The 121896-nt window shown below is 39.6% G+C and overlaps 1 protein-coding gene across 1 annotated transcript; it reads right to left on the bottom strand.

Annotated features, from left to right (window-relative positions):
• Positions 1 to 4530: 4530 nt before the first annotated feature.
• CERS3 (ceramide synthase 3) lies at positions 4531 to 111118 on the bottom strand. The gene is made up of 11 exons (XM_068537482.1): positions 111013 to 111118; positions 89795 to 89968; positions 79217 to 79334; positions 73215 to 73333; positions 65731 to 65788; positions 64720 to 64770; positions 60991 to 61083; positions 58118 to 58246; positions 54676 to 54782; positions 37142 to 37295; positions 4531 to 4698 (listed from the first exon to the last, which is right to left on the bottom strand). Exons 2-11 carry the CDS (start codon positions 89965 to 89967, stop codon positions 4531 to 4533), a joined length of 1170 nt encoding a protein of 389 aa, XP_068393583.1. The 5' UTR covers position 89968; positions 111013 to 111118.
• Positions 111119 to 121896: the final 10778 nt, after the last annotated feature.

Raw genomic sequence — 121896 nt, 5'->3', positions numbered from 1 at the left:
TCAGATTTTAGTATCAAGATTATGCTAGCCTTGTAAAACAAATGTGAGGTGTTCCTTCCTTTTTTCTCTGGAAAAGTTTGTGTAATACTTCTGTTAATTCTTCCTTAAATACTGGAAGAATTCACTGTATAAGCCATCTGGGCCTAAAGATTTTTTTAAGTGGGGGCATATTTTAAAATTTCAGATTTAATTGTTTTGTATAGAAGGCTATTTAGATATCTGTTTCTTCTTGTGCCCATTTTGACAAGCTGTATTTTTCTAGGAACTTGCACATTTTATTTACATCTTCAAATCTATTGACATAAAGTTGCTCGTGATATTCTCCTATTATTTGTTCTTTGTTTGATCTATAGTGACAGATCCTTTTCATTCCTAATATTGATTATTTGTGTCTTTCTTGATCAGTCTTGCTAGGATTTTATGAATTTTTTTTCTTTTAAAGAACCAACTTTTGGTTTTGTGATATTCTCTATTATATGTTTGTTTCCTATTTTATTAATTTCCCTTTTTACTTTTTTTGAGACATTTAGATCATTAATTTTCATCAGCCTTCTTATAAAAGCTTTTAATATTATAACATTTCCTCTAAATTTGTCACTAGTTGAATCCCACATACTTTTCATTATTTTTTATTATAATTCATTTTAAAATGTTTTATTTCCATTGTGATTGCTTCTTTGCTACATTTAGAAGTGCATTACTTAACTTAAAAATAGGTGATTTTTCTTGTCTAATTTCACTGTGATCAGTGATCATACTCTATATGATTTAAAACCTTTGAAATGTTTTGGGATTTGTTTTAAGGCCTGTCATGTGGTCAATTTGGGTAAATGTTCACATGCACCTGAAAAGAAAGTGTGCCTGCATTTGTTGGGTACAGTGCTCTCTCTACATATGTCATCTGGGCCAATTTTGTTCATTTCATTGTTCAGATCTTCTGTGTTCTTATTGCTTTTTGGTTGGCTGTTTCTATCAGATACTGAATGGTGTGTTAAAACCACCCAAACACAATTATGACTTTGTTAGTCCTTTTAATTATGTAAAATTTTTCTTTATATATTTTAAAGGTGTATTATTCAGTGTATACAGATTTAATTTTTAAATATTTTCCTGGTGGACTGATCCCTTTCACTGTTATGAAACGTTCTTCTTAATACCCACTAGCTCTTCTTGCCTTTGTCTGATATTAGAATAGCTATGTCAGCTTTTTGGGGATAGAGTTTGCATGGTATACCTTTATCCCTCCTTTTACTTTCAACATTTCTTTTTGCATATATTTATAGCATATCTCTTGTAAGTAGCCTATAGTTGGAGTTTTAAAAAATCTGATCTGGTACTCTGTTCTTACATTGGATGTAATTACCTATAAATTTGGATTTGGTAATTAGTACTGCCATTGTACTAACCAGTGTAAAACTCTTACAATGTTTTCTGTTTGTCTTGACTGCTCTCACGTTTTCTTTTCTCCTTTATTATTTTATTTGAATTTATTTTGGAGTAAATATTCTGTATCATTGTATATTCTCATTTATTAGCATATAAAACTGCTAGTAGGAATAAAACCAACTGGGGTCACACAGAGTCCTGACTGCTCTTCAGAAGCACCTGGACTTGGTTAAAATGCAAATTCCTTTTTCTTACCCCAGAAGTACTGAATCTAAATGTGGAGGAGGCAACAGGCAAGGTGTGTTTTTAAGCTCAATAGGTAATTCTGATGGACAGCCAGTTGAACCATCAATAGACCTATTTCCTCCTCCACCTTTGAAAGGTAGGTACAGAAAAGGGGGCTGAGAAAATATCTTTAGGACCATGCCCCTCACTTAGCACTTCTACAGGGCCTTGTGCTACAGGGCTCAGGTGCTGTGGCCCAGGTTAGTCTCCAGCCCACAAGCATCTGTCTGTCTACACTGTGCACGGACAAGAGACTCACCCCAGTCAGGCCCGACCCGTTACCTCTCCTGTCTGGTGTCTGGTACCCCAAGGCCAGCGGCCCTAATGTCCTAACTTGGCTCTGTTCTCACTGCTCACCCTGATTCCCTGCAGGGTGTTTCTAGAGGACTGGCAAATCTTTGTTCCCACCACTCAGTAGGACTAGTAATGATCTCTAAGAAGCCAAACAATGTGTGTGCTGAATCTACTCAATCACTACACATGCTGGGCTCTGTCTCTGTTTTATTGTAAGTCATTACCATTACAATAATACTGGTGGCATGGTGGACTACATTTTTATAAAGTCATCTGGTATATACTATGAGCTCTTGTTTCCTGTAGAAAGAGAGGTTACCCTTAAAATTAACCACAAAAGCCCTAAAAATGTTACAAAATATGCATCTCTAGCTCTTAAGAGATAGTTTAGTGTTTCCAGCTGTATCACAGATAGTTGAAATTGGCATATCAACTTTACCTTCGATGTTCAAATAAGAAAAAAAAAGAACTGGAGGATAGAGCAACAACTAAACACTTTTTTTACCTAAAGCAAGAAGTTATTTGGTACAGAGACAAGACCAAAATAAATCAAGGAAAAAACTGTCTGTTAACTGGAACATAAAAATAATATCTTAGTGTGATCTTTCACCAAAAATAAAAAATATATATAAATATTAATAATAATTCAACAGCTACGCCCTAAAGTGACTGGAGGCATTTGAGATTTATAATATACATTACACATATAATGTTATTGTACTCATAAATGCAAATATTATGCAGAGAAACCTGACACATGTTTTTCTGTTGTTCTAACAATTCCTCAAAAAGAGATTTTGTTGGAAAAGAATTTTGAAGGTTTTTGTTTTTGTTTGGCCTGAAGGTTTTAAAAACATCTTTTTACTGAAAAAAAAAAAAAAAAAAAGCAGACACCTTTACCGTATACAGTGTCCTTTGTGCTCCAGAGGCTGCAGCCCCCATTGGTGGAGTCTGTGTGGGCTTTACTAGTCCCCACAGTCTTAGCTTCCACTTACTTGGCTTTATAATACAGGCCCTGAGCAAAACAGGATGAAGATGCAAAATGTGACCCAAAAATATGAGATTGGGTGGGGAAAAGTTGCACATTTTGCTCAGGCTCTTCCTCTACAAGGCTCTGCCTCTCCTCAGTCAGTAACCTGAGAAAGTCTCTGAGGTCTGCCCTGCATGCTGGCCTCAGGAGATGTATCCCTGTGGGGGCTGAGAGGTGGCTACTGACCCTCCAGCCCCTACCTGTCCTCCCAGAGAGGTAGGCAGCCCCAGGAGCTGACATTGACTCAAGCACCTGTCCTTGGACATTCTCGGGGGTGTTTTCCAGCCCTTTGTTTTGTTCTGCTTTACTGTTATGCACTCTGACTGGGTTGGAGAGCAGGGGTTTAAAGTACAGAGTCTCTTTGTTTTTCCAAGACCTCCTTGGATCAGGAGCTCAAACGCATGCCCCAGAAACTGGGCTTCCTGGGTGATAGTGGCTAGGGGAACAACCTGACTTGGGTCCAGTGCCCCCAGAGAGGCCCCCAGGTGGACCCTATGGCCTGCTGGGTAGCTCTGCTGGCCTGAAGGAGGGGCTCAGGGCCACAGCAGGGAAGCGTCCCTTTCAGAAAGGAAATAAGTGAGAAATCAGCAAAGGACGAGATGGAATGGGGCCCAAACTCCCTCCCCTTGGCCATAGAGCCTGAGGGATGAGAACCTGGGGGATTTGAGAATTACCTTTGGGAAGCTAACAAATAAACAGTTACCAGATAAACTGGAAACAGCTTTCTGGGTACTTGCATTTTTAGGTATTTCCAGACACATTTAAAAGGAATTCTTCAAGACTGTGCCTTTTGTTCAGGCCTGTTCAGTGCCAAGTTTCACCAGGCTTCTCTCCCAAACGGGACTGTGATCACAGTGGAAAGAGGGTCAGGTAACAGCAACACCATAGCCTACAGTGTGCACTCTCATATCCATTATTATCTCATTTGATCCTTATTCCAACCCTGTGAGGGGGCAGGGCAGGTCTGGTTATTCCCATTGGAGAGATGAAGCACACGGCATGGAAGGTTTAAACACTGCCCATGGCAGAAAGGGGTCCGTGAGCCCTGGAAGCTTGGCCCCCTAGTTTGGTCCTGCCACCATCATTCCATTGCCACCTCTAGCTCATTTTGGGGAAATGAGCTGCTCTCTGTGGCCAAACGCACCTGGAAAAAGTGGGTTGACTTAGCACTTCCCAAAGTATCCTGAGCACAGGCAAGGTGGGAAGGGGAAGGCCTACAACAAAGTGGACTCCAAACGTCTAAATTCATGAATGGAACAATTAGAACTGGAAGGGTTCTCTGGAGAAATCTTTGAAATCTGAGTCCTAACTCCAGTTAAATCCATGGGGATGCTTATATTTAACATTTTAACACAAATTAACAACATTTTGTTAAATACATCTTAGGAGGGGGGGAAGGTGCTGGTTAGAAAGAGGGAAGGGCAAAATCTGTGGTCCCTGTGGGTCCTGAGGCCACAGCAAGGGAGGAGGGAGCACTTCCCGCTCCCAGCAGCCCTTGCAGTGCACTGTGCGCCAGGAGCTATGCGGGCTTCAAGCTAACAGCCATGCTGACCATTGGGAATGAGGTGCCTGTTGGCCCCAAGGCTGTTCTTCAAACCGTCTGTCTCTTTGCCTTTGGTGGCTTCTTCCTTCTCCTCCTCCTCTTCCTCAACCTCTTCTTCTTCATATTCATCCTCATCATCACTTCTCACATCCTGGATATTCTAGACAAAAGAAACAATGGGCTGTGAGTGACAACCTTCCAGAAAGACTCTTGAGTGAATAAGCAAACAAATGGGCCCAGTTTAGAGATATGGCTCCCTTCAGAGAAAACACAATATTCAAACAACCAAACATTCACCAACATAGAACATATCATGGATCAAAAAATAAACCTTAACAAACTTAAAGAATCAAAATTATGCAAAGTATGTTTCATGTCCTAATGGAATTAAGCTAGAAATTAATTTAAAAAATAATGGGAAAATTTCAGAACACTTGGAAATTAAACAACACCCTTATAAATAATCAGTGGATCAAAAGAGTAAGTCTCAAAGGATATTAGAAAACATTTTGAATTAAGATAAAAACACAACATATCAAATTTTCTTCAGTGTAGTTAAAACGGTGCTTAAAAGGAAATGTATACCATTAAATGTTTATATTAGAAAAGAAGAAAAGTCTGTAATAATATGAGCTTCCAACTTACGAAACTAGGAAAAAGAAAAAAAGAAAGAAAAGCAAAATAAGCCCAAAATGAGCAAAAGGAAGGAAATAACAGAAATGAGAAATTAATGAAATTGAAAACAGAGGTAACCTGAGTAGTCTTAAAACTATGAAAAAAATTAAATATGTAGTTTAAAATCTTCTGAAAAAGAATATCAGGCACAAATGGTTTCACTGGCAAATTCCATGAAATGTATAAAGAAGAAATAACACCAAATCTCCACAATCTCTTCCAGAAAAAAGAAGAGGGATCACATCCCAATTTATTTTATGAGGCCAGAATTACCCTGATACCAAAACCAGACAGACAGTATAAGAAAATACAGCTACAGACCAATATCTTTAATGAACATAGACATTAAAATCCTTAATAAAATATTCCAAATCAAAACCAGCAATGTATAAAAAAATATATACTATGATAAAGTGGGGTTTGTCCCAGTAGTGCAAAGCTGGTTCAATATTTGGAAATCAATGAATGTAATCCATCATATTAATAATCTAAAGAAGGGAAAAAATGATTATATCAATTGATGCAGAAAAATCATATGACAAAATTCAACATCCATTCATGATAAAATAAAATTTAAAAACTTCTCTGCAAAGAAGGAATAGAAGCTAACATCATACTTAATGGTGAATAACTGAATGCTTTCCCCCTAAGATTAGGAATAAGGCAAGGATGTCCACTTTCACCATTGCTATTCACATTGTATTGGAAATCCTAGTCAATGAAATAAGGCAAGAAAAAGAAATAAAAGTCATACAAATTGGGAAGAAAGAAATAAAAGTGTCTCTATTATTTATGTACAAAATCCCAAAGAATCAACCAAAAAACTCCTAGAATTAATATATGAGTTTAGCACTAAGGCTGCAGGATAAAAGGTCAACACATAAAATCTCTCTCTCTCTCTCTTTGTCTCTGTCTCTTTCTTTCTCTCTCTGTCTCTGTCTCTGTCTCTTTCTCTCTCTCTCTCTCTCTCACACACACACACACACACACACACACACGCACACACACACACACACAATCTTGATTTCTAGACACTAATGTAGTAGGCTAAAAAATGTCCTCAAAAATATTAGGTCCTAATCCTGGAATCTGTGAATGTTACCTTACATGGTAAAGTTTTTTGCAGATATGATTAAATTAAGGATTTTGAGATGAGAGATTATCACAGATTATCCAGGTGGACACTAAATGCCATCACACATGTCTTTATAAGAGAGGCAGAGGGGATTCGAAACAGAGGAAAGGCAATATGAAGACAGAGGTAGAGATTGAAGTGATGTAGCTACAAGCCAAGGAATGCTGGCAGCCACCAGAAGTTGGAAGAGGCAAAGAACAGATTCTCCGCTGTGTGTGAAGGGAACACAGATCTGCCACACTTTGATTTCTTCTCAAAACTGATTATAGACTTCTGACCTCCAGAACTGTAAGAGAGTAAATTTCTGTTTTTTTAAGCCACCAAGTTTGTAGTAATTTGTTATGGCAGCCATAGTAAACTAACATGACTAGCAATGTCCAACTAAAACAGAAATTTAAAAGTCAGTAACATTTACAATAGTTTCAAAAAATAAAACACTTAGGTACAAATGTAACAAAGCATGTATAGGATCTGCATGTAAAACCTACAAAACTCTGAAGAAAGAAATCAAAGATCTAAATAACTAAAGAGACATACTATGTTCATGGCTTGGAAGTTTCAATACAGTAAAAATGTTAATTATCCCCATATTGATCTACAGATTCCACCTAATACCAATTAAAATCTTAGCAAGATTTCTTATAGATATAGACAAGCTGATTCTAAAATTTATATGGAGAGGCAAAGGAACTAGAATAGCTAAAGCAATTATGAAAAAGAAGAATAAAATTGGAAAATTCGAACTACCCAATTTTAAGACTTTACTATAAAGTTATAGTAATCAAGAATGGATGGTATTAGCAAAGGGGTAAACAAATAGATCAATGGAACAGAATAGAGAATCTAGAAATACACCCACACAAATACTGCCAATTGAGTTTTGACAAAGGTGCAAAAGCAATTTAATGGAGAAAGGATAGTCTTTTCAACAAATGGTGCTGGAGCAAGGAGAAATCCATAGGCAAAAAAGTAAATTTTAACCTTACACATATGTTAACACAAAATGAATTGTAGATCTAAATGTAAAATATAAAACTATAAAACTTTTAGAAGAAAACCTACGACCTCGGGTTGAGTAACGAGTTCTTAGACATGACACAAAAAGCATACTCCATAAAAAAATGATAAACCGTACTGCATCAAAATTAAAAACTTTTGCTCTATGAAAGATACTATTTAGAGAATACAAAGACAGGTTGCAAACTGGGAGATAGTAATTACAAATCCCATATCTAACTTGTATGGATAATAAAGAATTCTCAAAACTCAACAATAAGAAAAAACATTTAAAAAAATGGGAAAATATATAAAAATACACACTTCTAGGAGGATATAGGATGTCAAATAAACATATGAAAAGATGTTCAACATCATTAGCCATTAGGAAAATGCAAATTAAAATCATGATTAGATAAAACTATCATAAGAATAGCTAAAATTAAAAATCCTGAGACTACCAAGGATGCAGAGTAACTGCAAGGAATTCTTATACATTGCTGATGGAAATGCAAAATGGTATAGACACCTTGGAAACAGTTTTTACTTATAAAGGCAAACATACATATACTGTATGTCTCAGCATTCCTACCCCTGAGTATCTACCCTAGAGAAATGAACATTTATATTCACAGAAAAACAAATGTTTATAAAAGCTCTATTCATAATTGCCCAAAATTGTAAGCAACCCAAATGTTCTTCAACAAGTAAATGAATGGTACGTCCATACAATGGAATACTACTTACCAATAAATAGGTACAAACTACTGACATTTATAAGAAGTTGGATGAATCTCAAAAGCATTATGTTAAGTGAAAAAAGTTTGTTTCAAAAGGTTACCTACCCTTCCAACAAACAAAAGTCCAAGACCAGACGGCTTCACAGGTGAATTCTATCAAACATTTAGAGAAGATCTAACACCCATCCCTCTCAAACTATTCCAAAAAATTGCAGAAGAAGGAACACTCCCAGACTCATACTATGAGGCCACCATCACCCGGATACGAAAACCAGACAAAGATATCACAAAAAAAGAAAATTACAGACCAATATCACTGATGAATATAGATGCAAAATTCCTCAACAAAATACTAGCAAACAGAATCCAACAACATATTAAAAGGATCATACACCATGATCAAGTGGGATTTATCCCAGGGATGCAAGGAATCTTCAATATATGCAGATCAATCAATGTGATGCACCATATTAACAAATTGAAGAATAAAAACCATATGATCATCTCAATAGATGCAGAAAAAGCTTTTGACAAAATCCAACACCCATTTATAATAAAAACTCTCCAGAAAGTGGGCATAGAGGGAACCTACCTCAACATAATAAAGGCCATATATGACAAACCCACAGCAAACATCATTCTCAATGGTGAAAAACTGAAAGCATTTCCTCTAAGATCAGGAACAAAACAAGGATGTCCGCTCTCACCGCTATTATTCAACATAGTATTGGAAGTCCTAGCCATGGCAATCAGAGAAGAAAAAGAAATAAAAGGAATACAAATTGGAAAAGAAGAAGTAAAACTGTCACGTTTACAGATGACATGATACTCTACATAGAAAATCCTAAAGATGCCACCAGAAAACTACTAGAGCTAATCAATGAATTTGGTAAAGTTGCAGGATACAAAATTAATGCACAGAAATCTCTTGCATTCCTATACACTAAGAACGAAAGGTAAGAAAGAGAAATTAAGGAAACAATCCCATTCACCATTGCAACAAAAAGAATAAAATACCTAGGAATAAACCTACTTAAGGAGGTAAAAGACCTGTACTCAGAAAACTATAAGACACTGATGAAATAAATCAAAGATGACACAAACTGATGGAGAGATATACCATGTTCTTGGATTGGAAGAATCAATATTGTGAAAATGACTATACTACCCAAAGCAATCTACAGATTCAGTGCAATCCCTATCAAATTACCAGTGACATTTTTCACAGAACTAGAACAAAAAAATCTTAAAAATCTGTATGGAGACACAAAAGACCCTGAATAGACAAAGCAATCTTGAGGAAAAAAAAAAAAATGGGGCTGGAGGAATCAGGCTCCCTGACTTCAGACTGTACTACAGGGCTACAGTAATCAAGACAGTATGATACTGGCACAAAAACAGAAATATAGATCAATGGAACAGGATAGATAGCCCAGAGATAAACCCATGCACCTATGATCAACTAATCTATGACAAAGGAGGCAAGGATATACAATGGAGAAAAGACAGTCTCTTCAATAAGTGGTGCTGGGCAAACTGGACAGCTACACGTAAAAGACTGAAATTAGAATACTCCCTAACACCATACACAAAAATAAACTCCAAATGGATTAAAGACCTAAATGTAAGACCAGACACTATAAAACTCTTAGAGGAAAACATAGGAAGAACACTCTATGACATAAATCACAGCAAGATCTTTTTTGACCCATCTTGTAGAGTAATAGAAATAAAAACAAAAATAAACAAATGGGACCCAAGGAAACTTAAAAGCTTTTGCACAGCAAAGGAAACCATAAACAAGATGAAGACAACCCTCAGAATGGGAGAAAACATTTGCAAATGAATCAATGGACAAAGAATTAATCTCCAAAATATACAAACAGCTCATGCAGCTCAATATCAAAAAAAAAAAAACAAAAAAAACCCCAAAAACCAACCCAATCAAAGAATGGGTGGAAGACCTAAATAGACATTTCTCCAGAGAAGACATACAGATGGCCAAGAGGCACATGAAAAGATTCTCAACATCACTAATTATTAGAGAAATGCAAATCAAAACTACAAGGAGGTTCACCTCACACCGGTCAGAAAGGGGGGTGGGATGAATTGGGAGATTGGGATTGACATATATACACTAATATGCATAAAATAGATAACTAAAGAGAACCTGTTGTATAACATGGGGAACTCTGCATCACTTCCACTGTACAGTAGAAACTAACACAACACTGTAAAACAACTATTACCCCCCCCCAAAAAAACTAACACAACATTGTAAAACAATTATACCTACCAAAAGACCTACTGATGTAGTTTTCATGACATTCTTAAAAAGACTGAACTGTAGGGATGGTGAACAGATAAGTGGCTGCCAAGAGCTGGGGTGGAGGAAGGAGTTATTGGGGTGACAGAATTATTCTGTATCCAGATTATAGTGATGGCTACACAAATCTACACTTGTGTTAAAATTCACAGAACTGTACACCAACAGGAAGAAATAAATTTCACTGATGATAAGTTTAAAAATAAAACTTAAATGTATTTCTTTTTAGAACGCAAACACTACAGTTTTCCCAACAAACATCTGCTAAGTAAAGTATTGCTCATGTGGGCATTTTGGTTGTCAGGATATTTTTATTGTTGGGAATAGGATGTTTCCTATTTTCTTTATGCAGGAATTCCTTCAAGGACAGTTCTTAATTAAGAGTAATATGTTTCTCCTCTTCTTTACAGTGTTCTGAAAGGAATTTTGTGAGGAAAACTCCTAGAAGAATAACACTGTCCCAAAGAACGCAGATGGAATTGCTACAGATCAGACTTCATTGCAAAAGATAATGATGGTGTGAACTATTAAAACAATACCAAGAACTCAAGCTCTCTGCAAGGCCAGTGTTGGACCTGACCCCTGACCCTCTAAGCCAATTCAGAAACATCTCTATTAAACCCAGCCTAGAAAAGAAAAAAAAATATGGACGGTGGAGGCTGTTTCCTCACACATCATTTTTCAAGATGACATCCATAACCATAAGAGTTTTCCCTTTTGTGACCTGAAGACTAAAACTGACCACCTCCAGAGATTCTTGGGGTATATGTAACCAAATACTTCCTTGCGTACAAGCTTCATGCAAACACGGCTTAAACAACAACAACATCAACAACAACGTACACACATTCTGCTGTCTTAATCACACAAATATAACTTCATAGGCTCTTTTCTGTACATTCCGCTCTTTTCACAACAACACAGAAAGGGTCCCAAAATAAACAAGGCTCACTGTAAACACTGAGGAATAAACTTGGCATCTCATCAGTTAAGATGCAACAGAGAAACGCAGCCTCTCCATGATTTGCTGGGAGCCAGGATCAGAGTGCTCCCCCTGTAGACGGAGTCTTTCAGGGAAGGGCCATGCTTGGCTGATGTTTGCTTTCATGGATCGTGCCTCTTGGCTCTCCTTTTCTTTCCTCAAAAGATTTTTGTAGGGAACAAGGGGAAATCTGAATCAGAACAAAGAAACTAATTTCTCCCCAGAAAGGCATACTAGCGTCTTCCCACCCCTTTCTCCAGGACTTGAATAGCTGCTTTAGCTGAGAAATAAATTCATCCTGGAGGATGCTCCCCATAGCTTGAAGCCACATCCTCCAGCACCCTCACCTCTGAGAAGAGGGCCTGGACCATATTCAGGCTTTTAGAAATGTATGACATCCTCACAGTCACAAAGGTTGGGGAGCACTGCTGACATTTAATGAGCATTGGCTAGGGATGCCACACACCTTACAATGTGCATGACACCCAAATGTCCTGCCAGACCTGCATTTGTAATTATCCAAGCCTAGAATCTAATTCCATTGTACATTCAAGCACAGGAATTCTTGCATGGTTTTAATATATTCTCAATTTTTCAGGACTGCAACTATGTACATAAATCCAAGGAAGACTATACTTCATTTTGTTCAGAACTGCACAATTTCAGAAAGCCATGTCACTGATGGCAACCCTACCAGTGGCATTTGAGGCTGTGTCAGTCTGCATTTGCAGCTGCCCCACTCATGCTGAGTCTCCATATAAGCAAGCACAGCATCTGCCAACTTCATTACATTCTCTAGGGCAGTCATGTACACGTTACACACGAAATGCATATTTTATCAGAAATGTCCTTCATCTTATTTCTTTTTTATTACGTTGTGGCATTATATTGCTTTTTGAAATTATGCTTTTAGGTGAGTGATATTACCTAGGAATTTAATTTCAGGCTAGTGAAGAGGGTGTGGGTCCAACAGGATGGAGAACCACTGCCCTTGATGATGAATCAAGCTCAGAAAGGATTTCCTGGTAGTTAAGAGTTTGTTCGATAGATGTATAGGTGGTTGCACATTATAAAAACTTGAATAATGTAAATTGGAAATTGAATGGTATTCAAAAATATTAATAAAACCTCACATTATATTCAATTTCATCTTGTATATGCTATCTGTAATATAACAATAACAGCAATGACACCCTTAAAGGGCTTTTTTTCCACTGTCCTGAAAATCCTCTGTGCTCTTCCTGTTCATCCCTCCCTCCCTCCCAAGCCCTGGCATTCACTGACCTTTTTATTGTCATCATAGTTTTGTCTTTTCCAGAATGTCTTGTAGTTGGAATCATAGAGTATTTAGCTTTTAAGATTAGCTTCTTTCACTTAGTAATAAGCATGTAGGGTTCCTCCATGGTTTTTTGTGGTTTAATAGCTCATTTTTTTTTTATTGCTGAAGAATATTCCATTGTTTGGATGTGTGTACCACAGGTATGCATCTACTGACCTATTGGAGGACACCTTGGTTGCTTCCAAGACTTGGCAATTATAAATGAAGGCACTATCCACGTTATAAAAGTCCATGTGCCAGGCACTGAACTAAGCAGTTAGTATGAACAGTACCATTTCCTCCTCACAGCAACCCTAGGACATAGGACCTATTCTATTTACTTTAAAGGAGAGGAAAATGAGGCTTAGAGGAGTTAAGTAACTTTTTCAAGGCCACACAGCTACGAGAGGCAGACAGGGTGAAAACCCTGATCAAAACTTAGACACCTTGAAACACAGTGCTCTACAAACCCCTGCTGGAATACTTGGAGAGACAGGGCACCCAGGGGGTGAGACAAACACTGGCATGCTTTATGCTATTCTATTTCATTTTTAAAATGAGGTACAAAACTGATTTGGCAACCTATAAATGATCTGCAACCTACAGTTTGAAAAACACTGGCTAAGGTGTGCTAGAAAAAATGAGGCTTTGCTAATCAGCTGAAATCAGAAAAGTTTAAGATATAAACCACAATCCGTATTCTGCAAAGTACATGTTCACAATGGTAAATCTTTTCCAGTAATTACAATACTTAATAGAAATCAAAAACAAGTCAACCTTGCTCTAGGGGGACAAAATCTAAATACCTGCTAAAGGTCAAGCCACAGTGTTTTCTAGAACTCTACCTGTCTGCTTTGATGGGATGTCAAGACTCTGCTTGCACCAGTAGAAGTGAGTCTCTCTCTTGGAATCAGCCAGCTTCTTTTCTTGTATTGCCCTTCCCTTTGCTTTTTCTCTGCACACCAGCACCCCTTACTTTCCTACTTCTTAGTTGTCCCTGGGCTTGTAGAACTGGTCTCATGCAACTTGTTGGCCCTGAACCGTCCCACAAATCATTAAGGGCCCAAGAAAATCCATGCAAAAAAGAAGGATCTAAACCCTTCTTTGAAGAGTGAAGGGTGGGTCTGGGCTTCAGCAGCCAAGGGCTGCAGCCACCAGGTGCACAGTTCTCACACGTGCCAAGCATATCGCAGCACACATGCTTCCTGTTACCTGCCCACCGGCTGCCCTTGGGTTAGCAGTGCCATTACAGACAGCATATTACTATTCTGATAACTTTAGATAACTTTCTTTATGGACTTAGCAAAGATATCTAATATTCAACTGGACATTTTCCAGAAATGACCTGGGTCCTCTAGAATACATTACTGGCAATATTATTCATTCCACAAATGGAAATGCATGAATATAATTTCTGCAGTGTCTTTTAAAAGTACCTCCTTCCTCTCCCCAGCAACTCCCTTCAGTTACACAAAATGATGGTGATGGGAATGAAGAACAAGTTACTTACGGAAGAGAGACCTTGTTACTGGTCTTAACAAGGGCTTTGGAACCCCCACATCACTAATGGTACCAGTACTGGCAAATGTCATCAGCCTGGCACTCCAGGAGGGCAGGGAAGACACACATTCAGAGGATGGGGTTGAAGTCACAGTCACTATGAAGGAAGGCGAGCAATCAGTCTGAAAGCACCCCATACGCTAGGAGAAACAGAAACCCTGAAACTGGGACCAAAATGATCTTCCCCAGATTAAAGTCGGTTGAAGCCAACATTCTTCTTTGAAGGGCATGTTCCAGGAGCAGGGGCACAGAGCTTAACTGAACCACATTCAAAGACTCATTCACCCAAGCACGGGAGTATCTTAAAGCAATGGACACACTTCCAACTTCTCCTATTGACCCTTTTCTTTTTGGTGGGGGGCTTGTGAAAAAATGCTTGAACCTGTAATATCACACAGTAATTCGCTTTGGCTGGTGTCAAATCTCTCAGACACAGAATACAGGACGAAGGCCACTGTCCCGGCTCCCTGCAGTCATGAGTGCAAGTCAAAGCAGTACCGAAAACATGCCCTAAAACCGCTTACGCATGGTTCCAAAATTTTGTGACTGGTCTGTATGCATAGAATGCCTCCTCTTGAATTTCAGAACCGGACTCAAAGGTTGCTTTTTAAACTGTCCCAACTCACTGGTGTAAAATATATTCTACTTTCCACTGATGGTTTTTATTTTCATTACACATGCTGCTATCAATGTACCTAATTTCCTTAAGAAATTATTTCACTTTGCTAAGGCTTACAGGCTTTAAAAAATGAGCTTCTAAGAGAAAAAGTAAGTTTTAGGGATAGATGGACTCTAGAGAGTATCTGGTCGGGCAGATTCATTTTCCAGAAGAGATAAAAACTACAGGACTTGAACCCACTCAGCTCAGTGACTCAGCTTGGTGGAGAAGAGCTCAGATTACACTATGTGGCTCTTGATAAAAATGCATGGATTTCTTTCATATTCTCTATATTACCTAAAAGTAAATTTAAAATAAACTTAAAAGGCTCTGTGGTAATCACCAACTTGTGATGTAGAAAATGATTTGATTTCATGAATGTACTTTGCTTTGGGAATTAAAACCATTAAAATTAGTGTATTTTCTACACTTTTTGCATCCTTTAGACGCAGCTTTAGATTCAACAGCCGGCAAATTCCACAACTTTAACTGGGCAAAGATATACAAAACCATTTTGAAAAAAAATCATTAGGATTTAGGTAAGCAACACTTAGGAAATAACCATGGAAAGACAGAAGATTAAGTATTGAATATATAGCCCAGAAAAATGTGTATTAACAACAAAATGTTAAAGTTTGTTTCAAATATTAGCATCCAACAAAGAATTCATATGCACCATTAAGAAGGAAAAAAATCCAATGTGACAGAAAAGCAGACAAAGGATATAAACAGATGATTCACAGAAGAGACAACTATTGACTAATAAACTATACAAAATGCTCAAGCTTAGTAATGCAAATTAAAATGAGATAAAATCTCTTATTCATCAAACTGGTAAATATTAAAATGTCTGATGGTGCCGAAAGTTGGTGAGGATGTGGGACAAGAGAGACTCTCATATACTTTGACAAATTGTTTGGCAGCATCTGGTAAACTTGACTGAGGAATTCTACTTACAGAGAAACTCCCATATGTGCCACCAGGAGACATATATAAAGATGTAAACAGGAGGATACATAGACTGTGGACTATTCTGTGATGGATACTATACAGGAGGTAAGTGCACTGGTCCACAGTAATATTTGTCAATGTGAATAACGTCATAATGAGTGAAGAGAACAAGTTGTACAATTATATAAACTAAATCATACCATTTATGTAAAGTTTAAAAACAAAAAAGCAATGCTTTAATTGTGGCTATATCCAAACATAATAAGCATATAAAAGCATGGGTGGAAGGACATCAGCTTCCCCTCTGCAGAGGGAGGGAGAGAGGATGGGGTGGAATATACCGGAATGTGCCATCTTCCTCCTCTAGTTTCTCTTAGGTGATGTCATCCAGCACTCAGCAAGCACTCAGTGCATATTTGATGAGCAAGTGAATGAATGAATCTAATACCACAAGATGGGACTCTTAAATCCCATCTGAATGCAGGTGATCCCAAATTTGTATCCCAGCGTGGACCTTTCTTCCAGGCTTCAGACCATCTCCTCTCAGCTGCCTAAGGCCTTGTCAGACTCGAAGCTCCGTTTACACCACCTTCTCTGGCCTTCGTATTTCAGCACTTGGCACTACCATCCACACAGCTGCTCCAGGCGAAACTGCCAGGTAATCTTCAGTCCTGACCTTTATGGGAGACCTTGTTTCCCAGTTTATCGCATTCAGAGGGACTCTTTGACACAGATCCCTGAGCTCTTGTCTTAGTGGTTTCCAAGTTACATCTAATATCTGTGGTCACATCCAGACTCTGAGCTGAACTGTTCTGTTGGCGAGTCCCTGCCTAGGACCTCAGAGTCTGAGGGCACGGCAGTCAGCTGAGCTGGGCAGCACAGCTGGCCCTCTGAGATGCAGCCACACAGGTTTGGGTCCTGAAAGACCCCTGCTGACCTACAGTGCCCTGCAGTACTGCCTTGCAAGACTTGTGATGGCCACTGCAGACAGCTCCTGCCGGACAGTGCTGCTTCCACAGCTCAGAGGAGCCAGACTACTGTTGTTGGCAAGATTTCTGAATAAGGAAAATTAAAAAATATCTTGCCTGCCTCTCTCTAGGGATAGAGAAATATGATTTGCTTTTAGACAACTCCAATCCACCAGCCAGCTTTCAAAAGGAAATACATAACTGGCTCATAGCTGAGCAGTCGTAGTATAGTGGGGCTTTTCTACACCAGTGTTTCCCAACTGATGTGCCAGGAAAGGGTTAAAAGATATGCTGAGATACTGATTCTCTCAGGCCTTGGGACAACTAGCAGAGCCCCAGTCTCCTCCTGCTTTGGGTAGTCCTGTCAGTTTCCCACAGTGTGCTGTACAAATATCAACTTCTTCGGTGCCTGAGGTGAGGAAGCTGGGAAGCAGTGTCCTAGACTGACTACAGAGCTGAATGCAATGTTTCCTTAAGCAGCAACCTTAGAAGACTTCCTCATAAATGCAGAGGCTTGAACTAAAGATGAGAAGCCTTGCAGCCCCTGGGAGAGAAAGGTGTGCATGCAGGGCAGGAGGTGAGAACTGGCTGCCTCCAAGACATGAACGGTTCTGCTGGCTTAGACCCAACATTCAGCGAGGTTAAAGAGGTAAAAAGTAAGGAGACAGAACTGGTCACTAAGTGAATTAGAATGAATGAGGAACGAGTGTTCGGCACAGTCCACACTGCCTCACCCGCAATGCCCTTTCCAACCCACACTGTACAAAGCCATGCAGGAACAGAAAGGTGTAGTGCCATCAAAGTCATAATTTTCTCTCAGTTACACCTGAACAATTAGCTACAGTCTCATTCTCTCAATCCATCAGAACTTTCCAAATGCAGGTGTCTTATTTCTAAAGGAAATGGCTGGCAACCATTTGTGATTATCACTTGAATAATTTTAAATTGCCAACACCTGAAGAAATGCTAAACAGATAATTATGGAGAGCTTGGCTCCTCAAGAAATAGTGTGTTTGGCTGTTCTTGCATAAACCTAACTTCTCTCTGTATAGGATGACACTGTCAGGTGGGAAAACAAGGAATAATTTGGGATCAACACCAACCACAAAGTGAAATCAACCAAAAGAGAGAGGAGTTTACTCATTTATTCCAGGGATCTCAGCCAGTTTATTCTGTGGGGACTGTTCTGCCCTTTGCAGAAGGGTTAGTAGTAAGTATTCCTGGTCTCTGTGCACTAGATGCCAGTTGTGACCACCAAAACTGTCTCCAGAGATTACCAAATTTCCCAGGGGGCAAAGTGGGGAGCAAAACCACCCCAGGTGAGAACCACTGATTCAAAAAATATTTCTTGAGCCCCTGTGCATTGTGTAAGACTTTGGGGATATAATGGTTTCTGTCTTCAAATAACTTACACTCTATTGAAAGAGCCAAACCCCAAGGTATCAAACACATAACAATATGCAACCACACATTTGTAAGTGTTAGGAAGCAGAGAATACCACGATATGTAAATTGGGGATCTCACTTAGATGGGAAGGAAGGAAGGCCTTGCTAAGGAAATGGAACCCAAAGGTTGTAATCTGAAGGTTAAGGAGGAGTGGTCAGGGAAGATGGGGTAGGCATTTCAAGAAGAAGACACAGGATGTACAAAGGCCCTGAGATGAATGGCATGCTCAGGGATCAGAAAGGCCAGTGCAGCTAAAACATGGTAAGAAAGATGGAGCATGACCTAAGATGAGGTCGGGGAGTAAGCATGGACCAGATTACAGATTTAATAGATCATGGTAAAAAGTTCCAAGTTACTTCTAAGTCCAAATGGAAGCCACTGTGTAGCACTGTTTGAAGTATTGGGAATATATGTGACCAAAAAAAGACAAGGTGCCTATCCTCAGAAATCTTCTGCTTTCTGTGGACACTGGTTTATATATAACAGTGTTCTCTGTTGCTGTATGGAAACAGTTGGAAAGAATCCAGGGTGGTCAAAGGTGGAGCACTTAGGAGGTTGTGGTCATAGACCAGGAGAGAAATGCCAGTGGCTTGGATTGGAGTGGTAGCATTTGAGATGTAGAGGGGCAATTACATAAGAAAGAATGGTGCCCAAAGGCCTCCAGGTTTGGAGGGACTTTTAAGCTCATCTAATCTAATTTCTACTTGATGCTGATATGCCTTTCTTAACAACCAGAGCAAAAGATGTACATTCTCCTGCTTGTACATTTCCAGTAATTCATTACCTGCTTCTTTTTTCATATGGTGCTAAAATCTGCCTCCTTATCCAAAAGGGGTCTGTGTACTTCCTTCAAATGCTGAAGTTAACCTCTCTTCAAGCTAAATATTCTTATTTTCTTCAGTTTATACTCATATAACATGGCACCAAAACCCTTCACTATCCTGCGTATCTTATGAGAACATATTCCCATCCACAGCCACTGCCCTACACTGGATTATGTGTGTAACACAACCAGCATCACTCAATTAATACACAACTTACCACTTTCATATCCACCAAAAAAAAAAGTGAGTACAATAAATTTAAAGTCAAGCCCTGATGATGTCTATGCTTTTAGTTTTATTTTTTGTGCAATTTTTCTTATATTTTTAGATTCCAGAATATATATACTTTTATGAATTAATCATGATTTGCCTATTAGTGCAAGTAAGTAGCTGGCCCTGGTCTGCAGTCCTCAAAAATTATTGCAAGGATTACCAAACAAAATAAACTTTGACAATGAGAAAAAATATGCTAATAGGATAAAATTACGAATAATCTCTGCCACAGCACTTCCATACACTCTGGGAATGACATCTGCAACCATGGCTTCAATAAAATTGCAGAGCTGTGCTTTTGAAATGCCTTAACTAAACTCTGTGCTCGGGAATCTGTGGCTTTACAGTAATGTCAAAAGCCCAGGAGGTCGTGAATGACTCATAATGTCCCACTGCTTTTTGAATGGCTCCACATCTAAATCCATAGTTGGCAATGAAACAAAGCACAATATAATAAGCACTTTATGCTGTTTTGAAAGAAAATTTTAGCTTTAACTGTATGAAAAAGAAAGTGCATTCAGTCAGAGTTTAATTTTCTGAACTACTGTCAAAATACATTCCTTTTTGTTATATTAGTTCTTATTATCCAAGTTGACAAGGTCACAGAAAAAACCAGTTTTCCCCTTTTTTTCTCCTCAAAGGAGCTGCATTAAATTTAAATTGGATTCTTTGAAACTTGGCTACACATGGACATTTCCTATCAGTTATCTGTAATATGAAATTTCTAGACCAGTGCTTCTCAAACTTTAATGTGCATATGAATCACCTAAGTTTCTTGACAAAATACAGATTCTCATTCAGAAAGTATCTAGTGGGGCCTGAAAGGCTGCATGTCACACCAGCTCTGGTGATGCCTCAGCTGACAGTCAGGTACCACACTGCAGTTAGCAGGTGGGTGCTTAGGCCACAGACCGTCTCTAGATTGCTGTTCTCTGTAGAAAGAAGCTGAAGCAGAGGGTTGCCTAAGGTTCTTTCACATTTTAAAATCCCATGATTGCAAACAATTTTGACTTCCTTGACTCTGTATGTGATGAGTCTTTTTAGTCCAGAAAGGCAATATAAAATTACCAGTATGTCTCACTTTATGTAATGACTCATGTCTTTAATTCTCCAGTGAAACGTACTATTTAGAGAATTCTGGTTTTCTACAAAGTAAAGAATCTCAAAGTGCTTGGTGCCTGTTTCAACAGTCTGACTTTTTATTTATAAGGATTTTTCAGCATAGAACCCCTATGTAACATGAAGTCTACTGCTCTTGTTAAAATTTGCAAGATGGGAGTATTTGCTGAGGTCGTGTCAGCAAACTCTACAGATGTGGGGAAGAGTGCAGCCATCTCTGCTTTTTAGAAAGCAGACCCAGCAATCGGAGGGATGTCCATGGACACTTGTGCAGAGTGGAGAGGACATATACACACACGCACACACACAGCTGGGTTTCTCCACTTGATCTAGTGGCTCTCAAACTGAGAGCCAGAGTAGAATCACTTATGTTGGGGGAAGAAGAGGACTGTCAAAAACCCCAGTGTCTGGGTCTAGTCCCCGTAGATTCTGATTTAATTGGTCTGAATTAGAACCTGGCTGTGAGTATTTTTTTTAAGGCTCTACAGGTCATTCTAGTGAAGCTATAGTTAACATAGCCAGTATGTAATGAGCTGAACTGAAACGAAAGTGGAAATCCTGGGGGATCTTCTTTTGGGTGTGAGATCCAGAATAATACCTTATTCTTCATTAGTCTTAAATATGATTACAATCCTCTCCTGATTAAAATATATATCAAGCCAAAAAATGACTCTTTTTCATGAACTAGATTATATGGAATAATCCTGAATTCCTTTAGTAGGCCTTTTAGACAAAAGGTCTTCTGAAACGTTTAAGCACCCATCACCAAATGTCATGCTTTCCGATTCTTAAACAAAAGGCTCAAATGATAAGCTGGTCAAGCGAAATGAAGTTTAACAAGAAGGAATATAACTTCCACAAAAGTCACAATCATCAACATACAATCCTGAGCAGAAATGTGGCTTGGCTGATGTGAAAAAACTTAGAGGTTTTAATCAATTTCAAGCTCATTATGAATTAACAACCTAATGTGAACTACCAGCAACTCAAAGCAAAACTAGGATGCATTGATGGCAGCATAGTTTTCACAGAAATAGACATCAGAACTGCTTGACTTTGTATTAGTCAGACCATATCTAGGAATTGGTGCTGATTTAAAGGAGAATCTGGATAAAAAAGAAAAAATTTACAAATTCCAGTTAGCTCCCACAGCCCTCTAGTTTGTGGCTGGGAAAGGGCGGGGAAGAGGAGGTTAGAAAAACAAGCAGCCTGGGAGTACAGGACTTAGAAGAAGCACAGACAAAATCACCCCCAGAAACAGAAAGTAAAGCCATAAATGACCTGGAAGTTCACAGCCCTTGCTAAAGAGAAGGGGCCCCAAGGTGTACAAGATACAAGTGTCAGCCTCGGAGAAGCAGAGCTTGTGGGGGAGAACCAGGTATACAGAGAAGAGTGGTACCTGGAGATGAGCAGTGAAGGGAAAGAAGGAAATAGGATTAGAAAAGTAAGGCACCTGCAGAAAAGAAAGGAAAACAAGACAAAGAATTGGCTTAAAAAAAAAAAAAATCCCGAGAATAGTATCTTCCTCCCTTGCTCACAAACTGGAAAGTTTTCTTGAGTGGAAAGAAAGGGTAGTAGGTACAGCCAGCATGTTACAATTGAATACACCACCAGGGACCCCGTGAGAACAAATCACACATGAGAACATATCCTGCCACCTGTCCCATATGCAGTGGTTGAGAAGCAGAATTGCTAGTCTAGAGCTAGGAGCTGTAACACCCAATGTAGTAGCCACCCATTCACCACGTGTGCCTTCTGAAATGTGGTCGGTCCAAATTGAGAGATGCTGTAAGTGTAAAATATATACTGAATTTCAAGGACTTAGTATGGAAAAAAAGGATGAAAAATATCTCATTAATGATTTGTTTGTACTGATTGCTGAATCACTATATTAGCTTTAAATAATGATTATAATCCTTCCCTGATTAAAACACATTCCAGACAAAATATACATCAGGCAAAATTGAAATGATAATATTTTGTTTGTATTGTGTTAAATAGAATATATTATTAAATTACTTTCACTTGTTTCTTATTATTTTTAAAATAACACTACTAGATAACCTAACATTATGTATGTGTGTGGCTCACATTATATTTTAATTGGACAGCATTGACCTAGAGAGAAAAATCAGGAAGAAAGAAGGAATCACCAAACAGTTGTACTTGTTTGAAAAATAAAACAGGACATCTCAGGAAGCATATTAAGTATTGTTATTTAGAAAATAAAATACTGTGACTTCTGCTTTTGGCTATTATGGAAAAATAGGGAATACATTATTCTATCATGTTAAACAAACAGAAAACTGGATAAAATATATGAAACAATAATTTTTAGACACTGTTGAATAAGCTGCTTGGGACTGTGATTCCTAAGAAAAGGAAAATGAAGAAGGGAAGCCCTTCAACTGCCCCAGTTACTGCCTGGAGGAAGCTTCTAAGCTGAAGCACAGCAAAGACCCCAAACAGAGCCCAGTGGTGCCAGTGAGTTGAGGAAATAGAGAGTTACCCAAAGCCAAGGAAGCTAGAATTTATGGGGCAGAATGCTGGTAAAAAAGGAGTTACACAGAGAGTGAGCTCCAGAGATCTGCAGTGGGGTCCCCTTCAATCTTTGGCTGAGTACTGATCTGTGCATGTATATGAGGAAACTACTGGAGGCCAGGCCAAGAACTACCAGAAAGGAGTTGGCAAAACAACCCCTGGAACCCACATTGGCTTGGCCATTTGTTGTCTTCTCACCAGCCAGAGTGGAAAGAACTCTTAGTACATGGGCAGCAAAGAGAATACTATGAAGAACTCCACTTAATAGCCATAGACTAAAGGCTATTCTACTCTCATTTTCAGAAAGCTTAAAAGCAGGCTTTGAAAGGATCAAACTTATTACAAGTAACTTAACTTCATACAAAACCAAAATACACTAGTTCTACTACATAACAAAAAAGCACTATTTGAAAGAATACAACAATATCCAGCATCTAACATAGTAAATTCAAAATGTCTGGCATCCAATCAAAAATTACCAGGTTTCGGGCTTCCCTTGTGGCGCAGTGGTTGAGAATCTGCCTGCCAATGCAGGGGACACAGGTTCGAGCCCTGGTCTGGGAAGATCCCACATGCCACGGAGCAACTGGGCCCGTGAGCCACAATTACTGAGCCTGCGCGTCTGGAGCCTGTGTTCTGCAACAAGAGAGGCTGCGATAGTGAGAGGCCCGCGCACCGCGATGAAGAGTGGTCCCCACTTGCCACAACTAGAGAAAGCCCTCGCACAGAAACGAAGACCCAACACAGCCATAAATAAAAAAAAAAAAAAAAAAAAAAAATTACCAGGTTTGCAAAGTAGCTGGAAAATGTCACATAACTCAGAGAAAACTCAATTAATAGAAACAGACCCAGAACTGTCAGAGATGACAGAATTAGCAAACAAAGATGCTAACATAATTATTATAAGTATGCTCCAGGGACTTCCCTGGTGGTGCAGTGGTTAAGAATCCACCTTCCAATGCAGGCGACACAGGTTCGATCTCTGGTCCAGGAAGATCCCACATGCTGCAGAGCAACTAAGCCTGTGAGCCACAACTACTGAGCCTGCACTCTAGAGCCTGCGAGCCACAACTACTGAAGCCCACACACCTAGAGTCCGTGCTCCACAACAGGAGGGGTCACTGCAATGAAAACTCATGCACCAAAACGAAGAGTAGCCCCCACTCACCACAGCTGGAGAAGGCCGGCGCACAGTGGCAAAGATCCAGCACAGCCATAAATAAATAAATAAATAAGCCCCATATATTCAAGGAGGTAGAGAAAAACATGAATATAATGAAAGAAATGGAAGATATAAAAAAGACCAAATGTAATTTATAGAGATGAAAAATACAATATCTGAAATATTAAAACACACTAGATAGGCTTAACTGTGGATTAGACACAGTAAAAGAAAAGATAAAAAAATTGAAGATGTACCAACAGAAAATATTCAAAATGAAACTGATCAGAAATAAAAAGACTGAAAATGAATAGAACATCAATGATTTGTGGGCCAGTAAAGTGGTAATTGAAGTCCTAGAAGAAGACAGAGAAGAAAAGACAGAAGAAATTTTGAAAATTTTGTTGAAATCTGAATTTGATGAAAATTATAAACCCCACAGATTCAAGAAGCTCAACAAACCCCAAGTATAAAAGCACACCAAGACATGTCATAATCACTGAAAATTAGTATTAAAGAGAAAATCAAAAGCAGCCAGAAGAAGACACATTATTTAGAGTAACAAAAATAATAAGACAGCAACTTCTCACCAGAAAGACAAGGCAGCAGCATCTCCAAAGTAGTGAAAGAAAAGGGAAAAAAGAAAAAGAAAAGGAAAAATTAAACACTTTTTCAGACAAACAAAAGCTGAGATAATTAATCACAAGCAAACCTGCACTACAAGAAATGAGTGTCTTCGTGGGGAAAAAAGAACAGAAACAGGATGATACCAGATGGATACTTACATTTACACAAAGGAATGAAGAGAGCCAGAAATGATATACATGTAGGGAAATATAAAAGACATTAAAAAATTTTTAATTTTTAAAATAATTAATTGTTTAAAGCAAAAAAGCAATATAATATGGAATTTATAATATATAATTAATATTTATGTATACTTATATAAACATTACATATTATATATAATTAAATGCGTGACAACAATAGCACAAAGGACAGGAGTGAGTAAGTAAATAAGTAGGGCAATGAAAGCCTTTGAAACTTCTATAAACAATACTGTTTCTGTGCTTGAGGAAGAAAACATGATTTACTTTACAGAAAGGGGAAAAGGATATATGTGCAGATAGGTGGTGATTCCCAATCATGGAGATTTTTACCTGGGAACATCTGGCAACATCTGGAGACATTTTTGGTTGTCATAACTGTAGGTGTGAGCGCTACTAGCATCTGCTGAGTAGAGGCCAGGGATGCTGCTAAACATCCTACAGTGCACAGGACGCCCCCTACAACAAATAATTATCTGGCCCAGGATGTCTCTAGTGCCACTCACTGCTGAGAAGCCCTGAGCCAGAGACAGACCTGCTGATTTCAAGGATGCCTCTGGAACACATATTCCTCATAGGGAAGAGAGGCAGTCAGCACTGCCGGGGCCTGTGTGAAGACTGGGAGCCAGGAGGGCCGCCTTCTCCACTGGTGATGAGAGCAAGCAGATGAGGCACCAAATCTGCCACCTCCAGCACCTGCTTCCCCACAGCTTTCTGAAACCTCTTGGAAAGGCCTGGCCTGACCCCAAACCCCTTCACAGGGCAGTGACCACCTACTCACCTTTTCCCACTCCAGAAACCTGCAAGTGGCAGGTCTTCTCACCAAGCACCTCAGCAAAGTGTTTCAATGCCTCAGTGGGTGGGCTAGTGTTCAGTAACCTATTCTCCGCAGCTCAAAAAGGATATAGAGCATGAGAGAGATGAGTGTCTTGGGAGTGAGGGGGGAACAGGAAAATACAACTGGGATTGAGACTGACTCGGAAACCATTGAATGTTTAGTTCCATGATTATGACACTACCACATACTTCTCCACACCTCACAGTTTAGAGAGTAATTTCATTTACATCATAGCATTTTATCCTTGTCACAACCCTGTAAGGAAGGTAAGGCAGTTATCAACTCGAATTACAGAACAGAGGGTGGAGACTCAAATCAAGATGGCAGAGTGGGAGGATGCAAAACTTGCCTCCCCCCATGAACACATTGAAAATATACCTACATGTGGAAAAATTCTCACTGAAAACTAACTGAAAACTGGCAGAAAGACTCCTGTACAACCAAGGCTGTAAGAAAGATACATGCGAAATCCGGCAGGACGGAAAAAGAAGCAATTGGGTCGGTACCTGTGCCCCTGGGAAGGGACTCAGAGAAAAGGGAGATGACATGGGTGGAGATCCTCCCTTGGGAGTGAGCAGTTTGAGCCACATATTGGCCACCTCAGCTCTGGGGTCCGACAAAGGGAAGATGAGACCCCTTGGCTAGTTGGAGGGCTGGTGGTACTAACAGAAGGGCTGAGGGAAGCCTGGACTCCGCTCATGAGGAGTGTGGGAATGCTTGCTTGCTCCCAAAGCAGGGCAGAAAGGGCGGATTGAGACCACACGGCTGGCTGACTGGTTTTCCGTGACCACCTCAGGGCGCACCCCAGCCTGAGCTGACCCAACACCCCAGCACTGTTTGCCCTGCATTGTAACTCCACATGGGAACATAGGCAGCCACAACCAAGGAAAAAGCTCAGCTGTGAGATGCTGTGGCAGCTCAAACCCTAAGCAGCATCTGAGCAGGGAGCAGGCAGCAGGCAGCCATTCCTGGCGATTGCAGAGACAGTGCATCAGAGGCAGATTACATCTCTGATGGCAGCCAGACTGCCACAGCCCCTGCCCTGCCCCTCGGTGAATACCCACACCAGCCCCTCTTGCTCCAGCACTGCTCCCCACTGGGGCTGAGTATGCCATTGCTGGGAGGGGTGTAGAGCACACACTTAAAAAGAGCTGTACCAGCTCCACCTGACCCTCTGGGTTTCTGCTCCAGCAACTTGGGACATGACCCCACCCCCAGTAGGGGGGTGACATCCACTGAGCAGAGGGGAAGCCCTACCTCACACCTGGCTTTGGTCCTAGCCCTTCCTTCTCCAGGCCCACCTCCTACCAAGGTGATAGCTGCCAGTACACCCTGAGGAAAGAAATGAATTGTGTTCATGCCAGATCCAACTCTCCCACCAAAGCCACTGGGCACATGCAGACTATATAGGGATGCTCCCACATAAGGACAGCCCTTCAAGACTGCAGTAGGTAACTATTTCACCTAATTTTATAGAGAGAGGAAGATAAGCAAAATAAGACAGAGGAATTTGTCTCAATTGAAAGAGCAAGAGAAAACCCCTGAAAAAAACAACACTAATGAAACAGAAATAAACAATTTACTAGATAAAGAATTCAAAGCATTAGTAATAAGAATGCTAACTGAATCAGGGAAAAGAACAGATGAACACAGTGAAAATTTTAACAAGGAACTAGAAAGTATAAAAAATAACCAGTCAGGGCTTGCCTGGTCGTGCAGTGGTTAAGAATCCGCCTGTCAATGCAGGGGACACGGGTTCGAGCCCTGGTCCAGGAAGATCCCACATGTTGCAGAGCAACTAAGCCTGGGCACCACAACTACTGAGCCTGCGCTCTAGAGCCCATGAGCCACAACTACTGAGCCTGCATGCTGCAACTATTGAAGCTCGCATGCCTAGAGCCTGTGCTCCGCAACAAGAGAAGCCACCGCAATGAGAAGCCCACACACCACAACAAAGAGTAGCCCCTGCTTACCGCAACTAGAGAAAGCCCGCACACAGCAATGAAGACCCAGTGCAGCCAAAAATAAATAAATAAAAATAAATGAATAAATTTATAAAAATAAATAAATAAATAACCAGTCAGAACTGAAGAATACAATAACTGAAGTAAAAAACACACTAAAAGGAATGAACAGCAGACTAGATACAGAAGAACACATAAGTTATCTAGAAGATAGAAAAATGGAAATCACACAATCTGAACAGCAAAAAGAAAAAAATTCTTTTTCTTAGTGGAAATAGTTTAAGGGATCTCTGGGATATCATCAAGTATCTCAGAAGGAGAGGAGAGAGAAAAGGGGGTTGAAAATGTATTTAATGAAATTATGGCTGAAAACTTCCCAAACCTGAAGAAGGAAACAGATATCCAGGTACAAGAGGCACAGAAGATGAACCAAATAAGATGAACCCAAACAGACCCACACCAAGACATATCACAATTACAATGGCAAAAGTTAGAGATAAAGCGAGAATTCTAAAGGCAACAAGAAAAAAACAAAGAGTCATATACAAGGGAACCCCCATAAGGCTATCAGCTGATTTTTCTGCAGTGACTTAGCAGGCCAGAAGGGAGTGGCATGATATATTTAAAGTGCTGAAAGGGAAACCTTGCAAACTAGTGTACTCTACCCAGCAAGATTATCATTTAGAATCCTAGTACAATGTTTGTGGGATTGTAAATTGGTGCAGCCACTATGGAAAACAGTATGGAGGTTCCTCAAAAACACTGAAAATACAACTACCATATGACCCAGCAATCCCACAGCAATTCCCATCATATATCAGAAGAAAACGAACACACTAATTTGAAAAGATACATATATCCTAATGTTCATAGCAGCATTATTTACAACAGCCAAGACATGGAAGCAACCTAAGTTAAGTGCTCATCAACAGAAGAATGGATAAAGAAGATGTAGTATATATATACAATGGAATATTACCCAGCCATTAAAAAAGAATGAAATTCTGCCATTTGCAACAACATGAATGGACCTAAAGAGTATTATGCTTAGTGAAATAAGTCAGACAAAGACAAACACTCTGTGTTATTTACATGTGGAATCTAAAAGATAAAACAAACGAATGTATATAACAAAACAGAAATGGACTCACAGATACAGAGATCAAACTAGTGGTTACCAGTGGGGAGAAGGGAGGGGAGAGGGGCAGATAGGGGTATGGGATCAAGAGACACAAACTACTATGTAGAAAATAAATAAGCAACGAGGATATATTGTACAGCATGGGGAAATATAGCCATAAATGGAATATAATCTATAAACATATTGAATCATTATGTTGTACACTTGAAACTAATATAATATTGTAAATCAACTATACTTCAATTAAAAAACAAAGAAAGAAAGAAAACAGAGGGTGAAAAAATAAATAACTCCTCCAAGGCCTCACATCTCAGTGTTTGGGAATCCATACCCTTTGATCCTTAGTCTGCCTCCCTACAGAGGGTAAATGCAATCCTCTTTGTGGGGGCTGGCGTTAGGTCCAGGGTAGGGCAGGCAGAGATCGGAGGCCATGTGGACACCATGATGCACAGCCCAGAAACCCCTTCAGGACCACAGCTCTAATTTCCCAGCTATGGGAGCTCCCAGCTGTGACCTTCTCTGGTCTTATCCTTGGCTGAAGGGAGCTCCCTTGACCAGAGTTATGCCCCTTTCCACAGGGCAGCCCACGTCCAGTAACAGGCTAATGCTGGGGTACAGAGGTCTGGCCCCTTTGCTTCAACTGGGATATCTCCGAAGGGCCACTCAGTTCTAGAGTGCTCTATAGGGTTGGCTGAGGCCTTTGTAGCAATTGCATCACAGTTTAATTTCTCCCTCTGCCCAGTCCAGCTCCTTTCCCTCCCTCACAGGTGTGGAATCCCAGAGTACCCCTAAAAGCCTTCTGTGTATACACATGCGCACACACACACAAATACTCACAACTGATATGGGGAAGAAACAATGGCTACAGAAAGTAGACAAAGTTTGATTAGGTCTCTTCTACGCATTCACTGAGTTTTACCCTCCCCTCATTATTCATTTTCTGGACAGCCAAGATCTTGGGGCCTCAAGGAGGCTGGACTTTCTCTACACTCTTCACACCATCTCACACCCAGAGAAGTGGGTAAATTGATTGTTAGGGGTGCAGGGAGGTTGACTGGCTTCTATCAAATCATGATGTAAGTAGCCACCCGGTGTAGCTACTGGGTGGGACCAGTACTGACTTTAGACTGTGTCCCCATTGTGGCCAGGCCTCAGCGCAGTGCTCCAGAGACTGGGTCAGAGGTTCCAACCCAGCCAACGAGTAAGAACTGCCAATCCCATTCCCTTAGAAGATCTGACCACAGTCTCCAGGTTCACACCGAAAACATTACAGAAGTATACCTACAGGCCCGAGCTGCTTCGAGCAACATTGAGGAAATGACAGGTCTCAGGGCAGGCCTGCAGAACGTGCTTCAGAGCCACAGGAAGAGGGCACGTGCCCAGTGCTGCTCGCTTTAAGATTTCCTGAGTATGCCGCGTGTGGCAAAGAGACACCATTTGCAGAAAACAGCCCCACTGAGAGTCAGAGTTCCACAGATGGCATGCTTGTTATTCCCCAAAACAGAACTCAGATAAAGCCATCTGCATCATAAATCATTCAAGCGCTAAAGCCCACATGATAAATCAAAATGAAAACGTTTTAAAAAGGAACTAATTTTATCCATATCTACAAACAGAATGAGTTTTCAGGAATAGGGTTCCTTTTGTGTTACATAAAGCTCCCTTCTGAGACTTATGTAGTGGGGATTGGGACCTCGCCCCACACAGGGAGGGGTACAGCCACAGAAAACTGGGAGGTAAACAGGGACAGTGTTGGCCAGGGCACACTCTCCCCCAACACCTGCTCTTACCAATCTCTCTGCCCCAAGAGGCCATTAATAAAACTTTCACATACTGGTGTGAATGCATAGATTTATTAACAAGCCATGAATTGTGCTTGTCCCCTTGTCTAGGCTGGTACAGAAACAGAAACTCAAGTTCCATATACAACATCTGTGTGTGTGTGTTTACATGCATGTGTTTGTGTGTCTGTTTTTCTACTAATAAAATGAAGAATATCCATTCCTTTCAGGAATATATAAAAACCCATTGCATTTTGTGAAATTATTTTTTAAACCGTGGGTACAAGAGATGTCAGAGCTTCTTTTATCTCTTCACTTTTCACCCATAGCTCACCCTCCTTTTCAGCTTCAGCAAAATACCATCAGGGGAGCATCAGGTCAACATTTGGGACAGAGGAAAGAAAGGCAGGATTTAAGTACCCATTGCTATCTTCAAAAATGCTTCATGGGACAGCTCTCACCTGAACAAGTCCCTTCCTTTTATAACAGCTTCAGTTAACCTCTTGTCCATCAGACGACCTGTGTAGTCCAGTACCTCCAAGAACAGTATCTTGAAAACCATTGTTAGAAAACACATAAGACAAAAAAGTTAAGAGCACACACAAAGGGAGCCAATATGTGATAAAGTATGGAAAATCACTGTATAATTACATAATTCATGGGCAATTGCAGGGAAGGGAGGTACGCCATTTTTTTTTAACTTATTTATTTGTTTATTTTTGGCTGTGTGGGGTCTTCGTTGTTGCGCGTGGGCTTTCTCTAGTTGTGGCAAGCTGGAGCTACTCTTCATTGTGGTGCGTGGGCTTCTCATCGCGGTGGCTTCTCTTGTTGCGGAGCACGGGCTCTAGAGTGCAGGCTCAGTAGTTGTGGCGCATGGGCTTAGTTGCTCCGCGGTATGTGGGATCTTCCCGGACCAGGACTCGAACCCGTATTCCCTGCATTGGCAGGCAGATTCTTAACCACTGTGCCACCAGGGAAGCCCCAGGTCCGCCATTTTTAAACAGACACCCAGCATCTGAAATCTCCTAGAGGGACGAGGCCCCACTCAGCTGCCGGCACCCAGCTGCTTTCCATGCCTCCAAAGGAAGAGAGGGTGGATTGAAGAAAACTGAAATAAAATCTTGTTTTATGACCATGCCAGTGTAAGAAAATGCCTGCATAATGTTATCCTGGTGTGGAAAAGAGGTATTCACTGAGAAGGTTGCTGGGGGTTCCAGTCCTGATTTGCACGGCCTCTGAGCCTCCATTTTTCCCTTTTAGCAGGTGACCCCCTCCTTCCAGTTCTGGGCCGCTTCTATCTCCATTGTGAGTGTGAGGTTGGGTCTTCTCCCAAGCAACCACCTTGGTGCCCTGGCTGTACCTGTGGGTCTATTTCGGAGGCCTCCCAGTCAAAGGCAAAGCAACAGGAATTCCGTTGGGGGCATGGAGCTGGGAAGAGGCCGGTTTACTTGTAGGGCTTGGCTCTTACTCATGATACATTTTTTTCCCCTTTCTTTATTATCTTAGAACCATTCAGATGGTTGCCTAGTCTACTTTGACTTCTTTAAACAACTTTACACTTCAGGTTTATTTATTTATTTATTTATTTTTTAACCTCTTTATTGGAGTATAATTGCTTTACAATGGTGTGTTAGTTTCTGCTTTATAACAAAGTGAATCAGTTATACATATACATATGTTCCCATATCTCTTCCCTCTTGCATCTCCCTCCCTCCCACCCTCCCTATCCCACCCCTCTAGGTGGTCACAAAGCACCGAGCTGATCTCCCTGTGCTATGCGGCTGCTTCCCACTAGCTATCTATTTTACGTTTGGTAGTGTATATATGTCCATGCCACTCTCTCACTTTGTCACAGCTTACTCTTCCCCCTCCCCATATCCTCAAAAAAAAAAAAAAAAATAGGTTTATGACTGATTTAAGCCAGAAAATCCCCTAATGGGAATAACCTTAATGAGATTTTCTAAAGAGAACCCTCTATGAAGAGCTGGAATTAATTGATTATTTGTAAGGTAACCAAGCGAAGTTTATGATAAGATCATGAAGTTTGTGGGAACGGAGCGTAAGCCACACTAAACACACACACACACAGATGCACACTATTCCTGGGGAGGCAGAGAGCACAGAATTAGCCTCAGGAATCCCCACTCCTGTGTGACCTCGGGTAAGGCACGTCCCTTCCTCACTCAGCTCTCTCTTCCTCCAGACAAGAGAGACTACCATCTACATGAACATGAGTGGTAAGCTGCAGTAGCAAGGCCGTGAGGAGGGTCCTGGTGTCCTGGTAGACATTTAGTGGTCTCTTCTAGCTCTAAAATCCTATGGGATTCTCTATTTTGTGGCTGGGCTGAACATGTAGTATAGAATATTCAAATTTGAAATTCTTTGAGCCCAGCAACTTTGCAAAGTTATTTTTGTTATCAAATTTTACAAATTCCACTGTTGTTTCTTGAATACGTTGTTAATCTAATTAATCTATATAAATATCCAGAAATATGGAAATATAAACCAATAGCATTTTTCTAACACTCAGTAGTCAGCCTTTGTGGTATTTTTATAATGTCTTGTTCAGCAAATGGCAGTTTTTACATCCACTACTGCCTACTAACAAAAGAGACTTGAAGTCTTCTTGGAAGTTACAGATTTTGTATGTCTTCCCTAATACGCTGGTATCTGAGAGAATGTGTCAAAAAGTACCATCTAGAATGTGAGTCATGAAAGTCAACTGGCAGAAGACAGCTTAGGAAACTGTCATTAGAGCCACTGGTAGAAAGTCTAGGACTCTGACCCCTGACATCAGCTGCAGCCTTATTTAAGCAAATGGAAGAGAGAGCTTGAGTGAGAGCAAACTGTCAGGCCACTTGGAATTCACAAGGTCTCTGCCCAAGGAACCCGTGTATATTGTAACAGTGACAGTGATGATGGCAGCTAATGTTTATCATGTGCGCACTGGATGCCAGATGCTGTTCTATGGGCTTTCTCCTGTAAGGGAGGCACTAATATCATCAGCCCCATGTTACAGGTGAGGAAACTGAGGCAATAAATAGAAATAATATGCCCAAGATCACACAGCCATAAATGGGAGAAGCTAAGATTTGAATCTACACAGAGCCTGTAGTCTTAGCTATTACCCTAAATGTTTCACTAGGAAGTAAAAATTATTAAAAATAAAAAAATTACTTAAAAAATAATTACAAAACTGTTTTTATGCTTTTAAAAAGTTCAAAAATAACTTGAAGGATCTGTCTGTGTTTTAATCTACTATCTTGATTACTCAATTTGTTTCTGTACTCACTATTTTTTACTCCATACAAGTATTTTAAATTAATTTTCTGGTTATTAATTTTCTTCCCTGAATAATTAGAAAAGGTGAAGTATTACAAGTTAAGAGACTCAGGCTTTGCCATGCAATTACTGTGTGAATTTGGTTGAGGCCTCAGTTTCCTCATGTGTATTAGAGGGTTCCTTTCTTTAACTGAAACAGTTCAGCATGTGTAAATGTCATTCTGTGAACTTAAGGGACACTGCCTGTCGAGAGCAGATCGCTGGGGCCAGTGGCCAAGGGGCTGGCTTCTCCAGCCTGGCTGTAAGGGCTGCAGGCTACAGCTCCACCTCCACATCTTTGCAATGAACCAGTCTAAGATGTCACAGAAACATGCTCGAGCTGGCCAGCACTCAGTATGATATTTAGAAAGAAGAAAATAAAAGCTTAAGGATGATCAAGTTCTCTTAAGTAATATTAAACAAAAGCATGCTATGCTTCTTCTAAGTTCCTCTGAAAGCACTTCTCATGTTTGCGAAGAGAATGACAAGTTGAATATATCAGCCCGTCATACTTCCGGATGTGATGTGTGGGCTGGTAGTTCATCACAAAATCATCCACTTTATAGGAACCAGTTAAGTTTCAGTGCCAACTCTTGTTCTCAAACAGCAAGATGACTGCTAACTATGGTGTGTATATGTTAGTGGCCTGAAATTACAGTGATATTGTTATTTTAAGGTAGCAAATGGTAGAAGGTCCTCACTCATCATATGCATGCAACAATATTATTGTTTAGGGAAAATAAGATGTGAATACTTCAAAAAATCGCTGTTTTTAAGAATAATCACTTTTGTCTTTTCAGTCTACCATGCAAATTCACAGAGACCATAAACAGATTAATAAATTATTTTGTAACTTGCCATCCAAATTATTTATTCATTTACATATTCAAAATTACTTATTAGGGCCCTGCCAGACATAAAGAACTTGAAAAGACAAATTCTCAATCGCTGTTATAGGATTAAAAAAAAAATTTTTTTTGGAGGCCTACAAACCTCTGCAATTCCATTTTTTAAATATCAAGAATTAGTCACCTTGGTAACAATTGTGGTGTGTATGAAATGCTAAATATTTATTAAATAGAATTGAAAACTGACTCGTTAGTTGTTCCTCTAAAAATTTCAACTCCTGCCTCTGTCCCTCTCCTCCCCTTTGCAATGCAACTATGCCTTCAAACAGCATTCTTTAAAAGTCGGCTTTATGGCTTTGGAGGAAGAAGCTGATTTCACAGCCAGATTTGCCACTGCTGTGGAAAACAGAGTGCATATGCAAGCCAGCTGAAGTCATGTGGACTGCAAGGATTAGGGCCGCGGGGGCCTCCACTGCTGCTGTCAAATTGCAATTGGAAACAGCTTTTCCAAAGTACAGCATGAGAAATCAGGAATTCCTGTCCACAGCTCCCCAACCCACTGGGTTTTTATCAGGCTTGGTACAACCCATTAGAGATCAGAAATATGAAAATCATGATGAAACCAAACGAGTATTTTCTGGTTTCCAAGTTTTGTTCTGCCTGGATCCCTTCCAAGCCTGTAATTACTGTCACTCACCAGTTAATAAGGGAACAATTTCTGCCTAGGGACAGGAGCTCCAGGAAGGCTGGACCCAAAGGTCGGGCAGGCTCAGTTCAGTGACCTGCCTTCTGTCCAACCCCTGGATGTGCAAATTGTCTAACTGCTCAAATTCTTAAGTTTATCTCAGTTACTTCAACTGTATCTGTCACTTAGGGATAAAATAACTTTTGCAGAGATCATAGAAAAACTATTTAGAACATTAATAAACTAGAACCATTCAATGAAATTGTTTTGTTTTTTTTTTGGCACTCCAGCTTTAAAGGAAAGAATCTACTCTCAGGAAAACAAGCTCAAGTCAGTAATTTAGTTTAAAAAAGTAAGAAAACTTTCAGGATTTGGCTTGAGATTAATGCAGATGTAGCCCAATTTCCTATACCTCTCTCTAGATTTAGAAGATCTAGAGGTCAATTATGGCCACATCCACTTCATTTGTCAGCTCTTCAATGATCTTTGAGACACAATTGCAAAGGAGGAAAATGAATTAATCAGAGAGTTGATCAAAAAATGAGCTTATCTGATAAATTACCAGCATACCTGTTACATATGAGTCACTCATTCTGGTCACGATACAATGCTGTGTTATACATGGATTAGGTAACACCCAAAAGTGGGCCAGCTGTAACTTTTTACCTTGAAAGATTCTTAATTAAAATTCCCTTGGATGTATGATTTCCAGGCAAGGAAGGAGCTGTGATTTGATTTTTTTTTTTAACGTGCCTTAAAGACTCCAGTCAAATTCCATCTATTCAATAAAACTTTCCCTGGTCCCCTAATTTCTCTTTTGTCTTTCTCAGCACGTTTCTGGGACCTCTCTTCAGCACAGGACATTCTGTACAATATATGTAGTTGCTAGTAGGTGAATATTCCCCGACTATATGCTGGGCTGTTTCCCCAAGGCAGTGATTATGTCTTATTCATTTCTGAAGCCCTCTCCTCCCCTGTTCTGAAATTAAAAACTAGAATTCAAAACAAAACAAACAAAAAAACCCCCCTTCTATTGTCTAAAATGTATTATTAATTTCTTAGGGAAGATGTTTTCAGAAAAAAGTATAGGCAAATGATGGACAAAGTTTCAGAGAGGAAGAGAAAGCTCAGGTGGAGAGCATTATGTGCAAATTTGATGTTCAGCAAAGGTAAACAAACCAAGGATCTGAAACAGTACCCAACTATCACCATAAAGCTTGCCCCAAACTGGAGCAAATTTAGACTTATTAGGACATTCTTTAAGAAGCAGCATTCAATTTTTGGAGAAAAATTTTTTTAAAAAACCCTTGTCCTTTAATAAAAGCAATTTCTTAAGAACACCTTAGAAATCTACTTAATGAAAAATCTATAGTTTGGAGAAACTTGTATCAAGAACGATCAAATCAAGAAAAAAAATTCTGGTTAACTATAAATTAAGTAGAATGTTCCACCAGCTGGGCCTCACCTTCAATCTGGCAATGAAATCTATTTGTTAAGAGCAATAAGACTTGAACAGCCCTTACCTTTGTGAATATACATCTTTTGAGCATCTTCAGGATGAAGTAACCCCAGTAAAGATTAAGAACTTGCAGGACCATGAGCTGTAGGTTGAGGAAGATGCATGAAAAGAAAGGCTCAAGGTACTGCAGAGGCAGAATCAGCGTGCAATACAAAATCCTGAAAAACCAAACAGATGAGAGTATTTCATTACAGTCAAAGTACTTGTGAATTTTCAGTGAGAAAACAAATACTTTATCTCCCAAGGTATACAACACATATTTCATTCCTAATGATGTCCAGGAAAGTCTCAAGAGAAAACAATATGATAATATTACCTTATATATCATTATTGGCAAGCCACAAAAAAATACAGTCTGCCTCCTGGGAGAAAAGTTAAAGCAAATGGAATTTTTATTGTCACGCTGCCTACACTCCAATGTTTCTCTACCTCGGTTTCCTCTCTGCAAAGAGATGAGCGTACACTAACCCCACTCACCTTCTCAGGATTGGATAACACGAGATAATGCATGTGTATATGGGGTTATTACTGCCTTTTGACACAATCTCATTTATTTGGCATCAAAAGTGAATGAGGGGAAAAAAAAGTGAATGAGGAATTCTACAAGAGTAAATTTTGTGGATAAAAGAGACTTTTTAAGGAAGCAAAAATTCTGTTATTACTTCTACTTCCACTTTCTAAAGTGAATTGCATACTTTATTAATTTCATAAACAGACTCCTGGACACAATTTGAACTGCCCTCAATGACCAGGATGCACAGTGCCTTCAGATACAATTGCAGTATGAAGGCTATCTGTTGTCTTCCCAAACTGCATACACTGCTAGGATTTTAGAGTTCCTGGATAGGTTTGTTTGTAAGTATATTATTCGAATTATAAAAATAATTAATTCATATAAAATTGGAAAAATAAGAAAGTTGCCCATAAAATCATGATTTTAAACAAATAATACTGTAATTTTTATGTGTTATCTTCTATTTTTTCCTAAATATATTTATTTTAATTTTATTTTTAAATTAACATATAGTAAAATTGACTATTTTGGGATGTGCAGTTCTATGAATTATAATATGTGCATAGATTTGTGTAACTACCACCACAATATGGAGACAGAGCAGTTCCATTATCCCCCAAACACCAGTGCTGTCCCTTTATAGTCACATCCCCAGGCCTAACACTCGGCAACCCCTTATCTATTCTCCATCCCTTTAATTTTGTCTTGTCAAGAAGGCCATACAAATGGAATCATACAGTGTGTCAGCTTTTGAGACTGCCTTCTTTCACTCACCATAGAGCCTTTGAGATTCATGCAAGTTGTGGGTATCAACAGCATGCTCCTTTTTTTTTTTATTACTGAGTTGCATTCCATTGTGTGGATGTACCCATTACAGAACATTTGTATTATTTCCAGTTTTTGACAATTATGGACAGAACTGCTATAAATGTTTATGTACAGGTTTTTGTGTGCACATAAGTTTTCATTTCTCAAGGGTAAATACATAGGGTTGGGATTGTTGGGTATCACACTGCAAGTATATGTTTAACTTTATAAGAAACTGAAAAGCTGTTTCCCAGAGTGGCTGTTTTGCATCTCCACCAGCAACGCACGAGAGCTCCAGTTGTTGCTCATCCTCAGCAGCACTTGCTATTGTCCTGTAGAGACTTTGCCACTGTAGTAAAAGTAGCACGCGTGGGATTTATGTTCAATTCCATTTAACTTTAAATCAAAAACATTTTACACTGAAAAACTTCGTGTATATTGTCTTTCCCAAATCAAAGTTTCTTTTTTTTTAAATTAAATTAAATTAAATTTATTTATTTATGGTTGAGTTGGGTCTTTGTTGCTAGGTGTGGGCTTTCTCTAGTTGCGGCGAGCGGGGGCTACTCTTCGTTGTGGTGCGCGGGCTTCTCGTTGCAGTGGCTTCTCTTGTTGCAGAGCACGGGCTCTAGGCATGCGGGCTTCAGTAGTTGTGGCACGTGGGCTCAGTAGTTGTGGCTCGCAGGCTCTAGAGTGCAGGCTCAGTAGTTGCGGCACACAGGCTTAGCTGCTCCACAGCATGTGGGATCTTCCCAGACCAGGGATCAAACCTGTTGCCCCTGCAGTGGCAGGCACTCTTAACCACTGCACCACCAGGGAAGCCCAAAGTTTCTTTCTTTAGATGTGTATGTTCCTAAAGGTGAGAATACTATTCCAAGGCATACATTAAAAGTACAGAAGTTCAAGGTTATATTAAAAGCTATTAAGACTTTGCTAGATTATTTTCCAAAATTGTAACAATTTAGAAGGTGACCAGCAATTTATGAAAGAAGAGTTTTATTGAACCCCCCTAACCAGTATTAAGTGGGTTTAAAATTTGCTAACTTAAAAAATAAAACAATTCTTTTAACATCTTTATTGGAGTATAATTGCTTTACAATAGTGTGTTAGTTTCTGATGTATAACAAAGTGAATCAGCTATATGCATACATATATCCCCATATCCCCTCCCCCTTGAGCCTCCCTCCCACCCTCCCTATCCCACCCCTCTAGGTGGTCACAAAGCACCGAGCTGACCTCCCTGTGCTATGCAGCTGCTTCTCACTAGCTATCTGTTTTACATTTGGTACTATATATATGTCAGTGCTACTCTCGCACTTCATCCCAGCTTACCCTTCCCCTTCCCTGTGTCCTCAAGTCTATTCTCTACATTTGCATCTTTATTCCTATCCTGCCCCTAGGCTCATCAGAACCATTTTTTTTTTAGATTCCATATATATGTGTTAGCATACTGTATTTGTTTTTCTCTTTCTGACTTACTTCATTCTGAATGACAGATTCAAAGTCCATCCACCTCCTTACAAATAACTCATTTTCATTTCTTGTACATATGTGCCACATCTTCTTTATCCATTCATCTGTCGATGGACACTTAGGTTGCTTCCATGTCCTGTTTATTGTAAACAGTGTTGCAATGAACATTGTGTTACAGGTCTCTTTTTGAATTATGGTTTTCTCAGGGTATGTGCCCAGTAGTGGGATTGCTGGGTCATACGGTAGTTCTATTTTTAGTTTTTTAAGGAACCTCCATACTGTTCTCCATAGTGGCTGTATCAATTTACATTCCTACCAACAGTGCAAGAGGGTTCCCTTTTCTCCACATCTTCTCCAGCATTTATTGTTTGTAGATTTTTTGATGATGGCCATTCTGACTGGTGTGAGGTGATATCTCATTGTAGGTTTGATTTGCATTTCTCTACTAATTAGTGAGGTTGGGCATCCTTTCATGTGTTTTTTGGCCATCTGTATATCTTCTTTGGAGAAATGTCTATTTAGGTCTTCTGTCTCTTTTTGGATTGGGTTGTTTGTTTTTTAATATTGAGCTGCATGAGCTGCTTGTAAATTTTGGAGATTAACCTTTTGTCAGTTGCTTCATTTGCAAATATTTTCTCCTATTCTGAGGGTTGCCTTTTGTCTTATTTATGGTTTCCTTTGCTGTGCAAAAGCTTTTAAGTTTCATTAGGTCCCATTTGTTTACTTTTGTTTTTATTTCCATTTCTCTAGGAGGTGGGTCAAAAAGGATCTTCCTGTGATTTATGTCATAGAGTGTTCTGCCTATGTTTTCCTCTAAGAGTTTTATAGTGTCTGGTCTTACATTTAGGTCCTTGCTGAGTAATCTTGGTTGTAAGTTTTTCCCTTTCATCACTTTAAACATGTCCTGCCACTCCCTTCTGGCTTGCAGAGTTTCTGCTGAAAGATCAGCTGTTAACCTTATGGGGATTCCCTTATATGTTATTTGTTGTTTTTCCCTTGCTGCTTTTTTTTTTTTTAAATGGGACACTTTCTAGAAGTGTCCTTTTTTTAAAAAATTAATTAATTAATTAATTTTTGGCTGTGTTGGGTCTTCGTTTCTGTGCGAAGGCTTTTCTCTAGTTGCGGCGAGCGGGGGCCACTCTTCACCGTGGTGCGCGGGCCTCTCACTGTCGCGGCCTCTCTTGTTGTGGAGCACAGGCTCCAGACGCACAGGCTCAGTAGTTGTGGCTCATGGGCCCAGTTGGTCCACGGCATGTGGGATCTTCCCAGACCACAGCTCAAACCCATGTCCCCTGCATTGGCAGGCAGATTCTCAACCACTGCGCCACCAGGGAAGCCCCCCCTTGCTGCTTTTAATATTTTTTCTTTGTATTTAATTTTTGATAGTTTGATTAATATGTGTCTTGGTGTGTTTCTCCTTGCATTCATCCTGTATGGGACTCTCTATGCTTCCTGGACTTGACTGACTATTTCCTTTCCCATGTTAGGGAAGTTTTCAACTGTTATCTCTTCAAATATTTTCTCAGACCCTTTCTTTTTCTCTTCTTCTTCTGGGACCCCTATAATTCAAATGTTGGTGCGTTTAATGTTGTCCCAGAGGTATCTGAGACTGTCCTTAATTCTTTTCATTCTTTTATCTTTACTCTGCTCTGCAGCAGTTATTTCCACTATTTTATCTTCCAGGTCACTTATCCATTCTTCTGCTTCAGTTATTCTGCTATTGATTCCTTCTAGAGAACTTTTAATTTCATTTATTGTGTTGTTCATCATTGTTTGTTTGCTCTTTAGCTCTTCTAGGTCTTTTTTAAACATTTCTTGTATTTTCTCCATTCTATTTCCAAGATTTTGGATCATGTTTACTATCATTATTCTGAATTCTTTTCCAGGTAGAATGTCTATTTCCTCCTCATTTGTTTGGTCTGGTGGGTTTTTACCTTGCTCCTTAAGCTGCTGCATATTTCTCTGTCTTCTCATTTTGTTTAACTTACTGTGTTTGGGGTCTCCTTTTCACAGGTTGCAGGTTCATAGTTCCTGTTGTTTTTGGTGTCTTCCCCCAGTGGGTGAGGTTGGTTCAGTGGCTTGTGTAGGCTTCCTAGTGGAGGGGACTGGTGCCTGTGTTCTTGTGGGTGGGGCTGGATCTTGTTCTTCTGGTGGGCAGGGCCACGTCCGGCAGTGTGTTTTGGGGTGTCTGTGAACTTAGTATGACTTTAGGCAACCTCTCTGCTATTGGGTGGGGTTGTGTTCCTGTCTTGCTAGTTGTTTGGCATGGGGCATCCAGCCCTGGAGCTTGCTGGCCATTGGGTGGAGCTGGGTCTTAGTGTTGAGATGGAGATCTCTCGGGGAGCTCTCGCTGATTGATATTACATGGGGCCAGGAGGTCTCTGGTGGTCCAATGTCCTGGACTAGGCTCTCCCACCTTGGAGGCTCAGGCCTGACACCTGGCTGCAGCACCAAGACCCTGCCAGCCACACGGCTCAGAAGGAAAGAAGGAAAAAAAAAAAAACCACGAACAGATAGATCCCCAAACCAAATGGTAAAAGCAAAACGAGGGGGGAGAGATGAGACAGTGGGATGCAGTGTGGGGGCTGACTTGGGGTTTCACCTGAGGCTTCCTTCCACCCCTGGCTACTGAGCTGCAGAGAAGGCAGGAGCTGCTACCCCTGCAGGCTGCCCCATCCTCCCTCCAAAACAATTTCAACTTGCATTTTTTGCAACCTTTGACAGTTCCCTTTGACAGTCTGCTTAGTAGCTCAATTTCCTTTCTTTGTGAGTTATTAGTTTAAGACCTTTATTCAAAAAGCAATAATATGGGACTTCCCTGGTGCCAGAGTGGTTAAGAATCCGCCTGCCAATGCAGGGGACACGGGTTCGAGCCCTGGTCCAGGAAGATCCCACATGCCACGGAGCAGCTAAGCCTGTGTGCCACAACTGCTGGGCCTGGGCTCTAGAGCCTACAAGCCACAACTACTGAGCCTGTGTGCCACAACTACTGAAGCCCGCGTGCCTAGAGCCCGTGCTCCACAAGAGAAGCCACCGCAATGAGAAGCCCGTGCACTGCAATGAAGAGTTGCCCCCACTCGCCGCAACTAGAGAAAGCCCGCACGCAGCAACGAAGACCCAATGCAGCCAAAAATAAATAAATAAATTAATTTTTTAAAAAAAAGCAATAATATGAACTCTGAACTCAATATAACAAAGATAATAGCCATTTATCCATTTTACTTATGTAAATTTTTTTAGAAACTTAGGAATTACAGAAAAATATAAAGAGGTTAAGTAAAAATTAAACTAAAATCTCACAACTCACAGGTAACCCAGTACATATTATGTCTGGTGAACATAACTTAAGACATCTTTCCTAAAAATACATTATTTAAGGTGTTTTTCCCCCTTCCCCATTACCACATGATTTCATATAACAGGGATCACACTACGGTTGTGATTTTGTACCCTGCTTTTATCACTCAATAATACGTTACAGAGAGCTTTCCATGACAATGAACATATTTATAAATCAGGGGTCAGCAAACATTTTTGTATAGGGACAGACAGTAAATATTTCAGGCCTCTGGGGCATTTGGTTTCCGTTGCAAAGGTTCAAGTGACCATTGTAGTGCGAAACTAGCTATAGACAATGTATCAGTAAATGAGTGTGGCTGTGTGCCAGTAAAACTTTATTAACAAAAACAGTCAGTGAACTGGATTTGGCCTGTGAGCCAGTTTGCCAACCCATACTATATACCATCCTATGTAATAGCTGCATAGAAATCCATTTATAGATCTTATAACTTATTTAGCTAATCCCTTATTGATAGACATTTAAGTTGTTTCCAAATTTTCACTGTATTATAAAGAACACTGAATCGCTTGTCTGCTGATGGGTGGGGCTGGGTTCCCTCCCTGTTGGTTGTTTGGCCTGAGGCAACCCAGCACTGGAGCCTGCCCGGCTCTTTGGTAGGGCTGATGGTGGACTCTGGGAGAGCTCACACCAGGGAATGCTTCCCAGAGCTTCTGCTGCCAGTGTCCTTGACCCCACAGTGAGTCACAGCCACCCCCCACCTCTGCGGGAAACCGTCTAACACTAGCAGAACTTTGAAAGGACCTAATGGATTGAAGGACTTTGGGAGGTGGTAGTGTTAACCTAGTAGATTGACACAGAGTAGGGATTGACACTACTTAAAATAATATAGGTGACTTCTCTGGTGGCACAGTGATTAAGAATCTGCCTGCCAGTGCAGGGGACACGGGTTCAAGCACTGGTCCAGGAAGATCCCACATGCCTTGGAGCAACTAAGCCCGTGCACCACAACTACTGAGCCTGTGCTCTAGAGCCCGTGAGCCACAACTATGAGCCTGTGTGCCACAACTACTGAAGCCGCGTGCCTAGAGCCAGTGCTCCGCAACAAGAGAAGCCACCGCAATGAGAAGTCCACGCACCACAATGAAGAGTAGCCCCTGCTCGCCACAACTAGAGGAAGCCCGTGCACAGCAATGAAGACCCAACGCAGCCAAAAATAAATTTTAAAAAAAAAAGGGAGTCAAGATGGTGCTGAAAGCATTGGGTTAGAATTCCACTCCAGCCAGTTGCTTGACATGTGATTAAAGGCAACCCTTGCTGAGGGTGAGGAGTTGAATAGTAGATTTACACAGACTACTGGTGGTTCTGGATATTTGCTGAAGAAAATAAGAGGGGAGAAGTTGCTGAGGAAAATCAAAGAATTAACAAGTTGTCCTGAAGGTTTCTTTGAGCTCTTGCCTGCATCTGTGTAATCCTGAGGTACCCACCCGAGCGCTCTGCATTTGGCAGTTGTCCAAGTACTTTTGTTGCAAGAGTGATGGCAACCAAACATTAATTTTTGGCATCATGGAAAGTGCTTTGGTTAAATTGAGAACTACTCTTTTGGAGATTGTGTAGTCAAAAGTATTAATTAAATTGACAACAGTGAAAAAAAAATAAAGAACACTGTCAGAATATTACTTGTAAAGACAGTTTGATAAAATTGTTTGATATTTCCTTAGAATTGCTAAAATCCTGAATCAAAGAGTATACTCAATTTACATTTTGGAGTGTATTGCTAGATGCTTTCCAGCAAGACTGTACCAATTCATAGTCTTGCACCCAGTGTATGAGAGTATCTGCTTCCTTGGATCTTGAGCAACATTGTACTTTGTCAGCTGCTACCTAAAACAATATCACACTATTTATATATTTACATTTTTATTTCTTGTGAAGATATATATATGAGTTTTTAAAATTATTGTGATCTGTACTTTTGTTAACTGCTTCTTCATGGTATCTGTCCATTTGTCCATTTTTCTTTTGGGGTGTTTACTTTTTCTGTTGACTCCTAAGTGCTCTTTATATGTTAAGGATAATAACATTACTTTTTAATCATGTTAAATAACATCACATGGTTTTGATTCTTACAACTTTGTTTATAATTTTTCTTGACAAATCAATTTTTAAAACATTTTTGTAATAAAAGTTATCAATTGTTTCCTTTATATGAAACAACTGTTTCCTCCATATTATGCGTTAAAAGGTTTTTCTCACCCCCAACATTTTAAAATATATTTTTCCATATTTTCTTAAAATCCTGGCTCTATGTAATCTTGAGTCACTTATTTGTGCATATATTCTCAATTGTAAAATGGAAGCAATGAGTACCTACCTTATGCATTCAATAAATATTTATTAAGCACCAAAGTGCTACCAGGTACTTTGTGGGAGCCAGAAATACAGCAATGAATAAAACAGACTGAAACTCCTGAACTAGTAGGGCTTACATTTTGGTGCCTGCATCCACAGGGATTAAAGGAAATAATATATATAAAGCCAATTTGCTATTCTGATTTGCTGGGTCCTTAAGCAATTGTGTGCCTTATTCTGTACTCACTTAGCCTATAATGCCCTTCCCCTTTTCAATTGAAATTCTTTTCACCTATCAAAGCATGGACCTCTCCATACCAAAATCTCTGTGCTATTCTGATCACCTCTGAATTTGTAACTTTTCTCTGGGCTCCCCTGCTACCAGCTTCTTTGGAGCATTTGGCTGATTCACCCTGCCTTGCAGTAAAAGCTCTTATATTAGTTGACTCCTCATTAGCTAGCAAGCTTTCCAAAGGCAGCAGCCATGACGCCTTCATCTCTGTATTCTCCCATCACCTGTTCCAGGGCCTGGTCCCATACAAGGTCTCCTACTGGGAATTTGTCAGTGTCAAAACTAACAAAGGAATCTACTAAAAAATATCTCCTTCATGCATTCTATCAGAGGATGTGAATAATTCCCTAAACATATAATTAAACTCACTGTGGTCCATGCAAAGAAAGAAAGAAAAGGACAGGGAGCATATTGCAGGGTTCTGACTGAATGGAGATTTCCCTCTTCCCTCTAGTTGAAGGGAAGACACAGAAAAGAGGATTCCAGTCGGAGGAAATGACATATACAAAACTCTCAGGTGGAGGCATCATGGAAAATTCAAGGGCTAAAAGAAGACCAGTGTGGCTTCAGGGAGAGTAGTGGCAGGGGGTGGGGGTGGGGTGAAGATAAAGCTGGATTGGTGAATGCAGCCATCTCCTGCTGGCCTTGAAAGTCAAGGTCAAGGGTGTGGCCTTCCTTGTAAGAGCTTTGGGAAGCTTTGCCAGTTTTAGAAAGAAGAGTGATACACCTGGCCTAGAATCATCAGAGCTGGGCTCCAGGACTAAGGCCGCTATTTTCTTGCCTGGTAACCTGCACAACCTCCCATTCCTTGGGTAGAACTAACCCCACATCTCGGAATGAGCGGTTCCAGAGAAACACACAGCCAGCTTTGCAAACTGCAGAGTCCTAGAAACAGAAGAGACTGCCATTAAACACAAATGCCTTCAGAGACAGCCAAGCCACTGCAGAGAGGAGAGGTCAATGGCATGGGCGCTGGAGCCCGCTAGATTTGGATCAAGGCTTCCCTGGGGTCTGCAGCAAGTTACGTAGCTTCTCTGGGCTTCAGTTTCTTCTGTAATAAAACAGGTCTCACCTGGTCAGGTTGTTGTGAGAATTAAATGAGTTGACAAATGCGAAGAGCTTAGCATATAGTAAGCACTCAAAAATGGTAGTTATAACATTACTATTACCATCACTATGACGAGATGGCTTTCCACCACCACCCCCATTCCTACTGCAGAGGGCTTAGTTAATAACACAGGGAGGGCAACACCCAGGGAGGGTGCTGCTGAAATAGCTGGATTTTCTGCATATCAGGGAGAAGGAGGAGGCCGCTTTGGAGGGGAGGAGCAGGCTAAGGAGGAGTGGGGACCCTGTGCTGTGGGAGGACAGAGGGGATAGGAGGTCCAAGAAGTGAAGAGGAGTTCAGAAGGGAGGACAGCAGTTATGGGGCTTCAGTTGCATTTTCAGGGCCTCTTCCTATGGGTCTCACTGCCCTCACTAAAAGATGGTCCAATCTCTCAGCCTCGATTTCTTCTGGTCTTTTGCTGAAAGGAGAATGGGAAGGAAAAAAAACAAATCTGCCTTTCTCAATTTTGTGTATCAAGTGTGCAGACACACGAGTGAACCCACAAACACTTGCACATTTACCTTGTGGGCCCTGTGGAATCTCCCTTTTCACAGAGAATACTCCTCAATTTTGCTCGGTACGCTGGCCTTTAATCTGTACAAACGGATGCACTACCATGGTGCCCGTGGATTGCAAAGCTCGGCCTTTTTCCTGTTTTGGGTTTTTTCCCCCATTTTTACTCTTTACTCAATCACTAAAGTTTACATGGTTTGCAAAAAATCACATTGTTGGTATAAATAGTAGTTGGTTTTGCTGGGCTGGATAAGGCAGCCACCAAAAGTTGTATTTTTCTAATGAAAGTTAAAGGTCTTTTTTTTCTTGCTAATTGTAGGTGTGAGCATTAAGCCTTTTCAGGATAACAAATACTGGTTCTACAGGTGCGTAATTGCTCACCTAACATTCTAGAGATGGCTTATATTTCGAAGTGACCAAGTAGTTGAAGAAAACTTAATAATACTTAGGTAAGGCAATGATGCCTGCTCTTAATTATCAAATTTAGTAACTTAACTGGAAACATATCTGTTTTGTGTTTCAAATGTCCTGTTTCTAATCTTGATTCTTTCATAACTAGCTGTGCGATCCTGGAACTATCTTAACTTCTCACGTGAAAAACAAACAGGGTTGCAACGCTTCAACAATATCTATGACACGAAAGGCAAGAAGGGGTGAGGACTATTCCAGGCGGATGACAACATCCTGAATGCAGAATGTGATCCTGGGCCAAATCCAATAGTGAGGGAAAAAAAGCAATGAAAGGCACTATCGGATCAATTGACAAAACTGAAACATGGATGGTAGATTGCTACCTTTCCTGAAATTGATAACTATACTGTGATTCTGTAGAAAAATGTCCTTGTCCTTAGGAAATACACACTGAACTATTTAGGATTAAAAGGATGTGATGGTTTCAACTTTCAACTGGTTCAGAAAAAATATGTATACATATATATATGTATATATATACACACACACACCCACATGTGTGAGCACATGTGGGTGTGTGTGTTGAGAGAGAAAGAGAAAGAGAAACAGAGAGAGAGGAAAAAGTGACAAAGCAAATGGGGGACACGTTAACTGGTAAATTTGGGTAAAGGCAATGTGTAAGAGTTCTCTGTGATACACTTGAAATTATCCTGTAAGCTTAAAATTATTTCCAAACACATAAATGAATAAAGGGGTTGGACTAAATTATGAATTTAAAATTCTAAAATTCTATGGACTGTTGTAGCTGTCCTTCATAAGTTTACAAGCAGCAACAGAAGTGCCAAGCCTGTGGGGTGTGGGAAGGAGCTCCCCTGAGGGCTCCTCATTGAATGAGACGCAGAGCAAACACCTGCAGTGTCATTTGCCGTCTCCTCTATAAGCTGTGTGACTGGAAAGTCCAGTTCCGAGATGCTTCAACAGAGCCTCTCTGGCACGGTGCAGCCCCTCCTCTCCTCTGATGACTGTGGGAAGGGCACTGTGCCATCCCAGGAGGGCGAGGAAGCTGACCCTGGCACCATCAGACCCCTGCTCTGCCCCTGACACACCATTCAGAACGGAGGCACCAGGCCTTAGGAGGAAAGAAAGGACCATCGTGTCCTCACTCTTGTCTCTCTCTGATGGACATCAGCTAAGAGCACTGCTGTATGCTTTCAGCTTTGTTGTGTCTCGTCTTTTCTTAAAATTGTCCTCTCTCTGATAGCCATTTCAAGGGTTTATATGGCCTCATTGCCCACAAAATTCTCTTTCATATGAGGCTTCTCAGGGTACCATTTTTCTATACCAGTGAGACCTGAATCATCAAAAGATGAAGTCCAAAGTTCTGTGAACCACTGGTGGGGAAAATAAAGTTACCACTAGCATATGTACCCTTGGAGGTAAGGAAGCTATTTATTTGAGTATTATTCACTGTTGGAAATGTTTTATTTTTTATATTCTTAACCATTTTTAAAATTGAAGTCTATTTAATTTACAATGTTGTGTTAGTTCCAAGTGTACAGCAAAGTGATTCAGTTATACATATATGTATCTATTCTTTTTCAGATTCTTTTCCATTATAGGTTATTATAAGATATTGAATACAATTCCTTTGCAGGTCCTTGTTGTTTATCTATTTTATATATAGTAGTGTGTACCTATTAATCCCAAAGCCCTAATTTATCCCTCCCCCCATTTCCCCTTTGGTAACCATACATTGTTTTCTATGTCTGTGAGTCTATTTCTGTTTTGTGAATAAATTCCTTTGCATCATTTTGTTAGATTCCACATATAAGTGATATCATATGATTATTTGTCTTTCTCTGTCTGACTTATTGTACTTCACTTAGTATGATAATCTCTAGGTCCATACATATTGCTGCAAATGGCATTATTTCATTCTTTTTCACAGCTGAGTAATATTCCATTGTATATATGTACCATATCTTCTTTATCCATTAATTTGTCAATGGACAATTAGGTTGCTTCCATGTCATAGCTATTGTAAATAGTGCTGCAATAAACATTGGGGTGCATGTATCTTTTTGAATTAGAGTTTTCATCTTTCCCAAGACATATGCCCAAGAGTGGGATTGTAGGATCACATGGTAACTCTATTTTTTAGGTTTTTAAGGAGCCTCCATATTGTTCTCCTCAGTGACTTCACCGATTTACATTCCCACCAAGAGTGTAGGAGGGTTCCTTTTTCTCCACACCCTCTCTTAGCAATTATTATTTGTAGACTTTTTAATGATGGCCATTCTGACTAGTGTGAGGTGATACCTCATTGTAGTTTTGGTTTACAGGAAATGTTTTATTTTTTTCTTTTTGGAATATCAAAAAAATATGGGTCAGTATTAATAGCCTTCAAATACATGAAAAAGGTGGTGGATACAAAGATTTCTTCTACTGCCATCATGAACTGCTGCAGGCTAGGAGCTGCGTCTCACTCTTCCGTGAGCTCCTCACAACATCTAGCAGTGGTGAGTTCAAGAAACAAAGCAATGAGCCAGCACTGCCACTCCGAAACTTCAGTTGAAACAGTGCTCCTTCCCTTCAGATCAATCAGCCTGGACTAAATCATTATCTGCTCTTTTTATTTATGGAGGAAAACTGTCAGGAGTTAGGGGAACCATTTATCTGACCTTCGGAGGCTCTTTCTAACCGAATGATCTCGGGTGGTATTTGTATAATATTCAAGTAGATAGATACATCCAATAATTCACAAATATACAAGTCATTATTTTAATACAATAGTTGGGAATACAATGTGAATAACATAAGCCTGAGATTTAAATGTTTTTGAAGAAAAATGCAAATAAATGGGGGTAACCAGGCAATTAGATTAAAGCAGTTTGGCCAGTGCCAACTGGAACGTCTACCTAATGTTGACAGTAACACTGTTTAGAAAATCAAGGTAATTAACTCTTGCTGACACTGACTGAAAACTGGCTAAATTAGATCCCTAAAAAGAGCAGGGGGAAAGGAGAATTGGGGACACAGTTGTACGAACACAAAAGGAAACTCATGAGGGGAAAGCAAATCTGCTTGAGGCTGGGGGAATAAAAGGAAAGGAGAAGAAAGGGAAGGACACGTGTGATGTAAAACTCCTGTTCTTTTTCTCAAGGTTTCAGATGACTTTCAGATGGCACCACCTCAGTCAGCTTTCTCCCCACTCAACCCTTCACCTCACCACAAAATGTACAACAAAAACAGTTGAGAAGAACAGAGCAACTAGATGGTGAACCACCTCCCACAGAACCTCTAAAATGTCTGAATCTTGAAATGGGCCTGTCTGCACTTTGTTTGGTCCATGGTAAATTCCCAACAAATCTGGACTAATAAAATATCCTTGAAAAGCGAGTGTGCAGAGTTACAAGTTTTAGACAGATGGTGGGAGCCAGACTAACAACAAGGAACTGACTTTTCCTCTTTGGTACCACCACTTGGTTGTGTAACATGTTCAAGCTGATGGGATGGCTATTCAAGTCAGAGTAGTACACTGCAACTAATGTTTTCAAAAACCATGAAAAACCCATCTCCCAAACTTCCAATAGCTTGGTGAGGTTCTCCTTAAGCTTCCAAGCAATGAAGATCAGTCAATGTCAGTACAGAAGAATTTTTACCCACAAAAAATTTTTACAGTCAAGTCTGTTAATACTGGTTTATTTGCAGCCCAACCTCCTCAAGACAGCAAACAGTGGTATTGGTTGCCCTCTGCAGTAGGCTGGTGAATTCAGCGAACTATCAAGATCAAGAAAATGCCAAATGCATGTAACTAATTCTCCTTGAATTCCAGAAATGCTGGCAAGAGAATGAGTTCTTAAATCTAGGATTTTTTTTTAAATAATGTCTTTATTTCTTCTGGTTTGATCATTCTCCTTTCTTTTTTTTTTTTAATTTTTATTCATTTATTTGTTTTTGGCTGCATTGGGTCTTCATTGCTGTGCATGGGCTATCTAGTTGTGGTGAGTGGGGGTTACTCTTCGTTGTGGTGCGCGGGCTTCTCATTGTGGTGGCTTATCTTGTTGCGGAGCACGGGCTCTAGCTACGTGGGCTTCAGTTGTCATGGCACGCGGGCTCAGTAGTTGTGGCTCGTGGGCTCTAGAGTGCAGGCTCAGTAGTTGGGGCACACGGGCTTAGTTGCTCCATGGCATGTGGGATCTTCCCGAACCAGGGATCGACCCTGTGTCCCTTGCACTGGCAGGTGGATCCTTAACCACTGCGCCACCAGGGAAGTCACTTAAATCTAGGATTTTAAAGTTGAGGGTATGTGGGAAAGTAACACACCACTCAACCCCAGCCCGATGTTGGACTGTCTGTGAGGCAGAGTAAGCTGGCCTGTTGATTTTGAGACATCATGGGAAGGTCCGAGGCGAAGATCCTTCGATGCTGAATCAGTAGTCAACCACAGCAGCTATACTTAGAAGCTTCTCAGAGAGTTCTCCAGACTGAGAACTTCCATGGTGTGTGCTTTTAAAATATCTCTACAAATTATTTGAAACTATTCCCATCAAGAAATGGAGTCTAAATTTCCTTCCCTTAAATATGAGCTGGCTTTAGTGACTTGGATTCAATGAAGAAAATGAGGCTGGAAGTGACATGCTGTGACTTCTGAAGCTGGGTTATAAAAGGAGACACAGCATCTGCCAAGCTCTCTCTTGAACTGCTCACCCTTGAAATCCATCTGCTGTGCTAAGAGAAGGTCAGGCCAGTGGAGGGGCATGGGCATGTGTTCCAGCTGACAGGCCCAGCAGTGGTCCCAACCAGCAATCAGCATCAACCAGCTGATGTCACGGGTGTCACCTGAACCTTGTGAGTGAGGAAGCCTTCAAGAAAACTCCAACCCTGACTGCCCAGCGACCATCTGACTGTAACCACATGAGTGAAAACCATGTAGATGAGGCCTGTCAACTCCCAGATCCATAAGAAATAGTAATAATAATGTGTTGTTGTTTTAAGAGAGAGCTCTGCAAAACATGGCGTGTTGGTAAAGTCTGGCCTGCAGCCCATTTTTCTACAGCCAGTGATCTAAGCTAGGTTTGGTACATTTTTAAAGGGTTGTAAAAGAATCAGAACCAAACAAAGAAAAACATGCAACAGAGACCATATATGGCCCTCAAAGCCTAAAACAGTTATTCTATGGCCCTTTATAAAAAAAGTTTGCTCACTACTGTGTCAAGCCACTAAATTTTTCAAAGGTTTGTTATACAGCTATAGATAACTGGAACACATGGTACTTTTTGAACAAAATAAGTGTCACCAATGGGCAAATGCTGGATTTAGAGCACCATGAAAGTCACACTGAAAAGCCACAACTCAACTGCTATCTGCAAGTTAATACTTACCCTATCAATAATTGCTATCGTACAATATTCTAATTTCATAAACACACTTGATCAGCCAAAGCAAAAGTGATGGTAATATGATTCATCAACCAAGAAGAGTATCTTAAACATGTATCTCAGATTTGATTCTAGATTAAACTTCAAATTCTCAGAGACTCATTAATAATTTTAGTAATAACAGCTGGTATTTACTGAATCCTTATTATGTTCCAGACACTGTTCTAAGCTATTTCATATGTATTACTTCAATTAAGCCTCATGACAACCCTTATTTACATTTTACAGATGAGAAACTGAGGCACAGAAAAATGTTCTAACCTGTACAAGATCACACAGGTAGTAAGTCTGGAGCCAGGACTGACTTGCACCTGTGAAATTCATCACTGCATGATGCTGCTCCTCTCCAGAAAAAAATGTCTAATCAAGACACCCAATCCTGGGTTAAAGAACGCAGCTGGCTTCCACAGGGCAGGCAGCACCCACACTCTCTTACCAGTCTTCCCTGCATGCTGCTAGTCAAGGGTGCTCTCCACCCACAAGGGATCAGGCCTGAAACCCGGGTCCCCATTTCATTCCGCTGGAACCTAGTACCTCCAATAGCACTAGTTTTTCTGTTGAGAATATCTGAAACTCCTAGACTATCCCCAAACTACAGTTAGTTTTAAGCTGTTCTTTCCAAACCATCAATGTCTTCCTCACATTTTTCCTCTGGTTTCTGTCAATCAACACATGGAAAATTACGCTTGCCAAAGGAATGATTGTCAGGAGAGACACAACATAGGTTCTACGTTGCCAGCTCTTGGCTAAACAAAATCAACAGACTGACCAAGAGCCAGTGGTCCAAATCACTGTTAGGACCAGTGATCATGGAAAATGAAATCAGCATCAGTTTCCTCATCTGCAAACTGGAAGTGATGATACCTATCTTTATGATTTGTTGTGTAGCTAGTGCCAAGATGTATAAAGGGCCTAGTCCAGTGTCTGGCATTCAATTAATGGTGGTTATAACTATTGTAAGTTTAACACAGAACTTGCCTCTCTTTTAAAGAGCTGATAATTGGCCAATGACATTTCACTGAATAACTGGAAAAGCTGTTAATCACAAAGAAAGATCCATATTCATGAAACCAGACACAGAATAAGAGTTGCTGCTTCCCATTGGTTACACATCTTTAATCTCCCTTTGTAACAAGCCTTTTCACATTGGAAGGTGTGGTTTTAATTATCTATAAAAATGGCCCCTTCACATTCTTCTTTCCAGCTGAACTTGGCACAAATAGCTGGAGATCAGTGTAAGAAAGAAAGAAAAGGCAATGCTCCAACCTGAACAACATGCAAGGCCACCTCAGCACAGTGACCAAAGGCACACACAGCACCTTGTCTACTCACCAGAAGGGAAAAATAATGAGGCGGCTGATGAAAAATATGATGGAGAAGATGAAAAACAGGGCGTTACAGGTTTGCTTCCATCCGGCATAAGAAAACATCTTAGCAGACTGAGAAAATAGAAAGAAATTGCATTCAGATAGGGTGATATTCATGTAAAATTTTTAAATTAAATATTTATAGATTAAATTATACCTGGGATTTGCTTCAAAATCTTGGTGGGGGTTGGGTTATGGATGAGAAATAGCCGAAACAAGATTGGCCATATTGATAACTGTTAAAGCTGGATGATGGGTCCACTGGGCCCATTATACTCTTTACCTTGTCATATGTTTGAAACTTTGCATAATATAATGTTTAAAAAATTAGTTAGAATGACTGTAATATTACTCCTGTATTTCACAAGCACTACAAATTAGCATAATTAATTTTAGCATGTATTTTATCTGGGCATTTATTGAATTCCTCCATTTAACTGGGAGGAGAGCGGGATTGAAGAAAGGCTGGGATATGAGTGAAGTCCTGGGCTGGGATGGGCATGTTGCAATCAAGGCGGCTACTCTAAGGCAGATGACAGAAGAAGTGGGGTTAGGAGGCAGCCCTTGGGGCCATGTCCTGGTTGAAGTAAAGTTTCAAGCACTTGATTTTCCCTACTTACTTTATGCTAGCCTGTAGTGCTCATATTATCTGTGTTGAGTGAAAAGAATTACAGAAAATGTTGTTTATTGTGGTACTAATGTAACGAGGATGTTCTCTTGCATTATCCAGCGGAGCCCAAGGCTGAATGGGAAAGAGTCTGAAGTTGGGGGTGGGAGGTCGGCAAGTGGGTGGTGTGGTTCAGCCCTGCCAGTTTCAGAACTGAAATCACCCAGGAACCTCAAGGCCCATCTAGAACAAGAGAAGCAGCTTATTACATTTCAGGAATGGTTTACATTGCATTTTCCATACTTACCATGGGGTAAGAATGTGATCAGACTATGGGATTGGCAGGGTCCCAAAAGGGAACAGCCTCCATTGCTGAGATAGAAGGCTGGCACGCCAGCTGGGCAGGACTTGGGTATGGGGAGAAAGGCCAGAAGTTTAGAGGGCTTGGAATGGAGTGGGGAGCTGTTTGAAGGGTCAGAAGGTAGGCCAGGGCAGGAAGCTAGAGATGTGCATAGGCATGAAGAGTGCTACTTTGCCCCCACTTGTGATGGCAAAGTAGCACTCCTTTGGGCAAATGCACACGTGGCCTATTCTGGGCTGTGCAAAGATGGATATCAGAGAGAAACCCCTCTCCTTTGCTAAGTATCAGTCAAGATACTGTTAAAGTGTTGGGTCCTGGATCCAAACTTAACATGCAGAAAACTAGAGAAGATCATGAAGATGCATGAAGAAGGCACAAGGTTGCTTACGAGTAAAAATTGTAGATGTTGAGGCTGTTCTTCCTTGCAAAGAAAGAACTAAGAAATGACCCAACAACTGTCTTAAGGAACATGAAAGATTAATAGTCTCCATCTTTAGGAAGGTCTAAACAGGGGTAAAAGTTGTACCATGTCTGGGTTCAATTAGAACTTGACTGAGAGGACAAACACTAAAACAAACTACTTGAGGAAGCTATGGAATAGGCACTTCTGGAGAATATAAAAAATCGGCCCCACGCCACTATTCAATGTTGTTTCTACCACCAGCTGATGGAGGGTAGTGGCCTCACTCACCGAACCTCAAGTTAGATCATGACTTGTGAATCAAGAATTATTGATGATCATTAACAACATGAAGCTGTTCTCATAGTTTACCCATGTAGGGAACTGAGTTTGACATTTCATTTTTCTTCTGTTTTTTACCTAAGGACCTCAGAACATTTTCAAACGATAGTGAGCTAAACTGCACAATATACCCTAAGAGGTAGATATGACTTCTCATGCTACAGCTGAGGATAGAAACAAAGCATTAAGTGATTTGTCCAGGTCACCTAGGGAGCTATGTCATGTCAATGGCAGGGTAGACAGGGATAACACGGTGCTCATTCCCAGTCCCAACACCTAACTCTCCCTTTTAGTAACACAATGAAGCTGTTTTTACGGTGGACACACACCAAAGGCAATTGAACTAGAGGGTTAGAAGAATAGAGTAGCATAAAATTTTTAACTCATGGCCAATTTGGTCTTAATTTTCAGGCAGGGTTTCTGAGATATGATCAGAGAAGGAGGTAATTATAGCAGAGATGGCTACATTCAGAGAGCAACACATGGCAAAACTGGCACAATCCTTCCTAAGCCATGTGTTGCCCTGAAGCACATATAATAATCTTGACGTTAGAATGGTATTTACATGTCTAATTACGATTACATACAAGAAATACAATTCTGTACACAGCTAATGTTTTAACAACAGCCAGTTGCTTTGAAATGGCTTCAAATGACTTCTGGTTATATCTAGAACAGGGTTTGGCAAATTACAGTTCAGCCTATGGGCTAAAGCTGGTCAGCCCTTGAGTTAAGAAGGATAAGAATAGTTTTCACATTTTTAAAGGGGTACAAGAGAAAAGAAAAAACAACAAAAAAGAAAAATATGTGACAAGAGATCCTATGAGGCCCACAAAGCTAGATTTACTACCTGGCTCTTTACCAAAAAGTTTGCTGAACCCTGATCTAGAAGAACAAGATCTTATTAAATTAAATTAAATTTCTTCCATATCAACTTACATTCAATTATTAGCCCTTGAAGAGGCAATCCTGAATGCAAATAGGTTAGCATTATTTCCTCCGGCTTCATTATAAATGAGTATATTTAAATGATGAACAATGGCTCTAAGTACAGCAGGACCCACTGCCTCAGGGTAAACAGGAACCAAAGCACATCAGAAACATGTAGAGAAAACAATCCTAATTTTGCATTGTTCCTTATATTTTGTGTGGTTTGGGATTAGGAAGACTCTTGTTTTAATGTCCCCTGCTCTGAAACATTCCTTCCTTAGAAAATAAATGTCATTTAAATAAACATCGGCTTTCATTCCTTAAAGCTGGAGGAGGGTCCACGCAGGGAGGTGCAAGCATTCGGTGCGTATTTAGCTTTGCTTAAGTGAATATACGGTGCCGACCAACTTTAAAAATCTACAATGTCATAGTCCAAGTTTTCCGTTTAAAAGCTTAGAGTTCATTCCTCTTCAGATACCTCAGCTTACTTCCTAAGCTAATATCTGCATGCAACTTGCATAAGTGGAATCCCACAAATTAACCTCTCTCTCTCGAGTACCATGGAGAAAGAAGGTTAGAAAATAAAAACTGAAAGCTTTCCTTTCTTTGAACTTGAAAGATCTGGGGACCTAGAGACATCTGCAGACTTTGGGTGTTTTCAGGACAGAGAGCTCTGCTAAATCACTCACAGACAATTCTTCCTGTGAGGAGTCACAGTTAACCCAGGACATGGTATTGTTATTAGTTTTTTAATGGCAAACGTTTACCTCCAGCCAAATGTCGGCCACATCGTGTAAAATCATCACGAGGGTCCCACTGCGAATATAATTAGCACACCAAGAGAAGCTCATCAAACTAACAGCAGCCAGGTGGTGGATGACATGAGCTAGAAAATCCTATATAATGAGGGGAAATGGAAACCATTAAGCAAATGCAGTTATTTCTCAATCACTGGAAGAGATAATAATAATTTTAAAACTAACAACTTACATCTGCATATTTTGAACTGTGTAAAATGCTTTCACTTTTATTCTTAAGCACAATCCTTGTGAGGGAGATAGAACAAGAGTTATCCTCATTGATTAAGTCATTTAACATTGAGATAGCATTGAACCGTTGTCATCTAAGTCCTAATATCTGCTGTTCTTCCCACTGCCCTACACTGGATATATGTACACACACACACACACACACACACACACACACACACACACACACACAAGACATACATACACACACAAGCATATTCCTGTGTACATTTACATTTATTGTTAATTCCCTGCCTAATTCCAAGACAGATATAATAAAACTACACAACTATTAAAATAAGAGTTACTGCATATGAAATAAGGAACAAATGAAAGTGGAATAACTGCAGTAGCAAAATACTTCACACCCACCAGGATAGCTATAATAAAAAAGACAAACAATAACAAGTGTTGGCTAGGATGTGGAGAAGTTGGAACCCTTATACATTGCTGGTAGGAATGTAAAATGGCATGGCTGCTTTGTTAGAGTCTAACAATTCCCCCAAAGGTTATACATAGGACTACTATATAGTCTAGCAATTCCACCCCTAGGTATATACATGAGAGAAATAAAAATATATGTTCATGCAAAAATTTGCACATCAATGTTCATAGTAGCATCATTCATAATAGCCAAAAAGGTAGAAACAACCCAAATATCCATCAATTGATAAATGGATAAACAAAATGTAGTATATCCATATAATAGAATATTATTCATTAATAAAAAGGAATGAATTACTGATGCATGCTACAACATGAATGAATCATTATGCTAAGTGAAAGAAGCCAGATACAAAAAAACATATATTGTATGATTCCATTTATATGAAATATCCAAAAGAGGCAAATGCATAGAGGCAGAAAGTAGATAGTGGTTGCGTGGGGCTGTGGAGGTTAGAAGAAATGCGGAGTGACTGCTAAAGGGTACAGGATTTCTATTTGAGGTGATGGAAATAGAATTGACTGTGGTGATGACTGCAGAATTCTGCAAATATACTCAAAACCATTGCATTATGCACTTTAAATAGATGAATTGTACAGTCTGTGACTATCCTGATTAAAATGTTTAAAAAAACTTAAAGACTTCAGTTTCCTTGTAGCCAAAGTAAAAGAATAAACATGATAATAATAACAGCCTAATTTATTAAGTACTTACTATACACCAGAAAGTGCTTTGTATGAATTAACTTGTTTAATCCTCACAACAACTGGAGGAGATAAGAACTATTTTTAGCTCTACTCTATATATGAGGAGACAGATCTAGCTTAGCAAATGTAACCAACTAGCTCAAGATGTTAATGAGTGGTGAAGTCAGGGATCCAAACTTCGGCAATTTGACTCCAGAGCCTGTGCTTTACCCAATTCCTAATAATTTTATGTCTCTGAAGATGTGTATTTACAAATATATGACATATATCTACATTTAATTTTTGAAAAGGTGTCCAATGCACCTGTAAATAATAAAGAGAAAGCAACTACTGAAAAAAATAAAAGGATCAAAAGTGGGAAAAAGATAGGATCATTACAGGATCAACCTACCTGAGTATATCTATGAAGACCTTCTAAATAATGATTATTTTCAATTCTATCCCTTGAGAAAATGACTCAATCAATTAAATTTTGACATATTCTTAGCCTAAATTAAGTTAATAACAGTTAAACTATAGCTGTTATTAAGTTTTATGAAAAAGGAAATCATTTCAATCAGATTTTTTCACAGTATGTTCTTATGGTTTATTCTGTAAGTTTCTTTTCAGATCTCCAGTTGAGCAGCTGACTGGGCCCCTTAGTGATAGACTGTGCACCATCGCTCACTCAAACATCATTTAGTCAAGCCAACTTGGTTTTATCTCCTTAATACTGAATTCAACTTAATTTTATTTATCACCCAAACTTTGCTACAAACCAATCTTTCATATAGAGCGTAGCATATAAAGTACATGCCAAGAGTATTTGTCATTTGATCTGTACTGCTAACGTATATGAGGAAATCCGTGACTGCTCTGAGAGTCTAATACAATTTTCTGTACCAGCAAATAGGAATCAGTACCAACCAAACAGTTCCTAAAATACCACACTTTGTGACCTCAGAGGATGCATTTAGCATGCCTGTGACTTAGTTTCCCTGCAAATAAAGCAAAGCTAATAGTGCTTGAAGCAATGTTTTCTAACAAGGATCTTGGATGAATTAAGGAAAAAATGTTTTCAAAGTCACTGAATACATCAAAAGAATTATATAAAGTGGTCTGTAATCAACTAAAGGACGTGGCTGTAGAATTAAAACTACTAGCACTTTTCTTCTTTGCACTGAAGAATACTAAATTCTCAAACCAAAAGAAAGAAGCAGACATCATAAAGGAGAGTTCTTTTCTTATTGAACAAGTGTAGAGCTTCAAAGTTAAAGTTTCTATAATGTTTCACTACAAATACTTACCAAGGCACCAAAGTATGAGCATATTTGCACTATTCTTTGTGTTATAAAAGCAAAAAAGTTATGAACTGGAACTGAACATATATAAAAATATGATTTAAAGATTAGGATTTGGGGCAGGGGGATAAAAACTTTTGAAAAAAATGGATAAAGTAGTTTTGTAAATAAGACACTTACCTTCCTCTTGATATCAGAGCCAAGGCTAAATAAGAGAGACCAATAAAAACTCATCTCCAAAATGTAGTACCAGTACTGAGATGGCAGCAAGGGCTGAGGAAAACAAGAGTATTCACTACTTTAATGTCACCATATAAACAACTCATTTTAAAGATTAAAACTATTGTTTATACCTATTTATATTCCACAAAATTCTCCCAAATAATAATGTTTTACATTTCAACTTCTGAGAAGAAATCAGAGACAATATTTTGAGGCATTTTGTTTCTAAAAAGGGAGACAAGAATTCCAAAGTCAAGTTAAATGTTTTGTTTAAAATTTAATAAAACTACAACAGGTGTAAAAGCATTCTTTTAGTTGATTGAGAGTTAAATTAGAAAAATAATTTAAAAATCTTTACTTAAGAACAATGGAAAAGCTGTTCTGCTTGTCCCACAAAATACCTTGTTTTATGTTTCTTGAATACTACTCAAATCTGATGTCCTAACCTCTTTTGTAGTGACAAGATGGTGATCCAAATTGGCCCATTCTCAAATGGGACAGTAATAAAATATATACAATTATTTAAGTACTCTAAAAATGTCTCCTGAAAAAAACAATGAAATTTCCATAGCTAGAATTTTCTTTAAAGTAGGAGGGGTGGTGTGCTTGTTTTAGCTAAGCTGAGACACTATATTATTTGGTGTGATGGGTTGTAACATTAATGCCCTCAATGAATCTCACCTTCTCATATTCATGCCCTGGTACAGTCTTCTCTAACATCACCAGGAGGCCTTTGAATCTTGGCCTTTGGTCAAGGGGACATAGCAACTATGATGCAATCAGAGACCTCATAAGCACCATGTAAGAAACCTGAGCTATCCTTCTGGAGGTCACAAAGTAGAGCATCAAGGTGTCCACTGACAAAAATACAAATGAGGGCACCAGGGACATGTGATATGCCCTAGCCAGCCTGTCAACTAACTGAAAATGCATGAATGAACTCAGCTAACACCACATGGAGCAGAACTGCTCGGCTGAGCCTAGCCAAAATTGCTAATCCATATCATAAGCAAATAAATGGTTGTTGTTTTAAGGCACTAAGTTTTGGTGATGATTTATTATACACCAGCATATAACTGACACACCTGAGAAGTGAAGAGTAAAGCTAACACATTAAATGGAATAATTTTCTGGTCAACTCATCATCCTTGATAAGGCCAAGAAAGAATAAGAGTTTCTGCTTTCTTCTATGACAAACAAGCCTGTATGAGACTAACCCTCCTAGTGAGAACTACTTAAAAATATGGATAAAGTACAGAAAAAATATCTGTTTGAAGGCATTGGAGAACAACCAAGGCATCCAGAACCTGTGGAGCCAAGATTTCAAAGAGAAGAAAAATACATTAAATGAAATCCTTTATTTCAAGTGCATCCTTAATTCAAGAAGTACTACAGACCCTACGCAGGATAATTTCAAAGAAAACCACACCAATGTATAGCATAAAGTCTGCATTTGCTAATTTATAAGCAGTATAGAGCCCAGAGACTAAGAAGCAGTAGTTAAGTAGGACTTTTGGCAATCTCATAGTGCTAGGAAGTAAACTGGTATTCAGGGCCAGCAAGGGAAAAGAAGTCCTGGTAAATACTATAATCTTTTATTTAAAACCACTGTAAGAGAATACCCTAGGAATACGGGCAAGTTGTAAATACATCTGCCCTCACAAAGACTGGAGTCCAAATTAAATCCGTCAATCACAGATAAAATTTAAGGTGATCTGTCTCTAACTGCTTAACAGAAGTGAAAGTAAGTCCTCTCAGGAGGTAGATAATACCATTTCTAAGCATTATTTTTCATATGCAATGTCTATCATTCAATCAAATGTTATCAAGCATAAGGAGACAGGAATAAGAAAGAAAATAGACCCACAGGTGAGCAAGATATTGGATTTATCAGACTCTGACTTTAAAATAACTTTAAAAACTAACCACGTATTTAAAGTTATTTTTAAAAATTAGTGGGAATTTTCAGTAGAGAACTGGAATCCATAAAAAAAGAATTAAGTGAAAATTTGAGAAATGAAAAATACCATAACTAAAATTGAGAACTCAAAAGATGTGTTTAAGAGCAGATTAGACACTGCTGAAAAAAGCACCAGTGAACTGGAGGACATGAAAGTAGAAAATGTCCAGAACTGTGAAGGGTCTGAGATTTTACCCTACTTGCAAGTTAGCTTGCCATAGTTTCATGAATGCTGATAGAAGATACGAGACTCCTGGGTCAGAGATAAAGGATAGCTTATTATTCACACGAATACAGTTGCCAGAATATCAGTATTTGGGCCAGTTATCCCACCCCAATTCCCATGGCTAAACAAAGAGGGTCAGGTGACATCTGCACATGCAGTGGGTTTTGCTACCAGAGAGGAACCCTGAGCTAGGGAACCTAAATCTTTATAATGGACAGTGACATGCATACCAATTGCTTCAGAGGAGACATTACCTCTATCTTCCAAGGTTGCTTGCCATACAAACATCCTTGGAAAGACAGTACAGAATAAAAGTCAGTCCGTGTATCACTTCATATGACATGCAGAAATGCAAGAGGTCTGTGGAGAACTGTGTCCCTATAGACTGAAGCAGTAAGGCAAGAGGTTGGAAAATATTAGGGAAAGCATAAGAGAGCTTCAGGACCTAGCATAAAGGTCTAACGTATTAGCACACTTGTAATTGGAATTCCAGAAAGAGAGGAGAGAGAGAAAGGAACAGAAGCAATGGCTAAGAATTTTCCAAAATGGACTTAAGACATCAAGCCACAGATTCAAGAAGTACTATGGACAATAAGCAGGATAAATTCACAGAAGACCACATTTATACATATCATACTAAAATTGCTGAAAGACAAATACAAAATATTAAAATCAGAGAAAAAGGACACCATTTGAAGAAGCAAAAATAAAATGGATAACTGAATTCTTAAAGAAACTGAGGGGATCCAGAAGACAATGGAATGACTTCTTTAAAGTGCTTAAGGAAAATAACTACTAACCTAGAATTCTATGCCCAGCAAAAATATCCTTTAAAAATATAGGGTAAAATGATAACATTTCCAGACAAGCAAACCAAAGGGGATTCTGCAGCCAGAAGGATAATAATCCCAGATGGAAGCATGGAAATGCAAGATGCCAAGGAACAGCACGGAAAGGGCAATTTGACTGATTTACAAATCAATTATTGTAGTGACTTGTAGGGTTTTAAATATTTGAAGGAGGGGATAGGAGTAGTCTGATGATCTTTCAGTGACTGGATAGAGGTAAGAGCACTAATTTACATTAGACTCTGATAACTGAAGGATGCATATGGTAATCTCTAGGATAATGACTAAAAGAATAAAAACATGCATAACTGAAAAGCTAATATAAGGGAAGAAACAGAATAATAAATTTTTAAAAACTTCACTGTCCCATAAAAAAGTAAGAAAAGAGTACAATAAATGAAATGTATCAGGTGGTACAAGTAGAAAATAAATACTAAGATGGTAAATTTAAACTCAAATACATAATTACATTAACCATGAACAAAGAAAAGGAATGAGACAAGTGATGGGTAAATAAGGAACAAGGGTAAGTAAGCTCCAGTATAGAAAGAGCCAAGGACTTCACTGAAGTGGACGGAGAGCAGGATGGGACTCAGACCTAAATCAGGGGACAAGCTGCTGAGGAGGGAAGGGACTACATCAGTGTGACTTACCTGTCTAGGATAGCCATTCCAAACCTCCCAAAGGTCATATACCCAAGGTTTCTGGAAAAACAAGGAACCAAGAGAAACTTTGTCAAAGGCTGATTTCAGCAGAGACATAAGCCCTTCCTTATGTCACTGATAGGGAGGAAACATGCACAGTAAGATGCACTTTTATCACATTCCTGCTGCTCCAGCTGCACCTCTCTCCCTCCACAGGTGTTTCTACTTGTTCCTATACAACACCCCTGTGACATGCACGACTTCTAGTGAATCTGGGACCAATAATAGTCCTGTGTCACAAAGGAAATTACTTATTTCAAACAAGTGCCTCTTCTAATGAAATTATTTCTGAACCAATTAGATTACTGCTTCTATAGCAATAAAAATATCTTGAAACATCCGTAGCAATAAAATATCTTAAGAGAAATCTTGAAAGAATCTTTAGAGACATCTCTAAAAGCTAGCTATCTTTTTTTTTTTCTGTTTAACAATTTACTATTAAGTTTATACATCACTTAATAAGGTAATTATTTAATAATTATTTAAACAGACAATGCAAAGAGAATATGGTAAGGACAGATTTGATTTCTAATGGGAAAGAAATGAAAGTCTTCATAAACAAGTGGCCTTTGATATGGAACTAGATGGAATTTGATGGGCAGAGATAGAGGGGGAAGGGCAAGACATTTCTGGCAAAGGGGATAATATGTGCTAAGATCCTAAAGTGGGGATGTACCAGGTATATTCAGTGGATTGTCAGTGGTCCAGTTTAGTTGGTGTGTGGGTTGCAAGAGTGGAAACAGGGAGATATTAGGTTTAAAAACTAACATTACAAATGCAAAGCTTCACAAAAGCTTTGAAAGACAGACTGAGGAGTTGCTACTTCTCTAGGTATTAGAGTGAGTAGAGGTTTAAAAGCTGGTTACCTTATTGAAAGTATTATATCCCAAGGAATTCACAGGCAGGAATTTTAAAAATTAAAGACAAATTCCAATCAAAGATATCAGAAAGACAACTTACATCATAAAGAAAGGCAATTCCAGCAATGGTAATCATTAAGTAAAATGTAAATCGCCAGCTGCCAAAAGAAAGAAAAGTCTTGTTAAGGTGACTGACAACTGAGGAGAAAAACACTTGCTATAACAGTTTGGAAAGAATGCACATTCTGGAATCAGAAAAATCTAAGTTGATATCCTGATTCTGCCACTCGTTGGATGGCTATAAGTTCAGATAAGTAACTTAACTCATGGAGCCTTAATTTCTTCATCAATAAAATGGGAATAACAAAACTTACCTCAAAATGTAAAAAGAATCAAAGATAACTTATGAAAAATATTGATCATAGTGGCTGGTATAAAGTAAGCAACAATAAATCATAGCTATTGTTATTATTTTTTTTTAAGTTTCTTGCAATGCAAGTATTTTATTATTTTTTTTAAATATTATTTTACTCTTTTTTTAAATGATATATTTTAATTAATTTTTTATTTATTTGTTTGTTTATGACTGTGTTGGGTCTTCGTTTCTGTGCGAGGGCTTTCTCTAGTTGTGGCAAGTGGGGTCCACTCTTCATCGCGGTGCGCGGGCCTCTCACTATCGCGGCCTCTCTTGTTGCGCAGCACAGGCTCCAGACGCGCAGGCTCAGCAATTGTGGCTCACGGGCCTAGTTGCTCCGCGGCATGTGGGATCCTCCCAAACCAGGGCTCGAACCCATGTCCCCTGCATCGGCAGGCAGATTCTCAACCACTGCGCCACCAAGGAAGCCCCTATTGTTATTATTAATATGCCTAGCCTAGTTCCTGACACATGATAAACGATGGTTTGATATTAGTATTATCTAAGTACTCATTTCATCCCAATTTAATTCCCAGTGAAAAGGTTTCTATGTGGCTAGACTTTAGTCATGTCTCTGAAAAGCAGATTTTGAAAGAATATTTTTTTCTCGTATATGGAGAAAGACCTATACAGTAGATTAAGGGACTTAAAAGACCAATTGTAATGCACAGGTCTTATTTAGATCCTGATTCAAATAAACTGCAAAGAAAATTAAGACAATCAAGGAAATCCGAACACTGATTGAATATTTGTTGTTATTAAATAAATTTTTAAGGTTTGATAATATCTAAAATAGTTCTTATCGTTTAGAGATACATACTAAAATACTTACAAATGAAATCATTTGATATCTGGTATTTGCTTCAAAAGTGATCTTCAATAATAATTGGATGAAAGTGATCAAAAGTTACAAACTTCTTGTTATAAATTAGTACTGGAAATGTAATGTATAACATGATGACTATATTAACACTGCTGTATGGTATATTTGAGAGTTGCTAAGCAAGTAGGTCCTAAAAGTTCTCATCACAAGGAAATTTTTTTTTCTTCTTCCTTTATGTATCTATATGAGATGATGGACGTTAACTAAACTTATTGTGGTAATCATTTCACAACATTCATAAGTTATTACACTGTACATCTTAAATTTATACAGTGCTATATGTCAAATATATCACAATAAAACTGAAAGAAAATTATTACCCACATACAAAAAAAACAATCTGTGGTAGGGGAGAGAAGTAGACGAGGGCAGAAATAACATAGGATGGCCCTGAGTTGATAATTACTAAAGTTGGTGATGAAATCATAGCATACACAGCTCATTTAACTAGTCTTTCTACTTTTGTATATGTTTACTACTTGGCAAAATGAAAAGGTTTTAAAAAATTAGTGCTATTTTATCTAATGATTGCTGAAGCAACAATATTAAAAATAATATTTGTTCCTTACATTTGTGTAATGCCTATAGTGCTCTCCTCAACACACCTGTGAGATAAAAAAGAAAGAGGAATATCGGCCTATCCCCACTTGGTAGATGAGAAGCCAGGTTCATAAAGGCTAGGCCGTCCCCCAGCTCACCCAGCTAAGCAATGACACAGCCGAGGCGGAAATGTAGGTCTTTGGATCCTGAATCCAGTGGCGTTTCCTGAACAATGTCACTGTCTCTAAGCTACATGACAGTTTTTCTTTATGGCTTGTTTTGATCAGGGAAAAAAGTAGGGTTCAATTACTCAGAAAGTTGAACCATAAAAATGAGCCGGTTGAGACCTGTTCCCACTTGTTTTATTTACTGTTGGTCCAGCAAAGCCCCACGCTTAGATGTAGAGAGCATTTCCTTGGTCCTTGATTACTCTGGCCAAACGAGAAGCACAAAAAACAGATGATGAGACCTGCCAGCCCCAAAGGAAGCCATAAGTCTAGGTGGCATATCTCATATTATTTGTTTCTCAAAAATGTATTGACCTCTTGACACTGTGCCAGGCACTATGCTAAGCACACTTGTGTGATGTCACATTTTCTTCCTCAAAACAAGCTTAAGAGGTAGGTACTATAATTAGCCCCTTTTATGTATTGTTGCTTGGTTCTCACAACAACCCTAAAAGGTAGATAAGATGAATACTAAAGGATGCTGATGTTGAGAGAGATCACATAACTCACCCAAGGCTGTACAGTAACAACCAGATGCAAGAGTAAAATCCAAGTTTCACATCCTCCTGGACCAGTCCTATCAGGTCTATGCCAGGGGTTCTCAAAGTCAGGGATCCCTGACATCAAAATACTTTCATAATAATACTGAAATGTTATTTGCCTTTTTCACTCTCATTCCCTCTCAAGTGTGAAGTGGTGCTTCCCAGAGGCTACATGTCCTGTGATGGTATTGTTGCTCTGAGAGCTGATGACATATGTGCTTGTGTAGTCTAATGCTTTATAAATGTTTCAGTTCTAATTTCTAGTACAGTAAATATCAGTAGGTATAACACACACAAGCAGATGCTCTTTGGGGTCTGTAATAGCTTTTTTTTTTTCTGTCATTAACCTTGTTTATTTCAGGGATCAGTGAAGTTCACCAAAATCCCCAAGATATTTTCCTAGTTGATGGTGAAGGCTAGAGGTGCCAGTTAAAATGTTAAAATACAGGGTGCACAGTTAAATTTTAATTTTTCAGATAAACAATGAATATTGGCACCTGCTTATACTAAAAAAATTGTTACTTATCTGAAATTCATCTTCACCTGGGCATCCTGTATTTTTTTTAACATCTTTATTGGAATATAATTGCTTTACAATGGTGTGTTAGTTTCTGCTTTATAACAAAGTGAATCAGCTATACATATACTTACATCCCCATATCTCGTCCCTCTGTGTCTCCCTCCCAACCTCCCTAGCCCACCCCTCTAGGTGGTCACAAAGCACCGAGCTGATCTCCCTGTGCTATGCGGCTGCTTCCCACTAGCTATCTATTTTACACTTGGTAGTGTATATATGTCAATGCCACTCTCTCACTCTGTCCCCCTCCCCGTGTCCTCAAGTCCATTCTCTACGTCTGCATCTTTATTCCTGTCCTGCCCCTAGGTTTTTCAGAACCAATTTTTTTTTTTTTAGATTCCATATATATGTGTTAGCATACGGTATTTGTTTTTCTCTTTCTGACTTACTTCACTCTGTATGACAGACCCTAGGTCCTTCCACCTCACTACAAATAACTCAATTTCATTTCTTTTCATGGCCGAGTAATATTCCATTGTATATATGTGCAACATCTTCTTTATCCATTCATCTGTCGATGGACACTTAGGTTGCTTCCATGTCTTGGTTATTATAAATAGAGCTGCAATGAACATTGTGGTACATGACTCTTTTTGAATTATGGTTTTCTCAGGGTATATGCCCAGTAGTGGGATTGCTGGGTCGTATGGTAGTTCTATTTTTAGTTTTTTAAGGAATCTCCATACTGTTCTCCATAGTGGCTGTATCAATTTACATTCCCACCAACAGTGCAAGAGGGTTCCCTTTTCTCCACGCCCTCTCCAGCATTTATTGTTTGTAGATTTTTTGATGATGGCCATTCTGACTGGTGTGAAGTGATACCTCATTGTAGTTTTGATTTGCATTTCTCTAATGATTAGTGATGTTGAGCATCTTTTCATGTGTTTGTTGGCAATCTGTATAACTTCTTTCTGTAATAGTTTTTAAGAGAACAAAGGGGTCCTGAAATCAAAAAGCTTGGGAGCTGCTGCACTTCACTAACCATGAGCTGAATGATGATGTTCTTGTCAATGTTATCTTCCTTGCTTCAAATGAACCTAAGGCAGTAAAATGTCCTTTTTTTTTTTTCCAGGAATGGCTGACACAAACATAATTGTAAGGGGAAAGAAAAAAAAAAAAACTCTTGGAAAAAAACCCAGAAATTGACTGGTTAGACTCAGATGGTGATGTTGAAAGATGAGACTGCCAGGTGAGATCAGGGAGGATCTGGATAGAGTGAACTCGGGCGACATGAGAGACGCTGACAGGACGGACATGGGGCTCAACGGTGGGGGCACTGGATGGAGCAGGCAGTGGACCTGCCCGAGGGCCAGCTGGGCAAGCGGCAGTCCACCCAGCGGAAGGAGAGCGCCTCTTTCCAGCACCGGGGGGCGCCACTGCTTATATACAACAGATACTTAGAAATTACTCAGTGTTTTTATTAAACTTTTCATTGCTAAATGGAAATGCTTATTTTAAAAAGAAAAGTGATCTGCTAATATGGAATTTGATTTAAAAATAAAGGAGTCACTATGGATTAAAATCCTGAATTCTGTGAAACAGGGCTTAGGGGTCATCCTTAAAGAAAGTAACCAAGGAAATAATACACTGAACTTAAGGTGTTCAGAGACTAATCCATCCTGATATGGAGAAGTGTCTACCTGTTGGAGAGTAATTTGTAAGAGTTCTGTGTTGGAGAATAAGTTTCTTGAGATTTCCAAAATGCCTGGGGCTAGGTGTCTCTTGATATGATTCCTGTAGCACATCCCATAGCTAGGGAATAAAGTGCAGTCCCTATACAATTAAACAGCTTGGTAGTTTGCTTTAGCCTATTTATTTGATCCATAATAACTTTTAACAGTTCCCTGACATTTGTGACATTGCTAAAGAATAATGTAAAGCTTAAATTATAAAATTGTGGGTTCACTCCTGTCTCCTGAATACATTGTACTGCTTCCTGTCTTTGCTTTACTTAAAACATGCTGCCCTCAAATCATGCTTTCTTTTTTTTTTTAATTAATTTATTTTATTTTATTTATTTTGGCTGCGTTGGGTCTTCGTTGCTGCATGCGGGCTCTCCCTAGCTGCGGCGAGAGGGGGCTACTCCTCATTGCGGTGGCTTCCCCTGTTGTGGAGCACGGGCCCCAGGTGCGCAGGCTTCAGTAGCTGTGGCGCATGGGCCCAGCTGCTCTGCGGTATGTGGGATCCTCCCAGACAAAGGCTCGAACCCGTGTCCCCTGCACTGGCAGGCAGACCCTCAACCACTGTGCCACCAGGGAAGCCCCCATGCTTTCTTTTCTTATGGAAATCCGATCCATCCCTCCCCTCAACGTCCAGCTTATTCCTGACCTCTAGAGAGCCTTTGTCTAATGTACCCAACTCTGCTGATGCCATCTCCTCTGAATGCCCAGAGCACATCTGAACATGACGTAGACCACAGGTATACAGGCCCATGTGCCATTGGGAATGGAACAACAACAGATGTTGTGGTTTCATAAGTGATAGTCTCATCTCCCTGATTAGCTGCTTTAGGCCAGTGACCATACCTTCCACTTTTACTTCCCTCTTAATATCTACGAGTCCGTATGATCTAGGATAGTGCCACATACCAAGAAGATGGTCCATACAACCCTCTGCATTGCCTGACTGATTGATAATAGCAACTTGAAATTCCCTTCTCTAGCCTGAACTCTGTGGCTGACTTTTAGCAGACTCACTGACAGCTAGATTCCCAATGTTGGGTCCTTCTCACCCAGTTACTTGACATATAGGGTCCCCTGCTTCTGAGAGGTCAGCATTAGGTGATAGGGGCAGTACAGTGAGCAGAAAGAGTATCAGAAAAGGAGTCAGAAGACCTGAGGGCAATAGGCCCCCAACAGCCAGGCGACCTTGAGCAAGTTCCTTAAACTACATGATGTGCAGTTTCTCATTTCTCAAACAGGGCCCCACTTTCCCTGACTGCCTCACACTGTTGCTAGGAGGATCAAACCAAGATTGTTTATAAACTGGAAGGCACTATCATGTATAAGAAATTCCCGGAATTTCACTGCAGTATGATTCAGCTCAGAGGTTGAGAGTTAGTCCCTGCCTGGGGACTTTATTTAAGCTAAGAATCATTTGATAGAAAGAAAGAAAGAATGAATGATAGCAGAAAAACAGGAAGATGTAATGTGAAAACAGCTCCAGTTTGTAGTGTTTTGTAGTGACGGTCCAGAGAGATTCACTTGGGCCAAGCTGACATAGTGGCAACACAATATTAGCCAATCTCTCAAGAGCTAAAACTCAGAGAGAAGCAGTTGGAAAACAAACCAGGTCATATACCTCTAGCCACTGTGGGAAAGGCAATGGAAGCCTGCCAATGAGAAAAAAATCTCGAGACACCATGAAGACTTGGTCTGTGCCTCTAAACATCACCAGTCTCACAGATGGATGACTGTACTCGGCAATGCATAGGTAGTTAAAGAAAGTCATTAAAGTTTAGCCTTCCACAGGCTTGGTTTCTTTATCTGAGAGTCTTATGCCAGCTCCCTATCCATTTTACCAGCAAAACAAAAACATCTGGTGAAAGTCACTAGGCAATGTGAGGACCTTAAGAAACAGGCAAAAAGAAGGAATGCTATTGGCATGTAGAATGTGGCATCAAAATTTCCCAACTAACGTGCATTTGTCTGGATGTAAAGAAGAGGAACAAAGTAAGAGCAATGACCTAGACCCTCTTTTTGGCACAGGTGTCAGTTTTTGCCACCAAGGGAGTAACCTAAAGTATCAATACTATAATACCCTGCAGAAGAAAAAAACCCAAAAAAACAGAGTTATAATGAAGCCAAAAATAAGTGTGGTACAGTCTCACTGCACTCAGAACGTATTTGAAGCAGTCAGCTCTGCAAAAACCCTATGTGTTGCTCAGCCCATCCTGACCCCCTACTAAACCAGGCAGAAACCCAGAGGAACTGGCTGCCCAGTCCACAGGCAGGGGTGGAGTAAGAGCCAAGTGAGACAGAAAGAAGTCCTCTCCATCAGTGTTGAGAGAGGAGGACAGCACCCTCTCAGACATTCTCTGCTCTTATAATGTGATAGAGTAATGTGATTAGAAACAGGTGACAGTCAGATGAGCTAGGGCCAACTGCTACCCTAGAAAAGATAAACACCAGGTTAAGATATTTTTATGATTTTTCTGGACTTTAAAGATAAGTACATAACATCTCCTCTTCAACTAAGAGAGTTCATAGCTTACCTTGTTTCATAGAGAAAGAAAGTGAAGCACAAGAGGTGGATGAGTGACTAGCATCAAACTCCTGATTGGTAAGTGACAGAGAGGGTTCAAACCCTTCTTCTGCTGCAACCTAAGGATTCCTTCTGAGATGACTATTCTGCTCCATATAAAATTGCACCATTTCAAAAGCTTTAACTATCCTTCTTACCAAGCTTCCTGGAATTTCTTCATCCTGCAAGGCCTATCTTGATTCCGCCGACTCCTAAACCACCTTTCAACCTGGCGCTCTGTCAAGTTACACTTCTTTGCCAGTCCATAAATATCAGTCTGAAAGGGGATGAAACAAATGAATGAGTGCTTAAGAGTAGAGTCAGGCTGGCAGGCAGTCAAGAGACAGTGAGATTGGGTTACAAGTGCTAGTGCACTGGAGAGGAGAGAGTTCTGCATTAGACCTTGAGCCAGTGCATTTACCTCTTTTGCTCATGGAATCACACACACACACACACACACACACACACACACACCTCAAAACAGAGAGAATGTTAGTTCCCAGAACTCTGAGTTGTTAAGAAAGACCGATTCTCTGTAAGTAGGTAGCAACCCATATATTCAAGTTGATACGTGGCCCACTCATTCAGCCAATTTTATTTAGGGCCTCCTAGGTTCCAGGTAGAGTAGTGTAGCTTAAGATGTCAATCAAACCCAATCTTTTCATTTTTTCTTATGAAAAAGATGGAATTCCAAGAGTTTTAACAACTTTTCCAAGACCTAAAACCAGTAGCAAAGCGAAAACAAGAACTTAGGCTCCTGTCCTTTCTGTTATTTCACACAGTCTTTCTACCAGATCCAAAACTTTCACATTTAATCAGATGTACAGCCTATTTCAAACTAATCTGAAATAATTCCAATTGTAAAAAAAGATTAAGGATTGCTGACTATAATAATGACGACTGCTTCTCCCCTGGAAGGCAGAAGTTGTAGGTTATGATTTAAAATTGAAAACAATATGGATGATGGATTAGCTCAAAGGTCACAGACTTGAAGTTCTCCCAGGGCCAAACAAGAACCCAAAGTGATTGAGAGGACCAGGTCTGCTTCACGGTGGGATTTTAAGTTTTATTCTTTCAACACAGACATGCTTTATATGTTAAACCTACAGTACTTTCCACTTCCACAAGGAAATAAGCTCTATAATTTTTTTTGAGACACCAGTCTTCTTGATCTTTTGTTTTCCTATGTTGAGTACAAGAAATATTTCAGCTTACTCCTAACTTTAGTAGGAGAAAAATAAAATTGCATAAAATTGACCCTCAGCCTCAGTTTTGAGGAAATAAGCAGGAGCCATATGGATGCAGCAAACAGGAAAGCACATGGCCCATCCCAAAGGGACAGTGGTGACCCAGCTCTGACTGATGGCTCCCAGAGTGAAAGTGCAGTCCCAGAAATCTGATGTGAAATCGCTAGGTTTTTTTTTTTTTTAATGTTGAATTTACTTTAAATTTTAACGTTTAAATTTAAATGTTTAAGTTTAAAGTAAATTTAAACCAATCATGGACCAAGATTGTGAAGGCCAACAAAGCTTGACCATGGGCCAGTTGGCTGTACACCCAGCTGTCTGTGATCAGTCGTGGAGCTTCTGCTATGTTATTGTGTATAGTTTACATAATTGTTCAGGCACACAGGACAACAGTAGATAAAATTCCTAAAGAAGCTCTTGTGCTGAAGAGAGGCAAAGGACTAATTGCAGCTACATACCTACTGAACTGCTAGCCTATTACTTAATCTAGAGAAAGAAAGCAAAACAAAACAAAACCAAGATATAGCCCATATTATACTCTGTTTCCTTAAACAGAGGAAATTATCCTAATACCTATTATTTTGTAGGCCAAGGGTTCACCTGCTGTTTTTTGTTATTGTTGTTTTGGTTTGTTTTTGTGTTTTTGACAAGACTGAATTGGCAACTATTTATTGGTGTCTACTTCCTGCAGGCATTCTGTTTTCTATTGGAGATCTAAATGAACAAGACCAGTATGGGCCTCCCCTTCACAGGGTGAAGTCTGTCGGGAGAGGAAGTCAGAAAATACAACAAAGAATTCTAAAAAAATATCATGAGTGCTGAGATAGGGGAGGATAAGGGTACCAAGGGACCTAACTTTACATAGGCAGTTCCTGGAAGTTACACTTATGCTGAACCCTGAAAAATGCCCCAAGAAGGAGAGGATGAAGAAGGAAAGTGTCCTGGCAGCATGTGAGGTTGTCTGGAGATGAGAGCATGGGGGAGCTGGGGGCACTTGAGGGACAGAAAGAGGCCTTGCAGGGTGGAAACATACAGAGAGGCGAGAAGGAAAGATGTGGCTAAGGCCACAGCAAGGAGGGCCTTGCCTGGAATTTATCTGTAGGTTACAGAATGTTTGCATTTTGAAGTCTCCCTCTTCAAAAGAATGTAAAGAATGAAGTGCCAGGAGTGCGCAGAGGTGGAGACGGTGTTCAGCAGTGAGCAAAGTCCCTGTCCTCACACTGGAATTTTCCCAGATCTGAGAACAATCCAATTTTATTATCCCATCATTTCTACAGATACCTGCTGAATAAATGCTTCCAGAAGACAGTGATCAAACATGATCTGAAGCTTTTTTTTTTTTTCTGATTTGGAGCACAGATGAATCTGGTTGAAAGTCTTGGCAATACTGGCCTCACAGACCTACAATATTATTGGGATAGAAATCATCTTGCAAACAAAAGTCGTTAGTAGTATTTTGTTAATGATACATGAAACAAGCATTTTATTGAACACCTACTATGTACAGAAAATTGTGTAAGATGTTATGGAAATACAAACAAGCATAATTAGGAAACAAATGACATTCTCTTGGGATAATTTAAGTTGGGAAGACATATTTGAGAATGCTCCTGGAGAAATCTATATGATAGGCACAGACTACAAATAACAACAGCTGACCTTGACTGTGTGCTGGGCACTATTCTAAGTACTCAATTCAACCTCTGAATTGAGAGCCCTGTGAGGTAAGTGCTGTTAACACGCTCAGCTCACAGAAGGGAAAACTGAGGCACAGAGTGGTTAATTTGCCCACCTCCACACACAGTCTTTTCTCACAATCCATGTTTTTAGCCTGACACAATAGAGTGTGTGTCTGTAGAAGGGAAAGGCTCTCAAGCAGAACCTCAGGGAGAAGTAGTGTGGCCTGAAGGAAGAGCACCAAATGGGGCTATGAGGCCTGGCTACTTGACGCAAAAACCAACCCTCTGGGACTGTGGAGGAGCCACACGAATTCTTTGACTCTCACCTGTAAAATAAACTGGACTAGAGGGCTGTTTGCCCTAAAAATGTTTGAATCTGTGGTTGAGACAAGCTAGCAAACTGGAATGCCCCTGTGGACCACAATACCTGCTTTATGTCAGCCTTATGGCACCACATTTTCTTTAGACATCTTCCAGAACTACACACTCATTTGTTCTGCAGCAGTTCTCATCGTGATTTTGCTGAGGAAATGGGCGAGTTAATAAGTTCTGCTGTTCCTTCATTTTACCAACAGCAGGAAAACTGATCTGCTGGCCAGAGATATTGGTATGTTATCATGGTTCTCTCTCAGTACATCTTGAAGTTGTCATTGAGATACATACAGAGAGACACACACACATATAAAAACAGTGGACACATAGCTGCACATACACAGTCACAAAAGAAGTGTGTGAAATCACAGATCAAAACTCTCAATGGAGAGGCTTCCCTGGCAGTCCAGGGACTCCACGCTTCCAATGCAGGGGGTGTGGGTTTGATCCCTGTTCGGGGAACTAAGATCTCACATGCCGTACGGCACAGCCAAAAATTTTTTAAAAATGAAAAAAAAAAAAACAACTCCAAGTGGAGGTTCATGTGTACAGCATTTTGGACCTCATCAATACCATGTTATACCCTTCTGTGCTAACCAGTCCAGAATTGATACTGTATATACTGAAATGTTTTTGTTTTTATTGGTACAGTCTATTGCAGCTGAAGAAGCATCCTCAGATTTGTGTCCTCAGTTTCTTTTAATAAAGTCAGATGTTAGGTACCTGTATTACCACTGCAGTGCCTTGAGATTACAGGTTCGGAATACCCACCCATCCCTTGAATCAGCACAAAATTTTTTTTAGTCCTCCCAGCAACTTGTTTTACTTCAGCTATAAATTAAGCAAAAATGCTACCTGTAAGACATTGGCCAAGTTAATGTGTGGAGGTATTGTGATATTATTTTGTTTCCACATCTGAAATCACTATTAAGGCATGTACTTTGCCTTCCTCTACTATATTCATCTATCTTCCTAAGTTCTAGTACTTTTATTCTATGGACATTTTACTGGCCAACTTGTCATCTTGATCTGTTATACAAATACTGCCTTGATTTTGTAATCTATGAGCAATATAAATTAGGTGTCTTAATTATGTCCCTTCATCTTCATGGTTTAGTAGAGGAAGCTTTCTAACACTTGGCGTTGATATATAACATTTCTTTTACTTGATGCAAATGTCCAAGTTATATCTACACTAAGCCATGCTGTACTGTCAATTGAGTTAGAACAATTACTTACACACACAGCTCCAGACTCTGAAATACATTTTTAACATTCTATTCACAGATAAAGACATCATTTGGGCATAGTAGAAGCAGCACTCGACAGGGAGCCATGGGCCAGGGTCCAGCTTTGGATTCAGCCACTGATTAGCTGCATGACCTAGGACAGCTCATTTCCTCTGTTGACCTTAGTTTCCTCATCTCGATCATAAAGAGGAAAGGTGACCTAATCTCTAAATCTCTTTCAGCTTTTCTTAGTTTTTCTTTAACTGTCACATGGCTAATTTCTCTCCATAGCAGAGAAGCTTGATAAGAGCTGAATTTTCTACATATTTTAAAATATACCAAAAAGCTGTACAGTAAGCACAGCAAGTAACTGATAGCTACCACTGTTCTTCATGTTTTATGCAAGGTATTGCCAAGGTTAGTTATTCTCAGAGAGAAACAGATAAGGAAAATAAGGACTCTCTGAAAGAGTCCTAACTTTTCATAAACGCAGCTAAATAATTTCCCGTCTGAAAAACATGAAATGATGCTTAGGCATTATTATCACCAGTGGTAACAACAGTATTTAGATGAATGACTGCAGTCTTTTAGAGCACAAGGAAATAAAGAACACGTGGAGATGGCTTGTCAGACTGTCCCCATTTTAGAAAAAAAGGCACATACAGAAGCTGAGGTCAGAACAAGTTAGAGACAGTGCTGGCTAGCTGTGAACAATTCTGAACACGATGCCTGGTGCTATGTGGTCAGACCTCAACATGGCTTCTTTGTGCAGGGAGCCCACCAGACCAGCGATAGAAAGGCTCATAGGAAAAGCAAGTGAATTCAGCAGATAAGTTGAGGACCTTAAAAATCTATATCTATCCTAAAATTGTGTTAGCACATACTTTTGACTATTAAATTACTGGTGAGAGATGTCTGTATTCGTCATAGAGGGTGTGCCACTTTTGGAGAAGTTTTTATTTCATCTCTCATTTAAATATGGGGGTATAATGAAACTAGATTTGCCTGGACACTATTATTTTTAAATATAACTTTTAGGTTAAAGCCATTTTCTGTGGCGTAAACATGCAGTGCACCATAACATTTCATCAAGTACATCTCATATTGAGAAGAGATTTGTGACTCTCCTAACTATTCTATCTCTGGGGAGTGGGTAGGGGCACAGTATATTTCTGAGTATTTCGAGGCCTTGGATAAAATAAAGTGTCCTGCTCAGGAAAGCCACCCAATAGACACTTTCATAGTGTGTGTAGTGTATATTGATGGTGTCACAATTATCAGAAGTGTCAGATATGGGCAACTCTGCCTTAACAATGACCTTTTTTCATTAGTATACTTTGTATATATCCTACCATTAAAAATTAAATTTTGATATATATACCCAAATTATGGCATTGATTGTTAGCATTCAACACTAGCAACGTTTGTAATTTTATATTATAATATTTATTTGTCATTTTATATTATGCTCAGAATGCTGTATAACTTATCAGTAGAGAAAAAAAATTCAAATGATTCAAGTCATTTGCTGCTCAACTGAAACAGATTTTTTGCACAGATAAGGTAAACCCCAGATGATTGAAACATTAAGAAAGGAGATTTTAAAATCCAAAAACAAAGAATCTGTACTTACTTGAGATGGTTTCCTTGTGGAATGTTTGAAAAAATTCTCTAAAACAGTATTTGGTGTAATCTTCTTTCGAATTTCCTCTTTAATGCCAATTGTTTTTGCTAGAGGTGAAGCAATAAACCTACAAAAATATGAACAAAAGTAAGTTCAAAATCTGAGAATGAATTCACAATGTCACCAGAAAACTCAAGCTGTAATTTTAGATTCCAAATGAAAGATCAGTCATTGGGCTATCTAAAGCCAATATCTGCCTGACAGAAACTCAAAGAGAGCAAAATTTGAGAACTTTTATACACGCAATAACTTAAAAAAATAAAATATAGTTGACTCTTTAACAACATGGGGGTTAGGGGTGCCAACCCTCAGCAGCACAGTTGTAAATCCTCCTTGTATAGCTTATAGTCAGCCCCCGTGTAAGTGGTTCCTCCGTATCCGAGGTTCCACATCCATGGATTCAACCAACTGTAGATCTAGTACTGTAGTACTTACTATTGTAAAAAATCTGCTTATACGTGGAGCCTGCAGTTCAAACCCTTGTTGTTCAAGGGTCAACTGTACTTCCACAGTTCTAAAATCCATTTTATGTAAACCCAAATATATTTATATACAAGATCCAGGAACTGGAATAAGCCATTCTACTTAGAGTTTCATTTTTAAGACTACCAGGGATTAAAATAAATAATAGTTTTGTTATTAAGGTTTTCTTTGGTGATATTATCTTCAAGAAATTATTATATCCCTATTTGAAGTTCTAACTTATGAAAAATGGCATGACTCTTGGGTAAATATCTAGGAATGGGATTGATGGGTTGTATGGCAAGTATACGTTTAACTTTATAAGAAACTGGCCCAATGTTTTCCAAAGTGTCTGCACTATTTTACATTCCCATCAATAATGTGCCAGAGTTCCAGTTATTCCATATCTCTGCCAATAGATGGTATTGCCAGTCTTTTTAATTTTAGCAATTCTACTGCCTGTGTGGTGGTTTTTTATTGATTTTTACATTCTAGTTTTTATTATTTCCTAACATCTGCTTATTATAAATTTAGTTTTCTTTTTTCCCTTGTTTTTTAAGGTAGAAGGTTAGATTATTGATTTGAGATCTTTCTTCTTTTTAAATATAGGTGTTTACGGCTATAAATGTCCCTCTAAGCATTGCTTCTGCTGAATCTCATAAGTTTTCGTATGGTGCTTTCTTTTTCATTCATCTCAAACTATTTTCTAATTTACCGTGCGATTTCTCCTCTGACCCATTGGTTATTTAGAAGTATGCTGTTTAATTTCCACATATTTGCTTATTTCTCAATTTCCTTCTGTTATGGACTTCTAATTTCACTCCACTGTGGTCCGAAAACATGCTTTGTATGATTTCAATCCTCTCACATGTATTGAGATTTGTTTTATGGCTTACACGTGGTCTATTCGGGAGAATGTTCCTTGTGCACATGAGAAGAATGTGTATTCTGCTATTATTGGTGGTGTGCTCTACAGATGTCTGTTAGGTCTAGTTCGTTTATAATGTTAATCAAGTCTTCTATTTTCTTGTTGATTTTCTGCCTAGTTGTTCTATCCATTATTGAAAATGGGGTACTGAAGTCTACAACTGTTATTGTTGAATTGTCGATTTCTCCCTTCAATTCTGTTTGTTTTTGCTTCATGTTTTTGGGACTATGTTGCTAGGTACATATACATTTATAATTGTTATATCTTCTTGATAGATTTACCCTGTTATAGTATAAAATGTCCTTTCTCTCTAGTAACAATTTAAAGGCTGTTAAATTGTCTGGTATTAGTATAGCCACTCCAGCTCTCTTTTGGTTACTGCTTGCATGGTATATATTTTCTCATCCTTTTACTTTCAACCTATTTATTTCTTTGAACCTAAAGTGTTTCTCTTGTAGAAACCATATAGTTGGATCATATATTTCTATCAAGTCCTCCTATCTATGCCTTTTAGTTGGAGTATTTAATTCATTTACATTTAATATAAATTACATTTAATTACTGATAAGACAGGATTTATATCTGCCATTTTGCTATTTATTTTCTGTATAGCTTATGCCTTTTTGTTTCTCGTTTCTTCCATTACTATCTTGTTCTGTGTTAAATAGATATTCTGGCGTACTTTTTTAATTTTCTTTTTTTTTACTGTTTTTAAAAATTACCTTCTTAGTGGTTCATCTAGGGATTACAATTAACATCTTAATTTATAACCTCTTAGTTCAGATTAATAGCCAAATAATTTCAGCACTATACAAAAACTCCATGATCTCCCCTCTCTGTGCTGTTATTGTCATATAAATGATATATTTATAAATTGTGTTCTCATCAACATACATTTATGATTACTATTTTATGCAGTTGCCTTTTAAATCAGATAGGAGAAAAACATGTTACAAACAAAAAATGCATTTATATTTTCTTTTTATTTCTTATGTAGGTAACTTTACTGGTGCTCTTTATTTCTGCATGTGGATTCAAGTTAATGTCTATGTCCTCTAATTTCAGTCTGTAGGACTCCCTTTAGTATTTCTCATAGGGTAGGTCTGCTTAGCAACAAATTCTTCCAGTTTTTATCTGGGAATGTCTTAATTTCTCTTTCATTTTGAAGGATAGTTTTGCTTGTTTGACAGTTTTTTCTTTCTTTTTATTCGTCCTCCCATTGCCTTTGGCTTCCATGGTTGCTGATGAGAAATCAATTCAATCTTACTGAGGATCGCTTTTATGTGATGAGATGCTCTTCTCTTGCTGCTTTCAAGATTCTTTGTCTTTCAACAGTTTGCTTATGATGTATCTAGATATGGATCTCTTTAAGTTTATCCTACTTGGAATTTGTTTAGCTTCTTGGATATATAGATTAATGATTGTCATCAAATTTTGGGAAATGTTTAGCCAATTATTTCTTCAAATATTTTCTACCATCCTGTTCATTTTCTCCTCTTCTTCTGGAGTTCCTGTTATGCATATGTTGCTGTGCTTGATGGTGTCCCACAGGCCCCTGAAGCTTTTTTTCTACATTTTTTTGTTTTCTGTTCCTCAGACTGCTGACTTTTTCTTTTGCCTGCTCAAATATGCTGTTAAGGCCCTCCAGTGAATTTTTAATATAAGTTATTGTACTTTTCAAGTCCCAATTTCTATTTGATTTCTTTTTATAATTTATAATTTTTATCTCTTTATTGATATTCTTAATTTAGTGAGACATTGTTCTCATTCTTTCCTTAGTTTTTAAGCATGGTTTTCTCTAGTTCTTTGAACATATTTAAAATAGCTGACTTAAGGCCTTGTCTAATAAGAAGTCCAACATCTAGGCTTTGTAAGGGACACTCTCTACTGATTGCTGTTTTTTTCCTGTGTATGGGCCATACTTTCTTGTTTCTTTGCATGTCTTATAATTTTTTGTTGAAAAGTGGACAAGTTTAATAATATAATGTGACAACTCTGGAAATCAGATTATCCCCATACTCAGAGTTTGTTGTTGTCCATTTGTTTGTTTACATTTTTGAACTGATCTGTAAAGTCTGTATTCTTTGTCATGTGTGGGTACTAAGGTATCTATTAGGTTAGCTTAGTGGTCTCCTAATGATTAGACAGAGATTTCCTTAAATGCCTGGAACCAATAAGTCTTCGACTGTTTACTAAGGGGCTCTGTGTATGCTTCAGGGCACACCTTCAACACTAAGATAGTGGACAACTCTGCCTTAGCCTTCACTTCCTGTTTGCACAGAGCCTCAAGGTCATCCAGAGGTGAGAACTTAAGGTCTACTAAGGCCTTACCTGAGCATGTGGATGGCCCTGGGCATGCCCAAAGCTCTACAAATTCAAGTGGTCTTATTTCCAAGAATAAGTCAGAGTTTTTCAAAACCCCCTGTGGACATATCATTTCCCAGCTTATCCTTTAAAAAGAAAAGCTGTTAATTTATTGTTTGCCCCAACTGTTATCCACTACCTTAGGCAGTTCCAAAGTTAATCAATTGCCTCTAATTGTTTTAGACAAGCATCCCTCCTCTCCCCAAGGAAAAAGGCAAATAAAGACAGCTTGTGAGTAGTGCCCTTCCAGGGAACCACCAGACAGGTCAGATAATGACAGTTCTCTGGGAATGATGCTTTGAAGGAGCTCCAACTCTGTTCTGCTTCCTTCAATGGCTGCCAGGCTGCTAGTTTCCACTGAAATTGTGGGCTGTTGGTTTTTCAAGACTGTCACAGAGGAAGAAAGGTAAGGACAGAAATAGGGCAAGTTAAAATGCCACAAAGCTTGCTGTTGTTTACTTGCTGTTTGTATATCTCCTTTGGTGAGGTTTCTGCTCAAATATTCTGCCCATTTAAAAAAATCAAGTTATTTCTCTGTTTATTATTGAGTTACATATTCTGAATTTAATATATTATTGAGTTATATATTCTGAATTTAAGTCCCTCATCAGATATATATTTTGTTCACATTTTCTCCTAAACTGTCTTATCTTTTCATTTTATTGACATCTTTTAAAAATAACTATTAATGCATTTTTACATATCATATAATTCACCATTTTCAAGTATACTACTCAGTGATTTTTTTCTTTTTTAGTAAATTTACCAAGCTGTACAATTATCACCATGAGTCAGCTTTAGAACATTTTCATCATCCCACTATAATACCTTGTACATATTTACTTTAATCCCTCTTTCCTGTTAATCATGCCACAGGCAGTCACTAATCTACTTTCTGTCTTTATAGCTGCACCTTTTGTGGATACTTAACATAATGGAATCATACAATATGTGGTTGCTTGTGCCTGGCTTCTTTCATTGAGTTTAATGTTTTTGAGATACATCAATGTATTTGGATGCATTTGGAGTTCAGTCCTTTTTATTGCCAAATAATCTATTGTATAGATACACATACATTAACAATGTCTTTTGAAGAACATTTTAGCAATTTAACAAGAGAAATAAAAGCATATGCCCAAATTCTTCTATTCAAATGTTCATAGAAACTTTATTCATTATAGCCAAAAACTGTAAAGAATCCAAATTTCCATCACCTAATTAAAGGATAATAAATTGCAATATATCAATATGTTGAAAGACTACTCAGCAATGACAAGGAATCACTGATACATATAATAACATGAAAAAAATCTCAAAAGCATTATGCTAAGTGAAAGAAATCAGACACAAAAGACTATAATCTATATGATTCCATCTATAGGAAATCTTAGAAAAGGCAAAATTATACTGACAGAAAGCATTTTAGTGATTGCAGGGAGGTAGTAAGTAGGAAGAGGATTAACTGAACAAGGTACAGGGGAGTTTTCAGCCAATGGAAATCTCCTATATCATAATTGTGGTGACAGTTACATGACTGTATACTTTTGTCAAAATGTGTCAAATTTTGGATGAACTTTCTTGTATGTAAATCATACCTCAGTAAAGATGATTTTTTAAAAGCATGATATGTCCCTATTCTTCCTTCATTTCTAACAAAGCCTCCATTGTCTGCCAGGTCAGGCTATTCTAGTACTTACTTAGAAGTTTCTGTGTTTAATTAAATGTTGGAAATTTTAGTTATGAATGACCATTTAACCCTTAAATTCATTGTTTATAACCACGGAGTTGAATAACAATTTTCCTAGGTACTTCCCTGGCGGTCCAGTGGTTGAGACTCCACACTCCCAATGCATGGGGCATGGGTTCAATCCCTGATCAGGGAACTAAGATCCCACATGAAGCACTGCACGACCAAAAATAAAAAAATAAAAATAAAAAAATTTTCCTAAAATACTCTGATAAAACATATAAGCCAATCCAACTTCCAGATGGCCTAAGTTCTCCTGAAAATGACCTATATATTTCAGAGACACATAAAAACAAACTTATTATGCACCAGATGTACACAGAGCAATGTGGATAGATCATAAAACACAGTGCTGTATTAAAAAAAAAAAAAGAAGATATGGAAGAAGGTCTTATCACCATACCATTTATGTCAACTAACAATACATGTACTTTATGTTCATACTCATGTTTTACTGGGTTATACAAACACAAAGCCATCAAATACATACAGCAGGAATGGGAACAGGACTAGGAAATGAGGATAAAAGGTAATTAATGAAAAAGTTAATTCAAATCAGTCAATCAATCAAAAGAGATCTAATACAGACCAAAGACAGCATGCTGTAATTCAAAGAATATGATTAATTCCCCCTCTGCATAAAAGTTCCAAATAAAACAAAAACTAAGATGATCTTAAAACTAACAAAGACTCAAAAAACATATACGACAGGATTTTGGATAAATAATAGAATTGGGTCATTTATCTAACCTACTAGTTAAAAATTTTTATTGGAGTAAACACTCGTTGTTTTTACTAGTAGAATAACACAAATACAAAATGGTTTAATATGGCAGGGTTCTCAATCATACTCACTCAATGTTATCTCCTCAAATATTAGAAATGAAGAAATTAGCAAAAATAAAAAAGCAAAGCAGGATTAAGAAAAGAAGATTTATTCAGTAAGGGAATACAACCAATCTCAAAGCCAAACGAAGTATAACATTCCCCTCTAGAGAGTCATGTGAGAGATAAAGGGTGGATAAGTACACACAATGGATAAAAATACATATCCATAGCATTTTGCTGATATGAGGATCATATCTACAAAGCATTAATTTAAAGAAGAAAGAGAAATAATGGTCCTGTTTGTTAACATGTCCAGGCTTCAAGGACAGAAATAACATTTTCAGTAGAACAGAGGAAGTATATAAGTACAGTTTTCTACTTTAGCATTATCCTTTCATTTCAAAAAAAATCTAGAAAATCAATCAATTCATGTTACGTAAGTGTAAATAAATATGAATAGGTACTTAATTAAAAACCTATTTTGAGGGCTTCCCTGGTGGCGCAGTGGTTGAGAATCTGCCTGCCAATGCAGGGGACTCGGGTTCGAGCCCTGGTCTGGGAAGATTCCGCGTGCCGCGGAGCAACTGGGCCCGTGAGCCACAATTACTGAGCAGGCGCGTCTGGAGCCTGTGCTCCGCAACAAGGGAGGCCGCGATAATGAGAGGCCCGTGCACCGCGACGAAGAGGGGCCCCCACTTGCCACAATTAGAGAAAGCCCTTGCACAGAAACGAAGACCCAACACAGCCAGAAATAAATAAATAAATAGATAAAATTAAAAAAAAATAGCTTTACAGAACAATTACAAAAGAATGGGTAATTTGATATATATGGGCAAAACTTGAAATTTCAAGATAAGGACACTGAAATCATTAAAAAACACATTAAAAAAAACCTATTTTGATAAAGGTGAGAATAAAGAAGCACAATATTTGATAAACTGAACTGAAAAGAGGAGGGAAATGACAGATCTTAGCTCTAGAAGGACCTTAGGCTAAGATGAAATTTCCTGAACTTTCATTTTATTGATACGGAATAGAAGGGAAAAGTCCAAGAGGAAGAAAAGAGAACGTGAACTTCTGCTCCCATGTAAATGGTTCAAAGTTAGGTTAATTACCAGGGAATGGGTCTCAGGTTTGCTACTACTGCAGAACTGAGCCCTCAGATGGCCTCATTCAGACACCCACATAGCCCGCTCTTCCTTTAGCACTACTTCAGTTACCTGTGAGCTAAAAGCCGAGCAATCCCAGAGCACTACCCCCACATCTTTTTTTTTTCAATATTGTTTTATAGAATTAAAAAGAAGGCAGGCCTAGGCAGATATTAAGCATGTGAAGTTTAAATACTTCTCCTAAACAGAAACAATAGCCTATTGCCATTAAGATTGATTCCCATTTCTTAAGGACTGAAAGGCTCTTTGACCAGAGTTTAATCAGAGGGTTTTATATGAGAGAACAAAATATCTGAAGTAATGCAAGTCTCAGATAACATTTAAATCCAATGTACATATTCTGAGACCGTTTCAAATGAAGACGGTTAGCAACAATCCTTTTTCAACTCCTGTAAACTGCTACACCTACCCTTCTTTAAAGAATCCCACCATGCCCTCACGCTGCTCAGTGGAAATGGTAGAGGTGGGGTATCTATTCATTGTACCATTAAGTAAAAGTAAAAAGATTACCTTCTGATTTTACCACCCCCATCCCTGCCTTGGACTCTTCCAGGACCATAATTTACTCTGAGATAATGTGCTTATTCCACAAGTGCTTAAATTTGAGTAGTTTAGATCCTCTCTAAATCATACTTCAGACACAAAAAAGAATGTATAGAAGAGTCTGGATATATTAGTTAGAAATTGTTATTCTAGACCCCTCCCCGTGAAAAAAATTAAAACATAAGGTAAAACTTGTAAGGAAAGGAAATTCTAAATACAAAGCAAATGTCAGTCACTTTCAAATGATCTACTTGTTTGTTCTTTATCCATCTGTCTCTCTACTCCTTTCTGGGAAGGGCCCTTACTTCCTCATCTTAAATGGCTCCTGGTTAGTACTAAAAGATAAAAATGAGCCAGCCAAATCACAACTCTTGGTCACTTCCTAGAATGAGGAGGTGTAACACAAACACAGTCCAGGACAAAAGAAGGAAGCTTTCTTGTGATAAGTATACCATAGGATATGCTGAAACACGGTGTCAAATTTATACGAATTTTTGATAGTTCAGAAAAGTTCACATTTGCTATCATTCCCTTAAGCCATGTCTTCTATACTCCCAAAGGATATTAATTTACTCTCTTTTGCCACCAGGAGTATTTCATTGTGAAAGCCCAAGAAGTACTGGTACAGGGGAAAATAAAAACCCAGCAACCCTGAACCTGGTGTCATACCATGGGGGTTTAAGTCCCAGATCTACTCCTGACATACTAACCATGTGATCTTGGCCAGCTCACTTACCTCTCATTTTCTTGATAGAGATCACACCACTTATGATTTTCTGTACCTCTTAAAATATAAGTTTCTATTCAAATGCAAGGTGTAAGTAATATTTTATTTATGATCTAAGTGGTTTAGTCTAAGGCAAATGATATAGAAGCCCTGAAAAAATATAAACTTATACTTCAAAAAGTGTGATCTTGCTCCCATGTTAAATTTTCCTTCCTTCTATTGCATTAAAAGAAATATGAAAAAAAAAGAGAGATATGAGACTAGTGGAGCAACACAGTTTTCTGTAGTGTCACGGGATGGAAAAAACTAAGGGTGAGTAATTGGGAGTTAAAGTTATAAGGAGTTACGAAAGACTATACTTAACCCCTTGAGAAGAAGCAAGAATGGTCCTGGGAATTAAAAGAAGATTGGATTCCTTCCTGATAATTTTTGGAGAGGCCAAGACCAGGGCATAACAAGTTGGTCCTCCACAACTATGCTGCTTTGGCAAACAAAAATTTTTCTAGTTCACTGTCTGATCAAAATGTTAAAAATGGATCTGTCCACCAAAAAGTAGGAAATCTGCAGTGCAAATAAGTAGAGGACCTGGATGCCAAGTTCAAAGATCACTAGACACTCTGCAAGAAAAGCAAGAATTTCAGGACAGCAGAGTAATTTGCTAATTTGGAAGTGCAGTGGCACAATGCTACTTTATTTAGGCATTCTTTGACAAATCCAAACATGTGAGTAAAAGTAAAATTAACTGTCAAAAAGGAAGAACATTTTCAAATCTTCTCAGCTAGAGCTTAGTGATATTGAGGGGCTTTCTTTTCCTCCCAATAGCAATAGCATATTGTTGGCCCAAGTGAAGCTGTTATTTGTACAAAAACCTTTTGGACAATCCACGAAACAGAGTTGGTCAAACTAACTCTTGAGATAAGGACCCTGCAAATGGTTATAAACATATGATCTGCATTACAGTTAGTCTTGGACAAAATGATCTTTATCAGATTTTGTCTTAAGTTTATCCAACTCTTGACATTTGAATATTCTTTTTGCTCCAAAAAATTAATGTGCTAATAACAGTTTTTTGAAATAGAGACAACTACAGAGATTATAGATGAACATTTATCTTCAGTTATCATAACACTAGTACAGTTTTAATAAAAGGTTGGAGGTAATATCTATTTAAATTAAATTAAGAAAAAGAAAAGAAGTTTACTTTTTCTGAGAAAGCAAATTGATATTTTTCTTTGATTTCCTTATACCTTGGAATGAAGGCCTGCTATTAAAACTTTCAATAAACCTTTAAAGTAAACTATGCTATAAAGCAATATTAAGTTTGGTCTTTAATGAGCCATTTTTGCTATTTTATAGGCATTCTAAAATGATAATGCATCCCCTAGTCATACTCTCCTAATACTGCCAACAAAGACATGGGGATGCATATCCATTGTCAGACAACATGGTACATGGAAGATGAGCTGAGATCTTGTACCGTCATTGACACTAATAAGATCTGTGATCCTTAACCTCTCTTGATCTCAATTTTCTTCATTGTAAAACTAATGTACTTGAGGAGATTGTGTTTCTAATTTTTATTTGTCAGTCTAGATAATATTTAGTGTGCATTTAATTTCATGAACTCCCCCAAGAATCTGTAGCCCATTAGTGGTGACCTCTGAACAACACATTCTTTAAGAATCTTACCAAAATTCTTTATTCTAGAGGTGGGGCAAAGAAGGGGAATGGGGAGGAAAGACATACAAACACTACTTACTTTTCAAAAAAATGTCTGATAATTATCAAGCCAAAAGCATATGGAATGGTCATATATAAATGAGAGGGTTTCACAAAGACGAGTCCATCATGATCTTCAAGATCTGACCACTTTATTGTTGGAGGAAGCCAGAATCTTTCCAACCAAAACCAATCTTTAAACATCTGAAACATTCTAGAGAGATGGAAAAAGAATACATTAGACTTATAGAACAAATACTTAAAATTGAGACAACATTGACACCTTTACTCAAAATACCTAAACCAGAGAGTTTAGAACACAGGGTACTATTATTGAACAGAACGGAGTACTATTATTTACCAGGCTTCATGGAGCTTCATTGCATTAAACAGGAATTACTCTGCCAACACTCTCAGAAGAATTTCGGCTGTGGCATGGCAAACTGAGGTTTAACACACCACTGTTCACACTCTTGGCACAACATGTGTTAATATTATGGGTATGTGTCTTCCTCTTATATGTTTCTATCATATGAAAATTAATCTAACAATAATCTCTACAACTTCAACATGCCAAAGGCCAACCTCATGAAAGCTCCAAGTATGTATAAACCTTCACTAGTATCCTAAGAACTTCTCCAGGAGATAAAGGACAAGCATATTTAACTTTGTATTACAACAAAGAATTCAAATTAGTCCATGTCAACAAATATTTACAGAGATTCTATTATTTGTCAAGCCCTGTGCTAGGCACTGAGGATGCAAAGATGAAAAAGACAGCGTTCTTGCCTTAAGGACCTTATATTCTGTGGGCAAGGCAGGCCTGACAGACAACTCTGACACACTTTTTTCAGGTACAATGAAACAGGTTTGTAGTGGGTGCTGTGGGAACAAGGTGACCAGCACTGAGCCCAGCCAAGACGCGTCGGGAAAGCCCACTGGAGCAGATGATCTTGAACAATGTTCAAGATGTCTTAAATGGTAAGTGGAAGTAAACCAGGGAAAGGCAGGAAAATGGGAAAAAGGGAATAGAAGTTTTAAGGAGAGAAAGTACACTGATCAAGTAACCAGAAACATAAAAGAACATTTAGATGCTCCAATCTCATCATTTAGGCTATGACAATTTTAATCTTGACATTTTGACCTTGAGGATGTTTTGATGTAATCCTTTAACAGTTAATCTGAGAAAGAAGTCAAATGTCCTCAGATTCACAACAGGGTGGTCAAAATAACTCTGTCAAAACCTCTTGATTTGTAAATACCAGGTGCCCATGGAACACCACCAGCAGTGTGGTTCCACCACAGCCTAAGAATCCAAGGTGTGGGATGCTGGGTCACACACAAGTGCCCAGAGTCTCGGTTTATTGTCCTGGCATAATTAGTAATAGTGCCCCTTCCTTTCAGAAGTGTCCCAGTTTGGGTAATAAATCATACGGCAACTCTCATCAAAAGGCTGGTGAGACAGTTCAGACTTGGTCACAGAGTGTCTGCAATCCAGGCTAAGGAGCTTGGGCTTTAACCAATGGAACCCAGGAAGAGTATTATGCAGAGGAATAAAATAATCAGATATTTTAGAAAGGTTGCTTGGGCAGCCAGGTCCTCTGCGAGCCCATGTGGTATCTTTGTGCCGATTAGAGGATGGTGTCTCCTCTGGGCAGACACAGCCCTTCTTCCCAGCAGAATGAGATCTGGGTTTCAGCCTCCAGAACCCCCGGCCAGGCACACACATGGCCGCTCTCTGGCAGCAATATGGAGTACATTTCAGGACACACGAAGAATGGAGAGCAATTAGGAGTTTGAAGCACTAAATATGGTCAGAAATTGGAAGCTGCAGAGAGCAGCGGTATCAGGGAGCTGAACATGCTGATCACGCCATTTATGAGATTACACATGAGATCCAAACTGGGTAGAGAATAAAGAGAGGCCAAGAAAGAAATGAGAAGGAGGGAAAAAAATACAACACTCAAGGGACCAGAGGCCAAAGAACAAGTCTGGCGGGAGTGGGACCCAAGAGAGCGGGAAGGCTCAATCAGAGGTGAGGATCAGAGTGGAGTATCAACATTACAGATTTCTGATTTCAGATGAGGAAGAATTCCAGAGTGTGGACCTCAATATGCTTCAGAAAAATCCACACCAAAACCAAATAACTAACCATGGTGAGATATTCCCTACTTTATTTCATTTCTCATCTGCTGCTCAGAGACATGTGCATGCAAAGTAGCAGGAAACCGGTCACACCCACACCTGCAAGCCTTGTGTGGAGAAGGAGAGGGGCTGCCTTCTTTTTCATGTATTAATCATTTTACTGTAACTTCTACCCTGGAGGAGGGTAAGCAGCATTAATACTGTCGCAAAATTGTGCAAATATGGTGGAATAAAGATCATCAAGAAATATTTATTGAATACTTTCTATCAGTCTTTGGGTCTACAGAAAGGAAAGGGATGATCTTAGACTTCAGGGAGCTTACAACTGGGTCAGGACTGACCTGGATCTGGACTCGGGAGGAGACAGTGAGAACTGATGAAAGAGTTGTTAGGCAGGAAGAATTAACACACTTTGGCAAGGGAGCTGAGGATTCCAGCCTGGTTGCCTGGGCCATCTGACATAACTGACCAAAGAGGGAATTAAGAGAGGAAATCTGCGTTGAAGTGCACAGCCAGATTGGGTCAGAACAAGAGCAGGCACAATTCTTTGAGTGAGACTACAGCTAAAATTTAAACTTCCTACAGATCTTAGAAATGAGCCCAGGTCATGGGAGTCTCTCCTGTAATGGACAAACCTTGTACCATGCCTGTGTCCCTCACTGTATCAGAACGATCTACTCCTGCAAGGGCAGATCTATTTCTTCCTGAAAGTTTGCCTTAGCATGTTCATTACTTTATTAGCTCCAAATTTAATAGACTATGACTCAGGGAACAAATAGCAATGGCAGTGAGCTAGTTTTGATACTATTATAATAATCACTATACAAAATAGTTTGCTCACTCCTAAAATGCAACTCCAGGCAGTAAAGATTATTTTGTCCAGTGTGAAATATAACTAAATAAACAGCTTACAATGGTTATATAGGGGTTGCCACGCTAAATAATATGCAAGCAATGAAACAAGATTTGTTGAAAGCCTAGTAACTTTAATATTGAACAACCAAAAACATATATGGGGAGAGAGAAAGAACTCAGAAGTTAAGGGTGGCCCCCTGGAATATGTAGTTCAAATTGAGAAAAAAAGTCTACACTATTTACTCTTTCTTCATGTGCTGCCACCAAACATCAATTACTGCTGCTTAAAAAGAGTTAAGAATCTCTTCTTCACAGGACACACAAAAATTAACTCAAAATGAAGCACAGTTCTAAATATAAGGGCTAAAATAATAACTCTCTTAGAATATTATATAGGAGTAAATCTTCAGCACCTGGGGTTAAGCAAAGCCTTCTTGCATATGACACCCAAAGCACAAACAACAAAATAAAAAATAGATAAATTGGACTTCATCAAAATTAAAACATTCTGTGTTTCAATGGATACCATCAAGAAAGTTAAAAGACAATCCATAGAATGGGAGGAAATATTTGAAAATCATATATCTGATAAGGGACTTGTATTTAGAATGTATGAAGAACACTTAGAACTCAATAATAAAAGGACAAATAACCCAATTTTAAAATGGGCAAAGGATCTGAATAGACATTTCATCAAAGAAGATATACAAATGGCCAATAGGCACATGAAAAAATGCTCAACATCATTAGCCATGAGGGGAATGCAAATAAGAAACAAACCCAGAGATACCCTCATTATACCCACTAAGATGGCTATAACCAAAAAGATAACAATGTTGGCAGGATGTGGAGAAATTGGAACCCTCATATATTGCTTGAGGGAAAGTAAAATGGTGCAGCTGCTGTGGAAAACAGTCCGGCAGTTCCTTGAAATGTTAAACACGGAGTTACCATATGACCCAGCAATCCTACTCCTAGGTATATACTCAAGAGAATTGAAAGGATTCATGCTATGACATGGATGGCTCTTGAAAACATGCTAAGTAAAAGAAGCCAGGCACAAAAGGCACATATTGTATGATTCCGGTCATGTGAAATGTTCAGAATAAGCAAATATAGGGAGACAAACAGTAGGTTAGTAGTTCCTTAGGGTGTACGTGGGGGTGTGGGGGGAAGTGGGGAGTGGCTGCCTACGGGTACAGGGTTTCTTTTGGGGGTGATGAAAATGTTCATAAATTGAATGTGGTGCTGGGTGCACAACTCTGTGAATATACTAAAAAAAACATTAGATTGCACACTTTAAATGGGTGAATTATATGGTATGTGAGTTATATCTAAAATAAAAAAAGTTAAAAAGTCTCCTTCTGACTTATATATACTACCAAATGTAAAATAGATAGCTAGTGGGAAGCAGCCGCATAGCACAGGGAGATCAGCTCGGTGCTTTGTGACCACCTAGAGGGGTGAGATAGGGAGGGTGGGAGGGAGACGCAAGAGGGAGGAGATATGGGGATATATGTATATGTATAGCTGATTCACTTTGTTATCAAGCAGAAACTAACACACCATTGTAAAGCAATTATACTCCAATAAAGATGTTAAAAAAAATTTTTAATAAAATAAGTAAATAAATAAATAAGTCTCCTTCTCAGCTTCATCCTCCTTTAACCTTTACATCTTTTAATCCATGACTCAGCCTGAACTTCATGCTAAAGCTTCCTATCATCTCATTTAAGGGTCTTAAGTTTTTTGTTTTTTTTTTAAATTTTATTTATTTATTTATTTATTTATTTATTTATTTATGGCTGTGTTGGGTCTTCGTTTCTGTGCGAGGGCTTTCTCTAGTTGCGGCAAGTGGGGGCCACTCTTCATCGCGGTGCGCAGGCCTCTCACTATCGCGGCCTCTCTTGTGGAGCACGGGTTCCAGACGCGCAGGTTCAGCAATTGTGGCTCACGGGCCTAGTTGCTCCGCAGCATGTGGGATCTTCCCAGACCAGGGCTCGAACCCGTGTCCCCTGCATTGGCAGGCAGATTCTCAACCACTGCGCCACCAGGGAAGCGCAGGGTCTTAAGTTTTACCTCCCAAATTCACCTGAGTCAAGGTTGTGTCCATGGGCAATTCCCAGGCGGTGCAGTGGTTAGTGCTCCACACTTTCACTGCCAAGGATGCGGGTTTGATCCTTGGTCAAGGAACTAAGATCCCGCAAGCTGTGCGGTGCAGCCAAAAAAAAAAAAAAAAAGATTGTGTTCATGAACCCAGAAAAATAAATAGTGAAGGAAAGACTATATCCAGATTCAGACTTCAGCATGATTTTAAAGTTAATGGCTTTCTGGGAGAAAAAAAAATATTTCATGCTTTAAAAAGTAAAAACAGACTAACTCCTCTGAAGGAGAAATGGTTCTCTCAGATGACAGACTTTGGTATAGAGTGTTCAGTAGACATCCACAGGTCAACAGTCTAGCTCTGGGCAGTGGGCTTTACTCATCCAGGCTAACCCTCCAGCCAGCCTCTCTACCATACTTGCTCTCAAGATGAGATCCAGGGCTAAGCAGAGAGAGAACGGGGACTGGCACTCTCTTCCTCTTTTCTGCTATTTCAGTCTAGTAGCAAGAAGCAAGTCATATTCTCTTAGCCTCTCAGTAGCTGTCTTAAGGCCCCAAGCTTGTTCCAGGACCTCTGGCATCCTTTACAGTCATCTTTCCCTGACTCTAGTGTACAGGATGTGCTGTTCTAGAGGTAGCCCAGCTTCCAGCCCTCCTAGTAGCAGAGGAAATCAGCAATGTGTGTAGAATTGGTACCATGCCTTTCCCACTGTGAAAGCCAAGATGGACAATTCTCCATCTGCTAGCAGTTGGCCTGGGATGGCCTGGGGTTGGCAAAATGGAGGCTTTACTCAGGACTTTGAATCTGGACCAGACCGGGACGAGCAGCACCAGCAACAGATGGCATTCTGCCTAGGCTGCTGCTGCTGAGAAGACAGCTGTCATCTCTCGGCTTCCTGGCTTTCCTGATCGCCTTAGTCTCTTGGCTTCTACTGTGGTCCAGGTCTGGTCCACCACCCTTCTTTTGGTGCTGTGAGTCACTTTCAGTGAAGCCTTTTGTTTAAGGTAGTAAGAAAGAGGTGGATTCCATTGCTTACAATCAAGGGCACTGACTGATACACCTAGCATTTTCCCCACTCTCCTTCAGGAGAAACGGACAGCTCCAATTCAGCTGTCTGAAGCTTAAATTTAGCAGAAGTGCCTGTTCTTAGGATTTCCTTCTAAAGTTTAAATGGAGAAGCAGGAAATCCCTTGAGTAACTGAGGAGGGGCTGGTAGCTTGTAGCATCTGTCAGTTTCTCCCTCTGGTTAGCCTTGGATCTCATCTTGCCCGCAATGGACACTTGTTGGTCCCCTTTTCTTTCTTTCTCTCCCATTTTTGCTCCTGTTCCGCCTACATTTCAAACATGACAGTGGCACTCAGTCGCTACTTAAGGGTTTTTTGGTTGTTCAGTGTAACAGAGGCTGCAGGCTTCCCTGACTCAGCCTTAAAAAGATGCTTGGTGGATGACAAACATTACCTACACAGTGAGTGGAACGGTACCTGTATGCTGTGTTAACTAACTATTGTGATATTTAAACAATCTTCAGATGGAAAGAGAATTATAAAATATTGAGATGGAGAGATACCTGTGTTTTTAAAACCCCACAAGTTACTGCTCTAAAAAAAAAAATCCTGAGCATTTGCAACAATGAATCTGTCATTCAGGAGCCCTGCCTGTGACTCAGTCACTTTTGAACACTCTGAGAAGCTCACTGACTCCCACATCAAACTCCTAGCCCATTTCTCATCTTGATTCATTTGGCTGAACTCTAGGCCTTTCTGGCAACTGAAAATTGCCAACCGTGTTGACAACTTTTCAGTCTCTGCTTAGTGTTCTCTCGGAAGCAAATGTATTCATTTACTCCTTGGCCATTCTCAGTCCCTTTTTTCTCATCAGCTACTCAAACTCCATTTTCTCCCTTCCTTTGTACATTCTCTAAGTACTGAAATTCCTACTTACATAAAAAAAAAACTGAAGGAACTACAATTTTTATTTATATAAAAGAATCTGAAGCTATTTTTAAAAATAGGAAATATTTACAAGAAAAGTACCTGCAGTTATTTCTTTTTACTTTGGGGAAGTTCAGTAATGGAGGTGGCATCATAGCCCAGCTGTGTTTTCCCACTAATACTGTGGAAATTTTAAACCCTATTTTCAACTCCAGCTGCCAGTAGTTTGCAGGAAGACAATCTAATGAATGTAGGTTTTTATGACTCATTATTTTCTGACCTCATGGATACAGAACCCATCAGGGTGAAGGAAGCCTGCTGAGCCACTTTCTCAGACACACACCATTAAATCTGACCTTAAGACTTGAAGAAATAAAATCATCTGGGTTACAAGTTTATCACTATTTGAAGCAACATTTTTGTAAAGTACTGAAAAAATGTGGTACTCAAACTATTGCTGAGGTAAGAACTCCAAGTCAGGCTGAGTCTTTGGACAGCTTCTGGTAACTATCCATCTAATCCCTACTGTAAACATCACAGCAGTTTAGAAGATAACTCTACAGAACATATCTCTTGGATAGAGGGGAGTGACAAGAAAGTATCTCCACAGAACAGAAGATATCTCTCAGGTAGAGGACGGTGATGAGAAATGGGAAGTTAGGAAAACAAGTTAAATTGAAGTAAAGGCATATTCCTGAGCAATGCAGTGAGAGACTCTTGAATCAGTATTCACAATTTCTGAGTATTATTATGGTTGGAGGATATGAGAGTTGGTGAGAGTTTTTGTGACTGGGTGACCAGCTGGATTACAGAGGGACCAGGGTTCTCTGGTGAAGAGAAAGTCAGCTCCAGAAGAGCAAGGACCTTGCGTGGCTCATACACTACTGTATACCCAAAGTTTGCCACACAGTAGACACTATACAAGTGCTTGCTGAATGAACTGATGGAGGGTTTACTGAGGCTGGAATGGAGTTTTGAACAATAAAGGCGTGACACTATGGCCAAAAATTATATCTAATTTACTGATAACTATGTACAACTTCATTTTCATTAGTTGGAGAACAATTTTTAAAATTTGCTGTAGGAGGTCAGGTAAACATGTTTATCTACCTTTAGTCTACCTTAACTCTACTAACTCAGCCAAAAGAACTGGTTTATGCCTTTAAGATAAAACACAAAAGAAAACATGAGCAGCTACTTGCTTCCTGTGAACAGTGTAAGGATTGAGCCAGCTGTAAATTCCAATTCTGAAAGCATTTTAAGTTGCGCCATTTCACATGGATAAGACAATGCAAATGACAGAGCAACTTAACTCTGAAGGATATTTCTTATGACTAAGTTAGTTTATAAAAAGCTAATAAATGTCTGGGCTTATAGCTTTAGAAAACTGAAGAGAAGGAAAAAAAACCCCTATACTCTATGTAAAGAAGTAATTAACTTACAACAAGATAAAAACAATTTTAATTTCCTCATATTGAATTTTACAATTATACCAACTTAAAGCCTCAAAGAAATTCAGAACAGATTTAGAGATGAAAAAGAAAGTTTCAGAAGATCTGTAGCAAAAACATGGTATCGCCTCAAAGATGCCATTGAGGGGTGTCAGGATGTCCTAAGTATCCATTGATTCTGCCTTTTAGTTACAGACCCCCACCCCCCCAAGTTTAACTGGCACGTGGCTGCCCTGCCACACGAGGCAACATTTCCCAACCTCCCTCTAGCACAGCTAGGTGCGGCCATGCGTGACCATGTCTGGGTCAATGACACAGGAGTGGGAACTGATTTGGGTAATCTCCCTAAAGACCAAGCTGCATGTCCTGGCTTCTCTCTGTCTTCCTTCCTGACAGCTGGAAATGGGGATGACAGAACTGGAGCAATTTTTGAAGCCAATTAGCACATTAGCCCTGGTCCACCCATATCTGGATTGTTACGTACAAGAGAAATAAACTTCTATTCCATGTAAGTCATTAGATTTTGACCCTGTTTGCCTGCTCTGTGAAATAAGTCTGGTACCTTTGGTCCATTTACCTATTTCCCTTTGCCAGCTGGCCCAGGACCTTTCTAAGTAGCGAGTGGTGGAGAGACATTGCAGGAGGAAGAAGCTTCACTTTTGGCTCTGGTGCACTCCCAGTGAAGGCTCCAGCAGCCCCCAGCAGCCAGCAGAATCCACCAGCACCTTCCTGGGGAGTTTTGTGGCTGAGTGTCTCCAGCAAGACACTTCCCAATGAACAGCACCCTAGAGGGCAGATTTCCCGCAAGTTTCTGAGGGCTAGTTCCGTAGCCAGCCAGTTCTGCTGGTTTTCCATAGCGACCCCTCTGTGCCCTCTTCATCAGGGTCTGCACATCAGCCCTGGAGGCCTCTTCCTTGTGTACTCTATCTCCGCCCCAGGGGTCATGACTGCTTCCTATAGCTGTGATTCCTGTACTCTTTAGAGTTCTTCCTACTGCCCAGTCCTTCATTCTCTAATCCTGATTGACTTGATGGAAAAGTCCAACAAACTTTATGTGCTTACTCTAATACTAATTAACAAAAGCTAAAGTTATATTGAGCAAATCAAAAAGGCCTCTGAAATTGAAATTAGAAAAAAGGGCCTTCTCATTTTCCCCTTCTAATATTGTATGTAGAGTTTGCTTATAGAGTAAAAGTTGACTTGAGATTTTAGGAAGATGTGCTTCTGCCTTTTTGCTTCCACTGATTCCAAAGCATAGGTTAATGTCCCCATGAGCCAGCTATCACTTTCTACTAGAACAATACTTTTTCACTGTTAGTACACATTATGGAAAAATTTCCAGCAAAACTAATAAACCCCTAAAATGCCAACAAGGCACTTGGCATCTGTACGGGGTCATGTTCTCTCTCAAGCGAAGGCTCTCCCCCGGTGCTGTTCTCTTCAGGCCATGTTTCTTTTGGCTCTATAATAAGACTTCACAATATGCCTTGATCTAGGTTCCTAACTTAAATATCCCCTTCCTAACTCAAATAATGAGCCAGTGAAGTTTAATTCCTAGAAAAGCACAGGCAGGGTCACCATTTGCTGTTGTGCGCAGAAGAAACGCCACTTGGGGATGGCTCTGCCGGCGGCTTATTGCCCAAAACAACTCCAGCTGTGTTTGGAGGCAGCTCTCACCTTCCTCCCCCTGTGTGCACTCTTCTGTGAGTGAGAAGCTTGTGGCATGGCCCTGGACCACTGGACCCCTGTCTGCTTTTCCAGGCTCACTTATGCGCCCCCTTCCCCTCACTTTGTGATCTCACAAGCAAGCCGGTCAGCTTTATGACCCTTAGAGCAGAAGGGAAAGTCCTTTCCTGCTTCGGGGCATATGCATAGACTATTCCTTCTGCCTAGAATGCTCTTTTCACCCATCTTCACCCTACTCTCTCCTCCTTATCCTTCAAGTCTCAATTTAAGTATATCTAAGATCTTCATCAAGACTTTCCATGACCCCTGCCCCCCCATCACTCTTACAGCTAAAAGAAATATTCCTGTTAGATGCTACCATCACTCCATTCTTTTTCTTCGTAACATGTATCAAATTTGTAATTATATATATGTTGATTTGATTAAAGTCTGGTTCCCTCCCCAGACTTCCAGATCCATGAGGGCAGGGACTAAAATTGTTTTGCTCACAATAGCACCCATAAGTTGGCATATGGAAAGCGTGCAAACAATAAATGATAAATAGATATTAAAGGAGCCATTATAACACAGTCGTCAAGCACATGGACTCTGGAGCCAGACTGCCTGGGTTCTGACACTTAACTAGCTATGCGCCCTTGGACAGCTAATTTAATGTCAGTTTCCCCATCTACAAAACGGAAATAATAATTGTACCACCCTGATGAGGTTGTTAAAATAACAAAGTGAGTAAATATTTGTAAATCACTGTATTACATGCCTGTTAAATGGTAAATTGGAGTCAAGCTATCAAATACCAGGTTGCCCTTCTAAAGAGAGCAACTAAATGAACTTCCAGGTCCTAAAATTCTATAATTGACATCTATTAAATTAGAAGACATTATTTAAAAATAATGCTCAGTGCTAACTATGCTATAAATGTCTCATATATATCATTTACATATAAATGTACATTCCTATGTTACTGGTGGCAACATAAATGATACCACCCTTTTGGAATCGGATAATAAATTTTAGGAGTCACTAAAATGTTCATGCCTACCTAGAAATACGTGTAAACTGGACAGAAAACTTTTTAAACTATAGTTAATAAATAACACTTCAGTATTAGTAAATAATGGATTTTTAAAATATGGAATGTTTAAGTATATTTTGAAATGTTAACTCTATATAATAATAATCAATTAATGCTAAAATTATAAAATTTATAAACATGAAAAGTGTTATGACACGTTTAAAAAAAGAAAATTCAAAATTATATCTATACTATGATCATATGATGGTATATGATCTCGTATAATATACTATTTTATACATACACATATATGTGTGTGAGCGTGTGTGTAAAGACAAAAACTAGGAAGAAACATGAAAAAATAATTGATATGCTAGAACAGTAAAACTGCATATTTAAGATTTTAAATTATTGTTTTCCCAGTATGCATCCAGCTTCCCATACTAAAAGGTGTTATTAAGGTGATTTATTTCACATTAAAATATTTTAAGAGGCTCACTTTTTAAGTTAATGTTTCATATACAAAAACTAATAGATGATTTGAAGTAAGGCAAGTTTGCTACCTACATAAAACTTATCACAGCCTTTTTACACACACAAACAGGTAACTGAAAATTTAAAATGTGCTTCCTTGGTCAACAGGAAGACAGGCTCTTGTGACCTATCTATAAACTGACTTTAGGTTCTGGAGATAATAAAGATAATGCAGAAAAAGCCATTTAAGGAGGGAGTATTCACCAAAAAGTAATTCTCCTGGATGCCTCTTCACCTTTATCGGATCTCTGGTTCATCTCTGTCCTGGTCATTAATTGACAAAGATTGTCAAAGGCCCGCTCAGGAACAAGAGAGGTAAGTGACTGAGGAAGTTTATTTAGACTGGTAACATGGATAGGAGCTTGCAGAAAAACAGGTATGACTGAAATCAGAAGGATGTAAAGCGAAGTTACACAATGGATAAGTTTTAGAAGAAGGCAAATCCTGGGGTTCAAAGTAAAGGGGTCCAAGATGATTGAGAAGAAATTTATGAGAAAGTTACATAGATTTGATAATTCTGCCTTCAAAGGTAGAATTCCCTTCCCCTCTTTCCCCTGTTCCCGCCCCCCTTTTTAGTTAACTTTAGAAGTCTAAAATATAAATTAACAGCTGGGTAACCAGGCAATGGTGCTGCAATGTAAAGAAATTTTAACCCAATTACCATCATGTCAGCATTTCCTTTCCGGTTGCTGTTAAATATGTTGCTCCTCTCCACCGCGCCCTTCCTTGAAAGCTCTCCTCCCTTGCCTGGTGAGTCACACATCTTGCTTCATAAATTACGCTGTTATTAGTCTCAGGCACAAGGGATTGATGCAGGCAAAAGCAAGGGAGTTGAGAACCTCGCTGCCGCTAGTGACTCACAGAGGAACCTGAGGCCAGGCCCTGATTCTGTCTCAGGTTTTCCCACTGGAGAAACTGGAGGATTGGCTGGGTGCAAAGCCCTCCTGTGCACTGTGGCAGGTTCTGCAGAAGCTCCCCACTCACTTAGCCTCAGGTCAGGAAGACCACCATACAAATCGCAAGCCTGCAATTTATTAAAAAGAATGCAGTGCTACATACACTACCTCAAGTAGCTCACTGTCTTTCAAACAGCTCAAAAAGAAAGAACCTTGGCCCTGGAGTCAGACAGCCTGTTCAAGGGCCAGACCTGTCAATAGCTAGGTCTTGGACAACTCAATCTCTGAATCTTCGTCTGAATTAACTGGTGCTAATTCTACCTACTGCAAAGACCTGTTGTGGATTAAGAGTGATTAGGTATGTATGTACTCTACCTGAATACGGTAAAGTACAGAATCAATGTTATGTAATGATAGTATCTTATTATCCTGACTTTATTGGGTAGGGGCAAGAATCCCATGTCAGGCTGGTTTAAATAATAAGATTAAATGCTAAGTTTAAAAAGATTCTCCAAGGGAGAGGAATGGGACATCTCCTGCTCCTTCACAACTACCTTCCCGCCACTATGTCCACATCTCTCACTACTGGGAAAAGATAACTGGTTTCATATTCTTCTTTCAGTAAAGGAAGCCCACATAATGGGCACAAACTCTACTAAACAGAAAGTCTGGAGACAAATCCTGGAGAGGCTGTCTTGCATAGTGTCACCTAGTTCCAACCTTCCCAATGATCAGACTCACCTGGAATCGGGATGCCCAGACCTTCCCCCCACAACACACTGGGATAGAATTTCAGGACAGGAGCATAGGAACCCAAGGCCTATTGGCTTGTCAAGAATAGATGTTTGGGAATCTGAATGCCCATCCTACCCCTTTCCAGCTATATGACCTCATCTGTAAAACAGGTATAATGATTTTTATGTTTGTAAACTCTAGGTCAGGATGAAACGAGGTCATGTGTCTAAATCACTTTGTAACGCTCAGTGTATAGTAAGTGCCCAGTAAGCTGCAGGTGTTGGTACTGTGGTCACTGTTTACATTTCCTCATCAACAGCACTATGGACTTCCAGGTGGCACTACAGCCAGCCATCATTCACTGATTTCCTATAATACCCTGATCAGTATTGAGGTTACCCGACCAAGTGTTGGTGGGGGAGCAGCTTTTCTGAGGGATAATCCATTTCCTTGACAGGGTAATTCATTTCCTCAGTGTCAGCAGGATTTCTTACAACACGGTAGCCGTCGGGGGCAGTGTCACCAAAGGAATCTCTTATGAAAGAGAGTGAAACCTATAGAAGGGTACAGAGCCACACCGCGATCAAGAAGGAATCTGGAACATCTGTCTCACTCACTGATAAAGAGGAAGCAAGTTACTTTTAGGGAAGGACTTGGTGTTATTAGAGCACTGATGAAGCAAGCCTCCAATTTTAATATTTAAAATATATGCTTATGAAATGTTTCCTGCTGCCACTGCAGAAGGAAACATCTCCTAGAAAAGAACAAGATGACAAAGATTCCCATAATCTTCAGATGAGGGTGGGGTGCAGTGGGTGTGAGAACCTAGAGCAGAGGGCAGGGAAGCGGTGAAGGAGTACAGAAAAATAATCTCAATTACACGTTCCCAACAGTTTCCTTCTTTAACTCAGAAATCATTAAAAAAAATAATAAATAAATAAAAGGGGAGATTTCCCCCTGGCAAGAAGTGCTGGCATGAGATTAGGAAATTGGGCACCTGCTGGGATAGTCACTGTTTCCTCCTTTGAGCAAACAGGGATGGGTCATCTCCCTTCCTCAGCCAGGGCAGCCTCTCCCTCTGTCCATGGCCACTAGCTCTTGCTATTTACTCACCAAGAGAAAGTAACTCATAAGATCTCAAAACTGAAAAGAACTAGTCATTCCTGTCTAGCTCTATCTAATGCAAGAAGCCCCTTAAAGAAAAAAAAATGCATAACACCCAGATTTTAAGTAGATAGGGGGAAAGACAGAGACACAGAGACAGACAGAGACATAGAGAGACATATAGGGTATCTGCAAAGTCTGCAACATAGAGAAAATATTTCATTTATTAATTATACTTTTGGGGGGGATTAATGATTAAATCCATGGCTTTAAATTTAGGGATCTTTTGGGATTTCCCCGGTGGTCCAGTGGTTAAGACTCCGTGCTCCCAATGCAGGGGGCCCAGGTTCGATCCCTAGTCAGGGAACTAGATCCCAAATGCTGCAACGAAGATCCCACGTGCCGCAACTAAGACCCAGCACAGCCAAATAAATAAATATATTTTATTTAATAAAAAATTAGGGATCTTTTGACTGCAAAAGTATCTGGAAGAAAAAACATTCTGGGTATATTATACGAAAATGTAACATATTATTTAAAAATAAAAATTTCCCTAGGTTTCCAGACTTTTCAAATATACATTCTTTTCAAAAGGGCATCCTTAAATTTCTGTCCCATATATATTTATATGATTTTCATTTGTCTCTGATTTCTGCCGTTAGCTGTTGTGAATCAGAGAAAACACCATGCTGACAAGTACCAAGGTCCCAGGTCAGTGCCATGTCAGGCACAGACCCAACTCCCTTTTCCCTGGTCGGGGGAGGTCCAACATGTGCCAGTGTGATCTGCTGGCTACTCCTCTATTGATCTTGATCTGGGGTCTATGGGTTTCTAAGCCTTCTTTTTAAAATCTTCTTCTCTAAACTAAGACTTATTGGGTATTTCCTCAGATTTTTTTCTGCCAAAACATACAGCTGCCATTAGTGCTACCATGAATGACCAGTCTGATTCTGTAAAGCAGGACCACATGTGAACCTAGATGAGAGTGATGGAACTGGGGTTGGGCTGACCTGCAGGGCAGGTTGCTGGCTCCACATGCTGTAAGAGGGGATTCAGAGTTCCCCTGTGTAATTCACGTCAGTGAAAATTTTTTTTTTTAATATTTTTTAAATTATTTATTTATTTATTTATTTATTTATGGCTGTGTTGGGTCCTCGTTTCTGTGCGAGGGCTTTCTCTAGTTGTGGCAAGTGTGGGCCACTCTTCATCGCGGTGCGCGGGCCTCTCATTATCGCGGTTTCTCTTGTTGCGGAGCACAGGCTCCAGACGCGCAGGCTCAGTAATTGCGGCTCACGGGCCCAGGTGCTCCGCGGCATGTGGGATCTTCCCAGACCAGGGCTCGAACCCGCGTCCCCTGCATTGGCAGGCAGATTCTCAACCACTGCGCCACCAGGGAAGCCCACGTCAGTGAAATTTAATTATAAGTGTCTTAAGGTTGACCAAAAAGAAAAAGATGCTCTGAAAGTGAACAAAAGAATCATGATATTCAACTTCTACTGCACTGAACAGTACAGATCCGGAAGTTATATTGTTTTACCTGTCACATCCATACTAACATTTAGATCTCTATACATTTTGAGGTTAGAAACAAGGTTTTTTTCCATCTGGATATTCAAATGGTCATTCTTTCCCTATATTATCAATACTGTCATAAATCAAGGGTCCAATATGTATTGGAGTAAATGTATTGTGTCCAATATGTAAAGTGGAGGTTTATTTCTGGAATCTCTAGTCCATTTCATTGGTCTGTTGTGCCTTTGGCTTTAGTATTTTTTTTAAAGTTTCCTAGTTGATTCTTACTTTCAGCCAGTACTGAGAACCACTACCAGCTACAAAATTAATTAGTAGATCATGACCAGAAATTTTATAGAGTGGAATGGAATAGAAGAGAAAACATCAATACATATCAAGTATTGTTTTGTGAAACTTTTATTCCAGTTAATGTGCGTGTGTGTTCCGAGTTGAGATCTAGAAGTATTTACCATCAGTGATCATTAAAAGAGGTTTGAAAACCACTGCAATAGTGTAATCTGTGAGACAATTACTTAGGAAAATCCAACTTGAATATTATTTTACAGTCATCATCTAGTAATGCTCTGACGTTTTCTCTTCCACAATTGGTTGTAGACCAGCATTCCACAGAAAGCATATTTCCATTGGAAACAAGTCAGGGAAAGCCAGTTACAGCTAATGGAACAGGAGGAGCTCGTTATAAGCCCTGTAATGCTGACCCAAGGTCGGAAGTGACAGTGAGCCTGCGGGAACATCACAAATGAAAATTGCCCATCTGCGCAGTTTGAGATTTGTTCAGCATCAGCATACTTTACATTTTTAATCAGATGTCAAGCAAGAAAACAAAATTTGAGGGGAAGAAATTGAAGCCAATTTAGTTATTAAATGATGTCAAGTCATCTTCATTATTGAAGAAAATGCTCTCAGAATTTTTGCTTGAATCTTGAAATAATTATTGTTCAGCCTGTGTCAGGATCAATCTAACCAACAAGTATTTATTGACTATCTGCTAAAGTATGTCTGGCAAATGAATCAACATAAAAGAAATAAGCCTTTTTCTTGAACACAAGTACTCTATAAAGAACAAATGGATTATGGCATATGCTTTTTCCTCCCTAATCACTTCATTTTAGAACATGGAAATATAAATAAAAATTATTTCAAATCCCTTAATGTAATATTTTATCTCTTCAAATAACCTAAATATATGCATTAGCTGTGAATTTTACAGTTTTCCCATTAACGAGAATTATGTTTGGTGATTATTTCACAATATATACAAATATTTAATTACTATGTAACAATACCTGAAACTAGTATAATATGTCAATTATATCTCAGTTTTCAAAAAAGCTAGAAAACTGCTTCCATTTCTCCCTTCTCCAGGCCCAGTGACCACACGTCACATGTTTCAGAAGGCAGAGCTACAGGATGGAAGGAGGCAGCACAATCTATGACAGGAGAACTAAACCTTTGCTGCACACACGCAAAAAGTATCTATCTTTTGATTTTGTTTTTATATTGTGCACATGCACACGAACGTGTGTGTGTGTCTGTGTAGTGTGTGTATGTGTATGTCTGTGTGTGTCTGTGTCTATGTCGTGTGTGTGTGTATGTGCATCTGTGTGTCTGTGTGGTGTGTGTTTGTGTGTACCAATACTGAGCAGACAGATTTGGAAATTTTGGTTAAACGTATTAGTTTCCTGGTATTTCCTGAAGATAAAATTCAGGAAAAAAAAAAAGGAAAGTTTCCATTGAATTGGAACTTCTGTAAACCGAATGCCAGCTATGCGTCAGGCCTCTGGTCTGTTCAGTTCACACTCCTTAGAACACTGTACAGATGCCCTCCACAGACTTTCCAGTGACCAGGTTGGCAAGAAAATAAAGAGGAAATGGTTTTTAAAATGAACCAAAACCCTTTAACTTTATATTTGAGCAGCATGTAAACACTCCCTGCCTGAGAAATTTTAAATCCTCCTACTTGGGAAAGGGGAAATGTGTCTCAAGGTCAAACTCCCTCTCACACAGCTCTCTTCTACTTGTTATTGGGCTTCCTCAGACTTTAAGGTCTGATAATAATGAAATTTGGAAATAATTTAACTGTTTCAAAAATACAGTGATTGCTGAAGTCCATTTACAATGGAACATCTGTCCCCTATCCACAGAAATCCCTGGGGAAAATTTAGGCTGTTACAGTGTTGTATAAGGTCAAAGGTTCTTTTTTAAAAAAATATTTACTTATTTATTTATTTATTTTGGCTGTGCTGAGTCTTAGTTGAAGCACGCGGGCTCTTCATTGAGACATGCAGACTTCTTGGTTGTGGCATGCATGCGGGATCTAGTTCTCCATTCAGGGATTGAACCCAGGTCCGCTGCATTGGGAGTGTGGAATCTCACCCACTGGACCACCAGGGAAGTCCCAAGGTCAAACGTTCTTAATCTCTCCATCCATGTGCTGTTTGAGGTTTTTATACCTAAGCCCTAATTTATTCTGATTAGGCTTTTAACTTAGTTTATATTTTCATCGTTTAAAATCCTTGCTGTAAGACACAATCTTAAGGTTATACATAGTATGACCCATAAAATGATGAGATTGATTGTTGCACTGGGCTTAGGAAAGTTAAGTCCTGCCACTTAAGAAAGTCTTCTTTCAGAGTGCCAGTTCTCTGGTCTGTCTGGGATGACACAAAGATTTCTTCAATCATTCTGGGTCTACCAACTAAATAAAAACAAACTCACGGTGTGTAAGACCAATAAGGTCAGTGGTATTGTGTGCACAGGTGTTTCCAGGAAAAGGAAGAATACAATTGCATTTGATTCCAGAGGGAGCTTCCCTGTGTTCCTCTCCCATCTCTCTGCTATTATCTGCCGTTCACTGGGATTCAGTGTTAGGGACAGATGCCGAAATGCCATTCTTGATGTCAACTGGCCTACTTAACTCCAGGCTTTTAGCCAGTAAATAAATCAATCACTCTTGTCCTGAATCTGTCTTTATAAAGGTATATTATCTCCAGTCCAAGCTTTGTATTGCATCCTTAAATTCACACTGTGGAGGCCTTGGAAAGCCCAAGGCTCCTGAGCAGATGGCCTGGGGCCCAAAGCAAATGAATGGTTGCCACACTACACTCTGTTCCATGAGTTCTTGGAGCCAGACCCTCCTCCCACATGCATCCTGCCAGCAAGGTTTCTGCTATGGCTTTGGGAGCCCAGGAAAACTCAGATGAACTCTGTGTGTGTGTGTGTGTGTGTGTGTGTGTGTGTGTATGTATGTGTGAATGTGTGCATAAAAACACATCTTTCCTGACCTCTAACTCTGAAATGATTAGCACAACAAACTGACTTTTGTAAAACAAGTATCTGATGTTCTTGCTTTTTGCCTGATTTTACTATGCTTTAGGGGAATCTTGGCACAGGACTTTCACTACCCTGCTTCAGAGGCTATGTCAAAGCTGGGTGGTATCCACTATAAAGTATCTCAATAATTACAACATGATTTTCAAAGAAAGTCAATCACACGATGATATAATAAACAAGCACCAGGCAGCTCCATGAGGGCAGATTCTTGCCTCCATTGTTCACTGCTGATACCCCCATGCCCAGAACAGGATCTAGCATGCCAAAGCATCAACAAATAATTGGAGAAATGACTACTACTTATCGAAAGCCTACCATTTTTCAGTCATGCAGATGACACTCTGCATAACTTGTCTCTCTATTCCTTATAATAAACAATGCCATGTGATGGACATTATAATAAATAGCTTATAAATAAGGAAACTGAGGTTTGAAGAATTTCACTGACTTGCCTAGGTCACATAATTAGTAAGCAGGAAGGAGCTATTCAAATCTAGGTCTGTCTGCCTTTCTAGCCCATGTTCAGTCCACTTCATCATGCCTTCACCCCAAGAGTAGAAGCAAATTATAGATTGACTCTTGATCTTTTGCTATGATACCAAATTAACATATTTGCATATTTTTATGGATTCAGAAACACCTCCAGGTGACAAGGACTCTGTAAAGGGCTGATGGAATACAATAGGAGAATAGAAGGCTCCAATCATATATATATATATATGATTGTATATATATCTGTGTGTAGGAAGGCAACAGAGTTCTGGCTTTCTCACTTCCCTATTATACTGCTAAAATCTCACTGAGCCTAAATTTCCTTATCTGAAAACTGCATAAGATGAGTCTTATCTCACTGAATTAAATGGGAAATGCATATACATACAGCAGGAACCCAGTAAGTGCAGATTCTTGCTAACCCAGAATTATCTTCAAACTTATATAAGTTAATTTGATTGCTTTTAGAAAAGACAGAATATTTTTAATGGGAAGACTATGCAATTACTGTCAGTATGAACATATGCCTATTTTCCCCTTCAAGAATTTGTCCCTTTGTCCAGCAATTCTACTGATGAAATTTTAAGTGGAAACCCCCTTTTTAAAAAAGGCTTGTAGGGGAGAGGAACGAAAGGTCTTTAAAGTCTGAATCCTCACTCATGGTAGAGAAGGACCTTGGACATTATAGATTAATGAATAAATTAATATTCATCATCTGGTGAGTCCCAAAGGTTTCTTTCCTTTGCTCTGTGTAAGGCTTTTCAGGAAATAAAATTGCTTAAAAGAACATCTTCACTAAACATGGGTTAGAAAAAATAAAGTTTTGTTTTTGTTTCATTTTTCTGCACAAAGCTGGCAGTTTTAGAATTAATCAGCTAATGTCTTCTGGACATGACATTGAGACTATCTCCCTTAAGACAGAACCAGCTTAGAAAACCTTGTTACTGTGAGATGAGCAAATTCTGCCTTGTTCCAAATTTAAGATGTTCTGAAATGGCTTTTGCTATGCCGCCTGGAGATCCTCAGTGACCCTTTGCATTTCAGCTTGAGTCAAGGCTTTCCAAATAAACCAAGCTATGCCGATTGAGCGTTCAGCCGCATGTGATTTCACTCTCTGAACAATTCTTCCTGTTCCTTCAATGAATCAGTTTAAACTTGCCAAAGAGCAAGTAATACAAGTTAGAAGTAGAAGTTTGAATTCAACATTTACTCTCCACTACTAAAGACTTCTGAAGTAAAACTCATCAAGCAAATGGCTTCAAAACTCTCTTTTCTGTATCTCTCCCACAATCAGGCCAAAGACAAACATTTTCATCATTTCTCTCTCACTCTCTCTCTCTCTCTCTCTCTCACACACACACACACACACACACACACACACAGAGCCAAGGCCAACTTGGTTTTGAAGGTTCTCAAATAGTAACAACATCCACAAGATGGTGCCTACCTTTCTGAAACCTCAGTCCACAAAGATGCCCCTTGGTTGTGAAGAGAGACAGAGCCAGACTCTCAGTGCTCCAGCCAGCTTTGTTCTCATCAGAGAGCAACACACCTCAGCTCTGTGTAAGCTCTGAAATTCTTTCAGAGACCCACCCTCTAAAGTTGCAGGTCAAGATTTCTGACTGAGGGCAGTGAGTGACGTGAGGCACAGCTACTGGATGGCACCTTCAGATTCTTCCTGATGCAATGTTGTTTCCTGTTTGACCACTTGGAGAGGAGAAAACTGGAATTCAGTGGGACACCGAGTCACAAATGTATCAACTGCTTCATCATCATTGCATTTCAGTGCACACAGTCATTAGTCAACTACTGAACAGGACAGTCTTGCTGTTTGTATTAAAAGGAAGGGGTTTGTGTGGCGGAAAGAGACCTGAAACACTGCTGACAGCCCTGCACTATCCTCCGAGCTGGTCTGACAGCCGTAGTACTCTCCAGAAGCCTGGAACACAGGCAGGGCTTTTTGCTAACTAAATCACCACCACTACCACCAGCACTGCACCACAAAACTCATTACCAAGGAGCATCAGTCTCAGAAATGCAACTTTTCCACCTGTTTCCTAGCAATTGAAAAAAAATCCCTTTTTTGAACCATAAAATGACCAAAAAAAGAAAAAAAATCAGATCATCTTTTCTTTTTAGAATAGTTGGATGCAATTCGCTTTGTTTTTATTTGTGTCTCAAAGAACAATCATCACAGACAAGGAAAGACAAACCTATTAGTAGCACAATATAAATGTTGTTTGTCTGCTTGAGGCACTTTAATTTTAAAGGCAAGTGTCCCTCATTTTATAGTGTTTATTTGAGATGTTGCACCTTTTGGGGCCATTTTCACTTTCTCTTGCCTGAAGATGAAACTACTGCAGGCATGGATTATTTAAAGGTGCTTTGACAAGTAAGAAAACTTCAACAAGTTTATTCCTGTCCTTCTTATAAGCCAAACCTTGCCTCCCAGGAGGTCTGGGCAGGAAGTGCTGCCTCCTCTGAATGCCTGATTCGAAGCTCTTCTCATTGGCTGACTTCAACTGCTGAAAGACAGCTTTTTTCTTCTATCAGCTTAATAGCTGAGAGCAAATTAAAAGCTGACTAGAGGCAGAGAAGGGGAAATGCCAGTTTCAAGTTCTTTGAAACTCCATAGTTTCTCAAATTTCTCTAATGAATTTAGTTCAAAGAAGGAAGACTGGTCAAGGCCCTTTCACTCAACACTTGCTCACTCAATTCTCCTAGGCTGTTTTTCTCTTCCCAGACTTTCTTTTTTCTATTAAGGTGGTCATAAAATTTAAAGCTCATCTGGCAGGTGGTGAACTTCCAGCAGAGTGGGCACTAAATGCACAGATTGTGGTTCAGACCCTCATCAGATCTTGCCAGGAGACTATGAAGAATTACCTCACACTATCCATTTCTAGACTATCATCTTCTAACTGCCACCAGACTTATTGTAATAGGGAAGAACAAATCTTGTTTCTTTTTCTTTAAACCTTGTATTCTATTGCTTTGGCTACAAGTTAAGAATGCTGCCTATAGCCTGAAATATACAGGATAGTTCATTCACAAGGCTCTGACATTTAAAGATATAACACTTTTCCATTCACATGGAGATAAAAAGTTGCAGAACAGAGAATAACATTTGTCTTGTTGCAAGTTTATAGGAACATTGTGACTGGACCTCTGCAAGAACAAAGGATTCTGGCACCAAGAAATTGCAGCAACCAAACGCACCCCCTCGCCTTTTAGTATAAAAGAAGCTTGAATTCTAACTCAGGGAGGATGGTTCTTTGGGACACTAGTCCACTATTTTCTTGGTCTGCTGGCTTTCTGAATAAAGTTGCTACTCCTCACGCCAACAACTCATTTCTCAGTTTATTGGCCTGTTGTACAGTAAGCAGTACGAGCTTGGACTTAGTAACATTATCTTCCCAATTAAGTTTTTTTTTTTTTTATCATGTCTCTTTCCCCTGCTGATAAAGCTCTGCCAGCCACCTTTTCCTATAGGTCTCCTTAGCAGAGGAGATAGCTACTCCTCCAGAATCTTCTCTTGTCCCTCCCACTAACTCCCAGGCAAAGCAAACAGGCAGCTTCCATGCCCTTCCATTGACTGCTCTCTGCCCTCTCTGAGTGATGAAAGTCTGACTCCCTTGCCAAGTCCTGCAGCTTTCAGCCCTCCCTGTTCTGTGTTTATACCTATATTACAATGCTCACTCTACTATTACAACTTAGCTGGTTTTGTATCTGCTTCCCCACTACACTGGGAATCCCTCTGGGACATGCCTTACACATCCTTATATTCCTGGAGCTTAGCACAGTGCTGATCTGTTCAATACTTGTCAACAGTTAACACTTGTCAACAGTTAAATTGTGGGCATCAAACACTCAATTTCGGTCTGCAGATATCTGGGGGAGAGGATATTCCTGAACTCTACTCTGGATGCCCTTTCTCAGAATTAAACAAGCCAAAAGAGTATTGTAGGACCACATTTTTTGTTTGTCAATTGTATAACTAAATACATGTCATCTACTGATGAGATACAATGTTCAAATCAAATATGAAGTATTTATACATAGCTCAATACCTTCTCTATCATTAAAAGAATTTCACATCTGCTGTATTTTTTGAGTCAAGGTCAAGGTGTAGTTCCTCCTTCTTTAGAGACAGATGAAAAACCTATGCAACAGGGGACAGCTAGAGGGATGGAAGTGAGGAATTTGAGTTTCAACAGCTAGAGGGATGGAAGTGAGGAATTCTGGAGGTTTGCTAGTTGTGACCTGGGGGAGCTGTGAACTGGGGGAACTCCCAGACATGTAAGCCTCATGTCTGGGAGTTCCTCTGAGGAAGATAAATAAATATAAACATGGTTCTTTCCAGGACTCCTAAGGTAATGCTTTTCTTTTTCTCTTTTTTCTTTTCTCTCTTTCTCACTTGTGCTTCATGATAAATGTATCAGTTCATTGCTAACAGAAAACAGAGAACCTGAAGGAAGCATGATAGAGCAAGATGCATGTGTGGGTGTCACTTCTAGGCAATATTTAACTGTTTCATTTTATGAGAAAACTTTAGGAGTTAAGATATTGAATCAGTTTTATATATTTGAATCTCCATTATAGATATTAAATCATTTATTAAAATCTTAATGATCATTGCATTTTAAAAAGTGAATTATTACCTCTGACAATTAAATGTAGGCAATTAAGCCTGATAAGAGTGGAGAAGTTTCGAGGGGAGCAATAGGGGGTACATTACAAAACTGATGCGTTTTTACACACAGACCAATCTTGTCACTAACGGTTACTAAAGTAAGAAAGAGCGTGAAGGCTATTTCACAGAGTAAAAGAGGGGCGGGGGATAAGAGCAGTGTGGACCCAGGTAAATCCAATCAAGATTCTGGAGGGCTACTTAGGATCTCAGAAGAGGAAAACAGAGGAAGCAGGACACAGGAAAATGGACTGTGGGCCCCAGCAGGAAGCAGACAACTAGACATGGTGCCACAGCTCTGCTAGCAAGGAACAGAGGGTACACAGCTGCACGTGGGGTGGGTATGGAGGAAAGGGAAGTGGGGCAGCTTCTGATATTCTAAGCTGCATGTTGTGTTTGACATTGAACCTTAATCTAACTTTCCAGAGAAGAAAATACAAGTTTAATAGAACTGACCTGCTTTTCTCCTCAAAGGAGAAAATCCCTTCCAAGAAACATAATGAATACAATTTTGGCCATGTCGATCTTAACCTAACCAGTCCAATTTTCTGAGCTTTTGCTATCAACAAACTCTGTTTTCTTGTAATGTTTCATCTCATCATTTTCAGATTTTTCAGATGCAAAGGTTTGCTCAGAGATAGAAATGTTAACTCAAAATGCTACCAAACCGTGTATTCTTTAAATAGGTATATGGGAAAACTCCTGTGGGATATAATGAAACAAGGAAATGTCTGCACAAATACCTACGCTGATTGAATATTGACATAAAATAGTCCCCCTGTCTCCATGATTCAATCTCCACAGTAGATTACAGACTGTAGAAACTGAATTGTGTCTCCCTTACCCCACCCACCAGGGTCCACACTTTCCCTGGCCCAGTGTTGCAAGGGTCCCTGACAGGTGATTTGAGAGGCTACTTTGTGAGAAAGTGAGGAAACTGAAGACAGAATCATCAGAACTAAGGGTTCTCCTGCACTCAAGTGCCCTCCCTTTCCCGAAGCTCCATCCTCTCTCCTGCTTTGTTGCCCCTCATCACTCCTCACTATCTCTTACTTATTTGTTTTACTGTCTGTCTCCCCATTAGAATGGCAGCTCCACGAGGACTGGGACTTCCATCTGCCTTGTTCACTGCTGAGTCCTCAGGAGTCCAAATAGTTCTTGGCAGAGTGGACACTCAGTGCTGAGAGAGTACATTCAGTTATCTAGCTATTTACCATCCTCTCTTCCTCTCTACCACAACGGGTAGTTACTTTCTCAAAGGTAATTCACTGGGCTTTTTCAAAATTGAAAGTCGGCATTTGTGTGTCGAGAAGATGGCCAGTTCTACTTTGAGCTTGTTAGGAGAGGGAGAGAGTCTTCCCTTGAAGACATAAGTCTGTCACATATTGAGCATTTGAAGCAAAGGATCTTCAGAATGCAGCTGGCACATTCTCTGGGAAGGCTGTGGTGTCACGTGCCAGCCAGATCACACATCATCATGTTAGCGGGCTCTCCACAGCTTCGTTTACCACCCCCAGTGATGGCCAGCAGATGGTCTGTGTCTCAGTGATGGGGCAGGCCACATCTCAACTCGCCTCCTGCAGAAAGGTTTTGTTGCTAAGCCCCATTGCCACTTTGTGCTCATTATGTGATCTTATTCTTATTGACTGTGTGACTCCAGACAAGTCATTTAACCTCTCAGTTCCTCAGGTTTCTCAACTGCAAAATGGGGAAGATAACAGCAATACCTTATAGAGTTAAGAAAACAGTAAATTAGTTAATATCCATAAAAGCACTTAGGAGAGTACCTGGCATATAGTAAGCACTCTGTGAATTTTAGCTATGATTATAATAATAATTATTATTAATATATTTAATCTATAGGTTTTATTCCTATGTTTATTCCTAATAGACTTTATTTCTTGCACATAGACTTAGTTTCTCCAATTAAATCTTGAGTATAAGGACTGTATAAAGTTTCCAAGTAGCACCCATTACCATTCTCTGAACAGAGTATTTGTTCATTTGTTATTCAATGAATAAATACTCATTCAGCAAGTATTTATTGGGTTCATACTAGTGCCAGGCACATCACATTATGTCTTTTGAAGGAGCTAAGGATCTCAAGAATAATAATATAGCATGACTGCCCAAACTGACACAGATGCATACTCACACAAATGAGCAGAACTGTTCAATAACCCTATTATACAGAGTGTAGAGGGAAACAGACACATGTGTATGTGTTGCAGGTATATTTATATGCTCTACCCAGGTACAAATTGGGATGATAGAGGAGATGGACTTCAAAATTTATTATTTCATATCCTTTGTGCATGCAAGTGTAAGCCATGGATTTTAAATGAGGAGCTCAGACTACACAGTACGGCATCAGGAATCAGACTGGAGTGGGCAGATAAACTTTTCATCCTCAAAATCATTAATCCCATGATTATCTCAGTCTGTGAAGGCTGGACTTGGTAGCTTTAACATCTACAGTCCCTTTATCCAGCATTGTGCTGGGCATTCCATGTGCTTTATGAGTTGCATCAGCACTAAACAGGTAGGAAGGAAGAGGAGGTAGGAAGAAGATGAGTGTTTGAATAAATATCTGGGCCATTGATACCGTGTTATGTGTGACTAGACAGTAAGGAAACAAAATGCCCCTTATCCATCCGGCCATCATTCATTCAACACATTTATTATATAAGCTGCTTGAAACACAAAGATGAACACAAGACCCCTGACCTCAAGGAGCTTACTGTCTATCTTTTCCCTCCCATTCTCCCTCTTACCCCATACCCTACATGCCATCTGCTGACAAAGAACTGGGAGAAGATGTGCTTGGCAACCTGAGACCCCCAAAGATGGGTACCTCTCTTCAGCTTATGAATTTTAGGGAGCAATTTTTTAAAAATCAGGATGGAGTGCTTTATGGAAAACACAAGCTGGACTAAACTTCATGAGATCAGCAACTAAGACTCATTCCCGAGAACAAGAACTCAAACTTCTGCCTCCTTGTTAATAAAAGACTTTGTTACTCCACAGGACATTAGAAACGCAGACAGGCTTGAGGTTGGGAGGGAGCATGTGTGGTTCTGTGACAGTTGAACACACTTGGTCACCCTTTAGTCATTTCCAGACCCTCCTAAAGTGAAGTTCTAGGCCAAAGGCATTTCCCCTCATCAGTTGCTTTTGTGCCACCAAAGCATCCAAAGTGACCAGAACATCCTGGTGTGACTGAAAGTGGTGCTGAGGTTCCAATACTGGGGGGCTGCTTCCTGTCCCTTTCTGGTCCCTGAGGGAGAGCTGCCCTCCTGCTTGCAGCTACCAAGTACTCTCAAAACACAGCCTTCAACAAAATGCTTCCTTGCTCCAGAACTTATGGCTTCTTTATGTTGGTTACATGAAATCTAACTTCCATGACTATCTATTTCCTAACCTCTCCTCCAAAATATAATCTCCACCCAGGCTATCCCGCTTTACTCTCCACTGTACCCCAATACCAATCTCCCCTTGGGCTGAGCCAGTGGCTATGCTCATGCCCCACCTGTGATCCCTCCTTATCCCAGCCCCACCCATTTCCTCTGGGAAACTTTGCCTCTCAAATCAACCTGAATCAACCTTTCTCTTTCTCTTTCCAGTTATTATCCAAATCACACCATTAGCCCCATTTTATGTGCAGCCCCATTTTTTAATAGTACTACACAAAATCCTCCTGTAACACAACTTGATCAATATGTGCCTTGTCTCCCCTAGGCTGTAAACAGCCCATGAGCCCAGAAACACTACCAGGTTCATAGGAGACCCTCAATAAATATTAGTTAAGGATCTGATAATACTCTTCCCCCATGTTTTAAGCTATATATACCTTCTGCTGCTGCTCTTCCTCCTTCCATGGTATTTTCATTCCTTCAACAATTATTTATTGAGCACTTCCTATGTGCCTGAAAATAGGAAATCACAGTGAACAAGGCAGCTATGGTCCCTGCTTTCTAGCTACTTAAGAGTCTCAAGCTTTGGCTATGGCTGGAAAAAGCAAGTACATTCCCTGAATGTCCGCAGTCATTTGCTCTCTCTCTGTGGGAGACTATCAACAGATCAGCTGAACTACACAGCAATTGCTGGGGTCTAACACTTTGAAAGAGACTAAAGGGATATGAGCAAAATACCACATACCAAGTTGATTATAAAATGCCCCTCACTGGCTTCTCCTGAGACCTCAAATAAGGAAAAATAATACCCCCTCCCCCTTTTTTAACCTCTTTTGTGTTAGGCCGGTTTTGAATTAGAAATTCAGATGTCACATAACTTGTTTCACTGTTAGGTGCTGTTTGAAAGTGTCCTATAGGACAAGATGACTTCTATTCGCTTATCTCATTTAAAATAGATGCCTTATAATTTCTCTGGACTAAACCTGCCAAATATGTTTCTCTTAAAAGAAACCAGTTTCTCTTAAAAGTTGCTATGCAACTACACAACCTTTCCAGGTATAAAAATTGTTTTACTAAAAACTAATAATATGTATCACCAAATGTTAACATGAATAATTTATAGTGTTCATTCATTCACACATTTATGGAATTCCTATCATAGCAGTTACTACACCAGTAAGCATGGTTAAAATAAAAATATAATAGTTTGCTTGATCATGTTAAACTGTCTGCAAGGCCCATTTGCAAAATAAAATACTAGCCATTTACAATTAAATGTCTGGCCTAAACATCAGAGGATAAATTGTACACTGGGAAATTAGTTTCAACAACTATAGTCCAAACTTATAGTTATTTAAATCCTTAAAATCAAAATTAACCAACTAATCATTCAACAAATAAATACAAATACAAAATATAAAAAATAATTATTACAGTAAGAATTAAGAGCTTTAAATTTTAGTCAGAAATTTTTAAAAAATCTTTTGGGTCTTCCCTGGTGGCGCAGTGGTTAAGAATCCGCCTGCCAATGCAGGGAACTCGGGTTCAAGACCTGGTCTGGGAAGATCCCACATGCCGCGGAGCAACTAAGCCCGTGCACTACAACTACTGAGCCTGCGCTCTAGAGCCCGCGTGCCACAGCTACTGAGCCCGCATGCCACAACTACTGAAGCCCACGCGCCTAGAGTCCGTGCTCCGCAACAAGAGAAGCCACGGCAATGAGAAGCCCGCGCACCGCAACGAAGAGTAGCCCCCGCTGGCCTCAACTAGAGAAAGCCCGTGTGCAGCAACGAAGACTCAACACAGCCAAAAATAAATAAATAAATTTATTTTTTAAAAAAATCTTTTATCAAAGCTGAAAAGAAAAACATCTTTCAATAGCAAAAGCCCTTTGACCTCAGATATGCTTTGCATCAAGTTTTCAGAGAAAGTAACATCATAACTAGAACAGAAAACTCTCAGACTGTTAAACTTCATCGCTGGCTTTTAGCAAGGACAATGTAAAGCAAAGATCTTCATATGGTCACACATGGTAACAACAAACATAACCTATAAATCATGCATATTTTCACAGTAACAATGATGGCTTGTGGCTTCTATAATCGGCAACCACCAGAGTGTCTGATCTCGTATATTGGAGCAATTCTGCCATTCCATTCCTTACACATCAGCAATGATCTATAATGAATGTGATGGATCAGATACCCAAATACATGCCATGCTAATACCATGTAAAGTAAATATCAAACATGAAGCTAATTAGGGCAGAAATACCATTTGACTCTTTCATAGTTCCAATCTTTGCAAATAATTGTTATCAAGATATGGGCTTCCCTGGTGGCGCAGCGGTTGAGAGTCTGCCTGCCAATGCAGGGGACATGGGTTCGGGCCCTGGTCTGGGAAGATCCCACATGCCACGGAGCAACTGGGCCCGTGAGCCACAATTACTGAGCCTGCGCGTCTGGAGCCTGTGCTCCGCAACAAGAGAGGCCGCGATGGTGAGAGGCCCGCGCACTGCGATGAAGAGTGGCCCCCGCTTGCCGCAACTAGAGAAAGCCCTTGCACAGAAGCGAAGACCCAACACAGCCATAAATAAATAAATAAAAATTTTAAAAAAAGAATATAAAATTAAAAAAAAAAAAAGATAGATTATTACTACTGCAAGGGTACTTTGTATATACATAACATATTTGTCCTGATCTAAACCTGTAACTTAATTTTTAAAATGTAATTCACAATAAATACATTTTGCATCACAACCTAGTACAAATACACCTATAACTATATATATAACTGAAACCAAAGTTTTGCACAACAATACTTATCCATACTATTTTTGATGTACTCTATTGTCTATTCTAGTCTAATCTTTTAGAAAAATGCTGGTCTGGACTTACTAAATTGGTTTACTGACCTATTAATGGATTATGAGGCACGATTTACAGTGCCCAAACCAACCTAACTGGATCGACTTACCCTTTCTACAACTCCACATACTACTTAGATGTTTCCTCCCCTCATTTCAGCTGATTTAAAGACATTTTCTGATGGGGTAAAAGAAAAATTGGAGTAAGCATCAAATATCAGAGGGTGATTTAGGCCTCCAAACTATGACTATGGGGAATAGGATGGGTGCCTTTTTCATTATTGAGGTGCCAGCACCCAGATCTCATACTGGGTCTAAGCACACACTGGGTCCTTGATAAATTCTGTTGAATTTTTAGAGTAAATAAAAGGGTATTGTTAGAGTTTGTTTAAAGTCACATAGGGATAATAACTTTCACCTGAGAAAAAGCCCACACAGAAAGATGTCCTGGACAGGAGTACAAAGGCCACAGTGGCCTGTGGAATCAAGTCTAGGCCTTCAGTCCACTTCCCGACAGTCTCTGAGGTTCCCTTACTTTGAACTCGGCAGGTATCTGGGCTTGACCTCTACTCACCTGGGTGAGAAGGTGGAGCCAACCCAGCAATTCACAAAAACCCATGAAGGCAAAGACAAAGGCAAAGATGGAAACCTGCTTGGCACTGTAGCCCTGGGACGCGCCTAACCGACTTTGCAAGGCCTGGTAAGCAGGTGCTGCAGCAGGAGGGGAAGAGACTCGGCCCAGGACGCGGCCTCGGCCTGCGTGGGGACAGGTAGCAGGACTCGGCCTCGGCCTGGGCGAGGAAGGGGCCCGGTACACAGCCTGCGTGGGGACAGGGGCACAGCCTCGGCCTGCGTGGGCACAGGGACCCAGACTCGGCCTCGGCCTGCGCAGCGACGTCTCCCGGCGGTGAGGTCGGGCCGCCCGGCGCACACCCGGCCGCAGGGCCCCTGAGCCGCATCGTTCCCACGTACCTTTCTCCTCCTTTGTCCTGAGGTCGAGCCTCCAATCGCTAAGCCGGGCTGGGCGGTCAGCGCAGCGGTGCATCCTGGGACACGGGCCGCTCGAGGCCTGAGGGCGTGGGACCCCTGGGTGGGGCCGAGAGGGAGCCCCAACAGGCCACCACGCTGCACCGTAGTAACAACAGCTTGCTTTTGGTGGCAGGAATTTACCTGGGCCTACACCTCTCGTAATAGGCACACTGACCTCGCAACACAGGCGTGTAACGGAGGGGCTAAGTAACTTGCCCAAGCTACACAGCTCGTACATAGCACAGCTGGGGTTCGAATCTGGGTTTTTCGTGAGTCCAAACCCAGTTCCCTTGCTACTCAACTACACAACGTTTCTAGGGGGAAAATAACATTGTA

This window comes from Eschrichtius robustus, chromosome 1, assembly GCF_028021215.1.
Source record: "Eschrichtius robustus isolate mEscRob2 chromosome 1, mEscRob2.pri, whole genome shotgun sequence".
NCBI classification, from domain to species: domain Eukaryota; kingdom Metazoa; phylum Chordata; class Mammalia; order Artiodactyla; family Eschrichtiidae; genus Eschrichtius; species Eschrichtius robustus.
The sequence above is the reverse complement of the archived record's forward strand: the minus strand, read 5'-3'. Positions and strand labels throughout refer to the sequence as shown.

Bases quoted from the DNA above. Each gene is read 5' to 3' on its own strand.
- CERS3 (XM_068537482.1), bottom strand. From the start codon at position 89,967: ATGTTTCAGATGTTTAAAGATTGGTTTTGGTTGGAAAGATTCTGGCTT. The intron at 64,771-65,730 runs GTAAGTTGTCTT...TTGTTTTTCCAG, and splicing joins GAATTGCCTTTCTTTATGAT to AAACCTTGGGTATATGACCT. The intron at 4,699-37,141 runs GTAAGGGCTGTT...TCTTTTGTCTAG, and splicing joins AAAGATGTATATTCACAAAG to AATATCCAGGATGTGAGAAG.